This window comes from Myotis yumanensis, unplaced genomic scaffold, assembly GCF_028538775.1.
Source record: "Myotis yumanensis isolate MYYU_CA2020_CCGP unplaced genomic scaffold, mMyoYum1.0.hap1 SCAF_2, whole genome shotgun sequence".
Taxonomy (NCBI): domain Eukaryota; kingdom Metazoa; phylum Chordata; class Mammalia; order Chiroptera; family Vespertilionidae; genus Myotis; species Myotis yumanensis.
Window position 1 is genome coordinate 172,849,771 of NW_027223753.1, and position 144,179 is coordinate 172,993,949.

The 144,179-nt window shown below is 43.0% G+C and overlaps 4 protein-coding genes and 1 long non-coding RNA gene across 11 annotated transcripts; 2 read left to right on the forward strand and 3 right to left on the reverse strand.

The window, feature by feature from the left end:
- Positions 1 to 8,641: 8,641 nt before the first annotated feature.
- On the reverse strand, positions 8,642 to 11,465 carry LOC139004018 (uncharacterized). The gene is made up of 2 exons (XR_011470321.1): positions 11,384 to 11,465; positions 8,642 to 8,934 (listed from the first exon to the last, which is right to left on the reverse strand). It is a non-coding gene; the product is annotated as an uncharacterized lncRNA (long non-coding RNA).
- Positions 11,466 to 14,311: 2,846 nt separating this feature from the next.
- On the reverse strand, positions 14,312 to 22,124 carry AHSG (alpha 2-HS glycoprotein). Its single transcript, XM_070406616.1, is given in 7 exon segments — positions 14,312 to 14,967; positions 15,605 to 15,697; positions 16,815 to 16,916; positions 18,043 to 18,198; positions 18,775 to 18,912; positions 19,276 to 19,386; positions 21,850 to 22,124. Coding segments are annotated over 7 exon segments (1,089 nt in total). The 5' UTR covers positions 22,066 to 22,124; the 3' UTR covers positions 14,312 to 14,694.
- Positions 22,125 to 38,670: 16,546 nt separating this feature from the next.
- On the reverse strand, positions 38,671 to 62,532 carry DNAJB11 (DnaJ heat shock protein family (Hsp40) member B11). The gene is made up of 10 exons (XM_070406618.1): positions 62,262 to 62,532; positions 58,962 to 59,118; positions 53,740 to 53,837; positions 51,917 to 52,049; positions 46,222 to 46,364; positions 45,386 to 45,468; positions 44,687 to 44,744; positions 40,443 to 40,554; positions 39,849 to 40,008; positions 38,671 to 39,130 (listed from the first exon to the last, which is right to left on the reverse strand). Exons 1-10 carry the CDS (start codon positions 62,327 to 62,329, stop codon positions 39,066 to 39,068), a joined length of 1,077 nt encoding a protein of 358 aa, XP_070262719.1. The 5' UTR covers positions 62,330 to 62,532; the 3' UTR covers positions 38,671 to 39,065.
- A 2,313-nt stretch (positions 62,533 to 64,845) lies between these two features.
- On the forward strand, positions 64,846 to 100,248 carry TBCCD1 (TBCC domain containing 1). 7 transcript variants are annotated; one of them, XM_070406622.1, is made up of 8 exons: positions 64,846 to 64,916; positions 67,808 to 68,186; positions 71,266 to 71,421; positions 77,177 to 77,543; positions 80,108 to 80,294; positions 80,810 to 81,307; positions 87,072 to 87,222; positions 92,406 to 93,310. In XM_070406622.1, exons 2-7 carry the CDS (start codon positions 67,851 to 67,853, stop codon positions 87,199 to 87,201), a joined length of 1,674 nt encoding a protein of 557 aa, XP_070262723.1. In that variant the 5' UTR covers positions 64,846 to 64,916; positions 67,808 to 67,850; the 3' UTR covers positions 87,202 to 87,222; positions 92,406 to 93,310. The 7 variants fall into 7 exon arrangements, 6 of the variants coding, with proteins under 6 accessions (XP_070262723.1, XP_070262724.1, XP_070262725.1 ...); XM_070406623.1 differs by lacking the exon at positions 64,846 to 64,916 and adding an exon at positions 65,175 to 65,371; XM_070406624.1 differs by lacking the exon at positions 64,846 to 64,916 and adding an exon at positions 65,537 to 65,943.
- Positions 99,665 to 101,136, forward strand: CRYGS (crystallin gamma S). The gene is made up of 2 exons (XM_070406625.1): positions 99,665 to 100,419; positions 100,782 to 101,136. Exons 1-2 carry the CDS (start codon positions 100,129 to 100,131, stop codon positions 101,052 to 101,054), a joined length of 564 nt encoding a protein of 187 aa, XP_070262726.1. The 5' UTR covers positions 99,665 to 100,128; the 3' UTR covers positions 101,055 to 101,136.
- The last annotated feature ends 43,043 nt before the right edge of the window (positions 101,137 to 144,179 follow it).

The following is a 144,179-nucleotide window of genomic DNA, read 5'->3' on the forward strand; positions in this document are numbered from 1 at the left end:
TGAGCTTCCCTATCAAGACTGCTTTTGCTGTGTCCCATAGATTTTGGATTGTTGTGTTTTCATTGTCATTTGTTGCCATGATGTTTTTTTTATTTCTTCTTTGATGTCTCTGGTAACCCAGTCATTGTTTAATAGCATGCTATTTAGTATCAATTTGTTTGATTTTTTGGACTGTTTTTATTGTAGTTGATTATGCCATTGTGATCTGAGAAGATGCTTGATATGATTTCTATCTTCTTGAATTTGAAGAGACTTTGCCTGTGACCCAATATATGGTCTATCTTTGAAAATGACCCATGTGCACTTGAGAAGAATGTATATTCTGTGGCTTTGGGGTGAAATGTTCTGAAGATGTCAATTAATTCCATCTGATCTAGTGAGTTATTTAGGATTGATGTTTCTTTGCTGATTTTTTGTTTAGAGGATTTGTCCAATAATGATAGTGAGGTATTAAAGTCCCATACTATGATTGTATTTCTGTCAATCTCTTCCTTGATATCCTCCAGACGTTTTCTTATGTATTTGGGTGCTCCTATATTCGGTGCATATATGTTTACCAGAGTTATTTCTTCTTGTTGGATTGCTCCCTTTAGTATTATGAAGTGGCCTTCCTTATCTCTTTTTATGTCCTTCACTTTGAGATCTAATTTGTCAGATATAAATATTGCTACCCCAGCTTTCTTTTTCATTTCCATTCACCTGAAAAACCTTTTCCCATCCCTTCACCATCAGTCTGTGTGCGTCTTTTTTTCTGAGGTGGGTTTCATGTAGACAGCAGATATATGGGTCATGTTTTCTTATCCACTCAGTTACCCTATGTCTTTTGATTGGGGCATTTAATCCATTTACATTTAAAGTTATTATTGATAGATACTTGTTTGTCACCATTTTTTATCCTTTACCCCTGTGTTCCTTCTTTGTTTCCTATTTCTTCTTTTTACAGCAGACCCTTTAGCACTTCTTGCATTGCTGGTTTGGTAGTAATAAACTCCCTTAGTTCTTTTTTGTCTGTGAAGCTCCTGATTTCCCCCTCAATTTTGATTGATAGTTTTGCTGGGTACAGTATTCTTGGACTCAGACCCTTCCTTTGCATGACTTTGTGTATTTCATTCCATTCCCTTCTTGTCTGATGTGTTTCTGTTGAGAAATCAGTGACTAGTCTAATGGGGGATCTTTTGTAGGTAACTTTCTGTCTCTCTCTGGCTGCTTTTAAGATTCGTACATTGTCATTGATGTTTAACAATTTAATTATAATGTGCCTTGGTGTTGATCTTTTGGGGTTCATTTTGTTTGGGACTCGTGAGCTTCTTGGGTTTGTGTGAGTGTTTTCTTCCCTATATCAGGTGAGTTTTCTGTCATTATTTCTTCAAACAGGTTTTCTACTCCTTGCTCAGTCTCCTCTCCTTTTGGCACCCCTATTAAGCAGATGTTGTGTCATTTCGTGTTGTCCCAAAGTTCTCTTAGGCTCTCCTCCTGCTTTCTAAGTTTTTTTTTTTCTAGAAGCTGCTCTGTTTGGGTATTTTTTTCTACCTTGTCTTCTAACTCACTGATGCAGTCCTCTGCTTCTTCTAGTCTACTGTTGATGCTTTCTATTGAGTTCTTTATAGCAGCAATGTCATTTTTCATTTCTTCTTGGTTCTTCTTCATTTCCTCTTGGTTCTTACACATATTGTTGAATTTGTCTTCCATTCTTTTCATCCACCTTATGACCATTTCTCTGAATTCTTTCTCTGACAGGTTGCTTGCCTCCATTTCATTTACTTCCTTTTTCTGGTGATGCCTGCTTTTCTTTCATTTGTAGGCTGTTTATTTGTCTTCCCAGGATCTCTCTTCTCCAGGTGTCTGGTTATGTAGTTCTCTCTCCTGAGTTGATTGAAAGGCATAAAGTACAATACAACAATACACAACACACAAGGCACTGAACACAAATGTATTTATGATACTAATAACCTCAAATAAAGGTGAGCACCAGAGAAAAGAGAATTAGGGGATAAGAAAGAAAGAAGAAGAGCAAAAAGGGGGGGAGAGAAAGAGTGAAAAAATGAAATTGGGAAAAGGAAAAAAGTAAGAGAGAAAAGAAAGAGAATAAAAAAGAAGAGGGGAAAAACTATTTATATGGGGAGAAAACTCCAATAGAACAGCCACTAATCCCAACAAATGCCAGCAACAAATACCTCGTGATGAATGCAAAATACAAACAACAACTAATATCAAGTGAGGCGAAGGAAAACAGAAGCAAAAAACAAACAAAAACAAAACAAAAAGAAAAAATGAAACAATCTCACAAACAAGCATAAAAAAACCAGTATAATCAACAATCAAACAAATAACAACAAAAGGACAGAGAGAAAAAAGGTTGGATAGTGAAGAAAGAGAGAGGTATGTATGGACTTAGAACAAGGGATTGGAAATTAGATATAAAAGTAGGGAGAAATTTCAACAGGGAGTAAAAAGAAGGAGTAGGGAAAATGTAAAGCAGTAATAGGGTAAGAGAGACAGGACAACGAAAGGGGAAAAGTGAGGAAGAGAGTGTTGGCATAAAGGTAAACTGGAGATAGAGTAAAATGATGCTAAAGGAAAAATTAAAATAGAATGTAGAACACTAATCCCAAAATAAAATAAAGAGAAAATAAAAGTACAGTTTTAAAAAAGGTAAAATAGTAGTAGTAATAATACTGATTAAAAATAAAAATGTAATAATTAAAAACGTAAACTCAAGTGAGGAAAAAAGAAAAAAATTAGTTTCTTAAGTAAAAGTTGAAAAAAAAAAAAAGTAAAAATGTGCAGTAGTGAAGGTCATTCCTTCCTCTACTGTTCTGTTTGGCACACCTGTTTCTTAGTCAGGTTAGTATTGAAGTTCCCTGTGTTCCACTGCTCCTCTGTGTTGTAGGCCACAGACCTGATTTTCAAGCAGGCAGTATTTCTTTGTTTCTTATGCTCCTTCATTTATGTTTACACAAGAGTCAATTTGTGATTCAACCCCTGGGTGGCAGTGTTTCTGGATTGACCTCTCGGTCTATAGGTCCTCTCTAGCTAGTGTTTAGATTTTGTTTTCCCTGTGGCACTTAATACTGGTTTGGGGGAAGGGGCTGCCCCAGAGCTGGTTCTCTGATCGTTATTCCCCGCTCTGATCCCCAGGTTCCACAAAAACAACTTTCCCCTGCAGTTTCTTAGAGTGGCCCCAATTGGGTGATTCTATGTATTGGGCATAGTAATCAAAAGCAAGGATTTAAAGAGAAAAAAAAAAAGAGCCAGAGTGAGTGCGCGAACTCCAGCGCTGCGGTGCAAGTCAGTGCGGTCTTTTTTCCCCCTGTGTCTAAGCAGCCGGCACACTGTTAAAATTTTTAGGGTGCCCTTTTTCACCCAGTTCAGCTATGGGTTGCTTTTTAGAGTTTCCTTCTGTTAGTAGCCCTGTGGCTCCTCTTCCACATTCGCGGATCACGCCAGCCCCAGCGGCCACGGACTTTTCTGGGCACAGACTTCCCTGGATTCTCCAGCATCTGCTGTGAGCATTTCTCTCTCCTGCCTGGACCACAGACCTCACCTTATCCCAGGTGAAATCTGACCTTTCTGTGAGGGGGTGCAGAGCTCCTCCGAATCCGCGTGCTTTCGCAGCTTGGGGACCGGGGTTCCGGGGTTCCCAGCTGTTCGCTGGGTGCCGTTGTTGTAGATTCCCTGGATTTTCAGGCTTCCAAAAACATCCACTCTCCCCTTCAAGATGGCACGGTCTCCATCATGGGCATCATGGCATGGTGTCAGAGCCAGTCGCTCTAGGAGGAATCCCAGCAGCAGTGGAGGCTGCCCGGTCAGGGGAACCCCATCCTGCAATTCCCCACAGTCCCCTGGAGTATAGCTGTCCCTCAACTCACAAACACTCCCTGTGCGACCACACACTCTCCTTTCGTTCTCTCACTCACGCACTATCTTGCAGTCTGCCTTCCCATCGGCAGCCATCTTCCTTCCCTCTATTACACTGTTAATAGTTGATGGATATCCTTCTAGATTTTCTTCTATGAATATATCATGCACACTTATATATAAAATAGCATAGTACTATACCTACTATATTGTAACTTGCTTTTTAAAAAATATATTTTTATTTCAGAGAGGAAGAAAGAGGGAGAGATGGAAACATCAATGATGAGAATCATTGATTAGCTGCCTCCTGCATGCCCCCACTGGGGATCAAGCCCACAACCCAGGCATGTGCCCTTGACCAGAATCTAACTTGGGACCCTACAGTTCATAGGCTGAAGCTCTGTCCACTGAGCCAAACCAGCTAGGGCTAATTTGTTTTTTAAAATCCCACAATAGATCATGAGCATCTTAACATATAAATCCACTGGTACAACTTAATTTTTAATTACTACATAGTTGTCCATTGACCGCTGGTTCAATTATTCAAAGCAATTCTCTTTGATAGATGTGTAGATTGTTTCCAAATATCTGCTGTTATAAATAATGCTACCATTAACATTCTTATAACTAAATCTTTGTTCACACCCTTAATTATTTCCTTAGTACAAATGCCTGGAAATGGGATTCCTGGGTCAAAGACAATTCCTAATGTTCAGGTTTTTTAAATATTTTGCCACATTGCCCTCCAAACAAATGATAACAAATAGTGTTCACAGCAGTGTATAAAACACTAGCAAGTGATCTTCACTTGAATGTCCCACGCTTGGTTTCTCCGCTCCTCAGTGGACAGATAGATCAGGACTTTGGAGGGTGAGAAGGAGGTTCCTCCATTCAACTAATATGGTAAGTTTTTTCTCCAGTGAGTAAAGTCATTATTCTGTGACTAGCACAATGCTAGACACTGGAAATACAGAATTAAGAAAACATATTCCTTGCTCTGAGGAGCAGGTTACAATACAGTGTGATAAGTCTAACCACAAGAAAGTCTAGGGGGTTAACACTTGCCCTAGGCCTGGGCAGACAGAGGGGGCAATAGGAAGTAGTAAAGATTTCCTGGAGCAGGTTTAACATCTTAGATAAGCTTTAAAGAGTGAATAGGAGTTAGTTTCAAGAAGTGTGAAAGGCTAGAGGGAATCAGAGTTCAAGACCTGGAAGTGGGAGCTTGCAGATTCAGGGGAATTATACCAGGAATCTAAGCATCAATGAATCCAAACCCAGAAATGTTCTAAAAAAGGCTTTTTAAGTGAGTGCCTATTTTTTAATTATTTTTATTGTACCAACTGGATAATCATTTGCTTCAGTGCCATGTGGCAGTTAACAGACACCATATGGTTGCAAATGACCAATGACAACAGGGCCCTGTATAGGAGCACAGGGCCATGCTCCTTTACTGAAATCTCCCTGTGATATGGGGAATGCTTGGCTTGTGACTCATAATTTATGACAATGCTCAGCTTTTTCTATAGTTTAACAGGTAGTGAGATAATTTTTCAATTGTTCCCCTCTATTGGAACTAAATATCTAAACTTTAGAAGTACTGTTAATTTTAAATAAACCAGGCCCCAAATAGTATGGTTAATTTTTTTCTACTGTAGTTTTATGCCACTTGAGTGTGTGTGTGTGTGTGTGTGTGTGTGTAGATTAGAAGACAAAAAGGGAAGGAAGAGGTAATGACAAGATACCAAGCCAGAGAAGTAGACCGTCAAGGACCTGGGGCCCTCCCTCCTGTAAAGATTTGCATAGCATTCTTAAAGCACTGCGGAATCACAGAAGGGTTTTAAAGACTTGGCTGTCAGAAAGATCTCTCCAAGTAGCAGTGATGAATGATACCAACTTCTGCAGGACACTCTCATCACCAGAGTCAGAGGCAAAAGAACACAGTGTCAGTCTGTCCTCATGGAGTTTCAGTTCATACTTGTGGGGTCAGCCTGCTCTCAACCCCCCCCCACTTCACATTGATCTTCTCTTCCTGAGCACCTGCCCTGTGGACTTCAGGTTACAGGATCAGATAGTGACAGCCTTACAGAATCCTGTTTACCCAGCTGCCACAATAACGTGGGTATAATTGCCTAAGCCAGTCCCCTGTATACCTCCTCTGGTTGACTCCTGATACATTCCTGAGGGAGGGGGGCCTGTCAGAGGTGGTGCAGCGGCAGAGACAGAAGTGACAGAGAGGAAGGGGTGCATCTGAGATGTAGAAAAGAAAGACCTGATGTCCCATCAGGAACGGCAGTGAGGAGGAGGGCCGGATCCAGAATAACCCCAGAGGTTTCAGGCTCTATGCCTGGGCTGCGGAGTTGTGCTGCTCTCAAAGGAATGGAGCCAATATGGAAAGGGAGGAGATGGAGAGCCAAGTTTGGGACTGTTACATTTGAAGGGCTGATGGATCTCTAAGTGGAGATTTATAATAGGTGCTGGAATTATGGACCTGAAGCTTAAAGGGGATGAGTAGATCATCATCAATACCACATGGAGGCTAAGACCACAACAGTGATGAGCTCACTCTGGGAGGCAGGTAAGGTAATAAGATAACTATCAAGGTGAAACTCTGAAAAAAACTAATATTTAAGGGACAAGCAGAGGGGAAATGAGCTAAAAAATAACAAAAAGTCAGAGATTGGAAGGCTGCAGAGGAGAAAGTCAGGCCCATGGACAAGGAAGGATTGAATTCAAAAAGGAAAGGAGTATCAGAAGGTCAGATGACCCCAGAACTTGAACAAAAATAAAAAGCTAGCCCTAACCAGTTTGGCTCAGTGGATATAGTATCGGCCTGAGGACTGAAGGGTCCCAGGATGGATTCCAGTCAAGGGCATGTACCTTGGTTGCGGGCACAACCCCAGTAGAGGGTGTGCAGGAGGCAGCTAATTGATGTTTCTCTCTCATCAATGTTTTTAACTGTCTATCCCTCTCCCTTCCTCTCTTTAAAAAAAATCAATAAAACATATTTTAAAAATAAAAAGCAAAACATGTGTCCATTGGCTTCAGCACCCAGGAGGTCCCAGGTGGCCTTTGTTAACAATAGTTTCAGTGGAGCAGTGGACATTAAAACCAAACTGCAGTTAAAAGAAAAAGGAGACCACTTAGGTTAAGGCCAGGTTAGAAGAGTGCAAAATTTATAGTTTTGAAATTAGAGTGAAACAAACATAATACTGCACCAAATGACATGATGTAATGAATCCTAGTATGAATTAAGCCTGCTAGTATTTTCCATTCTCATTTCAGAACATGGTAAGGGCTGTGGCCAGTGAGCCCATTCAACACACAAAAATATTTAACTTCATTGATGTAGTTTGTTACTAACCTCAAACTCATCCCAAATTCTGTAATCTTAGCTGTGTACATATAAGAAAATAATAAAAAATTTAAATATATTTTTATTGATTTCAGAGAGGAAGGGAGAGGGAGAGAGACAGAAACATCAATGATGAGAGAGAATCATCTATCAGCTGCCTCCTGCATGCCCCCTACTGGGGACTGAGCCTGAAACTGGGGCATGTGCCCTGACTGCGAATAGAACTGTGACCTCCTGGTTCATAGGTCAATGCTGAACCACAGAGCCACACTGGCCAGGCAACAAGAAAATTAAAAAATAAAATAAATGGGCATTCAGGAATTAAGACCACTATTTTCTAAAAGCTTGGCTGCAAATAGAAGAGAACAACACATGAAATAGGAATATAGCATTGAGGAAGGGCCTCTTAAAGAAAATGGAAGAGACTTGAGGACATTTATATGCTGAGGGTTTAGGGTCACTAGAGAGGGGGAGATTAAAACTACAACAGAAGGAGGTAATTTTATGGAATAAGAACAGTCAGTCAATTGAAATTGTGGAATAGATAAGATTGTCAAGTGAAGCAACTAAAGTGAGAAGAGCCAAGATGAAAATCCCAGGGACCCTAACTTTTTATAGATGGCTGGAGGAGATGGAGACAGAGAAAGGGCTCCAAATAGAAAGTAGAGCAGGGCCTCTAGTCTTTATATACAAAAGCCTAAGGGACCATTCAACCAACAGGTATGATGCACACTGACCACCAGGGGGCAGACAGTCAATGCACAGGCATGGAAACATGGAACAGACTGATGAATTTCAGAGGGAAGGGGGAAGGCGGGAAGAGATTAACCAAAGATCTTATATGCATACTAGAGGTCCGCTGCACAGATTCATGTACCATTGGGGTACCTCAGCCTGGCCTGTGGGGATTGGGCAGAAATTGGCTCTCTGACATCCCCTGAAGGGTCCCAGATTGCGAGAGGGTGCAGACCAGGCCAAGGGACCCCATCGGTGCACGAATCCGTGCGCTGGGCCTCTAGTTTCACAATAAATACTGATAATCTTAAAATAGTCACTTTGGAATATTAGTTCTATTTCTGAGACCCTACTCTTAGAAAATATTCATAAGTATTGGAAAATTTATGCATAATAGTAAATTATTGTATTAAAAATTTTATGGAGGCATATTAAAATTTTTGCATTTATTTAAGCAAAAACTGATCTGAGTCGGGCAACATTCCATCTAGCAGGTAGAAAGGAGCTCCAAGGAGCTGTACAACTGGAAGACTTTTATAAGCAAGAAGGAGTGAGAAAAGAAGTTATACTACGCAAAAGAGCAGGTTAGTTATTGCAAACTTACTTTCCTTTAGGGATGGCAGGGGTCTACCAGGCACATTACTGTTAGGTGGCCCAGGAAAGCGGCGGCGAGGAAAAGAAAGAGAATCGAGTGAATCAGAAAGAAAAAGGAGAAGTTTATTTGCGTTCTCGGGCGAGACCCACCGGCCCAAAAGGTGGGGCCAGTGAATTTCGCGACTTCAGGGAGGGAGGGACATCTCTTTATTCAGGTGTTTGGTGAGGGCGGGGGCCTGAACTGAGGAAGTGCCCGCAGCAGGGATCATCACACATTCAACTGAGGGAGTCTCGGCCGCAGGGGGTGGGCGGCACATTCAGGAATGGGTCAGTATCTGTGTGGGGATCTCTGTGAACTTCAAGGAGAAGCAGGTATCTGTGTCTGGCACGTTGACCTGTGAGAGATTCCAGATCTGTGAGAAATTCCAGAGGAAGTCCATTGTCTCATCCCATGTCTGTATGTATCTGATCCCGGGCTCCCTCCGACCTAACAATTACCTAACTAGTACTCATCAGGAGATTCCTGACTGATTAATTTAAGATTTCATTTTGGGGACAGCCAAAACTGTAAGTAAGTTGTCTTGGTTTGGTGACATGGGGCTTAACATAAGCAACTCCATTTTGGGCCTGTTGCCTTGTGGTTAACAATTGCCATGCCACTTACAACTGTAAAAAAGTGGTAACCACCTAAATGTCCAATGATAGGAGAATGGTTAAGTAAACTATGGTATGTCCATTTGCTGGAATACTGACTAGTCATTACAAATTATGTTTGCGGGGCCTATATAGTGACAGAAATGTCTATGTTATAATGTTAAGTTACAAGCGTACTAGCTGGATAGACCATTGAAAATGCAGGATAATTATACTGTTTCATAAAGCACCTCTATAGAGTAGGGTTGGGAGGTAAAATGAATATAATACAAAAACACTCAGTGTCTCTGTCTGAGACATAGGACTGACTAAATGATGCACTTATTTTTATTCTTTCAGCTTTTCAGTGTTTTCCAAGTTTTCTTTAGTGGGCATGTAACATTCAAAAAAATAATTAAGCGTTTTTTCAAAGGAGGTTTGATGGTAAAGGGTAGCAGAGGGCTAAGGAGGTGGCTTGGAAGGGATGCAGAATCAAGAGGAGAGTGCCTTTTTGGATGGGGATTATGTGATAGTCTTCGTGGTCAATGGAAAGAGTGAGGCTGATATAAGGCTAAAAAGGATGTTCTGGAGGCCATACTAATTAGGGAAGATGAGGGGTGGGGTAGGGTGGGGCAACAGCTTGAGAGAAGAGAAAGACATCTAATCTGAGCTATAGAGAAGAAGGCAACAACTGGTGACTTTGGAGATATACTGGAGGGGAGTGGAGGGAATTTTTACTTGGAAACATTTATTTTAGTTTGGAAACTGGGAGTTTCAGTCAATTGAGGGTCAAGATGTAGGAGTGTGATCAGGGAATTGAGAGAAGCAAATGTATGAATGAACCATTGTGTGCAATGGGAAATAAAGTAAAAATGAGGTGTATGAGGGTTGGTAGCCTCATGGTATACCATCTGAGGATGGAAAGCAACATTTGTCAGGGTATCAACATCGTCGCTATGGGAAGCCCTTCGGTTGGACGGGGCAGACTATAAACAGGAATGGAAAGGTCCAGCTGGAGTTGGGCCCTGGAAAGGCATGCGGTACAGATTATCATTGAAGTCACTGACTGGGGCCTGGGGCTCACAGATAAGGAAGTGAAACCAGGAGGTGTCTGAGGGGTGAACTAATACATAAAAATAGAGAGGCTGAAGTCCTGGGTGAGGCTGAACAACCAGTTTAACCTGATCAAGGGTGACTGAGAGGTGGAAGAAAAGGTGAATAAGGGCAGAGCAAAGGTAGATTTGTCATCAGGATGAGGACAACTGCTCTGTGAGGGTGTGACAATGGGAACAAGAGGGTGGCAGAAACAAAGAAACAGTAGAGGAGGCAAGATGGGGGAGAGAGATTGGGAGGGAGGCCATGGGGTGTTGAAGTTGGCTGAGGCTACAGAGGAGAGACACTAAAGCTATTGGTGAATGTGGGGTAGTCCCTGAGGGTGTCAGAGTCATAATGATAAGATGGAAATGGGCATCCCAAGGACAGAGAAAAATGAACATTTTAGGGATGGTGGTAAAATATCCTAAAAAGCCAATGCAGAGATAGGAGTTGTGTCAACACTAGCAATATTTAACAAAAAGGATTATTTGGGAAATTAATGTTTGTATTATCCTAACATCCATCAACTATTATTAATTGGTACAAGTATTGAAAAACATACCTGAAATTCAATAACTTTAGTACACTAGTTAGATGTGATTAAAAAGCCATGAAGAAGGCAAATAAATGGGACTTATGCAATGCTCTTAATTTAAGAGAGAGCACTCTGCAAAATGATTTTGAAAAAATATAGAGCAGCATTAATGCAAAAATTGTGCAATAAGCACAGTAAATTTAATAAATCCATAACTCATCCTCTCTAAATTATGTTTATTCTTTGGGAGAAAGTTTTCTAGAATATGCACATTTTGAATAATGCTGAGTGTTCAGGCATACATCTTTTAGATAAATACATCACATAGGAAACTGGTCTAGGTAAATTCAAGTGAGGAAATCCTGGAGACATTTGGAAAAGCAGTGTCGGAATTCAAATAAGAGACCCACCCTGTAGTCTAAAGTTGGAAGTTATCTGTGTAAGACTAAGAGTTTAAATCACAAGTGAGGATCAACTTGTCGAGCAGAGGATACACATTTAAGAGAAGGTCCGAAACATGATCTTCTGAAGACACCAAATTCAGAGGACAGGAAGAGGAAGCAATAAGGAAAGACAGTTACCGAGGACTTAGAATGTGTCAAGAAGGTTCCAAGCATCTATTCCAAACATTCCATTTAGTCTTACAGCCATTCCGGGCTGTTGTATACACCTGGATGTATAATGAGGGCAATGAGAAATGAAAGGTAAAGCAACTTGGCCCAGGTCATGCAGGTCTGTCAGATTCACTGCTTCTTTAAGAAGCATAGGTTAGCCTGATGTAGAATAATAAACTGCACAATTTCAAGATAGAGAGGTAACTCAATTGAAATTAATCACTGCCCTTTGCTGAGGCAGTGGGTAAATGGGTAAGTGGGTAATTGGGTAAATGGCACCACCATCTACCCAATTAGAAAAGCCACAAATCCAGAAGTTATCCTCCATCTCCCTCTTTCTCACCTCCACATCGAATTCATCAGCAGGTTATATTTTTGGTTTACTACATCTGCTGCCCAATACTTTAGCCTAAGGTACACTTACCTCTTCTCTAGAAAGCTCCAGTCACTTCCTATCCTATGGCTACTCTTGCCCAGCTATAATTCATTTATTCTATAGCAACTAACAAGGTGAATGCTATTAGTATTTGGAGCATCAGTTAATCATTGTTCATTGTTGGGATTTCATTGGTTGGGCTCTCCAGTTCATTTCAGAATGTTTAGCATCCCTAGCCTCTGCCCAGTAGCATCCCAAGTAAACGCCTCCACTTACATTCAAACATCTCTGTGAGGAGAAGGTGATGCTGCCCCATCCAACCTCACCCCATCCTCAGGTTGAGAACCATGGAGCCCAAGTGAATTTTTAACATAAATCAGAACATATTACTGCCCTGCTTAAAACCTTTCATGGTTTCCCATTGCACTGAAAATGACATTTCATCTCCTTCTGGGGACCACAAAGCTGCTCATGACCTGGCCCCTGTCCACTTTTCTAACCTCATCTTCTACATCCCTCCTCATCTTGCTTTCTTCCTTTATTATTCTTGGCTACATCAACCTATTTCTTGCCTCCAGGCCTTCATGTCTGCTATTCCCCTGGAATAACTCCTTCCTTGGCTCTTCTTGACTGACCCTTCTCTCTTTCTTTGGGCTTAGGCACTAATGCTTATGTAGGTGTGACACTGGCAATGGCCATCCTGGCTAAGACTAAAAGCAGGCTTTGCTGAGAGATGGAGAGAAAGAGAGGAGGAGGAGGAGGAGGAGGAGGAGGAGGAGGAGGAGGAGGAGGAAGAAAGAGGAGATAGAAGAGGAGAAAGAGAAGGAGGAGGAGGAGGAAGGGGAGGAGGAGGAAGGGGAGGAGGAAGAAAGAAGAGATAGAAGAGGAGAAAGAGAAGGAGGAGGAGGAGGAAGGGGAGGAGGAGGAAGGGGAGGAGGAAGAAAGAAGAGATAGAAGAAGAGGAGGAGGAGGAGGAGGCGGAGGAGGAGGAGGAGGAGAGAGAAGATATGATATCTTTTGAATCCCTGGATCTGGCTATGCCTTAGGTAGGACTCCTCCATTTGAATTCTCAGTACACATTCCCCTTTTTACTTAAGCTACTTTGGGTTGGGAATCTCTCACTCACTCTCCATGGAAAATAATGTGACTAATACTCCATGTGCTCCCTCACAGCCACACCTGTGTGTACAAGGTTGGACAGAAGGTGAGTCTTTTTTAGCGCTGGGTAAAATATGACTCTTCAGGATCTAAGTCAAGCTCCCACAAAGAAGAACTAGAATCCTTAGCAGAGTTGCTCAAATCTTCTCCAGTTCTCCACTAAATATTTATCCTAGCACCCTGCCCCATCGTTTCCTTTATTTCTTCTCCCGTCTCTTTATATATTTTGCCCTAAATAGGCTCAAAACTCTTTGTTGAAAAAGAAGTCTTTTCTCCACCCAATTATCCTTTTAAATTACATCTTATTTCTCCCACCCTTTGCAATCAAACTGCTTGAAAGAGAATACATGTGGCCCTCCATGTCCTTATCTTAGACTACCACCAATCAACCCTCTGCAACTAGGCTTTTACACTCATCCTTCTAGTAAAACTGCATTTGCCAGTGGTTACCATGACTTCCAAGAAAGTCAACTAACCATGGCCTTTTCTCAGTCCTCATTCTCATTGATCTTTCTGCAGCATTTAACCCAGCTGACCATACCATCCTTGTCTTCCTTGACTTCTAAGATACCTAGTGGTTTTACCACCTTCCTGGCCATTCCTTCTGGGATACTGGCAAAACCTCAAGGCAAGAATGATAGCTGATGGTCAATGTTTGATTCAGTCTTCTTGGTTCCAGTGAAGCCACTAACTGGTTGTTAGTCTCGTCCCTTTAAAATTCTATATTAAAGAGACCATCTTTTAGATCACTCAGAACAAAAATTGAAATTGTCTAGGCACCATTCTATAATGGGAACTGTTTATCCCTTTATGTTATCCGAGTACTTTAATAATGCCTACAAATGCCCACTGAATTTACCTGTCCACACATCCCTTCTCTAATCATACTGTAAATAGAGCTTTCACTTAAAGCTTTAAAATAGATTGGCTGGAAAGACCAATCCTGCATCATAACATGAAGTGTATACAGTACAATCAACAGTTATTTTAAACATATATAATAAGCAGTGTAATTAAAATTACTTGCCTGTGTTAATTGCCAATCTCTCTTTACCTGGGTATTGAGGAAAACAATGGTTGGTTTGGCTGTACAAAGTTAAGGCACTTGGACTTTGTTTAGCCATATTTTTTACCTTTATGAAATGAAAAGAATTATTTTCTTATAAGGAAATGGGCATATCTTATGGGATTTTAGCAGATTCTAGTCTCACTTTTTCCTGTGTATAGCAATACAGCATATTTTTGTTCTATTTTATCTCTATTTTCATTTTGCTTTTGCTTAGGGACACTTGTAGAGTGGCTGTTGGGAAGACAAGCCATACACATGAGCTTGGAGGAAGTAGGCAATAATTATGACCACATTTCTGCTTAGCACCTTCTTTATTCAGGAAGATCCTTCAGACACTTTTATTAACAAGCAAATAAAAGTTTGGCAAGAGCACCTCTCAAAGTCACAGTTACAGTTGTTTTTCTGAGGTCAAAGAAGGCAGGGAACATAATGGTGGTGGCTTATTATCAGAACAATGACAAATTGCCAGCCTTATGCCTTTCCTCAAACATAACCATCACCCCCTTTGCTTCTGTTTTCTGAAGAAGGATGAGAAGTTGGGATTCAAGACTTAATATTAATCTAGACCACATGTAGCACTTGCCTTTTAGCAGACAAGGCCCCTACCCCTACTCAGACTTGGACAAAATGATGGCTATGTTCTCTCTGCCAATCCTTCTCATCCCTGACCTTCATCTAGATCTTGAAGTGTCTGATTCTCCCGGGGCAAGGGTGGACCACTGGACTGGCAGCAACAGCCACACCAGGCTGTGCCACGTTGGGTGCTTTCCCGACTTCTCCTGAGGCAGACTCCACTGAGGCTGCACCCGAGAAGGTGTGGCGAAGGTCATAGTGTGCCCAGTGCACCGGCACGGGTAGCGGTGGAGCTGCCGCCAGCAGGGGTCCCACCACAGGAGCTTTGGGCAGGTTAGCTGGAGGTGTAGCCACAGGGGAGTTGTCTGGTTGAGGCTGTGGTAACACAGGCAGGAGAGAGAACCGTTTCCATAGGTTAGCTATCTTTCTCCTCCTGGACAAGGCCACCCATGCTTTTAGGTGGAACCCCACCCAATTCTTTCTCAGCAATAATTTCTATTTACATGAAATCTGGCAGAAAAGAACTACCTAGGTGCAAAGGATTATCATAAGAGATGCAGGGAAGAGTAATTGGCTATGATAGCCCCCTCTCACCAATTGTCTTGGGCACTGTGGACTTAGACACGTCTCATGAGCAAAGGCACCCTACCTGATGGCTAACCTTCACCAGCAGCGTTACCCTCTTTGTCATCTACACCTGCAGCCACTGGGAGCTGCTGGAAAGATCTGGCCACCTGGTCTCTGCAACTCAGAAAACCTCTCTCACCCCACAAATATAAAGTGGCCTTGTCAAATGCCTACTAGGATGGTTCTACCCTGTAGGCACCAGTTCTCAGGCTGGGAAGGAATGGCTGAAATACCCTTCCATTTGGTGATGGTTCCACATACCCCAGTGCTATTTATCATGGTGGGTCAGAGCAGCAAATTCCCTATAATTACTAACACACTACATAAATGCCAAGGGGTCATTGTATTCTGAAGATGAGGGCAAGTGTATCCATGACTCCCTTACCTGTGTTGGGAACACTGTACAGGTCACTGCAACTTTTTCATTTCTATTGAGCAGCCCCTTCTCAGTGAGTGACCCCTTACAGAAGCCATATTGCTGCCACAGAAAGACAGGAGTTATTTGAACTGGTTCAATAAGTGGATTTCTCTCCCAGTTTCATTGATACTCCAACATGTCAAAGGAAAGAAAACAAATCCTTGAATTATTAATTTCTTTCTTTTTTTAAAACACACAGTTTTCTAAAGTTTATAGTTTCTGCTTACAGAATATATATATATATATATATATATATATATATATATATATATATATACATATATATATATATATCATATAATTCTATATAGAATGTGAAAGACACAGAAATGCTTTGAGAAATCCCCCATAATCCCTCATATGGTACTAACTCAGGAGAGTTCCCATTAACGTCCATGTATTTTTCTTATTTTAAAATACTGATTGAATATCATTTAAAAATTGGGATCATTGTAACTATAACATTCAGTATTATGTGTTTTCTCTTACTATAATATGAGAGCATTTTCTTACATCATTCATTATTCCTTGAAAACATAATTTTTAGTGTCTGCATAATTTTCTATTTACTGATGTGCCATTATTTTATTCAGTGACTCCCCTGTTAGACATTCAGATCTTCTGTGGGTCATTATGTATCTATGATAAATCATCTTTACAGATATATATTAATTATGGAACTATTTTATTTCAATTAATTAATGTATTTCTCAAATTTTATTTTCCAATTACTGTTTACATTCAATATTACTTTTGTATTAGTTTCATGTGTATATAGATATATTTCTGTCAAATATCTCTGATGTTCTCTTTAGGCTAAATTCCTAGAAGTGGACTTTATTGGCCCCAATGACTTGAAAGATTTAATATCAGGGGTATGTCTAGAAAATCTACACTTCACAGTGCCAGCAATCGGGCATGATTTGGCTTAGTTAGGAACAGTCGCTGTCATTTTCCTAACACCAGGGACCTTCAGCAGGTGAAATGATGTGAGGACAGTTCTTAAAAGGAGGAGGTGACACCTCAGAAGAAGGCTGGCATGACCCAGCCCCATAGGGAGTGGGTATTTTGCACTGTGATCCCCTTTCCACAATCCCAAGATTAGCATCCTTAGCTTGCTCTAAGGATGCTCTGTTCTACAACCAGCTTTGCCATCCCCAGGGCCTGGCCCACTTACCTTTTCTGCCAGCAAGTTACATTTGGCTGGGTCTGTGACCTCTTTAGCAACACAGTCAGTGGCAGCTATTGCAAACTCCACATAGGTCGTAAGTGTACGATACTGATGAGAGAAATGAAAATGCTCATGAGGTCACACGACTTGGCATGAAAAAGGCAGGGAAAGAGAGGCTGGAGGGAAGTAGCAAGGGCCCTGTCAGTGCACACTCCGGGGAGCACCTTTCACATAGACCACAGTGAGTGGCCAGAAAAGATGGCCCCAATGGGTTGTAGAGGGCGGTTATTGTGGCTTCATGTTCTCCAGTATTGAATACAGAGTTTGGGGGCAGGTCTCCCCTGAAAGAGGTTTAAGTATCCACTGCCCATCATTCAGGGCAGAGTGAGTTTTCAAATAGGAAGCAGGAACCCAGTGGCCAACCTTCCACTGATCTGGGTGAGAAACCTGCCTCCCCCACCCCAGCTCCCTCCTGGGCTGCACTTTGAGACCCAAGGTTCAGGTTATTCCAAGATAGAGCGGGACAGTAAAGAAATCAATTGCTACCTCTCCCACCAACTGTAGAGAGCAGGATCAAATGAAAAAAATAGAAATGAAGGTATGGAAGATACTTGTACTTTTTTATAGTTCTTATGGAACATATAGACACTTACAATAATAAAATCCCTGTTATTTGGTGGAGTCTGGGGGTGAGGGTGCCCTGAGAAGCACATATTCTGGTTAATAGATTTCCAAATATGCCATGGCTGGTATCCAGAAAACCAGTTTAGAATTCTGTTGCATTCAAATATGCTAAACTATCCACAGTATAATTAGATTTTTTTCAGTGACTCAAAAGGCATTTTAGGATCCCACCATTATACACCTATCCGTGTGAGTAGGCCTGTGCCTTTGTATCAATCAGGAGTATCAGTGAGGATGGATGATAAAGATATGAAGACCCATGAATTTCCGGTGGGTGCTTCTGAACAATGTGGGAACTCCCACCCGCTGAACCGAGAGCCACAGGGTTAACTGGAGCTGAGAAACTGGGGACTGGCAGCATCTGGCTGTTTTATGTTAGAAAGACACTGAGATCCTGATGATACGCAGGGTCCTCATACCCTCCAGGACTCTTTTCCCCACTCCTCTCCTTGCCTTCCGGTTACTGCCCCTGCACCCGCTCTGCCCCTCACCGCGTGCATTGCCGAAGTGCCACCAGACTGCTCAATTTATCAAAGGGCCTCAGTCTTACCGCAATTCGAGCCCGGGAAACTTCTACAAGCTGGAAATAGGAGCCATTAGTTTGAGTGTTGAAAGCGGTCAGAGCAGCCTCTACAGCGTGCACCACCTTGGTGTTATTAAGCCGAATCTAAGCACAGAGAGAAAAGGATCAGGGAGGGTTGTCATTCTCCGGGGCATTCACCCCAGCTCTGCTTATTTAGAACGGGCTAAGACAGGATCCAAATGGCTTTAGGCATTTTCTCTGCTTCTTTAAAAAAAAAATCTTTATCGTTGAAAGTATGACAGATGTTTCATTGACACCTCCCCACAAGGCCTTCGCTGCACTATTGTGTGTGTCCATGGGTTATGCATATAAGAGCTATGGTAATCTTTTCCCGTCCTCACCCTCACCCTCACCCCCCACACCCGCCCACCTCCACCTTCCCTCTGAGATTTGACAGTCTGTTTCATGCTTCTATGTCTCTGGACCTATTTTGTTCATTAGATTCCACATGTGAGTGAGATCATGTGATCCTTGTCTTACTCTGATGGCTTATTTCGCTTAGCATAATCGCTGCTTCTTACTAAACCTTCAGTAGGCTCCTGTCAGGCTGGCATTTCTGCAGGAGCCCTGCTCATCAAGGCGCAACTTTCACCTCCAAGGAGAATAGCTCCCTAAAACAGGTTTACAAACCCAGAACCCAGGAAGTTTGGCTTCTCCTTTTCCTCACCAACAAAGTGGCTAGAGCGTTGATAACAATGCAGGTTCCTTCCTCGCTCTCTCTACAAAGTCAAAATAAGAAGAATCATCTCTACCTGGACTGGAATCACATTTTGCGAACAACACAGTAAACTGGCCGTCCTGTTTCAGCACATGGAAATCACAGTCTCCTTCCACAGCCTAGAGAAATAAACCCACAGTGAGGGCCTGGGAGGAGGGCTGGCCTTTCACTTCTCACCCAGGGAGGGCTTGGTCCCTCAGGCATGGCTGTCAAAGGTGGGCCTCACAAAATCACCTTCTGGGGCGGAGGGGGGGTAATATTGACACATTACACTCTGGTTGCAAAGAGGGCTACAATAAGAAAGTTGAACTGTTGCAAAAATTAGCCCCAGGAAAGGAGGCTTCAAGTGGCAATTTTAGAAACTGCACACTGGCTAGCCATGAGGGCCACCTGGGCAGCTGGATAAAGAGGCCTGCTCCATGCAGAACCACGGTGGATCTGGTTGGGCCACCATCCGAAATCACCCGAAGAGGGCCACTCACGTGCTCCACCAGTGACCGCACAGAGCAGTTGGCCACGGGGGTGGGGTCCAGTGCGTGGCAGGTGGTTTCCAGCGTGTCTATTTCCAATTCAAACACCTCTCCCGTGGGCCGCTGTGGAGACACAGGATGAAGAAGTGAGCAGTGTATTGCCCCGTTCCTGTTGATCAGGCCAAAGCGTGAGCCCCCATTGGGCTTGAACCCACCACCTGTTGGAGAGGTGAGGGAAGTCATTCCTACTGTGTGCAACTCCACCCAGCGCTGACCTGCCCGTGGGCAAAACCACAACGGGTCTTCCTAGTCCTCCTCTATTGGCTGGGCAGGTGCTTAAGGGTGTTTACCAGGAAGAAGGGGGCGTGAGCTTGGACAGGTGATGGAATCACAGCCATCACTCTGAACTCTGGAAGCTAAAAGTGAAGCTGACACCTATTTAATTTTTAAAATTTCGCCCTTCAAGCAGTGCTTTAAAAAAGTCAGCTTTGGATTTTTCTCAGTGAAGCAGTAAAGTAAGGTGGTGTAGGATGATATCTTACTGTCTCTAGTTTTTCTCCATCCCTCCCTTTACTTCTTTTTTCCTTTCCTCTCATTAGCTACTTTCCTTCCTCCCTGCGCCACCCCCCCACCCCCCCATTTCCTTTTCCTTCCTAAAGGCTTTTGTCTTGGGCTTATAAATGCCAGATGCAAAGTTGCTGCCCTCTACTGCCCCCTGCTGGCGATGAGCGGGGAGAGGAGCCTCTCTGACAGAGGAGGCAGTGTGTAACCAGGAGTTGTGGAGGAGGCAGTGATAGGAGAACTATAACTCCTTGGAATTGTTCTTGCCAGTTCACCTGTTTCTGTATCCTTTCTTCAAAGCCTGCAAAATCAAGAAGGTATGAATATGCCTTTTATTTTATTATTTCACCCCAGTTCTTCTTGCCTCTTTTTTCTGTTCTTCCTTACTCGCTAGTACCTGAAGCCTCAGAATCTCCTCTACGGGAGAAAGCTGTGTTTTATGATGTGCAGATGTGCCCAAGTTAACTTCCTGAAAACATCCAGAGCTGCAGGGAGTAGGAGCCGCACACTTCTGGGCTTCTCAAGGAAAGTGACTCCCAAGCTCTGCCTTTAGAGAAAACCACGCTGTCTGTTCATTACCTTTTCCACACAGATGCACGTTGCTATTCCATCTGAAATGATCAGTTTCCTCTGTACATCAGTGTGGTTGCAGAGCTCCTAGAATCCATCTGGGACAATCCTGATTTTAGATATTTTGTCCCATTAGGAAATCAGATGTTAGTCAGTTCAGATATCTTGATGTTTACCTTATTTCCCTTTCTAGATTCTAAAACTCTTGTGGGCACTATGTCTTTTCTTATCTTTGTATTGGCTTGAACCATTAAAAAGCCAATATTTGGCCCTAGCCGGTTTGGCTCAGTGGATAGAGTGTCAGTCTGCAGACCAAAGGGTGCTGGGTTTGATTCCGGTCAGGGGCACGTACCTTGGTTGCAGGCTCCTCCCTGGCCTGGGCCCTGGTTGGGGTGCGTGCAGGAGGCAACCAATTGATGTGTTTCTCTCACATCAATGTATCTCTCTGTCTTTCCCTCTCTCTTCCACTCTCCCTAAAAACCAATGGAAAAATATCCTCGAGTGAGAATTAACAAAAAAGCCAATATTGGATTGCTTTTAATACACAAAAATGGCAATTTCATATGGTTCAACTTAATATAGTGCCTGACACTTGCCCACTGTTCTTGCCCACAGAAGGATTCTACTCAACATTTGCTGAAAGAATTATTCCTCATCAGATATACAATTTAATTTCAAAATAGTCAAGAGACAGATGCCTTTTCCTCACTTCTCCAGTTCTTTCAACTGATGCCCAAGACATGTTTTCTAGCTTGACCTTTATTGTCGCTGACTGCATTGGTTTCTTGTCCAGCATGTGAGGACGTAAATCTCCTTCATGCCAAGACTTCTCTCTGGAATGTGGAATGTGGGAGGAGCTTGTGCGGAGGAAGGAACACAGATCTAGAATGGAATCCCAGACCAGTGCTTACTAATTATATGACCTTGGGCAAAAAGGAAAGAAAAAAAAAAGCCCTAATTTGTCAGATCCTTGGTTTCCTCTTATGTAAGACAAGGATAATACCTACCACACAGGACTAGGGGCAAGGGGTGGGAGGAGTTAAGCAGATAATATATGTGAAAGGGCCTGGCATATAAAAGGTAAGTTGTCAAATCCAGAAATAACTGAAGCAAAGAAAGATAAGTGATTTCCAATCAATGATAATTTGGCAACTAGAATTCAGTCTCTTGCAACCTGGGTTTTCTAGCTAGCCACTTTCTGCCTTTGATCTTCAAATTACCCTTTTCTTTTCCTATAAATTTCCCCTAACCCTAGCACTCTCCTTGCCAAGAACCGTGACTACAGAAGAGGATGTGTCCTCTCTTGCCCTGCACCTGCCCCCTCCCTCCCTCTGGGGAAGAAATCAGAGTCTACCTCTCTGCAGTTTCATTTTTGCTGGGAGATGTGATCTTCTGAGACACCCAGTTAAGCTCCACAAACAGGTCTTTCAGCTCATACGCAGGAGGTTCACTTACCCGAGACCACACCTCCACTTTGTCAATCTGGTTCAAGGTGTGCTTGTAGCCCCGAAAAAGGTTCTTATTGAGGTAGTCCATGGCCACCAGGGCTGCTTGCTCTGATTCTGGGTCATCACAGTCCAGTGCTCTATAACCCAGACCTGGGTTAGGAGGAGAGACAGCGTGGCAGCCCCAGAGCTGAGCAAGGCAAAAGACCAGGACGAGGGACTTCATGGCTGCTCCGGGGAGACCCTGGCAGGTGGACAGATGCTGGAGGCTTCAGAAGAAACTCAGGTGCTCTCTGGGAAAGGTAGACCAGTGGAGAGGCCAAGGGCTTTATTTATCTGTCAAAGCCTCCCAGAGGAATTGCATAAGGACGTGGGATGATTTCTGTTGTGGTTCCAAGAAAATTCCTGCAAACATCACCCCTGGAAAAACAAACAGGTTAGGACATTGCTGGCCCCAAGAAATCTGCCAAATCAATGCTTCTGGGGATGGGGCGGTGGTGGCATGGGAACACGGGAACAGCAGCAAAGAGAGGAGGCTGAGGGGATGTGGTGTGCATGGAGGTGAGGGGGGCTGGCACAGCCCTGGAGCGCTGTGGGTTTGGCAGCAGAGGGAGTGCCTTCTATTGTGATTTGAGCACATGAGGGGGTCTGTGAAGGGGGATGTGCAGCAACTTGATGGAATCCTCTAATGTTAGGGAGTGTTATCTCTTCTAGAGGGATCTGGAGGGAGGACAAGGCCCACAGATGTAGCAAAGGTATATCTAGAATGAAAAGGAGTAGCTATGGGAGATGCCAAGATGTTAGGTAAGAGCCTTGGAGGCAGGAAGGAAAGAATGCTTCTGCCTAAAGTGGGAATGGGGGAGAGGAAGGGAGAGAGAGAAGAGAAGAGGGGATTCCCACAGCAGAGCAGGGGAGGCTAGGGTCAGCAGAGCAAGATGGAGTTCCGTACTCCCTCATCCTCTTGTCTCCAGACCTCATTGCCAGGGCCCTGTAGGTGACAGCACATACATCCCTGACCTGGGTCTACTGGGTGGCTGGGTGTGATTGGCACCAGTGCTGTGCGCCCTGCAGCCCAAGCCCCCACAAGTGCATAAGTGCAGCAGAGGGAGCCCTGGGCTAACAGCCACTCACTTGCCAAAGCTCTGGGTTTGAGTCCCCCACTGCAGGCTGAGACACTGCAGGGGCCTCCTAAATGTCCTTCGAAGCCTTAGCAGAGTTAGAGTAGGTCTTTCTGGGCCACCGTAAGCACAGGGCCACAGTGTTGGGTCCATTTTAAATGGCCCTGGACAATCCCAGGTGTAACTTCCAAAGAGGTGAGGAGGATAGCAGGATGTTTGGAAAATATGAGGACCTGGTGTGGTTTAGCCTGGAGCAAGGAAGCCTAACAAGAGACCAACATGTTCTTCAAACATTTAGAGGTCATCATTGTGTGTGGGTGGATTTGTTCTGCTGTTTGCTATTGCTTCAGAGAACAAAGCTTGGTTTTGGAAAAAGAGGGAGTCATCTACAGGGGACCTCACTAATATTGATTTGCTGGGGGAGGGAGGCAGACAGGGGAATGTGATGGGCCACAGGAAGGACCAGTTTCACATTTACTCCCAGCTGCTCCTACACTAACTCAGAATCTCAATGACAGAAGTTCAGAGGTGTGGTCAGGACTCCGGGTTCTCTTTGAGAGGGAGATCCTGGCTCTTACAGACACAAAGCCAGCTCTGGCCAAGATGATCCTCAGAGCCAGGGGTGACTTTCCATCAGCCTTTGCCTCATTTTCTGCAGGGTTTTAACTCATGAGCAACGGTTTGTGGATACAATGCTTTTCTTTTTCCTTTTTTAAAAATAATGTTGTAAAATACAAAATATGGCCATTAGTAAAAAATCTGAAAATCACAAAAATATATGCAGTGAGCAAATATTTCATGTCATAAGCTCAGGTATGTAAAATATAAGTTTATTTTCCACCACACAATTGAGTTTCTGATGCTGAGCTCTCTTTTGTAAATATTTAATCGCTTCCATGTAACCTGTCCTCCCAGACACTTGGGTTGAAACCCAGTCCCAAGGACTGTTTGCCTCTCGTGCTTCTCTCCCCTCTGGCGTTCAAAGCAAGTCTGAAGTGGAGGGGGCAACTTATGCAAATATGACTCTAGCCAAGGGCAGTTAGGCTGCAAAGGCCTTAGTCGTCTGTCCTTAGTCACATCCCCTTGCCATGTCCATCTGTCCTTAGTGCATCTGTCCTTAGTCACACCCACCTGGCATGTCCACCCAGGAGTTCAGGTCCTCTTGCCCCATCTGGTCCCTAGAAAAACGTCCTCGTGCAACCCCAATCAGAAGTCCCCTTATGTCAGCTGTGGGACCCTTTTTAGGGCTTCTCTCACCTACTAGTAAGTGCTACTCCCTCCTTAAACTTGGGAACATTTAGCTGCTGTGCCCCCCTACAGCATGGGGCATGTCATAAAGCTGCCTTCAAGCCCATCTGCCTAGACACCTCCTGCAGTCATGGCCCACCACTGCTCTGGTGCCACCTGCAACCCAGGGAGCTTCTCCCTATGGTGTGATGTCTCCCTGTGCTATCTGTGTGCCCTTTCACCTCCCCCATCCTGTGATGAGGCCCGGCCCCCTCTGCTCTGGGATTTCCACACTGATCTTGGGGTGGTTCTATTGCCATCCCAACCTGAGGGTAGGGAGAGAAAGAAAAGTCCTGTTTGATCATCCTTTCTAATCATTTATGTATTGTACTGGGATCATTTATTTTGAAATCTTTGCTCTTGGATCATCCATAGGTGACAATTTCTAAAGCACTAGGTATTGTCCTCTTTTGCTGATGCCAGGAAAACAAAAAGCAATCCATAACTCACCTCTTATCCTATCACCTATAAACAGAAAAACAAACTCATCCACAATCTCATTGCCAGAGATAAACAGGGTTTATGGTTTGAGTGCATTTCCATTTTTTCTTTTTCCTATGTGAGGGGTTATTTTAATGGAATTTAAATCATATTGTATATACAACTTGGTATTCTCCTTTTTTATTTAATATTATAACTGGGTTAGACTTGAAAAACATGCTTATAATGACTGTGTGTATCATTATTTATTTAACAATTCTCTTACTGTTGGACATTTAGTTTGTTCTCAAGCAATCACTATCATATACCAAAGCTTCAATGACATTTATTTTTTCCTTTGGGAATCTTTGGCTTTTTAGTTATTTTTTCAGGATAGATCTTTATTAGTGAAATAATTTTTTATCAAATGATTTGGATATTTTTAAAGCTCTTAATTTCTCTGGCCAAACTGCCTATCAGAAAGGCTATGCGAGTTGATAGCCCCACCATTGAACTGGTGTGCTACGCCCAGTCAGATGTTTTCCATTTATCTCTGGTACTGTTTCCATCCTGACTTTTGTGGGAACTTAGATGTGGGGAAAGCATCAGAACTCTTTTAAAATGGGGTTTGTTAATATCTTTGGGTTTATCCCAAATATCTCATAGTCTAATTCTTATAAATTGAAATAACTTTGGTGTCAAGCTGAATAAAATGGTCTCTCATTTAAATTTTTTTCAGTTTCCTTAGAAAGAAATGTTACCGTTTACTTACTGGCAGTGAAGAAGAAAATAGATAATATGTTGGTATGTTTTCCAAAAGACCTGTACCAAAGAGTGCCAAGGGAAGCTGGAGGTACCAATTCCAAATTTGGACCGATTTTCACCTGCCGAATGCCCAGAGCATACACTCATGAGTGCTCCATTCTCCACCCCCTTCCCCTCCTCCCACAGCTCCAGTTCCTTTGCATGCAGTAGGAGATAGGCATTTACTTCTCTTTCTGGTCATTTGTTTCATTATTTTAATTACTTATCGGTGCAATTTTCTATGAGCCCCACATCACAGTATTAAAATAATACTCTTCCCACCCACACTAACTGTGTCTGATAGTGTATGGAGGATATCAGGGGCTTTGAGAGCAGGTTGAGGAGAGCAGGCCCAAGGTCTAAGGAGCAGAAGAGAATCAACTGCCTCCAGGAGGGTACAGCAGGGCGCTGGGAGGCACTTGTTGGGCAGAGTTGTGCGCTGACGGTGGAGATCTCAAGATGGCAGCTGTGGGTGCACCAGGTCTCTGAATCAGTCAGTAGAGCTCTGCACTAGGAGAGCAATGCACCCAAACTGTTCCCAGGCAGCATTCAGCATGTGTGGTTGCCAGTCCGGAGGCAGGACAGGAAGGGTCCCAGGAAGCTCGGGGTCAGAGTTGCTGAGGTGGTTGCTGCTGGGGCCCTGCCAGCGGAAACAGGTTTCCAGGGATAGCATAGGACTAGAACAGGGTGAGAATCACTCCAGGCAGCGAGGACTGAGGAGAGAGCTAGAAACCCAGCCTCTCACAAAACAGGACATGGACAAGTGCACGTCAGCAAAAGCCAGAGGAACAATTGGTTTTTGCCGAGAGGAGGTGGCAGTGGTTGGTGTTTAAATCATTGGGCCAGATTCCTGGCTCTGCCCTTTCTGGTGTTTGAAGGGCCTAGGTCCTGAGAGGCCAAGGATTAATTACTGATAAGTGTGGTGTTTCTTCATTTATATGGGCATTTATGAAACACCTACTCTCCGTGATGTTGGGTGCCTGGATGCAGAGAAGACACCATTTCCCATGAAGGAACTCATCTTGACTCATCTGGTCCAGTGACATTGGATTAGCCAAGAACTATAAGTTATATGAAATTATAATATTTGTCCTGTGGAGAAAGACTGGGATTTATTTCTCCAATGTAAAGAGCATCGCTTAATGGAATGCAGGTTACCCTTGTCCAAGGACCTGTCAGATTTCCCGAGAAGGTAACTTAGCACCAGTTGCCCTGAAGGTAATTTGGAAGAGCCCTTTGCATTCAGTGCCAATGCACCGAAGTTGGGAGACGTGAGCCAGAGCATATCGTGGTAAAAATTATTAAACCACAGTGACCAGAGGTGATTGCTCCCTTTCTTTGGATGAAGAAAAGGCTCTGTAAGCTTTCCCCTAATCCTGCCCTCATAACCACGACTTGGTTCTGAAAATCCAAACCCTGAAAAGACATACATTTGAGGGAGTAAATGGGGGGAAGTAGGTCCTGGACTAGGGTGGGGCAAGGGAGAGGGTGAAGGTGCAACATTTAAGGAGGCGCTCATTCTCAGGATAGCACCTCCTTAAATGTTGTGCCTTGGGCCTCTTTTTTTGCCGCATCCTAGTCCCAGCCTGGGGAAGAGGCATAATCTAAATCCAGGATAGAAGCAAGTTTGTACTTCACCAAATCTTTCTACTCTTTCAAGGCAAGTTCTAGAACCCATTTGGGTTGTTGATCCTATGTGTGAAATTGGCCTCAAGAACAAAGCGATCCTTGCGGTAGGCTTTTCATTATCACATAAGAAACTATAAGAAACCTTCCATTCTCTTTTGTTTGGAAAACTTCAAACTATATACTGTTTAGTGCGGCTTTGACACCCACTCAAATGTCTGTCTCTCAAAAGTGAGAATCATTTTAGGGTTAAAGAAAACATGGGGAGATTTGAATTTTCTGGGGCTGGAATGGCTTCTCAGGAAAACATCTTCATCATGGTGATTCCTTATTCTGCAAAAGGTGTTGCGCTTTAATCCTCACAACTCCACAGGAGCTGTGCTGTTCTCATCCTCTGTTCTTTGTGGAAGAAGAAGCAGAGGCTGAGAGGTTCTGCAACTTGACCACATCACACTGAGGAGGAGCCTGGATTTAGCCCAATTACTTTATCTCTGTTAGCCCCAAACCAAAAGAATATAGGGCCCAAAGAAATTTGAGGAGTCCGGCGGCTGGACACTGCCTAAAAGTGAACAAATTGTTATTCTTAATAATAGGAAAAATAACTGTATTTGAAGGAAAGTGAAAAAAAGAAAAGAAAAATGTATTGCATTTGGTTAACAATTAAAAGAATAAAAAAAGTTGTTTACCCACATAATTTCAATCAGCAGAAAATACCTGGAAATCAATATTGCAGAAGAGACCTTTACCTGTTGACTCTAGTGAGAAGCTGATGTTGAAATGATTTCTACTTTGGGTTTAGAAGGTAAACAAAAGGTAAATGATTACATTATTTCTGGTTAAATGTTTTTCAGAGGAATGCTAGTCAATTCAGATAATCACACCTATCTCTCCGGCTGGTTTCTGTCATTAACTTTTGATACCTTCAAAACCAGGTTAGTGGCACTCTTCAGACAAGAAGGAAGATGAGAGGTGAACTCAGCATCTTCTAAGGAGCCTATGGTCTGCTTGCTGGGGACCTTGGTCACGGAGATGTTCAGAAGAGGTGTGGCTTTACCATCCCAGGGTTGTATGATTACAAATGAGGCCACTCAGACAAGTAGTACAATCTTGCCTCCAGTGGCCTCATTGCCTCCAGTGTAACTCATTGCACCTCAGTACCTTGGGACACTTCTTTACCCATCGTGTAGATTCCTGGGGTTGGAATGGATCCTTTCAACAGTGAGTCAGTATTGTAAATTATGTGGATCCATTTATTGACCTGTATTGATTATTCTCTGGACACACATTCATTACCTTCAAAACTAATTTCTTACTATTTTGCTAGGTGCTAAGGATTCCACAGGTGGAAGGCATAACTCTTGCCTTCCAGATGCTCCCTGCTGGGTCAGGCTTCATAGCACTATGCTTAGCTTTTGTGAGCTCACAAAAGAAGTATGAACTGTGGTTTCTGCCCTCAGCCTGCATTAAATCCAGAGGAATAGAATCCCTGAGTTGTAAGCATTCTTGGAGGACAGGAATGTCTATGCCATTTTCAATCTTGTATCTCTAGCACCTGCTTCCTGCCCAGCACAGACTGAGACCCCTACATGATCGCTGAGGGGCTCTATGCCGGTCCTCCACTCAACTCGGAGCCCTCCCTCCAGTGTCTGATGTCTGCTCAAGGACATTCAGATGAAGGAATCTGTCCACCACCTTGACAGCCCATTCTATTGTGAATCATTCTCGTAACTAGGAAGTAACTAGTTTCCTCCATATTGAGTCAACACCTGCCTATCTTGTAACCTCACCAGTGGATCCAGGGTCTCCTTAAAGAACCACACAGACTAAATCAATTCACTGATCCATTTATTAAAGCACAAATGTTGGGCTTTAATAAATGTTATATTCAGCTAACCTCTTCCAACCTCCATCAATTCTGTTCCTTGAATTACTCTCAGGTGATTTAGTTTTGAGACCACCTCATCATCTTATTACATAGACCAGTCTGGCACCAGTGGTTTAAAAATGGGATGAATCATCTTATGATTAGGAATCAAATGAATTGCATAGCTATCTGAGTGTGTGTGCACTTGTGCGTGCACATGTGTGTACAAGTGAAGGACAATTCAACAATTTTAGGAAAGGAGGTAGGCCTCTAGGACAAGAGGCTTTCTCCTGGTTTTTGGAGATTTATCTGGACTCTTAAAATGATTAACAATTAAATCAACCAACAGAGAGGCCATTCTTCTCTATAGATTGCCTTGATTGTACTTCTTGAATATTGAGACAGAACGTACTATATGAGCCTAGTGCAAAACCTGTAAAAAGGGACCATGTCTTCACTCATCTTGAATTCAGCAAGGCTCTCAGCTGGTGGCATTTCTTCACTTCTTGTGGTCTGACCTCTAGAAAACACTTAGGGAGGTGGAAAGTATTTGCTTCTGGTGTTCTTGTTAGGACATTAGAAGGTGGCAAATTGAAATTGAGAAGGTGCTGATCATAGGGTCAGGGCAGGTAATGTGGGCAACTTTCCACACTGAGATTGTGCAATAAATAGGCAGCCAAATCATTTGGTGACATTAAGCAACAATTGAACCTCCAGGATTCATATTCTAATGGAGACTGAGGCAATGGGAGGATGGATACAGCAGGAAGGTAAGGGTGGGTAAGATGGAGAAGGGCCAGATGGGTGGGGGGCAAGGGGATGGTCAAGGAAACAACAAAACTGTGTCTGTCACTCAGATTTGTCTCCTGGCTTGGCTCTGCCTTGAACTCATTACCCGAGTCCTGTTGTGAGAAAGAACTAAAGAGGGTCTGTCAGGAGGGACCCTAAGTTTCTGTTTTGATGTCACTGACAGCCTCTAACACACAAGAGCAAAGAGAACTTCTCCCGCGGTCTGCACAGAACTCAGTATGGCCCTGGGTGTGCCATGGCGTCTGCGGGGCAGGAGAGGGCAGTGTCCAGCAGTCAGGGTGGTGCCAGGCCAAGGCTCAGGTGGCAGTTCCCAGGGCCAGGCAGCCATGCCCGGGAAGCCAGTGGTGCCCACAGAAGAGAGAGGTGCTCTCATGGTCCCTGTGCCAGTTGATTGCTGTTAGAAAACAATGTCAACTCAGTATAAATAGGCAAACACAGTATATTTTTGAGAAGTGAACAGAGAATATGACATTTAACCAAAATAAATGCGGGAATATCACATTTAGAAAGGAATAGGAAATGATAACCCAGGAAAGCTTAAAGCATTAGAGGCCACATATAGTCAGGTTAGTGTAGAGAGAGGGAATGGCAACATTATCTTTTTGTAAAATATCCAAAACTAACAGTTCAAGGTTTATTTACTTTCTGATGTAGTGAAATGTAAGTTCAAAGTCAGTTTGTTAATCCTAAGTTCCTCTGTCCATGAGCTCACAGGTAAGTCTACGGAACCAGAGAGACGCTGACCAGAGAGCCTGAGGCAGGAGGGGTACAGGGTGACCTAAAGTGGAGACCTGTGGGGTGTAGGCCCCAATTCCCATAAGCAGTCGCCTTTCTGTGACATGAATGATGGATGTTTCCTCAGGCTAACATGAAATGCTGCCTGAGTGCCACTTTGTGACACGTCAGCTGCTCTCTCCCCACCCCAGGCAGGTTACCCTGAGCCTCGCTGCTGAGTAGGAATGTAACCCACCTCGAAGCCACAGTTCCTCCTCTGCTCTGTCACTCTGATGGCATCGCCTAACTCTGAGGCCAGTTTTCCTGCTGTGGTGAGGGGAACAGCCATAACCCCAAGAGGAGAGCTCTCTCTCTCTCTCTCTCTCTCTCACCTCTTTCACTTATTGGGGGTGCAAAAGGGTAAAGCCAGGGAGCCTGCTACTCTGGAAATAAGGTCAGTCATGGTGGCTGTCAGACCTTGGTTTTTTGGAACTATCTCAACTGCTTAATTTTTCTTCCTCAGTAAAGATAACTTGCTAAATATTTAAATAAGTCTGATTTAAATTTCCTATGGTTCTACACTTTCCATTCAGATAATTTCATGAACTAGGAAGAAGTCGTCTTTCAGAGCGAGTTTGCAGGGGCTGCTATGCTGCAGCTCTCCGGCTTTAGCTGGTGAGGGCCTAGCTCTGTGCCGTGTGTAGGAGAGGGACACAATAACATTCCAAAGAAGGTGTGTGAAGATGGAGGGAGAAGATGATGGAGCCCATGCGCTAGGAGTGGAGGAAAGGGCTCAACACGGGACCCAGCACGTCATTAGGAAGGGTCTTCCCATGAACAAGAATCATCTTCAGCAAACACTGGACCAGCGATGACACACCCTCTTTCTTGGATCCCCCAGTTGATTGGAAAGTTCCCCAAGAGCTCTGCAATGGGAAGGAGTTGGAGAATAGGGGTCAGTGGGGTAACAAGCCAGGGGCTGAGCTCTGGGCATCCTTGGTCCCCCGGGGCCTCCAAACTTCATGGACATAGCAGCTACTTAAGAAATGTGTAATAGCCCTAACCGGTTTGACTCAGTGGATAGAGCTTCGGCCTGCGGACTGAAGGGTCCCAGATTCCATTCTGGTCAAGGGCATGTACCTTGGTTGCGGGCACATCTCCAGTAGGGGGCGTGCAAGAGGCAGCTGATCGATGTTTCTCTCTCATTGATGTTTCTAACTCTCTATCCCTCTCCCTTCCTCTCTGTGAAAAATCAATAAAATATATTGAAAAAAAAGAAATGTGTAATAAATCAATAGAGTATATTGTTTTCCTCTTCTATTTCCTTTTGAAGAAGTCTGCAATTGTTCCTAATCGTCTTTGTACCAAAATGCAGCTTGTAATGTCTTCCACAGCTGAGCTGAGCTCTCCCCTTGCTGTCATTTGCCCACTCCCTCTCTGCACCAGAGACTGTGGGCTTTTCCGAGAGTGCACAGAGCGCCTGCCTGAGTCATGTGGGGAGGGGCAGGCATGAGTGGCCAATCCGTAGTGGGAGTTAAACTGACTCTAGAACAAACTGGAAACCTGGCAGTGGCAGTTCCATACATGACTCCTTATACAACACACAGCCCCAGCCCCTCCACGGTAGACATCGCCCTCTCATGGAAATAAAGAAACATTCTAAAAAAAATGTTCCTTGCAGGTGCTCAGCTTTCCCTCTGGAGTGTTTTTGCAATTGGAGCCTGAAAGCTCAGCTGTGATGGGACTCTGACACCAGCCAGCTGGCCGTTGCCTGCTGTCAGTAGTCAGGATGGCTGGAATTCTGAAATGGAATAATATCACCGCTACAGGAACAACTAATGCATTGTGTTATGGAAAATGAAAACCCTAATGTTTCCTTTTTTTCCCCCCTTTTAATCTTTATTGTTGAAAGTATTACATAGGCCCTCCTCCCCACATTAACCTCTTCCAGCCTGCTCCCATCCTTCCCCCTCCCCCCCCCAGGTCCCCACCACCCCACTGTCATATATGCATACAAGTTCATTGGTTGATCTCTTCCCACCCACCCTCCCCTGCTTCCCTCTAAGATATTTCTTAAAAAAATGGCTGGCTGAAGACTCACAAGACAAATAATCACACAACAAACCAAAACAAAGAGAAATAAAAAGAGATTCAAACAAACAAACAAACAAAGGTAGGAGAATTATGCCAACATACAATTAGAAAAAAAAATTGTTTAAAAGGTAGAGGACTTTAAGCCCAGAACCATGTAAATAGCCTATATTCTTAGTAGGAGTGGATAGTTATTCATTAAAATAAATGAAAAACTGAAATGAAAGATAATTCTATACGTTTACATTTTACTCATATAGTCAGTACATACAATAATTCCCATAATCTTCAATATAAAGGAGGAGGTGCATACACAATTTTTACCAAAACACAAATTCTCCCTCTGTGCCCCTACATAAATGTCCAGAAGGAAATTTTGTTTTTAACACATGCCAATCTGTGAACCAGCCTGGAAGGAACACCTGGGCTGGCTTGCCCCTGCACACACTCCCCCTGTAATAACTGCACTGAGGCCTTGACACTCTAGTTGTTCATGCATACTTCTCATGGACTCCTCCTCCGTGGAACATTCTCAGAACTCGGCCTGGTTCTAGCCCTTCCAGTCCCCTCAGCCATCTCTCTGCACTTGCCCTTGGCAATTATAAATAACATGAGCTGCAGGGGTTTCCATGCAAGTAGCCTCTTCAATGTGGACCTTGGGGTGAACAACTGCCCTGGTTTCCCTATGGGTTTCTGGGATATGGGGCTTCCAGTGCTAACACTGGAAACAAACAAGTCCCAAGCAATCAGGGATGAGTTGGGGCCCCTAGTGCTGGTTGGTGGAGTGGGGGTGTCATACCAAATATTGGATATGGACAATTTTTCTAAAAGGTAAAAGCATGACAGCCACATTAGGCATCCCTTGTAAGCACCTAGATGTGAAAGTGCTGATCCCTAGAACCCAGTAAGGGCTCAGAAAGACTAAGTTATGTTGACATATCTCCTTTCCTAACAGGCAGTTGTATAACTGGATTTCAGCAAGGCATCTCAGCATACATATCCTTGTAGGCACAATAAAGTAATATGGCTAGATACAAAAAATTAGTTCTTTCCATGGAGGTAGATATGACTTTGCCTTGGAGACAGATTTTTAGTGGCAAAATCCAAGAGTTGGCTTTCAACTCTTTGACCAACACTTTTATTCATTGTTTGGATGAAAATCTTGATGTCTCAGCCAATTGAGAGGGTAGATCAAATCAAGTGGAGAAGTACAGACAAAATATTGGCTGATTGAGTAGGGATCCCAAAACATCTCAACAGTCTGGACCATTGGACTAAATTGAATGAGAGGTAATTGAACAGGGATGGATATGAGCACTTCATCCCAAAGTCCCAGTCCACCTCTCCCATGTTGAGGAGTGACTTGCAGGTTCTCAGCCACATTTTAAAAAGCAAAAACAAGAACAAAAAAGACTCAGGTGAATTTTAATAATGTATCTTATTTTAATACTAGTGTCCTGATGCACATATTCATGCATATTGAAAGGAAATTAATTAGAAGAAATATTTTAATATTACTATTCGTGTTTTGCTAATGAAAAGAAAATTGGATTCTACCACGTCTCCTATCTACCTACTCCAGGACTTCTGTGAAGATCAAATGAGATGAGGCACAGGAAAATGCTTCACAAACATTTGGTTAAACTGTAAAATGTTTGCACCTGGCTATAAAGCAAGTTGGGTTCCTGGGCTAAAGAAACTGCAAGAAGGCTAGTCGCTAGGGAGAGGAAGCCAGACATTGCTATGTGACGTCATTACCCAATGCCCACAGCAACTGTTTCTGGCCTGGGCTGTGGGCTGCATTTTGCACCATGGGGTCTTGGCAGTGTTGGCTGCGATTTGGTGGGGGGTCACTCCGGGGTGGTGGCGGGGCCTGTGTCCCACTTGGGGGAAGCCCAGTGTTGGTTTGTCGGTGCCAGGTCCATGGTGTCGTTTATTTTTAAATGGCCAGTGCATATCACAGCAGCTCCTGCGTTGAGCATCTGGCCCCTGGTGGTCAGTGAGTGTCATAGCAACTGGTCGGATGGATGAACACTTAGCCTTTTATATATATATATAGATATTTTACCAACCATATCCAGAATACTATAATTTCAACTTGTAATCAACATATAAAATTATCATTGGTAGCAGTGCTATCGATAGAATATAATGTGAGCTACATCTGTTTTCAATTTTTTAGTAACCACATTATAATTTTTTACAATATATTTTTATTTCTTTCAGAGAGGAAGGGGGAGAGAGAAACATCAATGATGAGAGAGAATCATTGATTAACTGCCTCCTGCATGCCCCACACTGGGGATCGAGCCTGCAATCCAGGCATGTGCCCTGACCTCCTTGTTCATAGGTTGATGCTCAACTGCTGAGCCACACCTGTTGGGCAGTAGCCACATTTTAAAAAATAAAAACAAGAACAAAAAAGACAGGTGAATTTTAATAATGTATCTTATTTTAATATATTTTACCAACCATATCCAGAATACTATAATTTCAACATGTAATCAATATATAAAATTATCATTGATATCTTTTTCGCTTTTTTTCTGTCTTCAAAATCTAGCGTGTATTTTATGCTCCTAGCACCCCAATTTGCACTAGTCACATTTTAAGTGCTCAATAGCACATGACTACCATATTGGACAATGCAGCTTCAGATGATTTTTATTGACACTCCAGACTGCCCTCCACTTTTGTGGTTCTCAAACTGGCTACATTAGAGGCACTCTGCCTAAAGTTATACCACTCCTAAGTGTTGATTTCTTTTAGTGGAAAGAAAAAGGGTCTGGGCCCTAGACATATAAATCACTGTAGAAAGTGTATTGGTGCCAACTGCTGTGACCCGTATCCACCCATCGCTCATCAGTACTGGTACAATTTTAGTGACTGAAAGACTAGAGTTTTTTTCAAAATGAACACTTACCAAACTGTTTTTTATTCTCTGCTTATCTCCTGAAACCTTGTATATGCCTTTTTGTTCAGGGTAGATGTTGAAAGCACTTATCTTTTTTCAAAGAAGACAATAAAATCCTCATTCCATTCTCATTTCTAATAGCAACCAATGCAACTTTTGAAATTGGTTTTAAGTTTCCATATTGTTTCCTTTTCCAAAAACAGTGATTTCTAAGCACCAACACCCAACCAGGATTCAGGAACCTGGCAATCTAACCAATAGTAAGTGCAACGGAGGACTAGGAAGTAAACAAATCAAATGAGTAGCCCAAATGTGTTAGAAATGCACAGAAGCTCAGGTTAAAACATATCACAATTATTATTCCCATTTCCCAGGTGCCACAGAGATTGAGTCTAATTCCAGGCCAACCCTTTCTGCTTAATTACTTCTCTCACTGGAATGACATTTTTCCCTTCAGGACTAAAGACACTGTTATCTATTCTCCCACCATCACTATCTAAAATCCTTTTTACACAGTATTTATTTTCTCTAAGTAGAAGTCATGAATTCATGGCAGTGGAGAGTACATTCTATGGGGCAGACTGCCTGGGTTCAAATACTGGCACCACTGCTTGAAAACTATGAGATGTAACTCAATTTCCTCAACTGTAAATCGAGGATAACAGTCCCTCTTCCATAGACATGAGCTCATCCATACAAAGCACTTGAACAGAACTGACCCAGAGTAAGCACTCAGTATTTTTTATTTTTACCGAGAAGAGAACAGGTTTTCACAATCCTTCACTTGAAAACTGTAACATACAGAAGCTTCTGGCTTGAAGGGAACTTTCCTGCTGACTACTCCACCCTCCCAAGTCCAGGAGGCGCTGCTGCAACATTCCTCAACATTCCTGGACAGGTGTGTATCTGTGGCCCATGTGGTAGGGAGCTTGCTGCCTCAGGGACCACCACTCCATTTTTGACAGCAATAACTTCTGGGGATGCAGTTGTACCACAGTGCAAAGAGCTTGGGCTTTGGAGCTTGGTTTTATGATCTTTCCATCATCTCCATGTTGTTACTATGGTTTTCTTTACTACAAGAAAATTTGGGGAACTTTGATACAAATCCTTCCACATTACAATGTGCTTCAGAGAAAGCACTTAGGGTGAACTGAAGCTTGGAGTTAATTAATGAGAGAATATTTTTATAACTCATTAAATCATGGCAGCCTGCAGCATGAATAAACAGGAGTGACAAAGCCTCACTAACATTTTTATTTATAACAAGAGTATTATCTCTATGGGGTCTTTCTAGCAAGATAGTAACACTAGCTTACTATATGACTGGCTTGCAAAAATCTTGGAAAAAGGGGGATCAGCAAGTGCAAATAATGGCCAAGAGCTCTCCTGGCTACAATACGTATGGGAAATGTAGATGATTATTTCTATGAAATGCTCAACTAGGGCAACTCAGTATGTAATGAGTAGTAAGTGTACAAACAGTCCACTAACTTACATATGTATTTACTAGAGGCCCAGTGCACCAAATTCATGCATGGGTAGGGTCCCTAGGCCTGGCCAGCAATCAGGTCCGATCGGGGCCTTCCAGTTGCCGGCCAGGGCCTCCCTTCACTCCATGCCGCCCCCTGGTGGTCAGTGCATGTCATAGTGAGCGATTGAACTCCCGGTCTCTCGGTCGAACTCCTGAGGGGACACTTTGCATATTAGGCTTTTATATATAGAGATGTGGTTTCATTTCATTTCTTTTTTTTTTTAATATATTTTATTGATTTTTTACAGAGAGGAAGGGAGAGGGATAGATAGTTAGAAATATCGATGAGAGAGAAACATTGATCAGCTGCCTCCTGCACACCCCCTATTGGGTATGTGCCCACAACCAAGGTACATGTCCTTGACCGGAATCGAACCTGGGACCCTTCAGTCCGCAGGCTGATGCTCTTTCCACTGAGCCAAACCAATTAGGACTCATTTCATTTCTAAGGAAGATTTTTCAGTATATCAAGTAAGCCTTTTAATTTTGGTTTTTTTTCCACAAGTGAAAACAGAGTTGAAATACTTAAGTCCAAAGAATGATTGATGCTAGACGTGTACTGCTTTTTACCTTATTCTTAACTTCTCTAAATTGATGAAATTCCCTTTTTTTTGCCCTAACTGGTTTGGCTCAGTGGATAGAGTGTCAGCCTGTGGACTCAAGGGTCCCAGGTTTAATTCCCGTCAAGGGCATGTACCTTGGTTTCGGGCACATCCCCAGTGGGGGGTGTGCAGGAGGCAGCTGATCGATGTTTCTAACTCTCTATCCCTCTCCCTTCCTCTCTGTAAAAAATCAATAAAATATATTTAAAAAAAAGAAATTCCCTTTTTTTCACCTTTTCCACTCATTTTTGTAAAACAGGGGCAAAATGCAATAAGACATTGGCTGCCCCACAGCCAAAGGTGGAAGGAAGGCTGCTGGAACTACACTGATGGTTGAAAGGCAGCTCCACTCATTGCAACAGAAAATCATTCCATGGCATTGAAACACCTTAGCTGAGGCAAGGAGTCCCAACAATAGATGCAAAGTAGAGTGTGACATGACTGTGTAACGCAGAGGTCACATATCATCTGAATTAGGTACTACAGGAGAGGCAGATGTAACTTGCAATTCCCCTTAACATTCACTTTCTAGAGCCAGTGGTAATCCTAGTTCTTAACACAAACCAAAGGCTTTTTAATCCTCAGGTCAACTGAGATCCCATTTTTTTCACACTTTCCACTCATTGTTGTAAAACAAACAAAATGTAATGAAAAGGCATTGGCAGCCCCACAGCCAAAGGTGGGAGGCTGCTGGAACTACACTGAGATCCATATGTAAAAGTGTCTTCTAAACAGAAAAGTATCCATATCAGATTTTATTATTCCCAAATTAAGTGAGGAAGTATATTTTCTCAAGGACAATGAGATCTTTGTTTAACCTTGATTCACCTACCCTAATCTCTAACCTATTCAGTTTCTTCAAGCTCCTTCTAGAAGACAGGTGTGGGGACTGGGTCTTTATCACTGTTTGCAGGTTTATGCATCCATCCTGCTTGACTGGAGGACAGCCCAACACACAGGCACCAAGGAGGGAAACTGCCAGATGAAGGGAAAATGACCAAACGGAGATGGAAAAGACAATAGAATAGCCAAACCAACAAGAGACAGGAGTCAAGAAAAATTAACAACAAAATGTATTTAAAAACAGACTTCTCCAGTTGGTATTTTCAATGAAATAGCTACCAATTAACTCCAACCCTTTATATTGTGTTTCTTTTGCTCCTGGAGTCCTGTTGCAGCTTTAATTCTTGAAACTTGGGTGGCAGCACCAGACATTAAATCCCCAAAGGGAGAGGTATTATTAAACCTTTTGCTGGTCATTCTTTTCTGAACAAAAATGGACAAATTCCTAAGCCTTCTTATTCATCTCATGACGATCATTAGAAGAAAAAAATTAAACCAAACTTGCATATTGAAAATAAAAACAAAACAAACTCAAAAAAATCTCGCAGATAATAAATATCGCTGATTCACTTATTTTAAACAAAGTCCAATTTTATTCACTCTTAATATCCTTGCAGTCCATTGTATACCTTCTGCACTGATCCCTGTTTCAGTAGCTGTTTGATACCTGAAGAAAGAATGAAGAAATGGCTCCATTAATAAAAATGTGACTTCCCTGGAGTATAAAGAGCATGTTTCATGTGGAGGCTCACAAAAGGCCTTATGACCACCATGATGTGAATTAAACTAATAACCACAATGTCCAACTTCATCACATGTGGACCCCCGCACACATCTATGTGTATATCCAAGATGATCCCTTGTCTTTGTCTTTCAAGCATATACTACACACATCCCACAAAACCCTACGAGAAAAGGCAATCAAAATGGAATAAAATCTCTTCAGTTGTCTTCCATTTCTTCATCTTTATCCTCTTTCCAGTTTTGACCTTTCACCTTCTTCCTTTTATTTAGGATCCACCAACCGGGCCCTCTTCTCAACCAGTCATCGCACACATCACCCCTAAGCCTCTAATCCTCATCTCTCCTTTATTTGGTCCTGCTCATTTGTTTTAAGTGATTCTATTTCATACTCCCACATCCACACAACCTATCACTCCCCAGGTTTCAAAGCCCAGCTTACACGGCCTTTGGTAAACCCGTGACAGAAGAATTGTTAATATTGCCTTTACAGAAAGGCATGTTCATCCCTACTCTTGTGTTCACTAGTGTTACTGTCTGATGTCACTGGAGGGTTTTGTCTTATTGACTGTCTTCTTTAACCACCTTGTTCACATACCCCTTACGACATATAAACACACTGTCATACACATTATACCCCTTACCTTCTCTTGCTTCCTCTGTTAACTGTTCTTTCGGAAAATCCACATCAAAAGTGATTATCAAAGAGCCCTTAATGTTGTTGTTGTCAAAGTTGGGGAGCCCTTCCCCTTTCTTCCATAGCTTGGCTCCTGGTCTAGTGATCTTATCCCGGGAAATGTGTACCTGGAAAGCAAAAGCTAATGAACCAGAGTAGGACTGGTACTCCCAAAGGATAGTATCACTTCTTGTGATCACAGGTGCTCAAAGATCATGTCACACCTCAGAGGAGGCAGAAAAGATGAAGGGGCCAGGGAAACTCATTAGGACACTAGGAACCAAAGAAAGAGAAGGCTTTCAAAAGAAAAAGAAAAACCAAACATAAACAATAAAATAGTAAGGCTCTGCCCATGGAGACTGTAAGGACAAGTCTGACACAGGTGTGCAATCAACTGAGCAGCTGAAATGTCCACATGTTGGGCAGTAGCGTGAGGACAGGAGGCGGCACAAGGACTAAGAAGTCCCTGTGGTTTTAAATGATCAAAGTGGCTGATAAATCTCGAAGCCACCCACTTGAAAGCTTTAAGACAGGCAGGAAGCAGGAAAATTGGTTTGTTTACCTTGTGACCATCCAAGTGAGTAATATCCATATCAAAGCCCACCAGAGACTCAACTAGTGAGATTGTTACATTTGTGTATAAATCATCTCCTCTCCTTTCAAATATTGGGTGCCTAGAAACAAAATAAGGTAAAAATCACCGACTTTCATCTTTCTTTGGGAAGAGTTCAAAAAGTTTCTAGAACATTTTGAAAAATGATGAGTATTATTTATTTAAACAATAAGCATTTATTAGATATTCTTTTGCGTGTAGAATTAATCTATGAAAGTGTGTAAGATTTATTGAACCCTACTCTTAAGGAGGTTACAATCAGCAGAAGCCAAAGCATGTAAATAAAAGTACAAGTAATTAGATTATGGAAAAGGAGAGAAAGACAACTTCCAGCAGTGGGGGCTGGGGAGACAGCATCAGGAATGAGTCTGGAGAGTTTCCGGATCTGGGATCCCAAAGCCAGGTCAGCTCTAGAGATGCAGAGAAGGTGGGCAAGAGGGAGGATGAGGATAGGGCAAGAGGGAATTTTGGGAAATACAAGGACTTGATACCACGTTTATTTAGGGAAAAATACAAGTTCCAGTTTCTCTGGGAAGTGATGAGAAAGACAAGGGGGGCCCTAGCTGGTTTGGCTCAGAATAGAGCATCGGCCTGTGGACTGAAGGGTCCCGGGTTTAATTCCGGTCAAGGGCACATGCCTGGGGTTGTAGGCTCAATCCCCAGTAGGGGGCATGCAGGAGGCAGCCAATCAATGTTTCTCTCTCTCTTAACCTCTCCCTTCCTCTCTGAAATCAATAAAATATATACATATATATATATATTTTTAAAAAGTAAGAAAGACTAGGGGGGGGAAGCTGGGGAAAATATCAGGGAGATTAAAGAGTGCTGTGGCCTGGCCAGTGTGGCTCAGTGGTTGAACATTGATCCAGGAATCAATAGTTCCTGGTTTGATTCCAGGTCAAGGCACATGCCTGGGTTGTGGGCTCGATCCCCATTAAGGGGTGTTCAGAGACAGCCAATCCATGATGTTCTTCTCTCTCTTTTTTTTTTATAGTATACATATTTTATTTTTTTTTAAATTTCTTTATTGATTAAGGTATTATATATGTGTCCTCATCCCCCCATTACCCCCCAAGCCCCCCCACACACTCATGCCCTCACCCCCCTGTTGTCTGTGTCCACTGGTTAGGCTTATATACACGCATACAAGTCCTTTGGTTGATCTCTCCCCCTTACCCCCACCCTCCCCTACTTTCCCTCTGAGGTTTGACAGTCTGATCTATGCTTCCCTGTCTCTGGATCTGTTTTTGTTCATCAGTTTATGTTGTTCATTATATTCCACAAATGAGTGAGATCATGTGATATTTATCTTTCTCTGACTGGCTTATTTCACTTAGCATAATGCTCTCCAGTTCCATATGATATTCCTTTCTTATTGATGTTTCTGTCTATCCCACTCCCTTTCTCTCTCTAAAAATCAGTAAAAAAAAAAAAAAAAAAATGTTCAAAGAGTGCTGTGAGGGAAAAGCCCTAGGAGGTGGGTCCCCATTTCTCCATATTTAGGTGAGAACTTTGTTTCAAGGAATCCTTAGAAGCAAAGGAATCACTGTCTTCCAAAATGGTAACAGGAGAGAAATAATAAACAGAAAGCCTGAATCCCAGGCAAAATCTTGTCTAAGTAGCACTTCATGCTGAAGAGAAGCCAACAAAGAGCTCTGCCTGTACAGAAGCGGCATATTATATAAAGGAAGAGCCTTTGGATGGGGCCTTTGATCAGTTGCATCTCAGGTTTTCTCCACTTGTCATTCTTGTCTGCTTCTCTTTAACAGCTCCTTACTTGTTTTATTAATTACTAGAGGCCTGATGCACGAAATTCATGCACAGGGCGGAGAGTCCCCTCAGCCCAGCTTGCACTTTCTCCAATCCGGGACCCCTCAGGGGATGTCTGACTGCTGGTTTAGGGCCTAAACCAGCAGTCGGACATCTCTCTCACAATCAGGGACCACTGGCTCCTAAGTGCTCACCTGCATGCCTGCCTGATCGCCCCTAACTGCCCCCCTGCCAGCCTGATCACCCCTAACCACCTCTGCCTGCCAGCCTGATTGCCCATAACTGCCACCCCGCCGGCCGGGTCGCCCCCAACTCCCCCCCCCCCACCACCAGCTTGGCCACTCCTAACTGCCCCCCCCCCCACCAGCCTGGTGGCCCCTTACTGCCCCCCCTGCCGGCCTGGTCGCCCCCAACTGCCCTCCCACCGGCCTGGTTGCCCCTTACTGCCCCCCCTGCTGGCTTGGTCACCCCCAACTGCCCACCCCTGCTGTCCTGGTCACCCCCAACTGCCCCCTGACAGCCTGGTCACCCCCAACTGCCCCCCCCCCCCGCCGACCTGGTCACCCCTAACTGCCCCCACTGCCGGCCTGGTCACCCCACACAGCCTGCTGTTCAGTCATTTGGTTGTCCCTCACTAACACCCCTGCCGACCTGGTCACCCCACGCAGCCTGCTGTTCAGTCATTACTGTTACTGTGATGGTGTCCTAGACAATTTGCATATTCCTCTATTATTAGTATAGATTTCCTTCTAACACCTTTTGAATTTGTAGGCTCTGAGTAAATATATAACAAGGCCAAATCCTAGGCCTCAACCCAAAATCTTCAGTATTGTTGTAGAGTTACAAGCAATCATTGAGGGTATGACAGATATTAAACAGAGGAGAAAGTCTAGAAGTGCCCTGGTGGCTACCCATCCTATACTAATAAAAGAGAAACATGGTAATTAGCGTACAACCGCTACCCTTCCCATTGGCTAATCAGCGTATCCTTATGCAAATTAACTGTCAGCCAAGATGGCGGCTGGCAGCCAGGCAGCTGGAAGCAAACAGGAGGCTTGCTTGCTCCAGTGACTGCAGACTCCAATGTTCCCAGCCTGCCGCTGCCAGCTTCTGAGCTGGCAGTTTGAAACATTCTAACAAATATAGCCGGCTGGGATCTCAGAGCTGAAGTTATACATTGTTTCGATTATAGAACCGAAACAAACCAGATAAGCAGCCTCAGAGCTAGAGCCAGAACTAAAGCTGGCCCAGAATAAAATAAAAAAAAGGAGCGGTTGGGAGCTTCAATCAATAACCGCCAGCCTGAAAGCAGTCCTCAGCCCCTCACCCAGACTGGCCAGGCACCCCAGTGGGGACCCCCACTCTGAAGGGTGTGTGACCAGCTGCAAACAGCCATCATCCCCTCACCCAGACTGGCCAGGCACCCCAGTGGGGACCCCCACCCTGATCCAGGACACCCTTCAGGGCAAACCAGCCGGCCCCCAGGCCTCTATCCTATATAGTAAAAGGGTAATATGCCTCCCAGCACCGGGATCAGCGGAGCAGCGAGGCCTCCTGGCACCGGATCAGCGTGACAGGGGGCAGCGCCCAAACCCCCGATCGCCCTGCAGCTCTGTGTGTGATGGGGGCGGGGCCACAACCTCCCTGATCGGACCTGCTCTGTGTGTGACAGGGGAAGGCGCCCCAACCCCCTGATCAGCCCTGCTCCGTGTGTGACAGGGTAGCACCATAACCTCCCCATCGGCTCTGCCCTGAGTGTGACAGTGGCTGCGCCCCAACACCCTGATTGGCCCTGCTCTGTGGGTGATAGAGGGCGGCGCCCCACCCCCATCCCCACGGGCCCTGCTCTGTGTGTGACAGGGTAGAGCCATAACCTCCCCATTGGCCCTGCCCTGAGTGTGACAGTGGCGGCACCCCAACCTCCCTGGTGGGCCCTGCTCTGTGCGTGACAGGGGGCAGCGCCCAAACCCCCTGATTGGCCCTGCTCTGTGCGTGACAGGGGGTGGCGCCGCAACCTCCCCATCGACCCTGCCTTGAGTGTGACAGGGGGTGGTGCCCCAACACCCCAATCGGCCCCACCCTGAGCTTGACTGAGAGTGGCATCGCAATCTCCCAATCCGCCCTGCTCTGTGCATGACAGGGGGCAGCGCCCCAACTCCCCAATCGGGCCTGCTCTGAGCCCGAACAGGGGCTGCACCTAGGGATTGGGCCTGCCCTCTGCCACCTGGGAGCAGGCCTAAGCCATCAGGTCGTTATCTCCCGAGGGGTCCCAGACTGCAAGAGGGCACAGGCCGGGCTGAGGGCCCCCCTTCCCAATCCCCAAGTGCACAAATTTTTGTGCACTGGGCCTCTAGTATTTCTATAATCTGATGCATCTGAAAAGCAGGTGCTGAAGGGAAAGCCTCTAAAATTAGATTACTTACTTGACAACTTTGATTCGGAACCGTAAGTCTCCTGGTTCTCCGTCCACATGAGGCTCACCTGGTCAGAAAAGATTCGAGCAGACTGTGAGCCACACATGTCTTGACACTGCAAATCTATTTGAAACCTCTACCTAAGGTGTCAACTGTTAAGTCTATCTGTGAGAGCAGTGTCTCAACCTGGTTATACCAAGTTTCAAATAATTAGTCAAGATCACCTGGACCTCAGACACAACAATAGATAACAACCTATTTCCTAAACAGACAATGATTCATTGTTTTCTTGAACTTGAAGTCTTGAAGTTTTTTTTTTTTTTTTAGAGTTTTAAATTTAACCCCAAAGGTAAGGTCTTAGAGTACCTTAATGCCAACTAAAGTTACATATCTCCTTTCATTGCTGAGTTAAAATTAATCCATTAAGATCTGAACACCCTAAATTTTGATAGATATCACTTAGACTACTTGATAGTAATTTTTGCAGATGATATTCAAAGGGTAAACAGTAATGCTAAGACTTACGGTGTCCAAATATGATGGTAACAACAGGCTTTCTGTACCCCAAACTCACTAAAGAGTGATAGAAATAATATGTGCATTTACTCTGTGGCCATTAAGAGTATGGAGTGAGGTGAGAGTGGGAGGCACTCACAAGCAAACAGAGCAGAAAGTCATGATAATAAAACATCAACACCAATATTTTACCTTCTCCAATAAACGGATATTCCATGGCATCTCTCACCCCAGGCTCTATTTCTACCTCCAGTGTTCGTTCCTCATTCACTAGTCTGAAACAAAGAAAATTTAAAATGAAAAAAAGAAAGTACAAACCAAACCCCCGGTACAAATAATTAGTTTTATCTATTCTATCAGAGCTTTTTCTTGGAAGACTGTCCTGTACCTCTCATTGAGAAGGCCAGCTGACATCTATTTATATCTATTTGCCAAAACAGGAAAAAGCTAATACTTTATAGTAGATAATCACTGCAACTGCAGTGGACTGATTACTCTGAACTGCATGATCCATCACAGAGAAAACCACTCATACTTACATACATTTGCATTTGGAAGGGCAGGGTCATGTTATTAGGAATCCAGCAGGAGAGTTTATCCTGTCTGAGATTTTTCCTGATCCCACAAACAGCTGATCTAGTTCTGATATACACAATTTAAGGTTCAATTAAATAGTTGTATTTGTAACACAATCAGCAAATAGTGCTTCTCTAATCTGAAATGTTAGCTAGACATATAATGTTGCTCTAATATTCCAAGCAGGAAAAAATGAAACATCAAACATTTATCAGGTATATTCAGAAATACAGGCCACTGCTCATTAGTTCAGAAACATAAAGGAAGATATTTAAAAGAAATACCTTTGGGAAAATAAAAATGTACAATTTCTTTGTTCTATCCTCTGGCAGAACACAAGAGAGAGAAGAGTGAGGGTAGGGAGGGGAAAAAAATCTAGGAATGGACCATTAGCATTTTATTAGACAAACAAGATGACTAAAGTATCTCTTGGAGGAACAAATGTCACTTACTTGACATTAGGGCACTCATCGCAGACCACCTCCTGGGTCATCTGGAAGCGCCCTGGGCCCAGCTGGGTGGTCCGCATCTCTTGCCGACAGTTGCATTTTCGTTTGCCAGGAGCCTGTCTTGCCACAGGTTTGTTTCTAACTACCTAAGAAGTGCATAAACAATATTAGCTTCTCTCTCGCATAAAACAGCCTTTGGCTTCCTGAACTGGCCAGGGCTCTCTCTGCACATGTGCCAGGGCTGGAACTTGCCCTTCTCTGGTAGCTATCCCTCAGGGAGACATGAGCTGAGAGAAGTACTTCAGGAGTTACAAATCAGCCCCAAACAGTAATGAAACATTCAGATATTTAAATGACTCACATTCTAAAGTTGGAGAAGAGAAAAGGGAGTAAGAAAGAACAGCCCTGGCTGGTTGGGATCGGTGGTTAGAGCACTGGCCTGAGGACTGAAGGGTCTCGGGTCTGATTCCCAGTCAAAGGCACGTACATCGGTTGTAGTTCAGCCCTGGCCCTGGTCAGGGTGCATGCAATCAATTGATGTTTCTCACATTGATGTTTCTCTTTCTCTCCCTCCTCACCTCCCCCCCAACCCCTGCTTCTTCCTCCATCCCTTCTATTCTCTTTAAAAATCAATGGAAAAAAGATCCTCCAGTGAGGATTAAACAAACAAAAAAAGAAAGAAGAGAACAGAAAAACAATGTGTCATATATCAGCATTTATAAGCCACAATTAAATACTGCTGAGTTAAAGTAGTTCACAGAATTACTATCTCATAGAAATCTGAGCTGTGTAAAGCATAACCCCTGAAGAACAACCACAGCCTTGAAGACCTGGTACTTGGCTACCACCAGAGGATTAGCTCTGATTAACTTAATGAAAACAATTCCTTGTTTCAGGCAACTCAGTCTAGGGCTGCTTCCAGTGCTATCTCAATTCAGATACTTTAACACACAGGAAAAGACACAATGATCATCTCTTTGTACTTGATTGCAATCACACATTATGATCCCTCTAAGTTATGTGGAACCTAATTTAAATGGAAAAACGTACTCTTGCTTTTACCTATTTAATTAGTTAAACACCTAATCACAAAGCACATGTTCACGCAGCAGGTGACACATGCTTGGAGAAAAAATCCCTGAAAGCCTACCAACATGCGAAAGCCCAGGTCAACAGAATAAATAACAGTAATTAGAGCAAATACTTTACAGCACTTACTATATGCGAAGCAATGCTCTAATCGCTTTTACATATAGGAACTCATTTAATCCTCACAACATCCTTCTGAGTAGGTACTGTTATTGTTTCTATTTTACAGAGGAAGCAATGAAAGTACACAAAGGTTCAGTAACATGACCAAGGTCACATAACTAACTCATGGCAGAGCCAGGATTCTAAACCAGGCAACCTAGCTCTAAAGTCCATGTTTTTTAACCACTATGTCCTCTCAAAATAATTTTTTCTTAAAAAAGAATTCACACCCTAGCTGGTTCGGCTCGATGGATAGAGCTTCAGCCTGTGGACTGAAGGGTCCCAGGTTTGATTCCGGTCAAGGGCATATGCCTAGGTTGTGGGCTCAATCCCCAGTGTGGGGGGTGCAGGAGGCAGCAGATTAATGATACTCTCTCATCACTGATGTTTCTCTCTCTCTCTCCCTTCCTCTCTGAAATAGATAAAAAAATATTTTTAAAAAAAGTTATAAAAAAAAGAAGAATTCACTATCGAGTCATTTAAATAGCATGGACACTTACATCCTTCATAAGTACATTAAAAAGAATTAGTATAAAAACACACTAACTGCAAAAAGTGATGTACTCTGTATTAGCAATGACTACAGACAACAGGTCTGGAAGGGAGTATGGGAGTTAACTAGGCTCACTTCTTTTCTCCCACCTGAACAAGCTGTCCTGTTTTGGAAGGAGAGATGACCCACATATTTTGAATTCCCTTTTCTCCCATTCTTCAGACTGAACAACAGTATTACAAGCCAGTTGCATCTTCTGTAATGTCTAGTCCTCTTCTTTCAACTATTCAGAGCAAAAGTCACAACTAAGAACATGCTTCCTATCAAGATAGCACATATGCACAAACTACTGCTATCTCCTCCAAAATCATCATGTGAAACGAAAAGAAAACATGAATTCCAGTCCTGGCCAGTGTGACTCAATTGGTTGGAGTGTTGTCCCATGCATTGAAGGGCCACAGGTTTGATTCCTGGTCAGGAGCATATACCCAGGTTGTGGGTTCAAACCCTAGTCGGGGCACATTGTATGGGAAGTAACCAATCGGTGTCTGTCTCTCTCTCTCTCTCTCTCTCTCTCTCTCTCTCTCTCTCAAAACAAACAAACAGAAACCCCCCAAAAATATGAATTTCAGGAAACAATAATACAAAATGTGTGAGAAAACTCCAGAGATAGAATACTTCTTTGAACTGGTATGTATAAGGGTAACAGGAGCTAACAGGGCAGTTAGAGGATATTGAAGTTCTGCTCTTGCCTTCTTCCTGAACTGCCTCAGGACAGGCCTTCTCCTCCCCAGGAAACAGTAGAACCCAGACATCAAACAAAAACTCCAAGAAAACAAAACACAGGTAAAACCACTAGATAAGTGCTTGCCCTAATATGCTCTATAAGGGAAGAGAGGTATTGATATCCACAGGGGGCATATGAGCTCAAAAGCTAAAACAACTAGAGACTTGAGGACTCCAACTATCTACCACACCCTCCAAAGATAACAAACTGGATAACACATGTATTTTAAGCAAATCTATTAGAGAAGACAGTCTAATAAGTTAATATAAGCATGATAATACTTAAGGAGATAAAGACATTATAAAAATGAAATAGAGTAAGAAATAATACAAGAAAAAAGTGTAAATATCTATCTATAATAATAAAAGCGTAACATGCTAATTAGAGTAGACAGCCGAATGACCTTCCACGTTCATTCTGGACGTCCTTCTGGATGAAGCCGCGGCAGCGGGGGCCGAGGCAGAGGCGGTTAGGGGCCATCAGGCAGGCAGGTGAGTGATTAGGGGCGATCAGGCAGTCAGGCGAGCAGTTAGGGGCGATCAGGCATGCATGCAGCGTGGTTAGGGGCGATCAGGCAGGTAGGTGAGTGGTTAGGGGCGATCAGGTAGGCAGGCAAGTGTTTAGGGGCAATCAGACAGGCAGGCAGAGGGGTTAGGGGCAATCAGGCAGGCAGGCAGGCAAGCAGTTAGGAGCCAGCGATCCCGGATTGCGAGAGGGATGTCTGAATGCCATTTTAGGCCGGATCCCACAGGGATCCCTGCAGGATCAGGCCTAAACCGGCAGTCAGACATCCCCCAAGGGGTCCTGGATTGCGAGAGGGTGCAGGCCAGGCTGAGGGATTCCTCCCCCACACCCCGCCCCATGCACAAATTTCATGCACTGGGCCTCTAGTGTGTGTGTGTGTGTGTGTGTGTGTGTGTGTGTGTGTGTGTATGTATATATATATATATATAAAAGCCTAAGCGACTGTACAATGGAACGACCAGTCGCTATGATGCACACTGACCACCAGGGGGCCGATGCTCAACGCAGGAGCTGCCCCCAGCCTGCAGCCCCGATCACCGATGGGGCCTGCCGGCCAACCTCCTGGTCTCTCCCTACAGCTGGCAGGCCCCGATTGCTCGATTGGGGTGGGGTCCCCAGGCTGGGACAGGGAACAGGGCGTGGGTGGCGGTGGATGCAGCCCCTTTCCCAGGGGGGCCAAGGGCCAGCTCCCTCCTTGGGGCTGGCAGCCAACCTCCTGGGTCCCTCCCCTCTTCCCCCCACTCCCCCGCGGGCAGGTCCCCATCAGCCCGCCACCCACCCGCCGTGGTGGCGGTTGGCCCCTCCCCCCTGTCAGCTAACCTCCCAGTCCTTCCCCCCAGCTGGCAGGTCCTGATCGCCCAATCGGGGCTGGGACCCAGGCTGGGGCGGGGACCGGGGAGTGGGTGGTGGTGGATTCGGGCAGTGAGGAAAGGAGGAGGGGAGGAGGCAGCAGGGCGGGGAACTGTGTGGTGGCAGTGCTCGGGTGGCAAGGGAAGGAGGAGGTAGGGAGGTGGGGAGGTGGGGAACCTGATTGGCCCTGATCACCAGGCGGGACTGGGGATCTCACCCATGCACGAATTTCATGCAGCGGGCCTCTAGTTATGTATAAAAATATGAGTTGAAATAAAAACACAGCTGATGGGGTATTATTAGAATGGACATAACTGAAGATTAAAGTAGTGAGCTGGGAGACCATGAGGGACTCTCCTAGAAGGAAGCAGGGAAGGATAAAGAAGTAGAAATATTTAATATTTAAAAGAAAGTTAACAGCAGATAGAAGTAGATGTGCCAATGGATTAAATATCTAAAAATATAGTATAGATACATTTTCCAGAATTAAGGAAATAAATAACCTCAAATTAAAAGATCTCAAAGTTTTTAATAGAAAATTGCTTTCTGATTTTAAGGCAAAGAATAATTTCTTAAATAAAACACAAAAATTAACTATAAAAGAAAACACTGATAAATTTACCACATTAAAATTATTTCTGTTCATTTAGATAAATCTTCAATATAATGAAAAGACAAGTTACAAACTGATAGGATACATTTGTATCACATACAGCCAACAAAGGATTAGTAGTAAGAATAAGCTTTTCCTATAAATTAATGAGAACAGGGCAAAAGAAAAATGGACAAAAGACATGAGAGGGCATTTCATAAGAAAGGAAAAAATATGGCCAATGAACACATGAAGATGCTTATCCTAATTACTAATCAAAACTACAAAAATATAACATTTTATACCCATTTAATGCATGAAACCTGAGAAGTCTAATAATTCAAAATATTGGAGAGGTGGGCAGATCATAGGGTCTTTTATAAATTGCAGGTGGAAATGTTGGTACTAATCAATTGAAAAAACAATATGGTATTATCTTGTACAAGTGAATGCTGGTTCATATTACCCAGCAATTCCACTATTACTTATAACCAACCAAAAGAAATTCTTGCTCAAATGTACCTCAAGATATATATATATATATATATATATATATATATATATATATACATATATATATATATATATATATGTATGTGTGTGTGTGTGTGTGTGTATATATATATATATATATATATATATATATATTCATAAAAACACTGTTTGAAATTGAAATAAACTGGAAATAACCTATGTGCCTATTGATACATTGTGGTCAATACGTTGTGATAAATTCTACTCAGCAGACTTATAGCTAAAAGCAGCAACATGGATGAAAAAAGCCAGTACCAGAGTATGATGTACAGTATGATACCATTTTTACAAAGTCAAAAACAATCAAAATAAATAATATATTAACTAGGTATTCATATGTATAATACAACAGGCAAGAATGGCCAGGAAATAATAGACAAAATTTAGGTTAGCAGCTACCTTTGAAGCGAGGCAGGGGAACATAATAGGGAAGTAGCACATAGGTAGATGTAAGTGGTGGTATTGGTTTTATTTCGTTCTTGGGCTGGGTGATGAGTTCATGACATAACAGTGTATCATGAACCAAAGATTATGATTAATGCAACTCTACATATCTAGTCACTCTCCCACCCCCTAAAAGACAGAGAAGGTGCCCAGAAACCTCTTGGTTTTAGTCAAAAGAACAAGTTTTGTGAGTCAATTGAATACCCATATTGTTTGAACTTACTTCCACAAAATTTCCTGCATATACTTCTTCCAAAGTGACTTCTAGATCTACAATAATATCACTTCCTCTGGGAATATTTCTGTCTTGCTGTCGAGGGGTTCCTCCAAACATGAAACCAAAATCTCCAAAGAAGCTGTAGATAAGTGTAAAGTTAACAGGAAAAGATATCAGAGTTCATGTCTTACAATGATTCAGTTTTCTTCACATTCATAAAATATTGTGTCCTACCAAGATATTGTATAAAACTATAAGACCTTTTAAATACTTTGGAGTCACACATTATATACAATTTTTAATTTATACAATATCAACTATATTGCCCCACCACAAAAAAATTACTTTTTAATATAGTATTGCCCAGATATATAGTATAGTGCAAATATATAGTTATACAAATGAATTCAGTTGGGCTTAATCAATGAAATAATGTTTCCATATTGAGGAATATCAAGATATAATGGGCTTATTGAGAAAGGGTATATAGTGTATATAACCATGTAATAATGAACTTAATGGTAATTCTGAACATTTGTAATGTTCACTTTATAAGCTTTTTAGAAACTAACTTTTGTGAAAGCAACTGGTCTGTACAAAAATCTTGGGTACATAATTAAATAAACTGAAAAACCATTAGCCTTAGTAAAATTCTAAACCTTAAGGAAGAGGAAGTTCTGATCTCTACAAGACCAAAATTAATTTTTGTAACAGAAGCATCACTTTGAGATCAATACAAACAGTGACCTTCAACTGTGAAGATGTGCTCACCTTAATGTTAATTTCTGGTGTTATTAAGCCTCAGATGTTAGCACAGTGACAATGACAACTATATAACTACCCCCTGCCAACCAGTCTTGGTGAATGGATTACTGAATCTTAAAAGCAGAGAGGGAGGGTTTGGGGAGAGGAGGTGGAGAGGTACAAACAAACTTTTTCTGTCTTGGCATCCCTAGGGATCACTTCTAACAGCCAAGGTGAACGGGACACTTCCCTAGCAGGCTAAACCCAAATCAACCCCAGGGAAGAAAAGGATTTCCTAACCACATTACTCACACATCTTTCACAAATCCTAAAAATCTACTGTCACCCCAAACACTATTGTATGAGATAGTGACTTTCAATTCTTTTGGAGAAGGGTTCACAAAACCCTTTGAGAATCTGAAGGAAACAATAAACCCTCTCCCCATAGAAATGCATATTCAAACGTTTTTTGTTCATAACTTGACTTGAAATCCTAGGTTAAGATCTCCTATTATAGGACATCATCAATTAAGAGGGGTTCAGATAGCGGGAAGGAAAGAGTTTACTATTCCAGCCACTTAGCATTTCCAGAAAGCCACCTCACAGCAGGAGATAAAGAGCCTCTACCCCAATTCCTTCCCTAAATGCTGGTTATCATAATTGTCCCACTCGTGTTGACAGGATGAAAGAGAGGTAGCTGTAGGTATGGGAGCAGGAATTTCTCTCTCTCTCTGTTACAGGAATAACTTTGCTCATTAAATCATTTGCAAATGCTAAGACAGCAAGATGAGGACAAACTGGTTTCCAACGTTTATCTGTCCCCCCAACACTGTCAGGGTTGATTTGACTGATACAGTTGGCTAAATGGACAGCCCTTTCAGTACTACCTGTCTTTTCTGGAGCTTTGTGAAAATGGAAGAGGACATTCCCACAGGGAGGATGATGATTGACCTTTTGGTCAAGGATCAGTTGAGTTATACTCTTCATCAAAAGCTTCTGAACAAGGGAGCAAGGATAATTCTTTCATAATCACTAAGTGATCCATTCTGTGACACTACTACTTTGCAGATGGGTAAATTACATACTGTGAAAAAATGTCTCCATGGGAGCTCTGATGACCCTCTTTTAATCCCTCTTCACCGTAAGTATCATACTGTTTCCGTTTCTCACTATCTGACAGAACCTGGGGACAAAAAAGATCGTGAGTTGGTAATGTTCAGATAAGGTGCATTCATATTTACAGTTTTTTAAAACTCCAATACTATGTCTAAAATTTTAGTGAATGTAGTTTTTAATCATATATAGTATTAAGGCATGTTTATAAAATTTTCTTTAGTAGACTAAATTCTTTGATGTATCGTTCATTTTGTAACTTCCAGATTGCTAAATTCATGATTTTTTTGTGGTTGTTTTATATGATTGTTGAGTGAATGCCTGAGGAGGAGGCTTGTGTCTAAAAAAAGTCCTGAGGGAGTGACTCAAAGGTAAAGAATTTGGAGCTGAGGTGGCTGAGGGAAGTGAGCTGGGTTGTTTTGGCCATCTCTGGCTGGAAAAAAGGGGCATGTTTGGGGACAGACAAGCCTACGTTCAAAGCCCAACTCTGCTCTTCCAAGTGCAGGGATGCTGTCCCCATATTGAGTTTCAAGTTCCTCTTCTTCCCAGGCCTTACTTTTCTCATATCTGAAGAAGTATTAACTTCCGAGATGGGGCTTGCTAAAGGGCAGCTTCTAGAGTCACTTCTTAAGTTTTTGAGAATTCATGGGCAGCTTCTCTAGGCTATTTCCAGGGAGTGCGAACAACTCCCACTCTGCAGGGGCCACATTTGTCAATTGTTGGCGGTAGTGCTGTTTGAAGGAAGTCTGGAAACCTGACACCCTTGGGTCACTGTGTGACCTTCCACCAGTTACTTCACCTCTCTGTTTCCACTTCAGGCAAATGAGGATGGTAATCCAGTGGGCTACTTCACCCTCTCCCCTTCATGGTTCATGATCAAGTCTCCTGGAAACAGAATCCATATTTTCCTTTGGGGACCAGTCTCCCTTCCCTCTCTCCCATCACAGACTATGAATTTGGGGTGGGGATTAATGTTTTTAATTTAAACTCACCTAGTCACATAAAAATAATATCTGATACTAATGTGGTTATGAAAGTGAGGGCAGTAACAGAAAAGAGGTGAGATAAATTCCCGTTTCACCTCCTGGTGCTTATGCTATGGACCACTATGTGATATTATTCCCTAACTATAAACTAGGATAAAACTACAACAGACTCTCATTAGTGCCAGAAACAGTAAATTAGGACAACCTTAGCCCTAACCGGTTTGGCTCAATGGATAGAGCATTTGGCTCAATGGATAGAACCTGCGGACTCAAGGGTCCCAGGTTCGATTCCGATCAACGGCATGTACCTTGGTTGCAGGCACATACCCAGTAGGGAGTGTGCAGGAGGCAGCTGATCGATGTTTCTCTCTCATCGATGTTTCTAACTCTCTATCCCTCTCCCTTCCTCTCTGTAAGAAATCAATAAAATAAAAAAATTAGGACAACCTTAAAATTTGCTCAGCCCTACATGTCTATATCACATTTCTCTCCCCCCACTATACACACATTAAGAGATTGGCAAATCAAGGGAATAAAATGATAGACAGTCCAAAAAGGCCTAAACTGCTATATTTTCACATTTCCTTTTCATTTTGGGGGATATAAAGAAATCCATTTATGGAAGAATGCTGTCTGCCATGTGTACGTTTAAGTTCATAATTTCCTGTGTTTGCATCGCAGAGTAAAAAAGGACACTGCTCTGTGAAGGTTGCTCAAGGTCAATTTCATAGCTTGAAAAGACTTTTTAAAGTTTTAAAGGTTTTAGAAAACTACATGCACAGTTAAAGGTATATGCTTTCTCATTGGGCCCACTCCACACATAATACCAAAGAAAGTAAAAACAAAATAAGCTTCCATACTCTTCAGAATTTTTGTTCCAAAAAAAGCTTCCCATCTATTCAGAGCAATCTGAAGTACCTGCACACATACACCTTTGAAAATTAAATAAGTGAATACTCTTTCTTTGACATTTTAAACTCATATTTAAACAGCAAGTGAAGGAGAAAGTTATTGCAAACCCATACTCGTGTTGGCTCAGGAGAAGAGGTTGGAAGTAGGTGAGGAAGTTGACTCAGCAAAAGAAAAGGAATCTGATTGCCATATGTAAACAGGACACACATTTGGCTCAAGGCCTAAATGATGTGCAAGTGGCCCAGCAAACATTTACTAACATTTAAGATATATTTAGAAGAATGAAAAGAATTTGAGTGTATGTGAAAGCAAGCATTCTTAAAAGTAAGTTCAGAAGTTAGTCCAGAAGTGTCTAAAATATTTGACTAAAGCTACTATGATAGACCATGTGAGAAAAAGGGATGTTTTGGTAAATATCCTAAAAAAAAAAAAAAGTAGCTACATTGGAAAAGAAGAAATGGGCAGAGTTAACTTAAAAACACACACCAAAAACCCACAACTCTTATTATTATGCAATTTGGATTTCCACTTTCAAGACTGCTTCTCTGATGTTGTCTTGAAAAAGAAATGAACACTACAATTGGATCTATAAGAAACACTATTTCAAAAACCCCAAAGACTATATTTTAATCAGTTCTCTTTGGACATCAGAGGCTTCTGAAATAACTCCCTCAACACTACCCGTAAAGTTATCTATTACCATTCCTTACCTTTTTCTGTCTAAGGAATGTAATTTAATTCTATGATCTTGGAAACTATTTTATTTCTAACAGAAATAAAAAAGGTTAGTTGATTGGCCAATGAAGCCACAAAGTGTCAACTAATTAAAATGTAGTAGTCCCAGCTCAGTGGAGAAGGCAGATTTGTGTTCACAAAAGACTCTTCAACCTTACAACTCTAATTTATTTAAGAAACAAAAGCAATCAACTGAATGAGACAAAAAAAAAAAAACCCCACAAAAACTGCCCTAACAGGTTGGCCTGCGGACTGAAGGGTCCCAGGTTCAATTCCAGTCAAGGGCATGTACCTTGGTTGCGGGGACATCCCCAGTAGGGGGCGTGCAGGAGGCATCTGATCGATGTTTCTCTCTCATCAATGTTTCTAACTCTCTATCCCTCTCCCTTCCTCTCTGTAAAAAATCAATAAAATATATTTTTAAAAAAACCTGAACTTGTGACTTATAAAGGCTCTTGAGAGTTAAATCAACTGCAATCTCATGAATGAACCTGCATAGGTTATGGCTAAAGAACATGGAAGATTCTTTAAAGAGCATGGTAAATTCATAGCCACAGCTTCCTTAGAAAATATTATTGAGTACTGGGTTCCTAGCAAACAATGGGAATATTCATGGGAAATATAGTGCAAAAATATGGACTTCATATTATTAACAAGACACAAAATGTTACATACAATGTAAGAGAGTACACCAACCCTCTCAAGTTTATTTGAGAGCCTGAAGTTAGATATTTCAGGCCTTCAGGATCCCTGAAGGTGCCTATAGAAGGGGGGCCCTATTAGTTCTAGGTTTTACCTGGGTATAAGTCTCTATTTCAGTTCATTCACTTCTTTAATCTAGGAAGCCTTGGGATCCCTTCCTTTGGGTGTTTTCCACTACTAACATATTTTTCAGATTTGTTTCTAGCCTTCTAACCATACAGAGATTTAACTTAAATTCAGAAGTTTTAGCTCCATGATGTTTGGAGTTAATTTTTTTTCTGTGCCCTTTTAGAAAATGGAAATGGTGACTATGACTAGAGTCGATAAGACTCTATTGTGTAATTCAAATGTGCTAAGAAAGCAGAACTGAAATATTCTCACAAAAAAAACGATAAATATGTGAGGTAATGGATGTGTTAACTAGATGGGTGGAATCTTTTCACAATGTATACGTATACCAAATCATTATGATGGCCCTAGCCAGTTTGGCTCAGTGGATAGAGTGTCGGCCTGCGGACTGAAGGGTCCCAGGTTCAATTCTGGTCAAGGGCATGTACCTCATACCTTGGTTACAGGCTCCTCCCTGGCCTGAGCCTTGATCAGGGCAAATGCAGGAGGCAACCAATCAATGTGTTTCTCTCACATCGATATTTCTCTGTCTTTCCCTCTCTCTTCCATTCTCTCTAAAAATCAATGAAATTATCCTCGGGTGAGGATTAAAAAACAAAATCATTATGATGAACACTTCAAATATATTACAATTCTATTTGTCAATTATACCTCAATAAAGCTGGAAAAAAAATAAAACCACAGATTTCTTATTCTATTTTTAGAGGTAAGATGAATTGCAACACATACAAAATAGCTAACTCCTATATTAATAGATGAAAGATTATCAAAGCTTATTTGTAAACTTTTTTCAACATAGTGTTGAAAGGTTCTGTGTATAAGTTTTTTAAATAGTAAATGATTTAGTATACATTCAGTAAATATTCCTCAGTATTGTTAAAAATGAAAAAGAAAATAAAATAGGAATAAGAATATGCCCAGTTCTACTATATTTTCATGGTGTCCTAGTGAAGAGTGAATAGGATGGTACACATGAAAGTGTTTTGACTTCAAAGATTAGAGGTTGCAAATTCAAACTATAGTTGTTTTGTTTGATTTGCATTAATAAAATTTTTAAAATTGAATTAGTTACCAAAATTTTACAATCAGGAGGATTTACTTTAAACATCTGGATTTCTACTTTTCTTGAAACATTAAATTATGTGGTAACAGTGTTTGCATTTGTAAATGGCAAAAATTGAATAGGACTGAATAACAGCTGCTCCCTTGAAATGCAGCAAGAAGGCTTCAGTTTGTCACAGTCCTGATCAATCCCTATTGATTCCCAATATGGGAGGCAGAATATCCACTGTGATGCTTTATCTTATAACCGCCTTGCATGCTACTTATCTGGTCCATATAGGCATGTGGATTTGTGATCTTCATTTAGATTTTGTTTGTTTCTGGCTCCAGCTCCCAAACTGATTCATTAGTTGCTTGGTGATTAATCTATTTATTCACTCATCAATCTAACTTTTATTTCAATCATCAATCATCTTTTTCAACATTACTCTCCTTAATAAAACAAATATGAATATAAAAAAGGCAGGAAATGACATCTATAAACGTCAAAGTACAATATAACAACAAATACTACTTTTACTTTTATTTATAGCCTATTTTTAAAAAGAAATGGCTTGAAAGAAGAGTATTTCCTGTGTTACACAGTTTTTTCTGTGTCTTAATTATAGATAGTTGCTAACGCCCATATGCAGGGTTTTATTAGTACATTATCCTTTTTCCTGACTCACCTCATAAGCAGCACCCAGATCCTGGAATTTCTCCTGAGCTCGTGGATCATCAGGGTTCCGGTCAGGATGAAGCTGCAGGGCCAGTTTCCTGTAGGCCTTTTTAATATCCTTTATAGAGGCACTGCGAGGCACCCCCAAGATCTTATAGAAATCTCTCCTGGGGAGTGGGGAGAGGACACTTCATTACAGAGTTATGTAACACGTTTTTAAAAGTTACTTTTTTTTTCCTGCTTATGAGCAAAGGGGCAAGAAAATGAAGGTATATATGTGATACATACACACAAAATAATAACTAAAAAGAGAACACACCAGAATTTGTAATGAGTTTTATATATTGAAGTAATCACAGTGAGAGGCTATCTACTTTTTGAGCAATGCTATAATTATTCAAAATATCTGTGGCATTCTTCTCTTAGAAATACCATCAGTCAAGAAAACCATTTTCTTACTTTACATTTACTTGTTATTTTCAACCAGTAAGTGTATAATGAAATTAACTCTCTCCTTTTCCTGTTACTGACTTCAAATGACATTTGACTGTTTCTGAAGATCAAATAACAACCTCAATGGATGATTTTCTTTACTCAAAATGACTGCATCACATAAATGTTCCAACTAACAGTAGCACTGTTGGAATGCTAAAGATGAAGTGACTGAAGTTAACTTCAGAGGTTAATATACAGGTTAAGCCAGAGCCCAAATAAGAAAAGAGAATAACACCCATTTAGATGTATGAGTTTTGGTGCTTTTTTGCTGAAAGAGAAAATATCAATCTTGCAGTCATTGCTAATAGTTATATTACTTTGTCTAAGGCAAGTCTTAATTATAGACAGTTGCTAAAGCCCATATGCAGGAGCTTGTAAGTCACAGCAAGTGAAAACATGCACATGGCATGAGCTGGGTATCAAGATAAGGTAGAGATCCACAGACCTCTTTGCAAGAGACTATGCTGGAACCAATCAATTACAAAGGAAATCTTTGCAAGAAGGGCCAATGGCAAGATAGACTAAAACTGTAATAAACTTTCAGAGCAGGGAATGTAGCCAGCCCATAGAAGACATCAATAAATATCCACTGAATGAGCCTGGCCAGCTTGGCTCAGTGGTTGAGCATTGACTTATGAAAAGGAGGTTATGGTTTGATTCCTGGTCAGGGGAATACCCAGTATCTCTCTCATTGTTGCTGTTTCTCTCTTTCTCTCCCTCTCTCTTCCTCTCTGAAATCAAATCAATAAAAATATTTTTTTAAAATTCACTGAATGAAATGAATAAATAAGCATGCTCACAAAAATCAATTCGTTTTGCCAGAGTCACTTTAGCCACCAGAAGTTATTCTGAAAATGCATTCTGTCAACAAAGGGGATGAGAAAGTTGTTCACAATGGATACACTAATGTAGCAGTGATGGTAATTTATAATGCAGTGGGGGAAAACATGCATTGGGGTACCAAGATTCAGGTGATATATAACAGAAGATTTGACTTTGGGTGGTGTGCACACAATGCAATATACAGATGATATATCATTTAATTGTACACTTGAAGCTTACATAACCTTAATAACCAATGTCACCCCAATAAATTTAATTTAAAAATAAAAATGATTTCATAAGCTTTTAGTCACACCTCAGGAAAATCATTTAACATAGTTTTAAAAATTATCAGCCATAAGGGGTTCCATGAGGACTAATTAGGTGCTGTATCTTTGGCCCCAAAAATCTGCAAAAACTTTATATCTCTTGAGACAAGAACGAACTAAATAAAAAGGTTCACTAAAATGAATAACAAAAGGGTTAACTGTACAAAGAATAAAGCTTACTTAAAATATACTTAATATAAAAATGGTGAAGTAACAGCTCAGGGAAATACAGGGAAAAGATAGCCAGCATAATTCAGCATCAGTATCACAGCACCCACGAGACTCCTTTATGAAAACCTGAAGTCTAGAGCTATAGTATTAAATATGTATAATGATATTTTGTTTAAATACCTTAGTGTACTTAGTGCTTTAAGTGTAAAAAGTACTAACAAAAACAATAAAGTATTACCTAGGAGAAGTTAATTTTTTTTTAATTTAAGATGTTTTACAAGAAAAAAATGACAGTTTAAGCATATATGCACAGAGGAAAACCCTTAAGAGTATAACAAGCACTTACATTTTAAAGCTTTGCTAGGTAGGACTTGATCCATTTAGAGCAGTGGTTCTCAACCTTTCTAACGCCGCGACCCTTTAATACAGTTCCTCATGTTGTGGTGACCCCCAACCATAAAATTATTTTTGTTGCTACTTCATAACTGTAATCTTGCTACTGTTATGAATCGTAATGTAAATATCTGATATGCAGGATGTATTTTCATTGTTACAAATTGAACATAATTAAAGCATAGTGATTAATCACAAAAACAATATGTAATTATATATGTGTTTTCCGACGGTCTTAGGCGACCCCTGTGAAAGGGTCATTCGACCCCCCCCCCAAAGGGGTCGCGACCCACAGGTTGAGAACCGATGATTTAGAGCAATTGTTAGAAGCTAAGGCCTTACTATTCCCCACATTCTAAAATATAAGCCTGGCACATAATATCCTGCGGTCGGCAGGCATGTAGGATCATGGATCTTAAAGGCTGGAAGGATCCTCAAGAGTTCAGGTGGTCCTACTCCCTTCATACAGGAGGCACATTAGTATCCTCAACTTGAATTTAGGTGGTTCCTTCAAGGTCACATAATTCATAAGCGGGGAGGCCAGAATCCTAGTCTACTACCTGTTGGTGAAATACTCTTCCCGCTCATAATACCATTCAACTTCTCAAAAACGTACCATGGAGAGAGACAGTGAGGCAAGAGGACAGCTTAGGCTCAACACCTCAAGAAGCGGTACAAGGACTTTCCAAAGGGTCTGCACTCCATTTAAACTCCTTCAGTCCCAGCATGGCTTCCTTACCTGTTCGGCTAACTTCCTCACTCAGCCTGGCACGGACCCACCCACTTGAATGTCAGCTCCCCAAGGGCTCGTGGCAGGCCCCTCTTCTCCAGCTCAATAGCCCCCCGCCCCCGCGCAGTGTTTGGCCCTGCACCCAACTCCCACCCCTCCGGACAAGTCTAGCTCTCCAGGGCCTCTAGATCCAAGCCCCTCGCACTCGTGCCACCCATTGCTCTCCTCTCCACCCTCCTAGCCTGGTCCACGCAAGCCATTCCTCCGCCCCACCGTCTCGCCACAGCAATGCCCCCTCCCCGTCCTTCCAGCTCCGTCCCAGCCAAGACTGACCCACGGGCCCCCTACCGCGCGGGTGCCCGTTCCTCACCCGGCGATCACGGTCCCGATGAGGTACAGCAGCAACAGGCAGAAGGTGCCCAGGTTTTGCGGGGCCATGGTTTCTCTGTGCCAGCCTCTATGCCGGCCCCTGTCCAACACACTCCTCGCTGTCTCCGCCGGCGCCGCGTCGGCTCGCCAGCCCACCGGGCCCTGAAAGAGCGCCTCACGCCGGGGTCTCGTGCGGGGGCCGGAGCGACGCAAGCTGACCCCCTCTCCGGCCAGTCCACTTCCCGGGAGTCCCGAGTCCAGGGGAGAGAAGCCCCCCAGCAGATGAGAGCCAATCCCTGCTCGGGACATCACACGCGGCCGGCCCCTCGCAGCCAATCAGCGAGGTACACTTCACCTCCGAGGCGGCGCGGGCGGCCAGTTAGGCTTCGGAACTGCAGCCGCAGCTCCTGGCCAATGGGAAGAGGGAACGTCAGAGAGTCGCGCCGCCGCCGGAATCCGCTCAGCCCTGGTTCCTGCGAGTCGTAGAAAACTACGTAAAAGGGCGGTAGAGAGATGAATGCCAAAACAGCGTTTCTAAGGTATAAGGAGTTCCCCCTCCCGCCTCCTCTGACTTTCCACCAATCACGAGTCTTTTCCATCAGCACTGACCAATGGCGGGAGGGAAGTTTGAGTCGGTGACCAGTCCTGGAATTTCATTCATATGGAACTACTCGCTGGATGCGAGGCGCAGGGAGAAGTGCGTTAGGGTCGGGGACAGTCCACTCCAAGCCAATGGTCCTTCGAATGTCTGGTTTAGCAGATCTTATTTTACCTTCTCCTGACAGCCCAGGAGAAAATGGTCCTGGTTTCACTGAGAAGAGGCCGTGGACAGACTGAATTTAGGATTCAACTTCCACCACCATTTAGCGATGAGAAACCCACAGCCCTTACCCGCCAGTCTGAGCCTAAGCTTGATTATTTACATCTTTTTACCATTTTAATAGGAGAGAATCTTTAAACCGTCTGGCACAAAGTAACCAGGCACTCAGTGAATAACTATTATTTGTTATAAGAACTCTGATCCCACCCACCCATACACCCGCCTACTTTTTACTCCTCTCAGTAAATGCACCACCTAGTTGTTCACCAGTTAGTTGCAAGGAAAACTCTGTGTTCCTTAATTCCTGTGTTGCATCCCCTATCCAAATGTTTACCTTTAAACTATAACTCGAATCTCTCCTCTACTTTCCACTACCTCTCTGGGCTAAGTCACATTATCCCTCACCTGGTCAGGGCCTCCTAATTAGTCTCCCTGCCTCCACTTTTCATATTTCTTTTCCCGCCTGCCCACCCCACCGCCATGATTTCTTACAAACATACCAGATCATATCATTCCCTTGCTCAGAGGCCTCAAATCGCTTTTCATTGCACTTAGAATAAAATCCCAACTCTTTATGGTAAATTATAAAACCTTATTATGTCTCAATGCTGGAAAAATTTTTTCAAAGGAAACCTATGATGATCTGTGTACCCTCAGTCAGTATACTCCTTACCATGTTCCAGCAAAACTGGTTTCCTTTTATCTTTTTTTAAAACACCAAGCTCATTCCTGCCTAGGGCCTTTGTTCTAGCTGTTCTCTCTTCCTGAAACCCTCTTCCCTAAGATCCTAATATGGGTGACTCCTTTTTAAACACAGATTTCCTTAATATGTATTATCTATTCTCCCTATTAAAATATGCACTCCAAGGAAACAAGGACCTTACCTGTTTTGTTCACTACTATAATCCCAGTGCCTAGCACTATGCCAGACACACAGTGGTGCTCAACAAATAATTGCTGTTGCAGAAAACAAAGGCCTAGAGAGAATCTGCTCAAGGTCACTGAGCTACTAGTGGTGCAGCCTGCACTTTACTCCTTGACTCAGGCAGAGTTAAGAGAAAGATAAGGTTATGCCTTCAGGAAGATGCCTACTAGGGGAGAAAGGCTACATAAAAGGCTACATACTAAATGCATTTTTTTTTTTTTTTTACCGTTGTATCTTCCACACTTAGAGAGACCATAAACGAACTACGAAAGTAGAAAATTGCTAAAAATCATGAAATGGAGGTTTAAAAGAAGGAGTGATGTCTACTGCTGGGTGGAATCCAAAACAGCTTCATGAAGACCTGGGTTTGTATCTTGGCTGGAGTCTTGTGTGACCTTAGGGGTGTATTACTGTCACTCCTCTACTCCCTAGTTTTCTCGTCAATAAAATAAATGTACTTAACCCAAAGGGTTCTTGGGGAAACCGAGATAATACCCATAAAAGGTGCTTTACACAGTGTCCATAGAGTAAGCACTCTGACATGTAAACTGTCATGATCGTTGTTATTATTACTGATCAGAGCGTGCTGACCTTTCCAGCAGCTGTTGCCTGCCCACAGTTCTGTGGGGCAACAGAGAACGTCCTAGTCCCCTGAGTGGAAAGGCTCGATAACAGAAAGCGGCCGCGGGTATGGCTCCGGGGCGCAGAATCCAGAGAGCTTACTAGCCTCCGCCAAATTTTCCTGACCTCTGAGCAGCGGTCGGCCGCTCTAGCAATACGGTCCTCCGCTTCTCGGTGGTGAGAGGCCTCGCGCTTGCGCGGTGTGCGCGGCGGCGGGCGAGGGGAGGGCCGGTCGGCCGGCGGGCGCGGCGGCGCAGGGAGGTGCGGCGGAGCGGAGCCCGCCTGTGCAGGTAACGGCGCGTGGATCGGCGCCGGGGAGGGAACGGGGGTCTGTTACGCTTCAGGCCCCCAAAGGGGAGGCTGCCTTCGCGAATCAGCAGGTCTCGGTCGGCCACGGACCCGGTCAGCGGGGTCTTCTCTGTCCTGAAGTGTGGCTGGAGCGCTCGGGCGGCCCACGCAGCGTCCAGCCCCGGACGGCGTCCGAGGTGACGGCGAAGCCTCCGGAGGACCGCCCCGGGCCACCCTCTGATCTCCCCACCTGAATAGCCCTAATCCCCGCGCGCCCGGGGGTAGTTTTTGAAGCGGGAAAGAGCCCCAGTTTATGTTTGTCGGAGGCTAATGCGCCGCCTGGGTGCTGGGACCTGGGGTCAGACCCGCCGCTCTCTGGTTCTCCGTTGCCCCGCAGAGCTGTGGGCAGGCCATCGCTGCTGGAAGAGTCAGCCCGCTTTGATGAGTAATAACAATGGTAATGACGGTTGATGTTTACGAACTTAGCCCTCTCGAGGCCCGGACTTGATATAGAGAGTTCATCTCCAGGATCTGCACACTTGAGACACGAGCGCAGAACCTCACAGAGCACCTTGTCTCCATTGGGGGGGCGGGGGGGGGGGCGGGGAGCTGTCTTCCCCACGGAACTTTCACGGTCTGGTTTTATTCAGAACGAGGCCAGACCATTCCCATCTGCGAAAACAGCTGCCCTTTTACCCTCTCACGCCCTTCCCTCGGGTTCCAGCTCCCATGTTCCTTCACGTGGAACATGGCTTTATATGGCCTCGCATCTAAAGCCATTCATTCTGGTATTTCTCTTCTGGCTCCACTTCCGTTTTTCAGAGATTTCCCCAAAACTGGGTTCTTAAAGTACAACTGTAAGCAACACGGTTCTCCAGTCAGACAGACTTGAATTGTAATCCAGGACTTGTGCCAATTTAAGTATGTGACTTGGATACGTCCCTTAACTTTGCTAAGCCTCCATTTTTTTTTCCATCTAAAAATGGGATAGTCATCCGAATCTCCAAGTGGTTGTGAAGATGAAAACAGGTGAAGTGCGAAAAATACTTAGCATGCTGTCTAGCTGGTACATAGTAAGCAATCAATTGATGTCAGTTATTTTTTGAACAGATAATTCCCCAAAGAAGCACAATTTTCTTAGAATCAAATGCAAAATATAATAATAAAACTTTTTTCATCAGTTACATAAGGAAGGTTTTTTATTTATTTTTTTATTTTTATTTTTTAAATATATTTTATTGATTTTCTACAGAGAGGAAGGGAGAGAGATAGAGAGTTAGAAACATCGACGAGAGAGAAACATCGATCAGCTGCCTCCTGCACACTCCCCACTGGGGATGTGCCCGCAACCCAGGTACATGCCCTTGACCGGAATCGAACCTGGGACCTTTCAGTCCGCAGGCCTACGCTCTATCCACTGAGCCAAACCGGTTTTGGCAAGGAAGGTTTTTTAAAGTGATGTTACTTAGTGCAAAGAGTACTCAGTGAAGAGAATGCCGTGGGCCAAGTGAGGGTACAACTTGATACAATCATTTGGGAAAGCAATGGAACTGTATGTCAGGAGCTTCAGAAATGTCAGTTACTTCATTTCACAAATGCACATCGGAAAATTTTCTTTGGGAAATAATCCTAATGCAGACAGGTGGTATTGTAGCATTATTTATGGCAGTGAAAATATTTAAACTTTTTATAATGGAAATTTTTAACATACACAACAGTAAATTAGGTAAATGACCCCCATGTGCTCATGACCCATCTTTAACAGAGATCAATATTTTGCCTATCTTGTTTTTTTGAAAAGATTTAAACCTACTAAATGTCTAAAAACAAGAGTTGGTGTACATTTATTTAGAGTGTTATGAAGCTTTTAAAGTAATTTGGAATTATGTACATGGTGTTATCACAACTATGAAAATTCAAAATTAACATCCAGTCTATGTAGAAAAACAGAAAAATGAGTACAGTAAAATATTAACAAGTTTCTGTTTGGTGGTGGGACTGTGGATGATTTTCTCCTTTTCTATTTTTGGAAACTTTATAAATAACCTATAAAAATTATATATTGTTATTATAACAAAGAAACAACAAACAAAACCTATACATCTTGCACCTGAACATGATAGGTTATACCTTTTACCGAGAATAGCTTTAACTCTCCTTGATCTATTTTAGCAACCTACATTTACATGAGCATTCTTGTGTGCCATTTTGTGTTAGTGCTTCATATTGAGCTTATGGTCAGCTAACACATTCAAATCTTTAACCAACCATCCTTATGTGTAAGTGATTTCTTTTTTTTAATTTTTTTATTGATTAAGGTATTACATATGTGTCCTTATCCCCCCATTCCCCTCCCCCCACACATGCCCTCACCCCCCTGTTATCTGTGTCCATTGGTTAGGCTTATATACATGCATTCAAGTCCTTTGGTTGATCTCTCCCCCTTACCTCCACCCTCCCCTACCTTCCCTCTGAGGTTTGACAGTCTAATCGATGCTTCTCTGTGTAAGTGATTTGACTCTGAAGTTTTATTCCCTTAATTTTGACTAGTGTTCCCCTTCAGGGTAGAGCAAGATTTCTTGTGAAAGGATGACTCTTTTTCCCATTTCTTCTTTTCTTCCAACTCATACCTTACGCATTTATACACTCTTCCTAAAACAACCACTTTGAACAATTCAAATAAAATAATTTTGTTTTATCACAATATTTTTCTTGTTCAAATAGATTGTAATGAGAACTGAAATAAATCCATGCTGCTCTTGATTGATGATCTAAATCTGCTTTTTAAAATGATAGAGTACATTTAAAAACAGTTCAGGGGAGGGGTCACCTTATAAAAAATGTATAAGGAGTTTTGTTTCAAGTCAATTTGTGAAGAAATTTTGTTTCCTAGGTATGCAAAGAAGCCTTTTTACACAGATGTCCTTAGAGATAATATGGATCAGTCCAGAGTTCTCCTCTGGGTGAAAGCAGAACCCTTTATAGTGGGTGCCTTACAGGTCCCTCCTCCATCCAAGTTCAGTCTTCACTACCTCAGGAAGATTTCCACCTATGTGCGAACCCGGGCCACAGAGGGAGCTTACCCACGCCTGTACTGGTCAACCTGGAGGCACATTGCATGTGGGAAGCTGCAGTTGGCTAAGGATCTGGCGTGGCTTTACTTTGAAATATTTGATAGTCTTGCAGTGAAGACACCGGAAGAGCGCCTGGAATGGTCTGAGATTCTGTCCAACTGCACATCTGAGGATGAAGTTGAAAGGCAGAGAAATCAGGTATGGCTTTATATGTATGTGTGCTTAATTACTTTGGAAAATAAACTTTTCAACTTTTAATTTTTAAATTAAAATATTTTATTTTTAAATTTTTAATGTATACACTAGCTGTGTAGTATGTGGTTTTAGGTTAATGATCGTTGTAATCCCAAAGCGCCCCTTGGGTTTTTGAAATTTTCAAAAACCACTTTGGCAGTACTTAATGAATTAGTCCTAGTTAGCAATCCTTATTCACCTGCTTCCAAAGCAATGTTACAGGAACCCTGTAATTGAAAGAGGGAAATACTTTCATTGACTTGAAAAGGTTGCCCGGTTGGTGTGGCTCAGTGGTTGAGCGTCAACCCATAAACCAGGAGGTCACAGTTCGATTCCCAGTCACATGCCTGGGTTGGGGCTCCATCCCCAGTGTGGAATGTGTAGGAGGCAGCTGATCAATGATTCTCTCTCATCATTGATGTTTCTCTCTCTCTTTCCTTCTCCCTTCCTCTCTCTGAAATCAATAAAAACATCTTTTAAAAAAAGTATTTTGAGGTCAATGAGTGCTTATGAACCACCTGACTTTTAAAGTAAACATCTGCTATGTGCTGGAATTCAAAGATTAGGACAGCATCTCTGCTTTCATGGCTTCATGGAGCTCATGGACTAGTAGGGAAAGCTGGTGTGTAAAAAGTGCTATTTAATAGTGTAAAATGTACAATAATTAAAAGTGTACATAACATACAGAAATAGAATAGAGAAGAGAATGATTGATGCTGGTGATCAGGAAGGACTTCACAGAGAAAGTATATTAATCAGAATGTGCTAGTTACAGTAGCAAGCAATCCAGCATTTCAGTGGCTTGCACAATAACAGTTTATCTCTCATTTATGCAACACAGCATCTCTAGGCTTTTGTTGTCCAAGCAATGACTCAGGGACCCAGGCTTCTTCTATCTTTTGGAGCCACTATTATATTAGTCAGCTTTGCTGTAGTTAAAAACAAACAAGCAAAAATGGCATTCTAGTGGCTTACAGTAACAAAGGTGTTTTTTTTCCCTTGCTTATTTTACATGTAGACTACAACTTAGCTATGGATCTCTTCCAGGCTGTGGCTTGGCTCTCTGTTCTTATTTGAGGACCCACGCTGAAAAAACAGCTTCTGGGTAGCTCTTCAATTCTTGCGACAGAGGGAAGAGCAACAAAGCAGGAGGAAACTCATGTGTAACATAAACTATGACTACTTCCATTCCATTGGCTATAGTTTTGTCTTATGTCCATTCCTAAAATCAGTGAAGGGGGAAAGTAAACTACCTCACAGGAAGTAAGGAAAATCCCAAGGTTCATATAAGCCTCTTGCAGGATAGGGAAGTGAACAGTTGCAAATATAATACAAGTTGCCACATCCTTGCCCACTGGGACCTCACAGTCTTTCTCTTCTATTTTTACTTTTTTGGGGGGAGAGTTTTGGGGAGGCTTGAAAGTAGACTGGGAAATGCCATCTAATTGTGTGCCCAGGAAGAAAAGAAAAGGTATTAGCATCTAGCCAGTCTTTGCCACATGGGATAATATATAAGCAAGGTTTTGAGGGATTGAAAAAAAGTTTGGCAAGCAACCAAGAGGGGCATTACGATTAATCATTAATCAAACATTTATTTAGTGCCTACTATATGCTAGCCCCAGTAGAAGATATTGTAGATACAGAGATAAATAAAAACTCCAAATTTTTTGAGTGCTTACTATGTGCCACATTCTATTCTTATTAGGAATATAAAAATGAAAAAGAGAAGGAACTGGTAGTCCGCTGGGGAGGCAGATATATGAAAGAATAAAAGTTAGGGATTTATGCTCATTTAAAAAAGCCAGTCCCCCAAGTTTATATACTATATGATTCTGTTTATATAATATTTTTGAAATGATAGAATTATAGAGATAGAGAACAAATAAGTGGTTGTCAGGGATTAAGGAAGTGGGAGTGAGAGTGAGAGAGAAGTGGGTATGGCTATAAAAGGGCAACATGAGGGATTCTGTGTTGGTGGAAATATTCTGTATCTTGACTATCACTGTAGTTTTGCAAGATGGGAAACTGGGTAAAGTATACATGGGATTTCTCTTTGAGTTCTTACAACTGCATGTGAATCTACAATTATCTCAGATAATTTAATTAGGAAAATAAAAAATGTTTGCCCTGGCCGGTGTTACTAAGTGGTTAGAGTGTCACCATGCACTGAAGGGTCTCTGTCAAGGGCACATACCTGGGTTGCAGGTTCGCTTCCAGGTCCAGGTTTGTGCGGGAGGCAACCATTCAATGTGTCTCTCTTATATCGATTTTTCTTCAGTTCCTTAGCAATAGCAACTTTTAGCCAGGTTGGGAATCAGGGTAAACATAAGTATTTTTAGCCAGGTGTATTACTTTCCTTTTTTGCCTCCCCTGTGTGTGTATGGAAATGCATATACTAGGATAATCCTGAGCTTCAAAACTTGAGTTTCAAACCACATCCTTCAAATAAGAAATCACTTATAAACATCTATAAGACCGGCCCTTGTTGCTTTTTTAAGTCAAGCAAACATCCCTTTAAGAATTTGATGAAAACCTGAGGCCTGCTCCCTACAAAATATACATACACAAAAAGATTACACACAGTTTTAGGTGTTGCACTGATATCCTAAACTTTCTTACTTAATAAGTCTGTATGTGAGCCTTAGTTAAACTGACCTCTGTGTCTTCCTTTGTCTCATCTATCGATCGATCTATTTATCCATTTTGCTAAGGTGTTTTTTTAACTGTAATTTTAAAATTCTGCAATACTATACTTTTAAAAAGTATGTATTTCATTCTTCTTCATAAGTTTTGGGAGAAAATGTCTGTGGCCATAGATGCTACACAGCTTTCCAAGAAGGTGACTCCAGCTTAATTAGCTTTAGAAACTGCTACGTCTGTGTATGAGAGACATACATAGCAAATGCTAGCAATGTTTCTATATACATTTGTCTTCCTAGGATCAGCAACCTGTTGTGAATTTTTTTACTATGTCTGTTTAGTTGTAAACCTAGTGATTGATATGGTTTTAGGACCTGTGTTCATCATTTATTTTCTTGGACAGCTTTCAGTGGACACCCTACAATTTCTGCTCTTCTTATACATACAACAGTTAAATAAAGTCTCCCTGAGGACATCTTTGATTGGAGAAGAGTGGCCTAGTCCCAGAAACAGATCTCAATCTCCTGACCTGACTGAAAAATCCAGTTGTCATAATAAGGTACTGTTCTATTTCGGTGTCTTTCTCTGAAAGGGAGATTGTTTGTAAGAGAGATTGTTTGCCTTCATTAAAAATTTTGTTGTGATTACTTATAAAAGCCACTGATTTTCTGGCTTGTTTTGTTTTGTTTTTCACTTTTTCTTTCCAAATTATAAAATAAAATCAAGGTGTGCAATCTTAAAATAGAGAAGTGACTTCAGTTCCTCCATTGACACAAAAATCACATGTTTTTCAGGCATATCATTCACTGTACTCTCATTAGCATTCCCATTTTCGCAAATGTTAATTTGAATCTGCTTATTTGACTAAAGATAAATAAAAAGGTGGAGTGTTTACATAGTCTGTTGAAATCTACTGAAAAATTTTCTAAAAATATCTTATGTTTAGGTAATATGCTTAAATATACTTAAGCTCAGCATGTTTAAGTAATTATTTGTGATGTGATATCCTAGAAGTTAAATTTAACCAGTTAACTGCCACGATATTTTGAATTTAATTAAAAAAGATCCGCTGCTTGCATTTACAGATGCTTATGGCGTACAAATGGTTAACTGCCTCACATTTTGAGTTTTAGAAAATCTTATTCTTTATGTTTTTATAAAAATATGTTTTTATCTGTTTATGTAAAAGTATTTTTTAGAACCTTAAGTGTAGATCTCAATATTTTTATCATGTGCAGGCTCTTTAATCTCCTTTTTCGAAGAAATCTGTTCACCCTTATATTCCATGATAGTATTGCCTCCTGGTTCTGCTTCTGCTTCTTCTCACTTTTCATGAGCCTCTTTCCCTCTGGCCCTTAGAAGCCTTTGTTGCTTAAGATGCTGCAAATTTTGTTTTCTCATTCAACATAGTTATTCAGCATAATTCTTTTTCTTCCCATGATTTCATATATCTCAATGGTCCTAAGTTTTTCTCCATTCTAGATTTCTCTCTGGACATAGATGCCCTATCTCTACTTTAAATTCAGAATGAGCAAGTCCAGATGTATTAGAGATGCCAACCATTGCCTGCTATTTCCACACCTTAGAGATGCCAAACATAGTTCCTGCTGAATGAGCAGCATTTAGAGATGGTGTTTTGAACTAAGGTAGCCTGCATTAAAATCTGGCTCTGCCACTTAATATCACATGATTTTAGGCAATTCAGTTTATTTTTCTAGGCTTCTCTTCTCCAAGTGGGGATGATAATGCCTATTTCTTTTCTTTTTTTTAATTAAATCTTTATTGTTCAGATTATTACAGTTGTTCCTCCTTTTCCCCCCATAGCTCCCCTTCACCTGGTTCCCACCCCACCCTCCGTCCTCACCCCCCGCCCACTGTCCTCATCCATAGGTGCATGATTTTGTTCAGTCTCTTCCCGCATTCCCCACACCCCTTTCCCCCCCAAGAATAGTCAGTCCCCTCCCTTTCTATGCCCCTGATTCTATTATAATCACCAGTTTATTCTGTTCATCAGATTATTTATTCACTTGGTTTTTAGATTCACTTGTTGATAGATGTGTATTTGTTGTTCATAATTTGTATCTTTACCTTTTTCTTCTTCCCCTTCTTACAGGATACCTTTCAGCATTTCATATAATACTGGTTTGGTGGTGATGCACTCCTTTAGCTTTCCTTATCTGTGAAGCACTTTATCTGACCTTCAATTCTGAATGATAGCTTTGCTGGATAAAGTAATCTTGGTTGTAGGTTCTTGGCATTCATCATTTTGAATATTTCTTGCCACTCCCTTCTGGCCTGCATAGTTTCTGTTGAGAAATCAGATGAGAGTCGTATGGGTACTCCCATGTAGGTAACTGACTGTCTTTCTCTTGCTGCTTTTAAGATTGTCTCTTTGTCTTTTGCTCTTGGCATTTTAATTATGATGTGTCTTGGTATGGTCCTCTTTGGATTCCTTTTGTTTGGGGTTCTCTGCGCTTCCTGGACTTGTAAGTCTATTTCTTTCACCAGGTAGGGGAAGTTTTCTGTCATTATTTCTTCAAATAGGTTTTCAATATCTTGCTCTCTCTCTTCTTCTGGCACCCCTATAATTCGGATGTTGGTGCGCTTGAAGCTGTCCCAGAGGCTCCTTACGCTATCTTCGTATTTTTGGATTCTTTTTTCATTTTGCTTTTCCGGTTGGGTGTTTTTTGCTTCTTTGTATTTCAAACCTTTGACTTGATTCTTGCGATCCTCTAGTCTGCTGTTGGGAGTCTGTATAATATTCTTTATTTCAGTCAGTGTATGCTTAATTTCTAGTTGTTCTTTTTTCACAACCTCGAGGGTCTCACTAGATTTCTTGAGGGTCTCATTAAGTTTATTGGCGGTTTCTAGAAAGTTCTTGAAAAACCTTAAAAGTGTGGTTTTGAACTCTATATCCAGTAGTTTGCTTTCCTCCATTTCTGTCATTTGTGTCTTGTTTCTTTGTCTCTGCATTTTTTTATGCTTCCCTGTGTTGATATAGTGGCTTTGTGTGTTAGGTGTCCTATAGGGCCCAGTGGCTCAGCCTCCCCAATTACCTGAGGTAGACACTCTTGGTGCACCCCCTTGTGGGCTTTGTGCAGTCTTGTTGTAGTTAAGCCTTGATTGTTTTAGGTAACACTGGAAGGGATTGATCTCCAGGCCAATTGACTGTGAGAATCAGCTGTGTCTGCAGTGGGTGAACTTCTGTGCTGGAGACACCCCTCCGGGGCAAGACTTGCTTCAGTGGGGCTTTGGTGCTCACTGGGTCTGCCCCCTGAGTGTGTCCTTTATGGATCCGAGAAGCTGCAGTCTGGATGGTCCCACTCTGACCACTGGGCACACTGGCTCCTGGATCGCAAAGGAGGTGCTAATCTAGCCTCTGCCTGAGGCTATCCAGCAGAAGCCAGCTGTGATGCAATGCAAGTTGCCCTGGGGCCTTGGGCCAGCTGCAGTTTGTTAGGTAATTATCAGATTGCAAAGGGCCAGGCCTTTCATATGCAAAAGGCTCCATGCACGGCTTGGGCGGGGTGGGGTCCCAGGGGATCAACAGGGTGGAGCGAGCAGTTATGGCTGCTCTCAATCCTGCCCTCAGAGGCCCTGCTTCTCAGTGTCCCGGCAATCACTGCAAACACCCCCAAGAGAAAGCTGCCCTCGAGTTCCGACCGATGCCAGACAGTCCAGTTTCTCCCGTATGAGTCTGGGTCCCCAGAGACTCGCCCGGGACTGGAGCTCAGAGCTTGAGGCTCCCTCCCGATTGAAAAAGACAACCATGTCCTCAGCCACCAGCCCTCTCCGCATGCGCCTCTGTACCTCTGTATTTTACTTCTGCACCGCACCTCCTCTGAGTCTTGGTATGCTTTTCTCTTTCCTTCTAGTTGTAGAATTTCCAGTCAGCCAGCCTTCCTGTGGTTCTGGATGATGTCTGTTCCGTCTTTTAGTTGTATTTTTGAAGTGGTTGTGCGAGGCAGCAATCTCCAGTGTTTACCTATGCCGCCATCTTGGTTTTAATGCCTATTTCTTAATGGCTGTGAGAATTCAGTAATATATGAGCTTGAGGTTTGTTGCGTAGTAGCACCAGTAAATGGTGATTCCAGTTTGTGCTGTATTGTGACCTCTCCCAAGAACTGATTAGACCAGGGATGGACACTTGACTAGAGTAGCCAATTCACTTGTATGTATTTAAAATTGGTCTGATTTGAAATGATGACCTGGCCTAATCAGTATCCCCAGGGATCAAAGAAAACCAGTTGGTGATGGGTGCTTCACTTGACAGCTCATGTGGCATTGGGACCAGAATAGTCAATTAAATTCATGATTGACCTGGAGTTATGAGGGATTAGAAACTCTGAGGTAATCAGAGGAAAAGAAGAGAATGGAACAGACATGCAGAGAGACACTGGCCCCTGAGAGAGAACCAGGTTCAAGATGGCTTTCCAGTTATAGTTCAAATGAGATCTACCTGTACTGCAGTTTTAGAGATGATTGTGTGTCCCTAGAGTACAATCACCCTTTACTTGAATTAATTTGTATTCCCCATATCAGTGAAAGTCCACCAGCCACCCATATTTTCTCTCTCATCACCCATACCTCATTAGTTATCGTGTTACTGATTGTGCCTCCAAATAACTGTTTAAAAGTCTGTCCCTTTTCTTCCTTTTACATAGCCCTTAATGCCATTTTGGGGGGGGGCCTTAATTTCTATAATTAGGTCCTACTTTGTCACCCTGCTATTAGTCTACAGTCTACCCACTATACTGGATTTTCTCAAATGCAGAAGCATTATATCTCACTTCTATACAAACTCCATCAGTGAATTCTCATTGTCATTGGCGTTTTTGCATTGTACTCTATGGAACCACCACAGTGCCTACTATGGGGGAGGGGGATGCAACAAAAGGAAGGAAGAATAGGTGAGGCTGTGGATAGCCCTGCTTTGATATGTCCTTTGGCATCCAAATGAGAGTTTATGAAAAAGGAAAAAAAAAGGTATAGCTATTGAGAAAATATGTTTAAGTCCTTGGCACACAAAATAAAGCCCAGATGTCTTAGTGTTTTACTAGTATACAACGCCTTTCATGATTGGTCTTGGCTACTGTTTTAACTTTTTTTTTTAAGCTGTCACTTCCCAGCATGCTTTCTTTACCTCACCCAGAATTATTTCCAGTTCTTTGAACACAGCAGGTAATTTTACTTCTATGGGCCTTGGCATATGCTGTTTCCTATGCTCAAGTGCCTTTTTCCTTGTCTATTTGCCTAACAACATCAATCAAGAATCTATTCACACTGCACCCACTATGATTTTTTTTCCCCAAGTGGAATTCATTTTTCTCATACTCATAGAACGTCTTTACAGATCATTGCTACAAGTCTTATCTCATTGTGTTATGATTTTTTTTTTTATATTGTCTTTTCACTCATAGACTCTGAGTTCCTTGAGAGCAGGAACTATGTCTTATTCAGTTTTTATAATTCATCACTTAACACTGCTCATATTTCGAAAAAAAATCTGTCAAAGGAGTAAGCCCCATCATTGGGACACCTGCTAACTCAAAGCTTATTCCTAAAGTTATAGCCTCTCTTAAATTTAGTTACTGTAAGATTAGTTGCCTTGTTTCATCCAGTGGAATTTAAAATATTTTGTAATTTGAGCAGGTAACTGAAGAAACCCAATGCTTCATTGAATGGATGTTCAAGGTGGTTATTTTTATATTTGATCTGAAACTTTTAGAGTATTTACTAGCTGTGTGACCTTGGGTGAGTTTTAACCTTTAAAAAAATTGTCATTGATCTTAGAGAGAGGAAGGGAGGGAGAGAAACGTTGATGTGAGAGAGAAACATGGATCGGTTGCCTCTCACATGTGCCTAAACTAGAGATAGAACTCTTAACCTGGGTATATGCTCTGACTGGAATTGAACTTGTCACCTTTTAGTATATGGGGTATATAGCTCCAGCCAACTGAGCCATACCAGCCAGAGCTTTTTAACTTTTCTATATCTCTATTTTCTCATCTATAAAATGGGCTATTTTAAGATCATTGTTAGGATTAAATATGTCAAACTTTGTGTAACACCTAGTGCTTGGCACACACTAAGGGTTAGCTATTAGTATTTTGAATTGGCTAGGGTGGAGAGAGAATCTGTTTATACCTATCACATACACACACAAAATCTTATAAGGTTTATTTGACACCTGAAATTCTTTGTTGGGGATGAGGCAAAGTAGAAATACGAAATAATTAAAGTATAAAAGTTTCAGGTCTTAATAGAATCTCTTTATTCTGTTAAGAGTGTTTTGTTTTTTAAATGTTTTTTAGAACTGGAATGATTACAGTCACCAAACGTTTGTCTATGATCATCTGTCAGATCTACTTGAGCTGCTTTTAGATCCAGAACAACTCACTGCGTCATCTCATTCGACTAATAGTAGTCTGGTCTCTAGAGAAGCTGTGGTGGCACTCAGCTTTCTTATTGAAGGTGCAGTGAGGAGAACCAGGAAGATATACCCACTTCATGAGCTTGCACTGTGGCAACCACTACATGCAGAAAGTGGCTTCTCAAAGATCTCTAAGACCTTTTCTTTCTACAAGCTGGAAGCCTGGTTGAGAGCCTGTTTGACTGGGAATCCATTTGGTACCTCTGCTTGCCTCAAGTCTGGAAAGAAATTGGCTTGGGCTAACCAAGGTATTTAATACTCTAATCTATATTAAATTTGAATAACAACTTAGAGAACCTAGTGTTTTCTGATATTAATGATCACACATCTTCCGTAGAAGACCTATAAAATATTGCTACTATAGAAGTGAAAAGGGGAGCATTTTTCTTCTGTATATATGCCTTTTTCTCTCAAGGCAGTAGTAGTCTCAGAGGATTTATTAGTCCAGGTCATTTTGACTTCAGTTAACAGAAACTCCAACTTCAGTTAGTTCTCTTTTTGCTCTGCTTTTCTCTTTTTGACTCTTTCTTCCTCTCATTCTCATAGGCTCATTTGCTTCAGGTATTCCTATTATGCACCACAGCAGAATTTGGCCATTCCACAGTTATACAACCTCAGGTCCTTTCTAGCTCCACAGACACAAGCAAACTAGATATCTCTAAATTGGAAATTTAAATTTATCATAGAATCTGGCTGTGGTTGCATTAGTTATCTATTCTCAATAGTCCAGCAATGGTTAAAGGGATAGGTTCAGGTTCCATGTGACTTACTGGGGCCCAGGTATAAGTTTTAAGAGAAGTAGGTGCCTATATTCAGGCAAATGTCAGACAAAATTAATGAAAAAAACACCTAGAATATACTTTCATAATCTCTGAATTTTAAAGATAAAGAGAAAATAGGTTCTTTGCAACAAATGTAAGAAAAAAATCAGTTTTGTGTCAAATTTTTATAATGCAAAAAATGGTTGATCAACAACTACAGAACCTTGAGCAAAAACATAGTGATCTAAGAATTCTATTCAACTGAGCTATTGCTTTAGTATGAAATCAAAGACTCTCAGATATGTAAGTCTCTCATAAATACATAGAAGATATTACATAATTCTTAATGTTGATAAAAGAATATAGATGCAAATAAATTTTTAAATGTTAGAGTAGGAACTAGTAGAAAAAAAGGATATCTAACCTCTTAGGATTATACTAAAACTAGAGACCCGGTGCACGACATTCGTGCACTGGCAGGGGGATGTCCCTCAGCCCAGCCTGCACCCTCTCCAATCTGGGACCCCTTGGGGGATGTCCGACTGCCGGTTTAGGCCCGATCCCACAGTCGGACATCCCTCTCACAATCCAGGACTGCTGGCTCCCAACCACTCACCTGCCTGCCTGCCTGATTGCCCCTAATCGCTTCTGCCTGCCAGCCTGATCACCACCTAACCACCCCCCTGCCACCCAGATTGATGCCTAACTGCTCCACTGCTGGCCCGGTTGCCCCCAACTGCCCTCCCCTGCCGGCCTGGTCTCCCCCAATTGCCCTCCCCTACAGGCCTGGTCCCCCCCAACTGCCCTCCCCTACCAGCCTGGTCGCCCCTAACTGCCCTCCCCTGCCGGCCTGGTCGCCCCTAACTGCCCTCCCCTGCTGGCATGGTTACCCCTAACTGCCCTCCCCTGCAGGCCTGGTCCCCTCCAACTGCCCTCCCCTGCCTGCCCGGTCACCCCTAACTGCCCTCCCCTGCCGACCTGGTTGCCCCTAACTGCCCTCCCCTGCAGGCCTGGTCCCCCCCCCAACTGCCCTCTCCTGCCGGCCCGGTCGCCCCAACTGCCCGCCTGCAGGCCTGGTCACCCCCTAACTGCTCTCCCCTGCTGGCCTGGTCCCCCCTAACTGCCCTCCTCTGCTGGCCTGATTGCCACAACTGCCCTCCCCTGCCAGCCATCTTGTGTGGGGGCGTGACAGTCAATTTGCATATTACCTCTTTATTATATAGGATATTAACAATGGTACATAGTAGGTTAACAAGTAATTTTTATCTTTTTTTGCCACTAGTATTTAAAATTTTTCTATAACAACCATGTATTATTTATCTAATATAAGGTAATAAGAATTATTTTAAAAGACAAAGAATAATATACTTAAGTGATCTCTTCACATTTAGCCAGTATTCTTTACAAGGGTGTCCTGATGGCTTGCAGGGAAGTGCTGTCTGAAAAGCCAATCTCATAATAGCAGGACTGTGTTAGGAGGACAACCTGCACAGATTTTTTTGAGTGTCAGTTTGTTCAAGGCACTGTGTTTGAGAGGAAGATGTGCTTTCAGTATGATCTTGGGAGTAAAGATATAAACCAAAAAAGAATTCATGAAATGATATGGTAAATAACTTAGGAGAGGTTCAGTATTAGTGTTATGGCAATTTAAAGAGATTATTTAAGGGTAGGAATGATAAATTAAGGTCTCTTAGACAAGAAGATATTTGAGTTGGCCCAGCTCTCCAAAGCTACTAGTATATGACCTTAGGCACATTACTAATTTGAAGGGTAGACATGAAAAATATCTTGGCTCTATCTAGGCAATCTTGAATGGATTGTAAGTTTTAAAAGTCTTTATAAAAAATTTAATTTATTAAATACTGCACACATACAGAAAAGTACAGAGAATAGTACAGCAAACACCTCTTTACCCAATACTCAGATCTAACATTTTTAAAATCTTATATGTATATAATTTTAGATATATACACATGTAGAAATGTGTAACAACATATGGTTGATGTTTTTCTTTCATTTAAAACTATCTCATTTATGTTTTTCTTAAATAGTTGAAGGGACGACCAAAAGAGCTAAGATTGCTTGTAATACTCATGTGGCCCCTAGGATGCACCGCATGGTGGTGATGAGCCAGGTTTACAAGCAGACATTGGCCAGGAGCTCAGATACTCTGGTGGGGGCACATGTAAAGATTCATCGTTGCAACGAATCTTTTATATATCTGCTCTCTCCCTTACGGTAAGCACAGTCTTCGTAGTGTTCTGATATTTTGACATTTTCTTTGGACTAGGATTGATCTCTTTTTTACCATCCTATATAATAAAAGGCTAATATGCAAATAGACCAAATGGCAAAACGACCCGGTCGCTATGACATGCACTGACCACCAGGGGGAAAACACTCAATGCAGGAGCTGCCCCCTGGTGGTCAGTGTGCTCCCACAGCAGGAGCACCGCTCAGCTGGCCAACAGGCACCAGACGCCGAGCTCACAGATGGCGAGTGCAGTGGCGGTGGCGGGAGCCTCTCCCGCCTCCTCAGCAGCGCTAAGGATGTCTGACTAAGGGCTTAGGCTCGCTCAGTTGTACATCCCTCAAGGGCTCCCGGACTGCAAGAGGGCGCAGGCTGGGCTGAGGGAACTCCTTAGTGCACAGATTTCATGCACCAGGCCTCTAGTCAGAGAATAATTTTGTAGTCAAATATTTTCTATCTTATTCTCATTCACAGGAATTTACCTCAGTTTTTTACTTTTCAGGTCTGTGACAATTGAGAAATGCAGAAATAGTACCTTTGTCCTCGGCCCTGTACAGACTGCTCTTCACCTCCAAAGCTGTGACAACATTAAAGTCATTGCCGTTTGTCATCGTTTGTCCATCTCTTCTACAACAGGCTGCATCTTTCACATTTTGACACCTACACGCCCACTTATTCTCTCTGGGAACCACACAGTAACTTTTGCCCCTTTTCATACCCATTATCCAATGCTGGAGGACCATATGGCCAAAACTGGCCTTGCTACGGTGCCTAACTATTGGGATAATCCAATGATTGTGTGCAGAGAGAACAGAGACACAAGTGTCTTCCGACTCTTACCACCTTGTGAATTCTATATATTTATTATTCCCTTTGAAATGGAAGGGGACACAACAGAGATACCTGGGGGTCTTCCATCTTCATATCAGAAAGCTCTGGGTCATAGAGAACAGAAAATACACATCTGGCAGAAAACTGTGAAGGAGGCTCGTTTGACAAAGTAAGTATTTTCTAGAAGTAATAATTTGTCTTTTATGTAAAATTCTATGAAAGCAAATTAATCTGCACGTATTATAGCTGTGCTAAAGTAATAAATATAAAATATGTCTTTAGTTAAGGCTTGTACTTTCAGGTCAGTATTTCAGGTACAATTTGAATGGAGAGTTGAGAGTGAATGGATACTCAAGTATTAGACTTCCCTTTTCAAAGAAGCTTAAGTTTAATTGGCAGATATAAAACTTATATGAATGAAAGATCATATATAGCATATGCCACATAATCCTATACTTAAGTGGATTATTTTTAGTTTTTAATTTACTCTTCTACACTATAATGGTTCTCAAGCTTGATCGTGCATCAGAATCATCCAAGGGCTTGTTAAAAATGCATATTTCCTGGCTCCTCCACACTGCAGACTGATTCCTTATGCTAGTCCATGGACTAAGACCAGTTTTTGTCAAAATTTTCCCTAATCCATGCTTTCCTAATCCATACAGTGTTTTCAAATATAGCTAAATTTAATCAATTTAAAATACTGGTTTTTATTCTGAGATGATTTTCTTCCTACTTTTAAGTACTAAACTGTCCTATTTTTAATAATATGCTGTGGTAGTAGACCATTGTGGCTTATTGTCCACCACAAAATTTTATTTTAACAACATTGGTCTTTGACCTCTGGAAGCCAGGGACACTACCTGGTTTATAGCGATTCAGAAAATATCCATGTGGTAGTTAGTGAAGATTAATGGAAGAAGTACAATTTGTGTTGGAACTTGAAGAATGAACCAAGTTTGGATAGGAAGTGAGGACTGAACAGAATACTTTTATAGCACTAGAGGAGCAGCTGTGGAAGCAGAAGCAAACCTTAGGTATCCTGGAAATCAATTGCTGAAATAGGACTTTGGGTATGGAATTGGGGTATTTAAGGTTGGATAGTAAATCGTGCCAGGTTTTATAGAATCTTGAATGCCAGGCAGTGACAGTTAGACTTATGTGGAATTAAGCAGTAGGAGTCATTAAAGGATTTTGAACAATGGATTGAAGTACAGAAAGCTATTTCATTTATTCAGGAACATTTATAGAATGCTGACAGTATGCAAACTTTCTTAGATGCTATGGCAGATTTAAAAATGGGTAAGGAAATGTGATATAGGAAGATCCTCTGGTTAGGGAAGTCAGGGTGATATTGCAAGGTCTAGACCAGGGGTGGGCAAACTTTTTGACTTGAGGGCCACAATGGGTTCTTAAACTGGACCGGAGGGCTGGAACAAAAGCATGGATGGAGTGTTTGTGTGAAGTAATATAAATTCGAAGTAAACATCATTACATAAAAGGGTACGGTCTTTTTTTTTTTTTTAGTTTTATTCATTTCAAACAGGCCATATCCGGCCCACGGGCCGTAGTTTGCCCACGGCTGGTCTAGACTAAGAAACTGGACTAGAATGGAGAGAAAGGGGATGGAGACCAGAAATACTTTAACAGAAGGCAGGGTTCAGTGTAAAACTTTGTGAAGAACACAAAATCACAGGTGATTCCAAAAATTTTAGAAACTTCATTAAATAATTTTCTTCTGGAAAGAATAGAAAATAGTAGGTAACCAGAATAAATCATTATTGTCTGTACAAGTATTTATATTTAATCAAAATTTGTTAGAGATATTAGGAAAAGAATATTCTTCTACAATATTACAACATTGTCCACTTGAGAGCTGAAGCTAGTTTGAGAAAAGAGTATCAGTTCTTTTGGGGGATCTTTACAATAAATGCCATATGTACTGATAATATCTTGATCATTATGATTCTTTTCCTTAAGACAGAAAAACTCCTTAATAATTTGATTCCATTTGCCTAATATTTTTTCTGGTTGTTATTATTTTGGACAGTGGCAGCCATTCTAAAATGTTTCTATTTCTTATGATTTAGACTGCTGTTTGATATAGGAGTAAAAATGATTATTTTAATTAGATCTTAGTTTTATTAGATTTTTAGTGTTCTTTGGATAGTTGTCTGTATTTTTCTGGAAAGTACTCAGACTCAGGAATTAATACTGACGATGCCACTTTACTATGTGATGTGAGTGTCATTTAACTTCCTTGGCTTTTAACTGTATAATGCATAAAGTATAAACATATTCCTCACTTCATGTGATTTATGTGCAGATTTAGTAAGTAATATGTGTGTGAGACACATTGTGTGTAGTGGTATGTGCTGTACTGTGTTTAGTAGTATGCATATGACATAATGTTTAGTGTTATCTTTGTGAGACACATCTCCTGGATAAGATGTTTATGCAGAATATCTGAGACCCAACCTGTTATAATGAAATTTATTCTAAGAGAATTAGTAATTGAAAAAAGACTTGATCCAGTCCTAGCTGGATGGCTCCGTCTGTTGGAGTGTCATCCCATGCACCAAAAGGTTGTGGGTTCTATTCCCTGTCAGAGTACATACCTAGGTTGCAGATTCAATCCCTGGTCTGGATGTTCATGCGAGGCAACTTATCAGTGTTTCTTTGTCACATCGATGTTCCTCTCTCTTCCTTCCTCTCCCTCTAGAATCAATAAAAAACAAACATATCCTCAGGTGAGGATTAAAAAAGAAAAAAAAAAGACTTGATCCAGCCACAGGATTTTCTGGAAGCATTCTTATGGCTTTGTTCTCATCTTACGGATTTTGGAAAGAAATACAGGGTGGAGCAAAAGTAGGTTTACAGTTGTTTTTATGGAATATAATACAATAATTAATAAATAATAATAATACAAGAATAAATTGTGTTTTGCATACTCACAACTGTAACCCTACTTTGCCCCACCCTGAATATATCCATACACAGTTGCTACACGCCAAAAAATATAAACATCACTAATAGAACTCATGCTTTCATTGTGATAATACTATCTTTTGCAAACATTCCACCTGGTTTGCATCTCATGAATTGAGCCACCAAGACAATAATACTACAAACTAGTCAGTCTCATATCATAGAATAATGATGACCATAATAGCTGGTAATATGTATTGAGCACTTACTATGTAACAAGTGCTATTTTAAGCATCTTCTATTTATTAACTCATTTATTCTTATAAGTACCGCGCGCTAACCGATTGCGCCACTGGAGCCCCAACTCATTTATTCTTTATAACAATACCCTATTACAGAAAAATAAACTGAGAAACAAAGAGATTAAGTAATTTACCCAAAGTCACACAGGAGCTGGGATTCGCAACTAGTCAGCCTGGTTCCAGAACCTGGGTTCTTAGTGTCTATTATTTTTTGGAAACTAGTGTGTTATATAATTAGAGGCCTGGTGCACGAATTCGTGCACCAGTGGCGTCCCTTGGCCTGGCCTGTAGGATCAGGCCAAAACCGACTCTCCAACATCCCCTGAGGAGTCCCGGATTGCGAGAGGGACCCCACTAGTGCATGATTGGGGCTGAGGAGGGATGTGGGAAGTTGCCCAGCTGGGGAGGGACCGCGGGAGGGCTCCAAGGCGTGTTTGGCCCGTCTTGCTTAGTCCCAATTGGCCGGACCCCAGCAGCAAGCTAACCTACCGGTAGGAGCGTCTGCCCCCTGGTGGTCAGTGCACATCATAGCAACTGGTCAATCGGTCAACTGCCCCCTCGTGGTCAGTGCACGTCATATGCAGTGGTTGAACGGCCTTAGCATATCATTAGCATATTATGCTTTGACTGGTTGAATGGACAATCAGACACTTAGCATATTAGGCTTTTATTATATAGGATATGTAATCTATATATATAAAAGCCCAGTGACCAGAACAGCAGAACGACCAGAATGACTAGTGGCTATGATGTGCACTGCAGCAGCCAACCAGCCTGATCTGGGCCCCGATCGGCCCCTCCCCTGGCCAGCCCTGACCCTGATCAGCCCCCAACACCCTGATCAGGGGTGGGGCCAGCCAGCCAACTGCCCATGTGCCCCCCCCCCCCCCCCCGCCGCCCTGCCAGCCCAGCCCTATGGGCCCCCATGGGGTGGGCCTGCCAGATCCCACTCCTGCAAAAATTTGTGCACCTGGCCTCTAGTATATAATAGATACTTATAACAATGCTATATAAAAATGATCATTGGGAAAACACCCTTTTAAAGCAATTTTATTGTTTGAAAGCTTCTAGTATTTATATGCCTAGATTTTCCTTACACACATGAAAAGCTTATACACGTGTACATGTGGTGAGTATTTAATAAACATTGACTTTGAATCATTGTGTATTCAGGTGGTAAGATCATGGATAACACTAAAAACAAGGAAAAGCACTCCATTTAACTTTGGGAATATAGGAAAACAGAAGAGTTATTGATCAATTTGAAAACAAATTGCCAACATGTCTTTTAAAAATGATTAGATCGTATCATTTTTCTGCTCTGACCCCTCTAATGACTTCCCATCATACCTGGAATAAAATCTAAAATCTTTACCATACTACCAGCCCTCCTGCTGTTCTTTTCTTCATTTATTCCCCTTCTGCCATGTACAATCTTCTTGCTATTACTTAGCCATTGTCCTTGGACCAAAGATCACCAGGAATGGATATATAGAACAAAGCTGGGTCTTATTACTCATTGCAAGTAGGGAGACAGTTGTGTTTCATTTCAGGGAACAGGTGTTAAAAAGAACTTACTGGGTTTTGACTTGTGTTAGGTGATTTGGGGGAGGGTTCTAGGAAGCAAGGCTTTGTTGTGAGTTGGATGCTATGTGGAAGCAAGAGATTCTATGATTTGGCTTAATAATTTTTGTACTAAAGGCAGGAAGAATAAAGTGGAGCTAAAACTATAATTATAAAGAAGCAGCAATTACTTATTAGCCTGGAAAGGGTAATGTTTGGTTATTTTGTGGTTTGGACCACAAAATGTTTTGTCTTTTGTCTGGACTGAGAAGATTATGGAGTGGTCGTGTCCTTGCCTTAATCTATTATCATCCCAGAGCGGTTTTGTATAACGTGGATCTTCTGTGGAATTGTTTATGTTCAACAAACAAACAACACAGCTACATTAAGACCTGATAGGACTAAGCTAGTTCCTCATTGTCAGAAGCTACTCTTCTCTTTCTTATCTTGATCATATTAATATGCTCTCATTTTAGAACTTTTGCACTTCTTGTTTTCCTCTGCCTGGAATGTTTTTCTCCAGATATTTATTTGCTCAATCCATCACTTCATTCAGACCTCTACTTAAGTGTTATTTTAGAGAAGGTTTCTTTGTTCATTCCTATTCTAAAATAGCATTCTCAGTACTCTCCATTCCCTTACTCTGCTGTATTTTTCTTGAAGGCATTTACAACTAAAGTTCATATCATATATTTATTTTATTTATTACCTATCTTCCCTACTAGAATATACATCCATAAAGCACATAGACTACACAGATCACATTGTGAATGGCGTCCTCTGGAGTCGTACAGTACAGACCCTCCTGGACAGCAGCCTTGTCTCTTCTCCTTTGCACATTTATCCCCTTAAGTCAGAACACTATGCAGCATTACTTGGTCCTCAGTAAATAACCACAGTAGGACAAAGTATATAGTTATTGATAACTCTTTACAAGGAGGGCATTGTATTTAACTAAATTAATTTTGGAGGGTGATGGTCTAATGTATAGAACTGAACAGAACAGTTATTTGGAGAGAACAAATGGGTAACTAGAAATAATTTAACATTTATTCCATTAACGTGTTTTCTAATCATTTGGAGTAAAATTAATATGAATTATTGTTTTTACATTCTTTTTGCTCTCAACTGCAATTTTAGGGATCAAAGGAAGCAGTTCCAGGTGCTTGTGGAGAATAAGTTTTATGAGTGGTTGATTAATACAGGACATCTCCAACAGCTGGACAGCCTTGTACCCCCTGCAGCAGGTTCCAAACAAGCAGCAGGATAAGACTTCTACATCAAAACACAGGTAGGCATTTATAATGCAGACCACTTAAAACAAATTACTTTGGGAAAATATTGTAAGCACACAAAAAAAACTGCACAGAATATTATGTTACCAACTATTGCCAAAATTTTTCCACCACTCCCATCAGCATGTACAGACCTTTAGATACCCATGTTTGCCACAGTTTATAGTGAGAAGACCAACAAAATATTTAGGTGGAGCCTATTGAATTATGGGCAAACATAACAGCCAAGTTTTGTCTTTTTTGCCTCTTCCCTGGCAAAATTTGTACTGTCCAAAGATACTACTTTCCCCATACATAGCTTTAGGAATTTTATTCCACCTTCATAACATATCTTTCCTCTTTCCCATCACTCCACACACAAACCAATTAATAAATTAGGTGGTCTTTGTTCATTGCACATGAGCTTTAATAAGTTACCAGAATTAATCCAAATGAAGATTTGAATTCTGAACTCTAAGAGATCATAGATTCAATGGAGGAGAAGATGGATAGAGACAAATTTAATGGAAATTATTTAATCCAAATATGTAGTATTCTTTTTTTTGTTTGTTTGTTTTTATTAAATCTTTATTGTTCATATTATTACAGCTGTTCCTCTTTTTTCTCCCCATAGCTCCCCTCCACCCGGTTCCCACCCCACCATGTCTTCATCCATAGGTGCACGATTTTTGTCCAGTCTCTTCCCGCATCCCCCACACCCCTTTTTCCCCCAAGAATAGTCAATCCACTCCCTTTCTATGCCCCTGATTCTATTATAATCACCAGTTTATTCTGTTCATCAGATTATTTATTCACTTGGTTTTTAGATTCACTTGTTGATAGATGTGTATTTGTTGTTCATAATTTGTATCTTCACCTTTTTCTTCTTCCTCTTCTTAAAGGATACCTTTCAGCATTTCATATAATACTGGTTTGGTAGTGATGAACTCCTTTAGCTTTTCCTTATCTGTGAAGCACTTTATCTGACCTTCAATTCTGAATGATAGCTTTGCTGGATAAAGTAATCTTGGTTGTAGGTTCTTGGCATTCATCATTTTGAATATTTCTTGCCACTCCCTTCTGGCCTGCAAAGTTTCTGTTGAGAAATCAGATGACAGTCGTATGGGTACTCCCTTGTAGGTAACTGACTGTCTTTCTCTTGCTGCTTTTAAGATTGTCTCTTTGTCTTTTGCTCTTGGCATTTTAATTATGATGTGTCTTGGTGTGGTCCTCTTTGGATTCCTTTTGTTTGGGGTTCTCTGCGCTTCCTGGACTTGGAAGTCTATTTCTTTCACCAGGCAGGGGAAGTTTTCTGTCATTATTTCTTCAAATAGGTTTTCAATATCTTGCTCTCTCTCTTCTTCTGGCACCCCTATAATTCGGATGTTGGTGCACTTGAAGCTGTCCCAGAGGCTCCTTACGCTATCTTCGTATTTTTGGATTCTTTTTTCATTTTGCTTTTCCGGTTGGGTGTTTTTTGTTTCTTCGTATTTCAAATCTTTGACTTGATTCTTGCGCTCCTCTAGTCTGCTGTTGGAACTCTGCATAATATCCTTTATTTCAGTCAGTGTATGCTTAATTTCTAATTGGTCCTTTTTCATAACCTCGAGGGCCTCACTAGATTTCTTGAGGATCTCACTACATTTATCGGCGGTCTCAACAGACTTTTTGAGGGTCTTACTAAATTTATCAGCGGTTTCTAGAAAGTTCTTGAAAAACCTTAAAAGTGTGGTTTTGAACTCTATATACAGTTGTTTGCTTTCCTCCATTTCTGTCATTTGTGACCTGTTTCTTTGTTTCCGCATTTTTTATGCTTCCCTGTGTTGGTAGAGTGGCTTTGTGTGCTAGGTGTCCTATAGGGCCCAGTGGCTCAGCCTCCCCAATTACCTGAGGTGGACACTCTTGGTGCACCCCTTTGTGGGCTTTGTGCACAGTCTTGTTGTAGTTAAGCCTTGGTTGTTGTAGGTATCACTGGGAGGAATTGACCTCCCCAGGCCAATTGGCTGTGAGAGTCAGCTGTGTCTGCAGTGGGAGAACTTCTGTGCTGAAGACACCCTTCTGAGGCAAGACTTGCTTCAGTGGGGCTTTGGTGCTCGCTGAGTCTGCCCCCTGAGTGTGTCCCTTATGGATCTGAGGAGTTGTAATCTGGATGGTCCCACTCTGACCACTGGGTACACTGGCTCTTGGATCTAAGGAGGTGCTAATTTAGCCTCTGCCTGAGGCTACCCAGCAGAAGCTATGAAGAGATCTGCAGATTCCCCTTCCTTGTTTGGGGTTTGGAGGTGCCCAAATGAGGCCCAGCTGTGAAGCAATGCAAGCTGCTGTGGGGCCTTGGGCCTTCTCTTGGAAGTTCTGGGTCTGTCTGGCCCAGTTGCAGTTTGTTAGGTAATTTTCAGATTGCAAAGGGCCAGGGCATTCATATGCAAAAGCCTCTGCCACAGCTTGGGTGGGGAATCAACAGGGCGGAGCAAGCAGCTATGGCTGATCCTCAGCCCTACCCTAAGGGGCCGCGCGTCTCAGTGTCCTGGTAACTGCTGCAAGCACCTTTGAGAGAAAGCCGCCCTCGAATTCCGAGTTCTGCCCGCCGCCAGACAGTCCAGTTTCTCCCTGTATGAGTCTGGGTCCCCAGAGACTCATCCGGAACTGGAGTTCAGAGCAGTCGGGAGCTTGAGACTCCCTCCTGATTCAAAAAGACAGCCGTGTCCTCAGTTGCCAGCCCTTGCCATGTGCGCCTCTGTACCTCTGCACTTCTGCACCTCCTCTGAGTCTCAGTGTGCTTTTCTCTTTCCTTCTAGTTGTAGAGTTTCCACTCAGCCAGCCTTGCTGTGGTTCTGGATGATGTCCGTTTTGTCTTTTAGATGTATTTTTGAATTTGTTGTGGGAGGCAGCAATTTCCGGTGTTTACCTATGCCGCCATCTTGGTTTCTCTGTAGTATTCTTTTTATAGACATTAGTATACTTTGCCATTTTAAAGATTGACAGTAGAAAAACAAAGGACATAAATAGGTAGAAAAAATACAAAACACAAAGATACTTTCACTTAAAATTAAAGAAATACAGGATACTATTTTTCATCTATCGAATTGGCGAAGATAAAAAACTGTTGGTATACAACACTGGCAAGACATTTCACTTACCATTGGGGAAAGTGTAAATTTGTGCAACCTCTTTGGAGGATAGTTTGGCAAAATCAAAATTAAAAATACATGTATTCTTTGACTTAGTAACTTCACTTTTTAGATTTATCTTATTAATACACTCATGTATGGAAAGATCTCTGTAAAAACTATGTTCATTGCAGGATTGTTTGAAATAGCTGTAGACTGGAAACAACCCACATGCTTCTCAATAGAGTACTGGTGCCTAATGAACTGGTGCATTCATGTCATGGAATGCTCTTTTAAAAGGATGAGGTATATCTGAATGTGCAGATATTGAATGATCGCTGAGCCAGGGGTGGGAGGTGTGGGATGAATGTGTGTGTAAAATGTTCCCTTGTGTGTTTGAAAAAAGGAAAAGATTATCACACATATTTATATGCTAATTATATGCCGTAAAATTTCTAAAAGATAATAAATTATTAACAGTAGTTATCTTTAAGAAATGAGACTGGGAAAACATTTTAAGTTTTTTTATTGAACTATAATTCACTTACTTACAAATCACCTTTCTAAAGTTAAAAATTCAGCAGCTTTTATTATATTCACAACTTTGTACAACCATCACCATTAACCCAGAACATTTTCATCACTCTAAAAATAAACCCCAAACACATAGATAGTTACTCCTTATCCTCCAACTGTGGATATCTTCTTTTCCCCCAGTATTTGACAGTCGGTAATATTTCTTAATTTGTCAACTCTGGACATTTCATATAAATGAAATCATATAACATGTGGCTTTATATCTGGTATTTTTCACTTAGCATAATGTTTTCAAGGTTCATCCATGTAGCATCTCAGCATGTCAGTCCTTTTTATGACTGGATAATACTCCATTATATAGATTATACCGCACTTTATCTGTTCATCAGTTGATGGACATTTGAGTTGTTTCCACTTTTTAGCTATTGTGAATAATGCTGCTATGAACTTTTGTGTATAAGTTTTAATATAGAAATATTTTTATTTTTCTTGGGTGTATACCTACGAGTGGAAGGTCATATGTTTAACTTTTGACTAACTGCTCAACTGTTTTCTAAAGCTGTGTACTAATTCCTTATTGTTTACTTTATATATTGTTTGCATTTTTAAAAGTTATTTTTATTAAAAAAATTTACAATATTTAGTTAGTAAATGCTATGATTAAGAACTGGAAATCTGCTTGGCTGGTGTGGCTCAGTGGTTAAGCATCAACCCATGAACAAGAGGTCACTGGTTTGATTCCCAGTCAGGGCACATACCCTGGTTGTGGGCTCCATCCCCTGTAGGGAGCATGCAGGAGGCAACCAATCGATGATGTTTCTCTCTATCCCTCTCCCTTCCTCTCTCTTAAAAAAAAAAAATCAATAAAAACATATTTTAAAGAAATGCTAATATGGCCCAAAATTTTAAAAAATAAACAAAACACAAAGAATTGGAAATCTGATGAAGATTATAAGGAAACGAGAGGCCCAGAGCACAACATTCGTGCACTGAGGGCGGGGGGTCCCCTCAGCCTGGCCTGCGCCCTCTCACAGTCCGGGACTCTGAGGGGTCCTTAGTGCTGTTGTGGAGGCGGGAGAGGCTCCCACAACTGCTGCTGCATTCGCCAGCTGTGAGCCCGGCTTCTGGCTGAGTGGCACTTCCACAGGGGGAGCACACTGACCACCAGGGAGCAGCTCCTACATTGAGCGTCTGCCCCCTGGTGGTCAGTGCACGTCATAGTGACCTGTCATTCCACAGTTCGGTCGATTTGCATATTAGCCTTTTATTATATAGGATGGGAACTATAACAGGGTAAAATTTTAGTTTAAACTAATCCTAATAACCTGCTAATTTTTAAGGTTTATGTATGAATCTCTTTTTTTTATTATGAACTAGTGTGTTCCTCAGAGAAAAGGGAATATAATTATCTTTAAACTTTATGTATTTTATTACTCCTAATTAATCTCAGACCTTGAAAATTTATGTGATTTTATAATTACAAGGTTTTTTTTCCTAATTATTTGCAGGAAGGCAATAGAAAATATGGTTAATTTAAATTTTTCTTTTATCTTCAGGGCCCTGGAAACATGAATGGAAGCTATTCATTGGGAAGGTGCTCTTGTTACTTTAAATGACTTTGGGCTTTCTCTTCCTTGATTTCCATTCTGTACTCATTTATTACCATTTCAGTTGAATTTTAGGTAAACTAACTACCATATAAATGTACTGTTTATAGAATATCAGAAGATTCATCTCTGTGATGCCAAAATGAAAAGTTGATGAAGTCAGTCCCATTGTATATATGTTCATATTACAGTGATTGAATGTAGATTTAAAAGTTAACTTCACATTTTAATTTGTATGATAAAAGGGTTTCATCCTTTCTGGTGTTAAGAGTGCTATAGTTCTTTGTAACTATTTAAAAAGAAATAGCTACTTTCTTCAAAAATAATTGGAAAGAAAGTATGATTGTTGGTATATAAATATAGCAGAGATAGTTTTGTACAAAGATATTTTAGTCCTTAAAGTATGAAACTTAAACTGTAAAATCTTTATTTTTCATTTTTTGCTTCAGATTTTCAATATACAAAGCTCTAAAAGGTAATTTTCTCCTTTTGATAAAAAGTTAAGCTTCACTTTTAACTTTTGAAAAGGTTCCCAGTGTTATTCTGTGATGTTATATCAAAATAAAGTTTACATTTGATTGGGAAAGCTGTGTTCTTTAAGATAATGTAAAACAATTATCAAATTAGTAAAATGAAGCTGGTTGCTGATAAATGTTGTTTTATCTGCTCATTGACTATTTAATTAGTAATTATATCAAAAAAGGGCTTGATCTTTTATTTCTAAAATGAAAATTAAACCTCGGACTGTGTTAATTCTAATTGAGGTTTTCATAGTTTTATTTTAAGGTGAAATGCGAGCAAGCAGAGTGTTATCACATAAACATTGGAGTTATGGAAGTGTATTTTATAAATTGCTGTTGGTTAATAAAATTAATGGTATTAATTACTTTCTTTAAAATTTATAAAATTCTCAAAACTACACATATAACTGAATACTTTGTTTCTCATATCAAGGTACATTTATCATTTTCTGAATTGACCATAATATATCTTGGGGCATCTCATTTATAAAAATATTTGTTGGATACTTGGTTGGTAGAAAGATGAGGAAGTTGGACTTTTGAGAAAAATATATTGACCAGGAAAAGTAAAATGGAGGTGGGGTTTTTGTGTGTGTGTGTGTGTGTGGTCTTTTTTAGCATATATAAGATGTAATCTCATTCTTAAAGTCAGAGGTATATTAAATGCCAACATGTTCTCTAAACAGGTCCCAGTATGATATTGCAGAGAAATGCCACCTGGCTTAGCTAAACCTTTGCTAATTCAAGAGTCCCTATAGTAGCTTTCTGTGTTAGGCTACATATGTAAGCACCCTTTCTTGTGGATTAGAATTGTGTGTGTGTGTGTGTGTGTGTGTGTATGTGTGTGTTTAAAAAATTTCCAACTTAACAGTTGTAAGAATCTGAATTCCTACATAGATTCACCAAGTGTTAACATTTTGCAACATTTCACTTTACCACTCTTTATACAGTATTACTAGAGGACCAGTGCACGAAATTCATGCACAGGTGGGGTCCTAAGGTCTGGCCAGCGATCAGGGTTGACCGAGGCCTTCCTTCATTCTGCACTGCCCCCTGGTGGTCAGCGCACATCATAGTGAGCAATAGAACTCCCAATCTCCTGGTCGAACTCCCACGGGGACACTTTGCATATTAGTCTTTTATATATATAGATTACTTTCTTTTGCTCAATGATTTGAGAGTAGGTTGCAGTCATCTTGGGCCCTTACTCCTAAATACATTAGCATCTATTTCATAAAAACACAGACATTCTCTTACCTAGCTAGTCATAGTACAAAGATTAAATTTCAGAAGTTTAACACTTGGATTGCGGGAAACGAGTTAAGTCGACTCGCGTGAATTGCGCGTACTCCGCAGGAGCCGTCTTAACTCCGTTCATATAGATTTGCGGTGGAGTGCGGGAAACGTGTAAACTCGGGCCGATTGTAACTGCGTATTACCAAATATTTGTTTGTTTGCCGTTCACAAAGATACCTACCTGCGTATGCGAACCGCCATCTTATATTTTGGCGGGAAATTCACCCGACACCGTAGTGTTAACATTGGCACTATAGTATTATCTAATTTACAGTTTATATTAAAACTAGTGGCCCAGTGCATGAAATTCATGCACATTAAAAGGGAATTAATTAAGGAAATATACACTAATAAAAGACAAATATGTAAATTGGTCATCACTCCGCTATGCCCAGCAGCCAATCAGGATGAGTATGCAAATTAACCCAACAAAGATGGCAGCCCGAGCGAAGACTGAAGATGACTGAAGACTGAAGAGGCTTGGCTTCTCCGCTGCGGCCGGACCAAAGACCTGGGTCCCAGGTGCCAGAAGAAAACCGGTGCTGGCAGCCAGGGGAAGGAAGGCCTATTGCGTGAATCTTCGTGCTTTGGGCCTCTAGTATTTTAATATTGCTATTTGCCCTTTCTCTATAATAGAAGTATCAGAGATGAAAGAAAATTAGTAAAATGTATATGAAAATCTTCCTCCTGTCAGAGTCTGAGGCATGCCGTGGGACCCAGAGTCAAGTCCCCGCCCACCCGCATGCACCTCAAAATCGCACGAGACCCAGACCCAGCCAGCCCCACCCCCACTGGGTGAGATCCAGACCTAGTCGACTTCACCCTTGTCAAGCCCCGCCAGGTGGGGGGCGCAGCCTCAGGTCCCCCATCACTGGGGCGGGGGGCGCAGCCTGAGGTCCCCCGTCAAGCCCCACTGTGCAGGGGGTGCAGCCTCAGGTCCCCCACCCTGGCCCAGCGCCCCACAGCCTCAGGTCCCTGCTGATCGCTCATTATAGGAATCCCGCCTCCACTGTGGGCACAGCCATCTTGTGATGGCATGATGAAGTGAGGGTCAATTTGCATATTACCTCTATTATATAGGATTTTTGCTAATTGTTACAAAGATGTCCTTTGTTGTGTTTTTTTATTCAAACACAAGATCATGCATTTCTTTTAAGCTATGTAAATTTTGTTGCTTTGCAACATGTCACTTCTGTTCAGAAATAGAGGATATCCTTTTGACTCATCTCCTGCAAGTTTTATTGAAGAAAAAAAAGATATTTGGGATTTCAAGGTGGCTGCTTTCTAGAAAACCAAATTTACCGTGTAAGAGGACCATTTTTATTTTTTATTCTGAAAACTTTGGCTGAGTTTTGGTGTCTTGACTCAGCAAAGTCTATCATTCAGCAAGGCTTGGTAAGCATGAAAGTGGGTACTGAAGCTTTCCTTTATTTTATAATCCCAATTGTTTTTCTAGAAACCATCAATAGTTTGTAAATGACTGACTCAATTTTTGGATCCTATTCTCATGACCAAGCAAATGTTTGACTTGAAACCATCCCAGTATAAATGTCTCTGTGCCTCTAACTCTGAATCTATTCCTGGATTTCAGCACTAGAGAAACCCATCAAAAATGTCTAAAACTGGAACAAAGGTAAATAAATGGTCATGCTGATTTTTAGCCTAACTACTTTCTTTTTACCTAATGATACATTGAAAAAAACATGTAGAAAAGCTTTAGCTACTTTCCCTGCTGGTGAGTATGATAGTGTTTAGAAGGTTAGGATAGGGAGAGAAGATTAAGACATGCTTATTATATTCTCTAACAGAATTATCAAACAGTTTGTTAAGGGGTTATCAGTATGTGTGGTGCTATGTTGAATACTGTACAAGTATATAACATGTAAATACCATGATTTCTGTCTTCCAGAAACTAATATTCCATGCACTTCCACAGGAATAGGAATGCTGATCAGAGGATTATGTGAAGTAGAAAGCTTTTGGTATTCAATGAAAATTTTGTTTTATGAAATTTAGCCTCAACCATTAATATTTTAAAAGGCCAAGGTGGATGGAACAATCAAGAGAATTAAATCCTACATATCCTCTTCATTCAAGCAGTTACTGTAACTCTTTGCCCCAAATAAAGTGCTTATTAAGTTAAGAAAATTACCTTTAAATATTTGATTTACAGTTGTTGAACTGGCTATTTGATCCTGAGGCAGGGCTTTGGGAATGAGGGAATGTACCTTCATTCTCTTTTTAGCTCTTCCACTGACCAGGGACTGAAGCAAAGCCATTTGTTCCTGATTCCCCCACCCCCCACCCCCCACCCCGACTTTTTACTTCGAAAACTTTCAAACCCATTGCATCATTTTAGAGAGCACCTCTTAATATGTTCTAGAACTGGTTAGTGCCTGATTATTTTCCTTTTAGAAAATAGAACTAATAATCATACTTGTTATTCAGAAGGAGAAAAATGAGACAGTGTCTTTAGTGCTCTGAATTTCTTGATAATATGCCAAGCACATCCCACTGAGAATGTGCAGTCCTAGAGAGATATCCATGTACCTCGATGGAAAGCTGTTGCAAAATCACCTTAGATGAAAACATCCCTGCTTTCAGAGATTTCCGAAGTAGTAATGGTGTGCTCTCTCATTTCTTCTGGCTGGACTTTTGCTTAAGTTAAATAACCTTTGTTAGCTAGACCAAAGAAGACTGCATCTCTTTCTCTTACTCTCCCTTTCCCACTGTCTTGCTAGCAGTTTAATCAGAGGAGTTAAGGGCTTGTCAGAAAGAACATATTGTGTTTGTTTTTGTTGCCTCTGGAATACTTGAGACACTTTTCTTTCTGCCACATTGGATTAGTAGGCTATTTTTCAAAAAGTCAACTTGAAAACAAGAGGAATTTTGAAATTTTAGGCAAATCTTCTGCACATTTCTTAGCCTTTTCTGCAGATTCCCCTCCCACCCCCAAAAGTTAAAACCTTCTCTTAGCTGACCATAGAGTAGACTTCATAGACCTACAAATGGACAGTGAGTAGATTTGCAACATTCTCTGGGCCCTGAGAGTTAGAAGGTCTCCCTGAAAGGTGAGCTTGGTCCTGGAGCTCAGTAATAGTTCCATGGCAACATTAGTGCTTTGTTTCACTCTTAGGATGGTTAGCTGCTCTGCTGGGAGGTTGGACAGCAAGGTGAACTTGTAGAATATCGTGTATATTTCACTTCTCAGCTATTGATGTCAGTCAGACACATGTGCAGAGAGGGCAGTAAATGTGAGAAACAATGAAGGAAAAAGATGATACTAAATTTCCCATAACATATCCCTTGCAAAGGCTCTTTTGTGATTAGTTGGCTGAAAACCAAAGGTAAGTTGAATTAAGAACTTGGGTCTATCTATTCATAGAAATGTTACCTTGATTTTCCTAAAGATCTTTTCACAGGTTTTGGGAAAAACCCCTCAGACTCAGAATCAGTCTTGTTCTGTTTCTAAGAGAGTAAATTCTATTTGTGAAACAGGGATAGCTGTGTAGGTAGGAAGACAGCAAAAGGGAAAATAAAGTAAGATAAAATGAACCACAGATTACTAACCAGGAATTTGCACTGCAGTCCTCTCATTTGCCTACAACTAACTGGTCACTACATAGTGACCATAAGAAAGTTAATTAACTTCTTTTTCTGTAACAACTATAAGAAAAGCTTATTGGCAATTATGAACTAGGTATTAAACTAATTGCTTTATCTACATTATCACATTGGACCCTCAGAGCAATCCTGTGCAGTAGATACGATGATCCAGTTTTACAAATGAAGAGACTGAGCCTCAGAGAGATTCAATGGCTTGTTCAAGTCACAGAGCCAGTGACTAGTGGTGCTGCTATTTTATTTTGTTTGTTTTATCTGTAAACAGGGGCACTATATATCTTTAAATACTAGTACAGTAGGGCCTTGACTTACGAGTTTAATTCGTTCCATGAGGGAGCTCGTAACTCAAATTACTCAGATGTCAAATCAATTGTGAATGAGTGAGACATGTGATGCTGGGCTGATGGGCGTTCACTGGGACGTTCGCTGCGCCAACTAGCGGTGGGGTATCTGAAGCTGGCTCGTAACCCGAATTTTAGCTCGCAACTCAAAGCAAAACATCGGCGGAGCGACGGTTCATATCCCGAAAAACTCATTAGTCGGGACACTCGTAAGTCAAGGCCCCACGGTATATGCTGCGCTAAAATTGGAAAAGGAGCTGGAAGAGATGAATTTGGGAAGGGGCCAAAGGAGATAAAGTAGATGATTAGGGGTGGGAAGGAAGCTTTTAGGGAACAGGAAATAAAAGAGATGAAATGGGAAAGGTAAAGAGGGGAGATTAAGATAGAAGGAAATAATTAGTAGGGAACCATCTAGAAAGAACTACATGGAGTGGAAGAGAATGAGGTTTTATGTCCATTTGTGAGTCATTCTTGGTTTCTTCTCACCTTTATTCTCTGCATCTAATTAGTCACCAAACCCTAAATTTCTTCTGCACGTTTTCTCATCATCATTCACATTGCCATTGCCTTTCCATTGGCCCTCATCACTTACCTTGCCCATAACAACCATCTATTTCCAGGTACATCTCCCACATTATCACCAAAGGGATTCTAGCATGGCTCCTGTGTCTCTTTTCTGCTTTTATTTCCTAATACTTAATAAATACTCAATGTAATGGCCCCTACAATGGCTCATAATCTCTCACTCCTTTATTCCTTTGAACAGGCTATTCTTTTTCCTTTGCCTGTGGAGATAACCCCTACTTAGCCTTCAAGCCTCACCTAGAAGATCCTCTCCAGACTAGTTGGCTCTGCTCCTCCTGGTTTTTTCCTTTTAAACCGATAGAGCAAAGAGTCACAAGGTGGCAGCATAATGCCAGGGAATTAACTTCTTATGATGCCCGTGACTTCAGTTTTAAATGATAACCTAGCATTGATTTTGGATTGAGGAATTATAGCCCATTTGGTCTAGTGGTTGTCAGACACTGTTTCATGAAAACCTGGGTTATTTCTTGTAACTCTATCCCCTATTTCAACCAGAAAAGCTGTGAGTTTTATTTCACAGCCAGACGACCAATGTAGTCTATTCCTTTCATTTGACAAATAGGACTTGGAGCCGAGAGACGGCTTGACTAAGGTAGTGGGGCTGATTATGGAGATGCAGCTCTAGAGCCCAGGTTTATTATTTCCAGTTTTGCAGGGCTGCATGTTTTCCAAGGCCATCACAGATCCAAGGGGGTACCCCAAGCATTCTGTTAGAAACAGGGGAAGAGCTTGAAACAGAACATGTTGTTACTTTGCAACAATTTTCTTGGCAATAAAATAATACAGAACATAATATGGTATATTTTCATACTCTGTATCCATCTAAAATAAGTTCTCTAAAGTTAAGGTCTGTTTATTTTTCCTATGTATCTTCTATTTCACCTAGAATGAATGCCTGCATTTACACTTATTTGCCTTCACCAAACATTTATTGAGGGTCTGACAAGTGCTGGGCACAGCGGTTTTTAGCACAAATGAGGTTTGGTCTTCACCCTTGAAAGAAGTCCACTAGGAGGTCTGGTGGGAGAGATAGACATATTAGTAGATAATTTATTATGTAATGTGGTAAGTACAGTGAGTCGTGGGAATAAAAAGCAGGAAGCAGTGAGCTTGTGTCTGAAATTGCCAGCTTATATTAGAGCACTTTTTGGTTTTCTTATGTTAAGCCCTCAGAAAGTACTCATTCCTATCGTTGACAACCAAAGTTGTCTGTCAGAAGGTAAATGTTATAAAGTAGAGCAAAAATGGAGAAGGAAGGAATTTCTGAAGTGGGGAGTATGCTCTTAATTTTTATCTTATGTATGAATGATGCCACCCAACTGCTCAGTTCTCTTTGTTTGCCCTGTACTTCAGATTACTTTCTATGAAGACAAAAAATTTCAAGGCCGCCACTATGACTGTGATTGCGACTGTGCAGATTTCCATATGTACCTGAATCGCTGCAACTCCATTAGAGTGGAAGGAGGCACCTGGGCTGTGTATGAAAGGCCCAACTTTGCTGGGTACATGTACATCTTACCTCGGGGCGAGTACCCTGAATACCAGCATTGGATGGGCCTCAACGATCGCCTGGGCTCCTGCAGGGCTGTTCATCTGGTGAGCCTGGTGGCACTCTCACTGTCTCCATGCTTTTTTGTTTTACGTGAAAGTTTTTTTGAGGTTTTTCTACTTCTTAATGGGAAGCTGTCTTTTTTGGCTGTGGAGGCTTAAATAAAATCTTAGCTGAGTTCATCATAAAACTGAATACACTAATTATTTCCATAGCACTTTTGCTAACTCTTGAGGATTTTAAGGAATTAAGTTTTTAAGTCAGCTGTTTCAGTCAGTGCACAGTGGGGATGGGAGTTTGGATCATCTAGATTTCAAGATGGTGGGTTCTGAACCATCCTGTTCTCTGAGTCTGTGACCTGCTGGTGATTTCCATGATGGTTACTGTTTGTTTCCTTCTGTTTTTTCAGTCTAGTGGAGGCCAGTATAAGATTCAGATCTTTGAGAAAGGGGATTTTAATGGTCAAATGTATGAAACCACTGAAGACTGTCCTTCCATCATGGAGCAGTTTCACATGCGAGAGGTCTACTCCTGTAAGGTGCTGGAGGGTGCCTGGATTTTCTACGAGCTACCCAACTATCACGGCAGGCAATACCTTCTGGACAAGAAGGAGTACCGGAAGCCCATCGAATGGGGTGCAGCTTCCCCAGCTGTCCAGTCTTTCCGCCGCCTTGTAGAGTAATGACATGGATGGGCCATAAGCTTCTTCCTAGGGGCCAAACACTGCTGGCCTTGTCATCAAATAGGCATCATAAATAAAACAATTGGCATGCACTCCACTGTTGACTGTTGCCTCTCCTTAAACACTCTTAGGGATCAAATAGTACCCACCAGAGTGGGCAGTTACACAAAGCAACTAACTCAAAATGGGACTGCATGAAAAAGACTAGAAAATCATAGTGCCACATGTTGCTAATTTTGTGTTAATTCACAGGTACAATAATAATAGCTGCCATTCATTGAGTGCTTTTATTATGCCATTTTCTCTTCACAACAATCCTGAAAAAGAGGTGGTTCATCTGCATCTTATGAATAAGGAACCGGGAGTTTAGAGAAATTAAAAACTTGCCCAAGTTCACCAGCTTATGAATGACAGGACCAGGATACTTAGGTTTCCAAAGCCCTGTTCTTTTCTCTTTATTTTTAACTCATTCAACACATATGGGCTGGGGATCTGTGTACATCATGTTAAGTACACAACCCTGGGATAGTGTACCTATCAAACGGGGCTATTACTTGAAAATAGTAGTGCCATAAGTCTCTTGAAGTCCTTTACGATGCAGAGATTCCTGTGCCAATTACCTCTCAACCCTCAGTTCAGTTTATCTGTAAAAAGAAAGGACATGTGAAACAATTTATTCCTGCTTTAAAATAGTTGTGATGGAGTTTTATTGAATTCTTACTTTGAGATTTTACAGTATTTATTTAGTCTTGAAGGAACTGGGGCATTACTAGTAATGTTTAGTGAATATCCCACTGAACTGGGATACTCTGGATGCACCTGTCTTTAGAGAGATGGCAAAGCTCGTGTCTCCTAGGAGTTTTTCCTGCAAAGGACGAGTAGAACAGCCAAGGAACCTCCCTTTGTATTCATTTCAGCCTGTACTCTAGTGTGCAGTGCATGCTCTCCCCTGAATGCTTTTATTCATTTTGTTAACTTCAGCCCTGCCTCCTGTCATTTTTTTCATTTTGAGTGAAGGACTTTGAGAAATTTAAGTGAAAGTGAGCGAGAAAGACATGATACACTGAGGAGGAATGGGATGCCACTTGCTGAGCTGCAGAGCTCTGGACCTTGTCACCCTACCATGAAGTTAACTTTCCTTATCTCCACAATGAGGGAGGAGAACCAAATGCTCACTCAAGTCCCATCGAACATAAACATTCTAATTCTCTGAAGGCCAGGACAATGCTGAAAGATTAGCTGATGTCTAAAGACCACTAACATTTATTTTTAGAGGCACAATTTCTGGGAATGACCTTGGAGATCCTGCCTCTCCTTTTCTGAAGAGGATGCTGAGGGGCTAACAGTCAGTGACTGCCAGTCTTTCCTCTCAGACCAACTGCTGCCGTGTTCCAGTCCTTGGTGAGCTGGTCACAGTCTGTTCACAACAAGCAGAAAAGCAGTTCTGGCAGCAGGATAGGAAAACAGGCATCAGGATGACTAACCATGGTCTCAGAGAAGTAGAAGATGGCTTTTGACAGATAAAACAATTATTTGGGGATGTTTTATGCCTCTTGGTTCATACCCTGGTCCAGAAAGAGATTGTCACCATTCTCCCCAGCCATGGACACATTAGTCAACTTGCATGTAAAAGGAATTTTACTAGCAATCAACATTACAGTAAAAAACACTGTATGTCCTTATTTATCAATCAGCCCCAGTTCTGATAGAATATTCTGCCATTAGAGCCAAAAGCACCTGTTATGGACACCCATGGGTTGTTATTTATAAGTATTACCTCTCTCTGCTTTTTATTGTTTTGCTGCTCTAAAATGGGGGAGGATGTGTCTCAAGAAAATATGGTACTTAGACCATTGTAGTCCTGTTTCCATTGTAGTCCTGTTTCCATTCTACGCATTCCTCAGACACAAGTCGTTGAATATTTCCCAAACATAGAGCTCACTTCCTCAAAATGTAACATCAGGGGCTCTTCTTTAAAGCCTTTATAGTAGTGGAATCTAAAAACAAAACAAATAAAACAAACCCATAGATACAGAGAACAGCTGATGGTTGCCAAAGGGGAGGAGGTGGGGGGTTTGAGAGGGAGTATAGGGGAGTTAAATGTGACCAGTTATTTATTCCTTTATTCAAGGAAAATAAAATTTAAAAATAAAGCCTCCAGGTAGGGTTGCCAGATTAAGTAGTAGACAGAATTAGTGAATCCCAAGTCAGATAAGTCAGATATAAACATAGTATAAGTATATGCCAAGTTTTGGATGGAATATACTTCCACTAAAACGCTATTTGTCATTTGTCTGAAATATAAATTTAACTGCATTCTGTACTTTTATTTGCTAAATATGGCAATCCTATGCTTAAAGGGCAAAGCAAAGGGGTGACATGGCACTGAAAGGAAGTCAAAGTCTTTCATTGAGTCAGAATCTCCCTGTAAGTTTCAACCTCTATTCTAGTTCTGCTTCTCATTTAATTCTTCATTCTCTTTAGGCAAGTATGTCAAACTCAAAGGCTAACATGGCCAAATAAGGTTTAAGTTGATTTGGGCAGCAGAAAAAACAAAAGCTTCAATTTCCATAGAAACGTAGGTTTATTTCAATAGAGACATGCTGAATACAAAGGGCTAAAATAAATGAGTAATTGTTAAAATAATAGAACATTTTAATAAAAATTAACATTCTGTATTAAATATTAACTTACCAGACACTGAATAACTGCACAAATTAATAAGCGTAACTCAAATAAACATACTTTTCTAGTTCTCCAAAAGTGGAATATTTCCTATTGCGCACACCAAACAAGTCAGTACAAGACTAATGACATGGCAATCAGCTGCTAAAATATTCGCTGCTAGTATTAGTGGAGAGAAATGGTGCATCTGTGAATAAGGTGCATAAGGGAAATGAATGCAACACGATTATAGTAATAAGTCATTAGCAAATATTGCAGTTCATTATTAATAGTTATGTATGACAGGATATTATCAAAATTTAAGTTACGAAATTTTTATTAAAATGTTTCTTACATACTGTTATATTGGCTGGGCCACAAAAATATTTGTTATGGGCCGCATGCAGGCCAGGAGTTTGACATGCTTGCCTTTAGGTATTTAAGGATGCCTCCTGTTCGCCTCCACACTCTTATTTCCAAGTGGAACAACTCCTGTTCCTTCCACTGTTTCTCTCTTGATGTGTTGGCTCCCAGATTCCTCTCCATCCTGTGCTGACTGCAGATGATCTTTCCCACTGTTTCAGCTAAAGTCTGACCAGAGCAGAGGATCTGGGGGATTGTGTTCAGTTCTTCCACCTTCCTTTCTTGGATACATACTGCTTTTTCCTTTTTAAAAAAATTAAATTTATTGGGGTGACATTGGTTAATACAATTACATAGGTTTCAGAGGTATAATTCTATAGTATATACTGTTCTGGACTAAGCTCAGTTCTCCTTGAACTTCTCACCAGCCCTGATGATGGTCCTGGTCACCCCTTCCCAGGAACTGGCATTCCAGTTCAAGGAGAAAGTTCCCGTCCCCTCTGGAATGTTAGAGAGAAATGGATTCAAATCCTGCCACTTCCACATGTTAGCTCTAAGTCACACAATCTAATATGTATAACCTTGATTTCCTTATCTGTAAAACAAAGACAACACTTGCTCTGTAGGCATTAAAGTAATGTATAAAAAATACATAAATATGTGGTCAATTCTTATTATTTGCAGTAGTTATATTCTTTTTTTAAAATATATTCTTATTGAGAACCAAGATGGTGGCATAAGGTATACACCTGTACGTGCTGCCTCTCACAACCACACCAAAACTACAAATAAAAGACAAAACGGCTCTCATCCAGAACCATGGGAAAGCTGGCTGAGTGGAAGTTCTACAACTAGAAGGAAAGAAAAAAGCGCATTGAGACTGGGAAGGAGGTGCAGAGGTGTGGAAGAGCAGAGGTACGGAGGTGAGCAAAACAGGCTGGCAACTGGGTGTGCTGTTTTTTTCAATTAGAAGGGAGATGCAACCTCCCAACTGCTCTGAACTCCAGTTTCTGGTGAGACTGAGGACCCAAATTCCTACCCGGAGAAACTGGACTCTCTGGCATTGGGTCTGAAAGCGAGGGTGGCTTTCTCATAGAGGTGCTCGCAGGGATCATTGTTACTGCATGGGGGCGCGGGACACAGAGACTCGTAGACACGGACTGACAGCCATCACTGTTTGTTCCGCCCTGGTGATTCCCTAAGGCCCCGCCCCACCCAATTTACAACCCCACCCAAGCTGTGGGCAGCAACTTTTGCATATGAATGGCCTGTCCTTTTGCAGCCTAACCTAAAAAACTGCATCTGGGTCAGAGAGCTCCGAAACTTCCAAACCCTAAACAAAGAGGAGAAATCTGCAGATCTTGCTGTAGCTCCTGCTGGGTTGCCTCAGGCAGTGACTTTGCACCTCCTTGGAGATCCAGGAGCCAATGTACCCAGTGGTCAGATACCAGATTTCAACTCCTCACATCCATAAGTGACACACTCAAGAGGCAGACTCAGTGAGCACCAAAGCCCCACTGAAGCAAGTCCTGCCCCATAAGGGTGTCTCCAGCACAGCAGTTCTTCCACTATAGACACAGCTGGTCCTCACAGCCAATTGGCCTGGAGGTCAATTCCTCCCAGTGATACCTACAACAACCAAGGCTTAACTACAACAAGATTGTGCACCCAGCCCACAAAGGGGTGCACCAAGAGTGTCCACCTCAGGTGATTGGGGAGGCTGAGACACTGGGCCCTATAGGGCACCTACCACACAAAGCCACTCTATCAACACAGGGAAGCAGCCAAAATGCAGAGACAAAGAAACATGTCACAAATGAAAGAAATGGAGGAAAGCAAACTACTGGATATAGAGATCAAAACCACAGTTATAAGGTTACTCAAGAATCTTCTAGAAACCTCTGAGGAACTTAGTGAGACCTCTGAAGAATTAGTGAGACCTTCAAGGATCTTAATGAGAATGCCAAAAAAATGTAAAAGGACCAGTCAGAAATTAAGCATACACTGTCTGAAATAAAAAATAATATACAGAAATTCAACAGTAGACTAGAGGATCCCAAGAATCAAATCAAAGATTTGAAATAGGAGGAAGCAAAAAACACCCAACCAGAAAAGCAAAAGGAAAAAAGAATCCAAAAATATGAAGATAGTGTAAGGAGCCTCTGGGACAACTTCAAACATACCAACATCCGAATTATGGGGGTGCCAGAAGAAGAGAGAGAACAAGATATTGAAAACCTATTAGAAAAAATGACAGAAAACTTCCCCTACTTGGTGAAAGAAATAGACTTCCAAGTCCAGGAAGCGCAGAGAACCCCAAACAAGAGGAATCCAAAGAGGACCATACCAAGGCACATCATAATTAAAATGCCAAGGGCAAAAGACAAAGAGAGAATCTTAAAAGCAGCAAGAGAAAGACAGTTAGTTACCTACAAGGGCGTACCTATATGACTGTCAGCTGATTTCTCAACAGAAACTATTCAGGCCAGAAGGGAGTGGCAAGAAATATTCAAAGTGATAAATAGCAAGAACCTACAACCAAGATTACTCTACCCAGCAAAGCTATCATTTAGAATTGAAGGTCAGATAAAGATCTTCACAGACAAGAAAAAGCTAAAGTTCATCACTATCAAACCAGGATTATATGAAATGCTGAAGGATATTCTTTAAGAAGAGGAAGAAGAAGAAAAAGGTAAAGATAAAAATTATGAACAACAAAGTGATAACAAATACATATCTATCAAAAAGTGAGTCTAAAAATCAAGACAATAAAAAAATCTGATGAACAGAATAAATTGGTGAATATAATAGAAGTAGGGGCATAGAAAGGGAGTGGACTGACAATTCTCGGGGGTAAGGGGTGTGAGGGGTGCGGGAACAGATTGGATAAAAATCTTACACCTATGGATGAGGACAGTGGTGGGGGGCAAGGGCATGGGGTGCGGTGGGAACTGGGTGGAGGGGAGCTATGGGGGAGGGGAGGAACATCTGTAATAATCTGAACAATAAAGATTTATTTAAAAAAGCATATATATATATATAGATAGAGAGATAGATAGATAGATAGATAGATAGATAGATAGATAGATAGATGATATTCTTATTGATTTCAGAGAGGAAGGGAGAGAGACAGAAATATCAATGATGAGAGAGAATAATTAATTAGCTGTGCCTCTTGCACACTCCCTGCTAGGGATCGAGCCCGCAATCTGGGCATGTGCCCTCACTGGGAATAGAGCCATGGCCTCCTGATTCATAGGTTGATGCTCAACCACTGAACCATACTGTTCGGGCTGCAGTAGTTATCTATACTAATAAAAGGGTAATATGCTAATTAGGGTGAACATCTTCTGGATGACCATCTGGATGCCCTTCTGGACAAAGCCGCAGCGGCTGCCTAAGGCTCAGGAAAGCCTTGGATAGTAGCTGCCACTGCCCAGGTTGAGCCCAAGGCTCAGGCAGCTGCGCACAGCTGCAAGGCCCAAGGCTCAGGCAGCCATGGTGGCTGCCAGTGACAGCAGCAGTGGGGTGATAGGGGCGGTGCCTTCCCAATCAGCCAGGTCACCTCTGGCAGAGGGAGGCCAGACTGTGGCTTAGGCTGGGGCCGAGGCAGAGGCGGTTGGGGTGATCAGGCCAGCAAGGTGCAAGGTAGGGGCGATCAGGCCAGTAGGGGTCAAGGTAGAAGCAACCAGGCCGGCAGGGGGACAAGGGAGGGGCAATCAGGCGGGCATGAAGTAGAGTGGTTAGGGGTGATAAGGTAGGCAGGCAGAGTGGTTGGGGCAATCAGGCAGGCAGGCAGGTGAGCAGTTAGGAGCCAGCAGTCCCTGATTTTAAGAGGGATGTACGTCTGCTAGACATCCAGCAGATGGACATCCCCCAAGGGGTCCCAGATTGGAGAGGGTGCAGGCCGGGCTGAGGCCCCCCCCCCCCCCTTCGGCTACCATGCATGAATTTCATGCACTGGGCCTCTAGTATTCTATAAAGATGGTGAACATGAATAGTGCATACTAAACTATCATTCCTAGAGGAAATATAGGGTTAGGTGCCTATGAGACCCTGATCACAACATTTTTTACAACCAATCAATACATAACCTTTTAAAATTTTTTAAATTTCCAAAATATTATTTATGGAAGCCTAGCTATTAGTCAAATATTTACCTAGGTGCTAGGAATAAAAGGATGAATAATATATTGTTTCTACCATGTTATATGTCCCTTTAACAATGAATTCCAACTCTATCTAAAAATAGATCCCACACAGGTTACACATAACCTTTTTTAATGTGTGCTTCTATTTAAAGACACATTAATATAGTTGATTCATTAACATTGAACTCACGGCCAACTCCTATCTGAATGAAACTTACCTAACACATATTTTCTCTGTAAGGCACACTGCAGCCTTCTGGTGCTAAGGAGCACTAGACAGCACTTCAGCACTACATTGAGGGTCTTTTCATACAGCAGGATCTCCAACCAATGGGAAGCAATGCAAAACACATAACACAAAAGGTACTTGTTTACCATATGAGAGCTGAAACCAGAGGCAGAGAGCATTTGTTTGACCTCAACTGGGAACACATACATTGGGAGACTCAAATTTTTTGCTGCTCTGCTTGTGTCTGTGAATGACCTTGAAAGCACTGTGAGTAGTGGTTTGGGGATTGCAAACACATTTTAGTGAGCGGGCAAATTCAAAATATAAAAATCTGTGAATAATAAAGATCAACTGTACTTTACCACCATAGCTAACACGCTAATACCATTTCCTAATACTTAAGTACCTCTGCTACCAAGTTGTTTGTTTTTTCTTTTGTTTACTTGTTTAGCTTTTAGATACCATATTTTCCCATGTATAAGACGCTATTTTTTTTTCTAAAATCATTATACTGAAAATCGAGGGGCATCTTATACTCAGAAGTCAGCCTAGGAAGGAGCCCTGTGGCTGCATACCTGTCCATACCTTGTCAAACAGTCTTCCTCCAACCACGAGTCTTATTGTTACTGATGTCAGCTGATGCAGTAATTGGAGGTGGAGGTGGAGAGTGCGCAGATGCAACAGGGACCGGAACATTCTGAGCCCATAAAGATGCCAAAAAATAAAAAGATAAATACCAGTAAGCGATTGTCTTACTCTGCAAAATTCAAACTGAGTGTAACGAGCTATGTAAAAGAGCATGAAAATAGAGCTGCAGTGAGACAATTTGGACCTCCTCCTAATGAGTGTATGATCAGACAGTGGAGAAAACAGGAAGAACAACTCCTTAAGATGCCAAAAAAGAAGAAGGCCTTAAGAGGAAAACCAACAAAATGTTTAAAATATCGATTTCTTAATTTTGGGTTGGAAAGTGGGGGGGCGTCTTATACATGGGGGAGTCTTATACACAGAAAAATACAGTACCTCTTTCTATTCCCCAGTTGTTTTCAGAAAAGCATCTCTGTATTTTTGGCAGATGCTTCATAGTTGGAAAGAAATACATCAGAGTCATCCAACCCATCCCACTGCCTTAACAACAGCCACATTTTTAAAAAAATATATTTTTTATTGATTTCAGAAAGGAAAGGAAAGGAAAGGGAGAGAGATAGAAATATCAATGATGAGAGAGAATCATCAATCGGCTGCCTCTTGCATGGCTGACCCTGGGAATCGAGCCTGAAACCTGGGCATGCACCCTGACCAGGAATCAAACTGTGACTTCCTGGTTCATAAGTCAACGTTCAACCACTGAGCCACACCAGGCAGGCAACAGCCACATTTTTATAGGAGCCTAGCCTTCTCTTAGCTCTCTCATTCGCCTTTCTCCTGGTTCTGGTTGCCACTAATTTCCAAAGTTAGCAGGGTTGTCCCTAGTGTTCACACAACCCACCTTGTGTTGTAGCTCCTACCTAGTCTCTTTACTTGGGGTCTATCAGGTGACAGAGGACAGTGAATCAATCGCCAAACTCTCCTTCCAGCCCTTTGTCTTGGCCAACTTTTGGTACACACAGGAAAGGAGGATTCCTGTGGGTGTGATTTCCAAGCAAGGGAAACCCCTCTGTCCACAGACACCTCCCACCTCTACCTCTTCACTCAAGCCTCAAACTTCAAAATCAGGGAACTTTAGAACTGGAGGGGCTGGGGACTTCCCACATACCATAACAACACAGTGAGATGAAGCTTACTAACCCCAGTTTATACACGAGGAGCTAGGGCTCCAACAGGATAAACAAGTTTCCAGGGTCACTGGTTCCAAACCTCTTGCTCTTTCCCTGCACTGTGCAGCCTCTGCTTCTCAACCTTCACGAGACAGATCCATGGAACCTGTTAGTCATAGCACAAGTGATTCCTTTTAAAATAGCCTTGAGATGTCATTCACATACCACACAATTCACCTATTTATAGTGTACAACTCAAAGGTTTTTAGTATGTTCACAGATGTGTGCAGCCATCACCTCAGTCAATTTTAGGATATTTCTGTCCTCAAAAAGAAATCCTATACCATTTAGGGATCTCCACCTTATCTCGCACCCCTCCCCTAGTCCTGAGCAATCACTAATCTACTTTCTGTATCTATATATTTGCTTATTCTTGACAATTCATGTAAATGAAGTCATAGATTATGTGGTCTTTTGTGACTGGCTTCTTTCACTTAGTAAAATGTTTTCAACGTTCATCCAAGTTGTAGCCGGTATCCTTGCTCCACTCTTGTTCATGGCCAAATAATATTCCGTCATATGAATAGTCCACATTTTGTTTATTCAGTCATGAGTTGATGGACATTTGAGTTGTTTCCACTTCTTGACTATTATGAATAACATTGCTTTAAAAAAGGCTTTGTGTGGACATATGTTTTCATTTCTCTTGAGACATATATACATGCAATTGCTGGGGGCATGAGATATTTCTTCTTGTATGCATTTGGGTCCTTAAAGCCACACAGACCCCGGTTCAATTCTAACTCGCTTTCTAGTTGTAAGATTTCAGGCAAACACACCTCTCTTAGTCTGAGCCTTCTCATATGTAAAAAAGAGAGAATTATACCTGCTTCTGCTTCTCAGTGGTTTTGTTGCCATTAGATGAAATGATAAGGGAAAACTCTTAGCCCAGTGCCCTACCCAAAGGAGCAGATACTCCATACAGACAGCTATTCTGAAATCTCCTACATGCGGAATCCCCGCACGGGGAGGCACAGAGCAGTCATTGGTGCTGAAAAGGTTGGAAACCAGGGGGCTGGTGGTCTCTCCAACCCCTCCTGCTTTAATGACCGGTACCTGTGATGCCTGGCCAGCAGGTGGAGGGAGTGGGGAGTGGAGGCGAGGCAGCTGTAGGGGTAGAGGCTATGGGAGAGCCAGAGAGCTCTGTGCAGCAGAGAGGAGTAGCTATTGCACAGAAAGGGAAAGTGAACCTCTCTCTTCATTCCTGCCAGGCCTGTGCTGCCCCCTTGGTCTTCTCTTCTCTTCTGCTAAATGATCTCATTTCCTTTCACTTTAGTGAAAACGGTTTCCCATTTACCCAGCACCAGTGTGGCCCTTTGTGAGTCAGCAACTAAGGGGCTCAAAACCCCGGTTGAATGATTCTGGAACTGATTAGCTCTGGGGGAAATCCTGCAGGCAATTTGCCCTTTGGGAGCACAGCGGGCAGAGATTTGTCCCCATTGTTCAAGCCCCACCTCCCTGAATAGGCCACATCGGCCTGTCCACTGAACCATGAGGACAGACCATGGTGGGCCTGGCTGTGGTGCTGACCTCCACAGTTTCCCAGTACACACTGGACGGGTAGCCCCGGCTCGCCACAAACCTGACCCTGACTAGGCTGGCATCCCAGCATCCAGTGCTCACATACAAAGAGACCTCTTTAGACTATTCCTATGAGTGGGAGGAGGGGGAAGGGGGCTCTGCAGGTTGCTTACAAACTAGAAATAAAAAAATATCCCAAACTTTCTTTGACGCAAGGGCTCGGGATGCAGCCGCTGTCAGCCCAGCGCCCAGCCAGGAGCGACCCCAGACGGAGCCTTCGGAGTCCCTCCGCCCCCACCTCGCCAGTCTCCTCGTGGCCTTGCAGCGTCCGCTGCATCTCTCAGGACTCAGCCAAGTCCCCCGACAGCTCCCCGCCGCCTTGGTGCTGCTCCGGGCGCCCATCCAACAAAAGCCCCTGGGGCTGTTTGACTTGTTCAAGTGTCCACTGTGGAAGGTCTGTGAATGGCCGTGCGAGAAGCGTTATGAAGATGCACAAGTGCCCTTCACCACGCATAAGAAATCAGAGAAACAAAGCTCAGCGCACAGTGTGTATGGAGTGCAGTAGCCACCGTACACACTGTCAATACAAACGGAACTGCATGTGGTATGTGAAAGATCAGAGAGGCCGAAAACCTGGACTACAGGCTTTATTAGAGGAGAAGCACCTGCCCGGCTGTCTCCCAAGGGGAGGACAGCAGCACGTGCAGGGGTGGGCACGCCTTTTGAGGGGCGGAGTGGGAAGGGGTGGGGGGCTTAGTGTACTCGGCGCACACGGATTGGTGGCTTACTGCATGGTCCATATAGGACAAGGGCTTGGGTATTTGGCAGGTGTGGATGGGTGGTCCAATGTACAGTCCATATAAGGTACCCGGGTAGTCACTCAGGTATTTCCGGGCTGCAGGTTACGTCGTACTCCGCCCACCCGTTGGGGGAAGGGAGGGCCTATCAGTATGCATTACTGTATCAAGCAGAAGCGGATCAAAATTAGAACTTTAGGCCCATTCCCTGCTCCCCTGGACACAGTTAGGCCGGTCTTGGCCCGTTTGGAGACCAGGAAGTTGATAAGTCACGATGCCTGCGGCTGAAAGATGGCACCCGCTGAGAGACTTCCGCGGCTCACCGAGAGGAGGCGGCCCACTGAGAGATCGGGGCTGCTCGCCCAGTGGAGGCGGCGGCCCGCTGAAAGGCAGCGGCTCGCTGAGAGGAGGCGGCTCGGGTGGACAGTCGCCAGGGCTGGGGAGCCTGAGGATGCAGCGGGGGTCCGGGTCGGGGTCGGGGCTGCTCTCCTGGACGCTGGGCAGGGTCCTGCGGCTCGCGGGCCTCTTTGAGCAGGAAGCTGCCCGGCAGCCCCGGATCATGGAAGAGAAGGCGCTGGAGGTTTAGGATTTGATTCGAACCATCCGGGACCCAGAGAAGCCCAGGACTGTGGATGAACCGGAAGTGGTAGCGGAAAGTTGCGTGGAGGTTGAGAAAGTAAAAGAAGAGGACTGTTTGGTTATTATCAGGTTCAGGCCGACAGTACCTCATTGCTTTTTGACACCTCTTACTGGGCCATGCTGAAGAGCCAAACTTCAGCGGTGTTTACCACCAAACTTAAGGTCCCTTTAAGGCCACGGCGCCTTCTCTGGCGCCGCCTCCAGGCCAGACTCCCTCCCGGCGGCAACCGCCGAGCATGGCGGGCCCCCGGGAGCGTGGCGGGCCCCGGGAGAATGGCGGACCCTGGGAGCACGGCGGGCCCTGGGAGAATGGCGCCCCGGGAGCATGGCGGGCCCCGGGAGCACGGCGGGCCCCCGGAGCATGGCGGGGCCCCCGGAGCACGGCGGGCCCCGGGAGCATGGCGGGGCCCCCGGAGCATGGCGGGGCCCCCGGAGCATGGCGGGGCCCCCGGAGCATGGCGGGCCCCGGGAGAATGGCGGGCCCCCGGGAGCATGGCGGGCCCCGGGAGAATGGCGGACCCTGGGAGCACGGCGGGCCCTGGGAGAATGGCGCCCCGGGAGCATGGCGGGCCCCGGGAGCACGGCGGGCCCCCGGAGCATGGCGGGGCCCCCGGAACACGGCGGGCCCCCGGAGCATGGCGGGGCCCCCGGAGCATGGCGGGACCCGGGAGCATGGCGGGCCCCCGGAGCATGGCGGGCCCCCGGAGCATGGCGGGCCCCCGGAGCACGGCGGGCCCGGGGAGCATGGCGGCCCCCGGAGCACGGCGGGCCCCGGGAGCACGGCGGGCCCCTGGAGCACGGCGGGCCCGGGGAGCACGGCGGGCCCCGGGAGAATGGCGGGCCCCGGGAGAATGGCGGTCGTGGGCCTGTTTATAGAATGTGAGCCATGGCAGAAAGTCCGTGATGTCACTGAGGATTCTGTAGTTGAAGATAGTAATTCAGTGGGTAAAACTGCTACAGTTTCTGTGAGCCAGCAGCCAGGCTCAGCTCCCGTGGCCATGGCTCTCTGTGCTTCTGTTGCTGGGCCCCTCTCTACACCCACCACCGCTGGTAGCCGTGGGGCACAGAGCAGAGAGGGTAGGAAGAGGACTCTCGTCAGACTGATCGCCGATGCCGATGCCCAAAGAAAGTGGTGTGGACAGAGCATGTATGAACAACTATTGACACAGCATGCCTCTGCAGCCGAAAGAAGCCGGCGGTATCGACAGAATATGTCTGAAGAACAGCGATGGGCACAACGTGAAAGAAGACGGCAGCGTCGACAGAATATGTCTGAAGAACAGCGATTGGCACAACGCACCTCTGCAGCCGAAAGAAGCCAGTCATGGACAAGTACTACCAATACTGGTAGGAACTGCCTTCATAGCGAAAATGAGGTAAACGGGGATGCTGTTATCAAACACAGTTGTGGAATGTAACACATGTGGTGTTACATGTCAGTTTTGCCTATCCCTAAATTTCTCCGATGAGATGGAGTTATTGGTTGCTTTCTCTCGAGTTCAAAGAGCGTGTGACATTGGAGTTGTAAATACTTCATCACAAGGGAAATTAGTCAAGCACTCTGAAAGTATTTTTACTCTTAATATGGTGTACCGGGAGATATTAGAATAAGTTTAATCAATTTATCAGTCATTGTTTTTATCAGTTGTTTTTACATCATCTTTTTGTTGTTTTCATATGTATTTGTTATATCATGATATTGTTTCTTTGTTAATGAATTTATATATTATTTTCATGTACATTCTACTAATTTTCTTTCATTTCTGATACCTCTATTATAGAGAAAGGGTGAATAGTGATGTTAAAATATTTCTTCTAATTAATTTCCTTCCAGTGTGCACAAATCCGTGCACCAGGCCACTAGTATTGAGATATTTATAGGTGAAATGATAATGATCTAGAACTTGTTTCAGAATAATACGGCACTAGTAAGTAGGTAGATGGTATAGGTGAAACATGATTGGCTAATTAATGAAACTCAGTGATGGTGCATGGGATTCATTATAGTGTTCTATTTTTATATATATTTTAACTTTCTCATAATCAAACATTTAAATTTAAAATATATATAGTAAGTTGCCAGTATAGTTATCATAGATAAAACTTTTGGAATTTTTTATCTGTCAACCTCTATAATCACTACTCAGCTGGCCTAATAACTGTCAGGGTTTAGTCCACTACTGGGCTCTCAGATTCTCCGAGACTGTGGGACAAACCACTGTTGGCCCATTAATAGGCACCTATACACCCACTCTGCTGGTTTTGCTTTGTAGCTAACTGCAGTGACTCCATTTGCCAAGCTGAACATACAGTTCAGAGGAGTCCACCTTATTCTGATGATTTGAGGTCAAAAGTTGAGGAAGTATTTGCTTTTATCTTTGATTTAGGTATATTGGCTCCCCCAAATTTTCTATATGGTTTTAGAATATTTGTAAGTTAGAAAATATAGTATTGATAATTTTTTTAGCCAAATGTAGTATATGGAGGACTTAAAAATATTTACAAAATTGCTTTTCTCACAAATGAAAAAGAATGTAAAATATTTTAATAACAATTAGCCCAGTTTATCAGTATGTGTTTATTAATATTTATTCATGAGTGAATCATTACCTTATTAAGTAATCATTTTTTACTTAATGCTGTTGACCAGGTCTTTATCAGTCTTGATGACACAAAGAAAAAGAAGGCAGCTAATCAATCTCTGTGTTTCCACACCTAAGACCGTAGTTGTTTAGAGAGTCTTTTGCATTTCTGAGATTTGACTCACTAGGAAGAGATGCCATTCTTTTTTTTTTTTTCATATATTTTTATTGATGTCAGAGAGGATGGGAGAGAGAGAGAAGGAGGGAGACAGAGAGGCATTGATGATGGGAGAGAATCATTCATTGTTTGGCTGCCTCCTGTGTGCCCCACATTGAGGGTCAGGCCCCCAACCTGAGCATGTACCCTGATCGGGGAACTGAACCATGACCTCTTGGTTCATAGGGTTGATACTCAACCCCTGAGCCATGCCGGCCAGGTGAGATGCCATTCCTTAAAGTCTCTGTACTTGTTGAGTTGATGCTTATTGATGAATATTCCTCTTATAAAAAAAATTGAGTGGTGGGGGCGGGCTAGAAGGGGTCAATGGGGGCAAAGGGGGGATATATGTAATACTTTGAACAATGAAGATTTTTTTTTTTAATATATTTTATTGATTTTTTACAGAGAGGAAGGGAGAGAGATAGAAAGTTAGAAACATCGATGAGAGAGAAACATCGATCAGCTGCCTCCTGCACATCTCCTACTGGGGATGTGCCCACAACCCAGGTACATGCCCTTGACCGGAATCGAACCTGGGACCTTTCAGTCCGCAGGTCGACGCTCTATCCACTGAGCCAAACCGGTTTCGGCTGAAGATTTTTTTTTAAGTAAGGTAGGTTAGCAGCAAATTACATTTTGACAAAATAGGTGTTACCTAGTTAAAATATGGTGTTCTTGTTTTTTTTTGTTTTAAGAAAAACATTTTATTTGTAAGAAAAATAAACTATATGTTATTTTGTTTTGCTGGAAAAAAAATAAACCTCTCAAGTTAAAAAAAAATTCCAAACTAACAAAGCTTTGGGGGCCTCCACTACAGGCTGGGACATCTGTGGTTTTCAGGGAGTTGTGTTTTCATGCCACGTTGGCTGTGTCTTACTCAGTAGCAGCTCACATTTGCCAGAGCAAACTATTTCAACATTTATAAAGCTCTTTCACATACAATACCTCATCTGACCCTCACATGGTTATGTGAGAAAAGAAAGATAGTTGCTGTTACCCCCATCCTATCTAATAATAGAGAAACATGGTAATTAACCGTAACTTCACTACCCTTCCCATTGGCTAATCAGCAGGATATGCAAATTAACTGCCAACCAAGATGGCGGCCGGCAGCCAGGCAGCTGAAGCGAACATGAGGCTTGCTTGCTCCAGTGACAGAGGAAGCCAGGGTTCCCCGCCTGCCTCAGCCCAGCTCTGAGCTCCGGATGCAACAATGTTTCAATTATAGAAGCTAAACAAACCCCAGATACCTGCTTTCAGCCTTCCGCGGGCTCAGAGCTTAGAGCACCAGTGATGGTAACAGAGTTTCAATTATAGAAGCTAAACAAACTCAGATACCTGCTTTCAGCCAGCCACGGCCTCAGAGCTGGAGCCAGCTCTCAGCTGCAGTGACAGCTATAGAAGGTAAATAAATCCCTCCCCCCCAAAAAAAAGAAAAAAAAAGAGGCTGGGAGCTTCAGTCGCCCGCCAGCCTGAAAACAGCCCTCAGCCCCTCACCCAGACTGGCCAGGCACCCCAGTGGGGACCCCCACCATGAAGGAGGTGTGACCAGCTGCAAACAGCCATCAGCCCGTCATCCAGGCTGGCCAGGCACCCAAGTGGGACCCCCACACTGATCCGGATCACCCTTCAGGGCAAACCAGCCGGCCCCCACCCATGCACTAGGCCTCTACCCTATATAGTAAAAGGGTAATATGCAAACTGACTCTAACAGCAGAAGGACTGGGAATGACTGGTCACTATGACACACACTGACCACCAGGGGGCAGACGCTCAATGCAGGAGCTGCCCTCTGGTGGTCAGGGAGCTCTCACATGGGAGGAGCTCTGCTCAGCCACAAGCCAGGCTGATGGCTGCCAGTACAGCGGTGGTGGTGGGAGCCTTTCCTGCCTCCTTAGCAGCACTAAGGATGTCTGACTGCAGTTTAGGCCTGCTCCCTGCTGGCAAGTGGACATCCCCCGATGGCTGCCAGGCTGCCAGAGGGATGTCTGACTGCCATCTTAGGCCCAATCCCCCGGGGAGCGGGCCTAAACCAGCAGGTGGTCATTCCCTGGGGGTCCCAACCTGTGAGAGGGCACAGGCCAGGCTGAGGGACCCCCCCCCCCCCCCGAGTGCACAAATTTTTGTGTACCGGGCCTCTAGTTTGTTTATAAAATAAAACATGTAATTTTGACATATCAGGGAAGGGAGGTATAGTGAGTGTTTAGCTACTGGCTGGTGAATACATCCTCCATCCTTCCTGTAATCATATTCTTTTCTTTCTTTTTTTTTTTTTAAATATATTTTATTGATTTTCCACAGAGAGGAAGGGAGAGAGAGAAAGAGCCAGAAACATCAATGAGAGAGAAACATTGATCAGCTGCCTCCTGCACATCCCCCACTGGGGATGCGCCCGCAACCCAGGCACTTGCCCTTGACCGGAATCGAACCTGGGGCCCTTCAGTCCGCAGGCTGACGCTCCATCCACCGAGCCAAACTGGTCATCTCCTGAGGGGTCCCAGACTGCGAGAGGGCACAGGCCGGGCTGAAGGACCCCCTACCCCTGAGTGCACAAATTTTTGTGCACCGGGCCTCTAGTCTATAATAATAAAAGCATAATATGCTAATTAGACCAGACTTCCTTCTGGACGACCTTCTGGACAAAGATGGGGCTGCAAGTGAAGCCCGGGTCACGGGTGCCTGCCGGCGGCCAGAGGCCTGGGTCCCAGGTGCCAGAGGGAAGCCGATGCCAGCAGTGGGGGGAAGGAAGGTCTACCCTTGCACGAATTTCGTGCATTGGGCCTCTAGTTTTTATATATGGCCTGTGGGATTGGGCCAAAACCAGCTCTCCGACATTCCCCAAGGGGCCCCGAATTGCAAGAGGGTGCAGGCCAGACTGAGGGACCCCACCGGTGCACGATTGGGGCCTGGGAGAGACACAGGAGGTTGGCCAGCCAGGGAAGGACTGCAGGAGGGCTCCAGGGTGTGTCTGGCCCATCTTGCTCAGTCCTGATCAGCCGGACCCCAGCAGCAAGCTAACCTACCGGTCAGAGTGTCTGCCCTCTGGTGATTAGTGCACGTCATAGCAACTGGTCGACCAGTACACTGTCTGCCCCCTGGTGGTCAGTGCACATCATAGTGAGTGGTTGAGAGGCCTTAGCATTTCATTAGCATATTATGCTTTGATTGGTCTGGTCTACTGGACACTTAGTATATTAGGCTTTTATTATATAGGATGAAATGAGTCACAGAAAGGCCTGGTGACTTTAGGGGGCATTACACACTTCTCAATGTCCATAGTTAAGAGCAGCTCTTTGATGTAGCAGGTGTTCAAGCCCAAAGTCTTTTCTATGATATAACAATTTAAAAAAGCCATTTCTTTTATTTGTATCACAAGTCTAAAGCATACATTCAGAGTAAGTGGCTCCTAGGCTAAGGTGTTGGACTGGGGAGGAATGTGTGAGTACCTGTGAGGATGCATCAGGAAGACAAATAGAAATGCATTTTGTTTATCCATTGTGTTGTATTGTCTTCTACCCTTCTGCACTCTGTTTTTCTGGTTTCCAACTGGGCCCTGCCATAATGAAAAGATGTATTTGGAAGATCTGTCAAGCAAACGGGGGCTTGATGGCTTATCCTTCAGGTACACTCCCTTATAAGCAAATCCAATTCATGAAAAAATTCAAATTTCCAAAACAGGTAGATTAAGGGGAGAAATATTCACTTTACAATGACTATCTGTGGAGCTCTTTAAAACTGCACATTTAAAATTTTAACAAAAATGAGATATTCATAGAAGGTTTACTCTCAAAGAGCTCTCTCTCTCTGTCTCTATCTCTGTCTCTGTCTCTCTCTGGTTTGGTAATCAGTTGAGTGAAGGACATTTACAAGAGGGAGTGGTTTAGGCTGAAATGACCCCTTAGACCAGGGAAGAGGGAGAAAAGCACAGCCTCTGCCTGGGAAACCAGAAAAAGAGGGTCTGATGGATTTACCTCTTTACTTACTTGGGGTAAACTTTATTGAGGTCAAACTTACAAACTATAAAATTCACCCTTTCTGAAGTGTTTGGTTTGATGAATTTTGACAAACTTATACAGGTTATTACCATCAGCACAATCAAGATATAGAACATTTTCATTACCCAATCAAATTCCCTTATGTCTCTGTTGTTCATCGCCTCCCCTCTTCCTGTTCTGGCCACCTCTGACCTGTCTTCTCTCCACAACTCCCCTTTTCCAGAATGTCAACAGGTGGAATCATGCAGTACATAGCCTTCTGTGCCTGGCTTCTTCCACTTAGTATAATGTTTTTGAGTTACTTTTTATATGTTACATGTATTATTCTATTTTATTAGTGACTAGTATTCATTTGTATGGATGTAGCACATTTGGCTTTACCATTTACCATTTGAAGATTGGTTTGTTTCCAGAAGGTCTGCTTTGTTTCAATAGTTGCTTCAAATTACCCAACACCAGGATCTAGCCAGAGAAGTTTCCACAAGAGAATTAAGCTCTTTCCATTCTCTCTACATGGGTAATGTAGTTTTGGGAGTTGCTTAGAACTGCCTGGAAATCTCGAGTTGGCAAAATAACACACAGGGAGGGGGACCGGCCTGCCTGCCCTGACTTTCTGGTGACCTTGATTGTGTCAGTCCCTGTCCTGGGTTCAGAGGGTCTAGTCACAGGCGGTGGTCCTGGGCCCAATTCAGCCTGTGTCCCATCCTGCACCAGCTGATCTGAGCCACCCCTCATGCCCATGGGTGCAGGGCTGAGCCACGGGAAATGCAAGGGTGACCCCTGGGGATAGGTTGGGAAGCCCTGGCTGGGAATGCAGGCCTGCTGTGGCAATAGCTTAATTTATAGTTTCTAAGTGTTTAGACATCTGGTATGGAGGCCTCCATGGCAACACTTGCTTCACACCTGCAAATGTTGTGAGGGCCTCTCTTGGCTGTAACTGAGGCACCTGGGAGCTGCATCCTACACTCCCAGAAGCAAAGGACTACACTGGCACCAGAGGCCCTCTAGTGGTTCAGAGGAGAAAAGTCAAGTCTGTAACTAAAGGGACCTGCTCTGCTCCAGAGTAGCTTCTGTGGTGGGAGAACTCACCTCATTATTCCATCTGGTCCCCTGACTGACAGCAGCTGTCAGGCCAGGAGAAAACAATCTGTGCTTGGCAGTCCTTCTAGTGTCCCCAGTTAATTCCTCACCCACTCCCCACAGCAGCTGTTCCCTTCTCACTCCCCTCCTTCTTCTCCTTCCTCCTCCCCTGCCCCACCCCCATACCCACACACTACAGGCTGGTCTCTACAGATACCTCCACCACCTACTTAGTGGAAAAAAGAAGACTAAGACTAGAAGGCCAGCATGCTCTCAGCCACCCCCACCCCCCACCTCAGAACATATTTTTCTGTCTCTAAAATATCAGGTTTCCCTGACATTTTGTTCTGTGTCCTCTTCCCACTATACTCATGGATGGATTCGACTTCTTTCTCTGTATATATGACTCCCAAATCCTATCTCCAGAGCCACACTCTTTCCTGAGCTTCAGAACCTAGCCATCCTCGTGTCTTCATCCTCTCTTCTTCCATATTCACTTGGTTACAAAGTCCTATCCTGTCCATGCTCCAAGCACTTCTCAAAGCCTTTGTTTCTGCTCCAGGTCCCAGCCTTGTACCTCTGCTTATGTCCTCTGTCCTCATGAATCCCTGCCCTAAGCCTCCCAGCCTTCTCTCACTCCTCGCCAATCCATCAACCTTTCTGCTTTCAGCATATTCTCCTTAAAACATAGTGGGGATTGTGTCCCTTCTTAATGTAAAACCTTCTAATTAATCTTTAGGTTCTGAGTGTTTTCTGAACAAAATCCAGACTTCCCAGATTGTCCAGCCAGTGGGAGGTGCTCTGCAACTGGAGAAAGGGGTTGGGGAAGTTCCAGGTCTGCAGAGGGGCCCCTTCTTTCTACTCCCCCAGTTCCCACCCCTCCTCCCTCCTCCCCCCATAGTTGACTGCATGCCCAGTGAATCGCTGGTAATCCTTCAAAGGTGTCATGCGGTTTCCTGCCTGGAATGGCCATGCCTATCCTTTTGTATGTGAGTTTCCTCATCCTCTATACCAGCTCAGCTGTCTCCTGCAGGGGAGGGTCTTCTCTGACAGCATCTCCCCTCCCCATAAGGCTACACACCTCTCTTGCATGCTCCCATGGCACGCCACCCTCACCTCTATCACAGTCCTTAGTATCCTGAGTTGTTGTCTGTCCACATTTCTCTTCCTCTTTAGACTGTGTACTCCTTGAGGTCAAGCATTGTGTCTTGTCCATATATCACCAGATAGATGTTTGTTGCTACATTGCTATTTATGCTGCACCTATTACATGTCAGGTGCTTTGTACTGTTGCCAGTACTGGTTGGGCTAGAATTTAAGAGAAAGATTTCTCTTGAAGATCTAAACATGAGCATAACTTGTCAAAAATCACAGCAGAGCCCTGACCGGTTTGGCTCAGTGGATAGAGCATCGGCCTGCGGACCAAAGGGTCCCGGGTTCGATTCCAGTCAAGGGCATGTACCTTGGTTGCGGACATATCCCCAGTGGGGGGTGTGCAGGAGGCAGCTGATCGATGTTCCTCTCTCATCGATGTTTCTAACTCTCTATCCCTCTCCCTTCCTCACTGTAAAAAATCAATAAAATATATTATAAAAAAAAATCACAGCAGAGATCCTCAGTAATCTTAGGGAGACAGAAAGCTCCACATCCACCATGAATCTCAGTCTGTGCTGTGATCGAAAGGAAGTTCCTTATGTGTGGGCACAAATTATCTAAGAAAAGTCAAGCCTTAGGACAAATGTTGGCTGAGTAGGTGAATATGTCTTAATGTTGCCATGGGAAGAGGAAGCCTGGGCAGGTACCTACAGATTTCACAGCCCCAAGGGCAGGAACAAGTAGGCAGCATGCCTACAGTGGCTGGACAGCTGCCAAACACAAGTTCAGTAACTCTCCTTATTCTTCTCAAAATGTTTTTAATTTTTCAATTACAGTTCATATATAATGTTATATTAGTTTTAGGTGTACAACAGTGATTAGACATTTATATAACCTACAAAGTGATCCCCCTCATAAGTCTGGTACCCATTTGACACCATACATACTTATTACAATATTATTGACTATATTCCCTATGCTGTACTTCACATCTCTGTGACTGTTCTTATAACTAGCAATTTGTACTTCTTAATCCTTCACCTTTTTCACCCACCCCTTTACCTCTCCTTCCATTTGACAACCATTAATTTGTTCTGTGTAATATAACTTAATTTCTGTTATGGTAGATTTTTATTTTGTGTTTTAAATTTCACATATAAGTGAAATCGTATGGTATTTGTCTTTCTTTGTCTGACTTATTTCTCATAGCACAATACCCTCTAGGTCCACTCATGTTGTCATAGATGACAAGATTTCATTCTTTTTTATGGCTGAGTAATATTCCATTGCATATATGTACCACATCTTCTTTATCCAATTGTCTATCAGTGGACACTTAGGTTGCTTCCATACTTGGCTATCATGTTTTTCAGATAAATTTCTGATTCTGACTTGTCTTCTAAGCAATGTGACTGCTGTTGGTCATATGGCTCAAGGGTTCTGGTTCCTCTAGTAGTTATTCCTCATTATGAATTACCAGCTTGAATGAGCCCATATTTATTGTGCTGACAGAAGCTGGTTTCTGGGCTTACAAGTCTGAGAGCCAGATCTTGGACCTGGACAACTTTACCAAAGCAATTAATAATATTTTGTGAAAAATCTTGGGACATCGACAGCATCCCCAGGAGGCAGCACATTCATGGAACTGTGTAGCTACAGATGAGAGCTTTTAAAATGTAGACAGCCTAGTGCCGTGGTCAGCAAACTGCGGCTTGCGAGCCACATGCGGCTCTTTGGCCCCTTGAGTGTGGCTCTTCCTAAGCCTTAGGAGTACCCTAATTAAGTTAATAACAGTGTATCTACCTATATAGTTTAAGTTTAAAAAATTTGGCTCTCAAAAGAAATTTCAATCGTTGTACTGTTGATATTTGGCTCTGTTGACTAATGAGTTTGCCGACCACTGGCCTAGTGTAATGGTTACCATGCAGGCTCTCAGGCTAGATAATACAGGTTCAAATCTTGGTACATTATTTAATCTTTCTGTGCCTCAATTTCCTCATCTACCTAACTGTCATCATGTTCTCCACACCTTAAGCCCTGTCAATCCTTGTAGTAATCCTCAGAAAGAAATGCTGAGAAGTTATAGGTGAGGAAATGAAAACTCAGAGAGATGAAGTAACTGGCCCAGGATCACAAAGCCACAAATGACAGCACCTAAATTTAAACCCAGCCTGCCCATTCTCTTTCCACTTCACCCAATACTTTACCATGCAAGAAAGGGTCATGGGCCTCCACCCCCGCTGGTTCCAGTTACTGTTTTAACTCAGCACTAATCTGCCCATGTGGCTGCAATGCCCATGAGCAAAGGGAAGCCTCCCCCACCCCCGCCACGGGCAGCCAGGCAGAGCTGGGTTCTTCAGATGTTTCCATCACTTCCATGGAGTGGATACACATATGGGCTGGCTTGTTTCTGGTGACCTCAATTTTTTATATTTTTTCTGCCCTCGTATAAACACTGGCAGAGACTTCCCTGTTTCTAAACACACACACAAAAAATGGTTAATATTTCAATAAACATAAATAGGCTAAAAATGATAGCATGAGGTAGGAAGCCCAGGAGTGCTATTAGCAGTTGGGCATTTCTGTCACTGATGGGAATGGTGATAGCCTCCCAGAAATGTGTCATTATGACTAAGACATCATTATGAGTGAGGTCATGTGATAGTTACCTTTCTCTGACTGGCCTATTTCACTTAGCATAATTCTCCCCAAGTCCCTCCATGTAGAATCTAATGAACAAAACAAACTGATGAGCAAAATAGATCCAGAGACATAAAAGCATGGAACAGACTGACGAATCTCAGAGAGAAAGCAGGAGTTGGCGGGGGAAAGGGAGGAGAGATTAACCGGGAAATTTATATGCATATATGCATAGAAAATGGACACAGATAATAGCGTAGTGAAGGCCTGGGAGGGGCGGGTGTGGGTGCAGGGAGTTAATGGGAAAAAACAATAAAGAGGACATCTGTAATACTTTCAACAATAAAGATCAAACAAACAAACAAAAGACATCATAACTGTAGAAACTCAGATGTGTAGTTCGGCACAGGAACAGATGCAAATGTCTCACCAGAACCAGATATGAACATACAAAGTTTCTGTTGGCTCCCGCTTAGCAACTAAAGCTCTAATTTTATTACAAGGAACACCAAGAGGTTTCCTAGGATCACAGACTATTTGAGCTGCTAGGAACAGCAGACCATCAAGCCCATTGCTCTACCTTGAGGGTGAGTTAACTGTGGGCCAGAGAGGATATCTGACTGGCCCATGGTCCCAGAAGTTCACTGGGGCAAAGTCAGGAATAGGACACTGGTCTTTTTCCTCCCACACCTCTCTGTGCCCATCTCTGCGTTCCAGTTTTCCCCCTCTTAACATGGTGTCTTCACCATTTGGGCTGCTCTAACTACTTACCATGGACTAGGGAATTTAAACAATAACACATACTTCTCAGAGTTCTGGAGGCTGGGAAGACCAAGATCAAAGTGCTGCAGACCCAGGGTCTGGTGAGAGCTGCGTCCTGGTTTGTGGAGAGCAAGGAGCAGAGGAAGAGTAAATCTCTAATCCTGTTCATGGAGGCTCCACATCCATGACCTAATTATTTCCACAAAAGCCTCACCTCCAAATGCCATCACATTGAGAATTAAGCTTCAACATATGAATTTTGGGGAAACACAAATATTCAATCCATAGCAAATGGGAATTAAAAATAATTCCTGGATTTCAGGGTTGTAAGGATTAAATGGGATAGTTTATGTGAATGCTTTATAAACTGCAGGTATCATGCAACTAGGGGGAGGCAATAGAGTGGAAAGAACATGTTTTTTAGAGGCAGGCCTGGTGGGAATCCTTGCTTCCCATCTGCTTCTCCTAGCCCTGATTTCTATAAAATGTGATGATCTCATCTCCTGCATAAAGTTGTTATGGGAATTAAATGAGATATTTAGTATAAATCTAATTCTCTGTCAAAATACTAAATCCTCTGTCAAAGACAGAGAATACAGTTCCCCCTCCCCACTGCTTAGATCTGTGCCACCCCACTCTCTCACCAGGATGTGAGTCATCCCTCTGTCCAGCACATCCATGCTACCCACCCTTAGTCACTTAGTAGCCGCCTTGATTATCAGATCTACTCTCATGGTATCACAGTGCTTATGTTCAAGTACCCTTAGTTTACTTAATAATGGCCCCAAAGCACAGGGTAGTGATGCTGGCAATTCAGACATGCCAAAGAGAAGCCATAAAGTGCTTCCTTTAAGTGAAAAGATATAGCACAATAAAATATTTTGAGAAAGAAGGAGAGACAAAGACTGCAGTCATATAACTTTCATTACAGTATATTATTATACTTTTTCTCTATTATTATTGTTGTTAACCTCTTACTGTGCTTAATTTATAAATTAAACTACATGTATGACAGCTATGCACATATAGGAAAAACATCTATACTAATAATAGAGGAATATGCAAATTGTCTAGGACACCATCACAGTAACAACTAAACAGCAGGCTGCGTGGGGCAACCAGGCCAGCAGGGGGTTAGTGAGGGATGATCAAACAACTGAACAGCAGGCTGCATGGGGCGACCAGGCCAGCAGGAGGGCAGTTGAGGATGACCAGGCTGGCAGGGGGGGCAGTTGGGGGTGACCAGGCCAGCGAGGGGGCAGTGAGGAGTGACCAGGTCAGCCGGGGGGGGCAGTTGGGGGCGAGGGGGGAGGGGGGGGAGTTGGGGCAACCAGGACGGCAGAGGGGGGCAGTTAGGGGCAACCAGGCAGGCAGGCAGGCATGTGAGCAGTTAGGAGCCAGCAGTCCCGGATTGTGAGAGGGATGTCTGACAGTCGGACATCCCCTGAGGGGTCCTGAATTGGAGAGGGTGCAGGCTGGGCTGAGGGGACCACCCCCCATGCACAAATTTCATGCACCGGACCTCTAGTAATATATTAGGTTTGGAACTATCCATGGTTTCAGGCATCCACTGGGGGTCTTGAATATATTCCCTGTGGATGAAGGGGGACTATTGTACTAATCCCCTATCATATGCTCTCCACTCTTTGAAGGGATAACTGAAATTGGGTATTTGGGATTATTACTAGAAATAGAAAATATTTGTTGAAATAGGAATTGGCCCAAATTAGACACATAAGGTCTTTTCATTTCCTAATAGTGCCCACCATTTCCAGAGGTGTCGGTGAAATCAGCTGAGTGGGGAGCAGGCAGAAATGACTTTCCATGAGGTTGACAAGATGTCAAGGGCTGGCTGTCAAAATGAAAGCCTGCTGCTTCAGTATTCTGAGCAAGTCAGCTGTGCTATTTATGGGAGCCTTATTTGCATATTTAAGGAGTCACTCAGGGTTGCTGTATTTATAAGCAGGAGTAGATTCCTCCTGCAGGGACACCAGGCAAGGGGAGCAGGAACTGTTAATCCTTTTCTCCTCCCTGCAACAGAGTATGATGTCAGAATCTTGACCAGATTTTACATTTTTTTCCAACCTGTTTTTAAGCCCCAAGTGACCTGCTTTTCCAGTCTTACTCCTTTTTACTTTTATTTTTAAGGGAGCACATACCTTAAATGCATACTACACAGAATGGTGTTCAGTCTCCTTCATCTCTCTACACCCCTGACATACACCCTATTACCTCCCCAGCAAGTAGCCACCAAAGCCATCTTCTCATGTATCTCTTTAGGAACATTCTTTTCATTCTGTTTTATTTCTTCACTTAATAAAGACTTATTGAGTTCCTGTTCTAGGTTTTGAGGATAGAGCAGGGATAAAAAGTGACACATTCTTGCCCTCAAGGAGCTTACATTCAATGGTACTTCCATTCTTCCCTGTTGTATATGCATTCTGTGATTTTATAACCACGTCTCCTTCAGTACATCAATCATGCATTATACACACTCTTGTGTACCTTGCTTTTTTTCACATAATACTGCAGCTAGGAGTATAAGGGCCACATTTAAACTTAGCACAGAGGCTTTTTTGTTTGGGTCACCTGGGTCCCAGATATCCACTTCAGCCCAAAAGAAGGTAAGATCCACCAGTGACTCCTGACCAGACAGAGATAGAAAGAAAGGGCTGGCATTCCAAAGCTGTCTCTCTGGGGATAGCCTTGGTAATCAGGCCCAGATTCCTGTAGGAGGTTCAATATGGAATTGGTTAGGGCTCTTCATGTTCCCAGTGTTAGAAACCCAAGTCAAACTGGCTGAAACATGGAGAATCTATTGGTTCCCAGAGCCAGTGAAGACATGGGGACAGCTCCCAGAGAATCAGCTTGAGGGTCCCAGGTCCCTCCAACTCCTCATCTATATCTCCTCCTTGCGTGTCTGGTTCGGTGGGCCTGCTGGCTTCCTTGTGCCCCACAGCAAGCAGACCCTTTGCATTTTGTGGGGAAGCTAAGGTCAGGCAAGGACCTTTATTGGCCAGGACAGGGTCACATGTTCATCCTTTTGTCCAGGGGGATGGTATCTATTCCAGGAGACAGGTGATGGGAAAGTTCTCTCAACTGATAGCAACAGTGACTAAACCCTGTTTACTGGGCTCCTGCAGTCACTTTTCAGGGCAGTGTCCCCACCAGTCTCATGTTTCTTAGACCAAACGGCATGCTTAAAACTCAAGTAAGAATGAAATTTCCAGAGCTATCTTAGGCCTTATGCAAATTGTTTATGTTTTGCCACACTGACAATTTACTCTTTCATTGATTTATTATTCATTGATCCAACATTGATAAGTACTTACCATATGCCAGGCACTGTTCTGGGTTTCTGAAGATACCTTCTGAGTGAACGATACCTTGTCCCTGGTCAGGAAAGAGATTCAGCCTCTGCCCTAAATGTGTATGGAAAGAAAATGGGCAAATGGCCACTTAGATCATTATCACACGCGGATTGGATCAGAACTGTGCACAAGATGCCATGGGAAGAGGGGTGGGGCAACTAACTGGCAGCGGAGCCTTCAGAGAGGAGGGATACACACAGCAGGGTCCTAGACAGGAGGGGTGGGGTGGCTTGAGATGTTTATTATGACTCTTTTGGGGACAAGACATAGAAAGCAAATTTAGCTTACTCAAGGAAAAAAAGAAAAGGATTATATGATTACAGCTGCATTCTGGAAATTGCAAAATCAGGACCTGCAGGACCAAAGGCAACCGGACAGCAGTATTATCTGTCCATCACTTGTCTTTACTTCTCTCTATCTCTGTCACCATTTGTGTGTCTTTCTCTCCAATCACCCCTGTCCCAGACCAGCTTTCTCTACCCTTCAGTCCATAATCAAAGGCATGTTCTTATGGAGGTGGGAGGGGAGAGGGGATACTGAATGGGAGAGTAGAATGAAAAGCTAGACAGTAGCTCATGGAGGAGTCCAGAGCTGCCAGCTAAGAACTCCTGCACGCAGACTGGAACTTCGTGGCAGCCAGTCCATGCAAGCCTTCCCAGGACAGAGAACAAGGTCGACTGGCCACAGTGTAGCCTGTCATGGCAAAGGGAGGGCCAGTTATTTCCAAAGGAGCAGGAAGCAAAAGGTGCCTGATCTTGAAGAGGGGGGAGGATTCCCATTGGAGGGGCCACCTGACAGAAGTGTCTCCAGAGCTAAGGGAGGGAAGATGACCTTACACCAGAGGGACAGAAGCATGCATCCCCTTCTGAGCACCTGCTCGTCACAGCCAGTGAGTCTTGCTCAGAGTAAAGTGCAACAGAAAGAAGAAGAAAGTCCTTTCAGTTTGAGTCTTACACGTACACCCACACCTCATTTTCTCAGAAGTCCAGGCCCATGAGCATGGTGCATGGAAGAGTCCTCAGAGGTCCCGTGGGGCTGCCCATGTGGGAGTGAGCTCACCCCAGTCACAGCCCAGCTCCCAGCTGGCCACACAGCGTGCAGCAAGGCTTAGTAACAAATAAATGAACTTACCTCTTTCCTGGATTCAACAAGCCAGGGGTCTGGAGAAGGATACGATGGGCAGGCACACCTCTGAGGTCCTTTTGATGGGGATGCGAACCATACCTCGATTTGTCAACTTGTGGGCTGGATTCTGAAATGACTAATATCTCACACACACACACACACACACACACACACACACACATGCTTTGTCCCTTACTGTATGATTTTCTGTAACTGGGCAGAACTAATTCACAATGTTAGGGATGCGCCTAGCGGCCACTAGCTGAATGTGGGGGCAGGGAAAATGCTTATCCACCCTCTAGATTATTCCAGTCTCAGAGGCAGAGGGGTCAACTGGGTATTCAAAACTAATTTTATTTATCCATTAAATGGTTTTATATTTGCTTTGCAAGAATTCTTCCCATCTATGTTTTGACTGGAGCAAGGATTGGGTAGCATGGGTCAAGGGAGGTGGGGTGTAAGGCCACCCATTTTAAGAGGCTCTGAAACTATCCCGCTCTCCTTTGGGGTGAGTCTCTGGGTAGGTGGTCTCATTTCATTTTCTTCTAAATACTCTACTCACTTCCCTCATCTCATCTCATCTCATCTCATCTCATCTCATCTCATCTCATCTCATCCCTTTGAAGTGGGGCAGCCAAGTTTCTGATAATACAAGCTGACAAAGACGACGGTGGGGCTTCTGGGCTTTAAAATGAGAAGTGTTCAGAGTGTGTGTTTCATTATTCCTTTCTTCAAGCCTGGGCTTTTGAATGTAAGCCTAGCTCATGGCACCCAGCACCCAGAGCCCGTGTGAATGGACAAACCAGATACACTCAGTACTAACAGAAAGTCATTTGTGAGACCGGAAGATGGATCTGGGTTCAGATTCAGTTAAAAAACAAGAGCTTGTATTTATTGAGCCCAGACTCTGTGGTAAGCATTTTTCATGGATGATGTCATCTAATCCTTCCACATCCATCCTCATAAATAGGGATTATCATCCCCATTTATCAGAAGAGCAGACTAATGTTCAGAGAGATTAATAATTAAGTCACATGCTTTGTAAGTGACAGAGCCAGAGCCAGAGTTCCAATCCAAGCAGTTTGAATTCAGAGCCAATACTTCACACTATCACCACTTAGCTGGGTGTTTGGGGGAATTACCTACCTTGTCTAGGCTTTAGTGTCCTGGTCTACCAGTAAAAGCATGGTTATAATAGTACCTACATTCAGGGTTGCTGAGGACATCAGATGGGATAGAGTCTGCAGCAGCCAGCATGCAGGAAGCAATGGCAGCAATTATTATGTGACGTTTTGTCAGGGACAAGCATCCCAGACCCACCCCGGATGAAGTTTCCTCGAACCCTGTCCAGGTATCCAGGACTGTGTGGTCCTCAGCCCTGAGATCTCTCCAGGGGATGGACATTGACCCGCAAAGTCTCCGAAAGTGAGAAGGAGGTTCCTATTAGATGCAGTAGGGGGCCTTTAGTCCAGCCAGGTGACCGATGCACCTGCTTTGTGCTCTCTCTGGCCAAGCCCTGCTGGGCTTGGAGGGGACCCCCCTGCTCAGCACTCAGAGGGATCCACTTGGGATGGCCTGTGTGATGCTGGTAGTGGGTGGTCCTTCTAGCTGGAATGTTCCTGAGAACAGATGGGGCTCTCAGAGCTGTTTGAAGGTGGCAGCTTGATGTATATTAACTGGCAAACTGCTCATCGTGTAGGGGCGGCCCGGAAGGAGGCCTGCAGCTGTGAGTGGGCGAAGGGGACCACAGAGGGAAGTTGGCATGCGGGAAGGCACAGTGTGGGCGGAGGCAAGGGCAGAGCTGTGGGTGGGCTGTGCTCAGGAGGTGAATAGGTGAACCCGGCTCAGCTAAGAGCACACTTGGCCCAGACTCCTCACCAAAGGGAAGCATATTGGATAACATTGGCTTAATTGATCTCATAGAAACAGCATTGTGGGAGCCTGGAATTAGAGTGAGATGCTGTGCAAGGCCTTGCAGCTCCTCCCGTGCCACCTGCAGATGGAGATTGAGGCCAAGAGAGGGGAAGAGGCTAGTCTGAGTGGCACAGAATGTCTTCGTCCTAATGGTCAGTAACAGGCAGTCTCTCTATAAATAAATCCAAGTATTCAGACTTTGTTTTTAACTTTTAAAAGTATGATGATTGACATAAAAGAAGTTTAAAAAGGAAAGAAAAAAAATCATCCAATAGCCCACTTATGATCATTTCATGCTTTTGTTTTCAGCCTTAAAAATATTTTTATGGCTCTGACCGGTTTGGCTCAGTGGATGAAGCATCGGCCTGCAGACCCAAGGGTCCCACGTTCGGTTCCCGGTCAAGGGCATGTACCTTGGTTGCGGGCACATACCCAGTGGGCTATATGCAGGAGGCAGCTGATTGATGTTTCTCTCTCATCGATGTTTCTAACTCTCTACCCCTCTCCCTTCCTCTCTGTAAAAAATTAATAAAATATCTATTTTAAAAAATATCTTTATGGATCTGCAATCTTTAAAGAGAAAATTATGCTTTCTCATCTAATAATGTGATATTTTCTCACTCTAATCATCAGAGCTATTACAAAAAACCCCACAAACCTCATACCTTGGACAGTAAATCAATGTTCAAAACAACACAGACTTGAACTCATGAAATGTGACCAGCCTGAACTTAGTTAAGGCTTCCTTGAGGACAACTTCATGTCTGTCTAGTGTCCCTCTTGTCCTATTGGGAAGAACCATATTTTGCAAAAAGATTATCTGAAGCCAAAATGAGAAGCAGGAACTGGGTAGGAAACTGCCTGGGCTTGCCTAGAACCCCAGACATTACTGATGTTTATGGTCTGCAAGAACAGTGGTTCTCATCTATGGTGCACATTGGAATCACTCAGGGACTTTAAAAAATATTATGCCTAGACCCGAAGCCCAGAGGTCCTGATTTCATTGTTCTGGGATGGGACCCCAACATTTTCCCAAAAAAACTTTCCAGGATTCTAATATGCAGCCACAATGGGGAACACTGATGTAACAAACCAAATCCTAGAAAGATCCTCACCACATGTCACATAGAGGATTTAGAACTCTATCCTATAACAGAGTAGAGACTTCTGTCATTTGTATAGTGTGACAGCTACAATTTACATAGAACATACTTAACATTGTTTGGCAAAATGGGGCTCAGAAGAATGCTTGTTTGATGGGAAGGGAATGAAGGTGATCAGAGGGAGGTCTGGGAGTGTGTTTTGAAAGAGAGAGCCAGGACATAGAAGATGTATTCCTGGCCCACAGGAGGGCTTTGATGGCTCTCTGATTCTGAGGCTCATTAGTAGTTAAAAGACCTGGGTTGGCATTGCCCAGTGAACTATTGCCGCAGTGTCCATCTCAGCTGGACCTGTCATGGATGCCTGGGTGTCCTTCATGTCCCTCGTGAACTAGATTCCTCCAGCCCAGAACCTGCAGAACCTTCCAGGGAACTGGGGAAGTGTGCTGTTGGCACCGACAGCTCGGGCCCACAGTGTCTGTCTGTGGTCAGTGAGCAAGGACTGATGGTCACCTCTGACTTCTTTCATCTCTCTTCAGTTCAGCTTTTAAAAATCGTCTCAAAGGTTTTCCTTCTCTCTGGTTTGGAAAGCTTTGCCACGTCTGATTGGACATATTCAACATTGCTAATCAATACTGTGTGCTCTGGGCTTCTTAGATTCTCTGTGTCTTCAGGCTGCCTGTCTGCCTTGAGGGAACCAAGAAGGAAAAGGAAATCAATTCAATTCAGCAAACGTTGTCTGAGCATCTACTCAGTGTCATGAACTGTGGTTGGCAGCAGAGCCTCATAGACAAGTGAGGCCAAATCTTTGCCCTCCCTAATTAAATCGTGTGTCAGACTACGAGAGGTTTCATCTCTGATAGACACGGAGGCAACTTATTTATTCCTAGGGCTCAGGGGCCTCTGCACTGAGGAGTGGGTATTTGAGCTGCACTTAGAACGAAGTTTCTCCAGAAATCTACTATTGTATAACAAGCCACTCCAAAACTTAGTGGCTTAAAACAACAATTGATCATTTCTCTCAGTTCTGTGGGTTGACTAGACCCTCCAGGAAGTTCTCACTTGAGGCTTCCTATGGGGTCATCCAAAGGCTCAGCTGGGCTCGGTATTCAAGCTTCATCACTCCCCTGTGGCACCTGGTCTGGGATGGTGGGAAGAGCCTGGGCTGACAGGGTATCTCTTTTTTATATTGTTGCTGGAATATTTTACAACAAACCCCAGATCTCCTATCACTTCATTCACCCTTTTACATATAACAAGCATTGTATTTAAAACATTTCTTACATCATCTCAGTGTAATTACGGACCCAATTTAATTAGAGACTTCAGTCTTTGGAAGTCTCTGATTCCAGTCCACCGTCGAGTTTGCCCAGTTGTATAAAAGCTGACTTGTCCAATCCAGGATCCAAAGTGCATTCATGCATTGCATTGGGTTGTTATGTCTTCAGAGTCTCTTAATCTGAAACAGTTCCTTCTCCCTCTTTTCAAAGCCATTGAATTATTGAAAAAGTGAAATGAGTCAGTTGCTCAGCAGAATGAGTCACATTCTGAATTTGTCTGGTTGCTTCCTCACAGTGTCACTGAACTTGTTTCTCTAGCCCTTGAAATTTCTTTAACTGGAGATTAATTTGAAAGGCCTGATTAGGATCAATCTTTGTGGGGGCAAGCACAGTTTATAGGGTGTACTTTGTGCTTTGGGTAAAGCTTTGTGCTTCAGGTGGCCATGGTTGCAACCTTGCTGCTTATTAGAATCAGCTGTGGCACTTAAAAAAAATCTCTGTGACGAGGCTGAATCCCAGACCTTTCAAATCATAATTGTGAAGATGGGTCCCAGGCACAGTATTTGTTAAGGCTCCCCAGGTGAGTCCCATGTGCATGTGAGGTGCCATCCACTGTATGTCTCATCTCATCAAGGTGTCCATACATTGGTAATCCCATTCTCACTGATCTCACCTATTCATGGTGATCTCGTTAATGGAACAGTGGAGGTCAGGTGGTGGCAGCCTTGTCTCTCCGTGTGAAGTTTTCCATTAACATATTGTCTGATCGCTTCCTCCACTGATGATTTCACCTGAACCACAGGGGATTGCAAAAAGATGATTTTCTAATTCTACATTCCATTCACATTTTTTAAAGCTAGTATTATCTATAAAAAAAGAAATTTCCCATACCCCCCTGGGCTATGTGGTTACCTCAAAATACAATCCAACTAAAGCAAGATACATGATTATTTTCATCAGGAAGAATGGTCACATCTTTTTCTGAGACCATTTGAAGGAGATGAAGGCTGAAGAGATAAGCATCCTTTGAGGTGAAGGTCAGAAGGGAGGGCTGGGAATTCACTATCATGGGAGGCAGGAAGCGAATAGAAGTCTGGAGTATGTGCTGCTGGGAGTGTGGCAGGAAGTTAATTATCAAGGATAGGAATGCCCAGTAGTCAAGGGATTAGAGCAGGGGTGGGCAAACTTTTTGACTCGAGGGCCACAATGGGTTCTTAAACTGGACCAGAGGGCTGGAGCAAAAGCATGGATGGAGTGTTTGTGTGAACTAATATAAATTCAAAGTAAACATCATTACATAAAAGGGTACGGTCTTTTTTTTTTTTAGTTTTATTCATTTCAAATGGGCCGGATCCAGCCTGCGGGCCGTAGTTTGCCCACGGCTGGATTAGAGTGTGGATTTGAGTTGGAACCAGTGGTGGCAAATTCCTACAGCCAAGTTCAGCAGCAGAAAAGGATTCACCCCTGTCCGGCCAGCATTGGAGTTGGCAAGGTGGGTCCTGAAGGATAAGGGGTGAGGGAATCAGGGTGCAGGTAAGACCATCACTACAGGAACATCATAATTTGTGTGTGTGTATGTATTGCTTCCCCTGCCTGGACCTCACATTTCCTGGCCAACTCCTGGTTATCCTTCAGGCCTCATGCCACATGCTACCTCATCCAGAGCCACCCCTGACTTTCCAGCTGATAAAGCCCCTGTCTGACTGAGGAGCCTTTTTTTCTGCTCCCACAGCTCCCTACATAGTCCCATCACAGCTCATATCAGCAGCACTGCAAGTGTTTATTTGGTTGTGTCCCTTGTTGGACTGTAAGTTCTAGCTGAAGTCTACAGAGATGTGATGTGTGCTGTGCGGAAGGTGCTGTTGAGAAGTGGCAGTGGTACCAGAAGGACAACTTGTAAACCCCAGACATCTTATTGATCTTGTAGCTGAGGGTGACATCACACACAGAAACCCATGCTTTCACACTTTAAAACAGGGGTAGGATTGTGTTGCCCCTTCTGGAGTTTCCAACATCCGGGGAATAAAACCCTGCTGTGGTCTGAATGGTCGTGTCCCCCACACCCCAATCATATGTTGACATCTCAGGGCCTGGTGTAATGGTATTGGGAAGTGGGGCCTTTGGAAGGTGCTTAGGTGGAGCCCCCCAAATGTGATTCATGCCCTTATAAAAGAGACCCCACAATGAGAAGTCTGAATCCAGAAGAAGACACTCACTCAGCCATGTTGACACTTCATCTTAGACTTCCAGACTCCAGAACTGTAAGAGATAAACTTCTATTGTATACAAGCTACCCAGTCCATGGTATTTCATTAAAGAGACCCTTACTAAGACCCAGGAGGATCTATGATCTGTTTCCTCTGTCCCTCTCACTCACCCTGTCCAGCTACAATGGCGCCTTGCTCTCTCTCCAGTATTCCACACAGCAGCCACCACCTGCTGCTCCCCCTGCTTGAAACCTCCTTCCCACAGATATCAGCCCATCTCCCCCATTTCATCAAGTCTCTTCTCCAATGCTATATACTCCTTCCTGACCACACCGCATCTCTCCTTCACAGCACCTACCACCACTATGTCACATCCTTAGTTTCTCTTTGCTTACATTCTGTCTCCCTGCTAGAACGTAGCTGCCCTAATGTTGGGACTTGTTCTTGCTCATCACTGGCTTGTTCTTGCTCATCACTGATTTGAAGTAAATGTCCAACATTTATTTTTTTTGCATATGCCTAGGCACTTGGGAACACAGTGTATGCTTGTCTGCATCTGCTGTACCACATGCCTCTCACAGGATGAGGCACTAAGCCCCAGAGAGGCAGGGTCAGGGCTGGAAGCAGCAACAACCATCCTTCGCACAGAGAAAAGAGTCCGGGGCATGTCGTGGGTGAACTGAAAACAAAACAAAAAAACAGGAGGCATGAGATACCTGTGAGCTTCGGGAAGTGCTATTACCCAAGGGCAGCGGACGAGATGCATCCTCTCAGCCAGCACACGGAGCCCTGCTGTGGTCTAGATCCTGAGTTGAGCCCGAGCACAGACTCACTTGGAGGAAGACATAACCCTCTCCTCAAGGAAACCACAGAATAGAGGGGGCTCCAAGAAATTAGCAAGTAACAGGAGGGGTGTCTGGTGCTGGAGGCTGGAGGGTACAGTGGTTAGGATGAGGCATTTGAAGCCTGACTGAGAGACTCAGATTCTCTCTCTGCTGCACACAAGCAAATTACTTCTTTATGTCTTGGTTTCCCCATCTGTGAAATGGAGATAATGATAATGCCTATCTCGCCCTGGCTGGTGTGGCCCAGTTGGTTGGAGTGTCATCCTGTATACCAAAAGGTTGTGGGTTTGATTCCAGGTCAGGGCATATACCCAGGTTATGAGTTTGATCCACGGTCAGGGCACATACTGAAGGCAACCTGCATCAATGTTTCTCTCCCTCTCTTTCCCTCTCTAAAATTAATAAGCATATCCTCAGGTGAGGATTAAAAATAATAATAATAATGCCTATCTCATAGAATTGTGAAGATTAAATGAGTGTGGGTATGTATGTGTATATATTTACATACACATATACAGTAGTCCTCCTTTATCTACAGAGGGAAATGTTCCAAGACCCTCAGTGAGTACCTGAAACCACAGACAGTACCAAACCCTACCACATACACTCTGTTTTTTCCTATACATTCGTAACCTTGACAAAATTTAATTTACAAATTAGGCACAGTAAGAGAAGAATAAAACTAATAAACATAGAACAATTATAACAGAATACTATAATTAAAATTAAATGAATGTGATGTCTCAAAATATCTTATTGTACTGTACTCACATTTTCATTTCAAGAAAGCACTTTAAGGTTTCTCTTTGGCGTATCCGAATTGCCAGCATCAGTGCTCTTGCACTTTGGGGCCATTATTAAGTAAAATAGGGCTACCTGAACACAGGCACAGCAATACTGTGGCAGGCAATCTGATAACTGAGACAGCTACTACGTGACTCCAGGTGGATATGCTGAACAGAGGGATGATTCATGTTCTGGGTGGGAGGGTGGGAGATTTCATCACACTACTCAGAACAATGTGCAATTTAAAACTTGTGAATTGTTTATTTCTGGAATTTTCTATTTAATATTTCAGACCACGGTTGACTAACGGTAACAAACCACAGAAAGTGAAACTGCGGATAAGAGAACTACTGTATATCTTAGAACAGTGATTGACACATAGCAAATACTATATAAATGTCGGCTGTCACTTATTATTATTGTGAGAGACCTGTATATGGAGATAATGAGATCACAAAGTGAGGAGGTCCAACGCTCCCTGGGATGTGGGAAGAGACAGAAAAGGCTCAGAGAGTGGGCTGTGGAGATGCAGCAGGAGAGGGGAGTGAACTGGCCACCTGGGGGAGGGGCGCTGTGAGGGAGTAGGGTTTTCAGAGCACTTGCTGTTATGGGAACATCAGTTCTGAGGAGACATGGGTGAGATAAAATTTACTGGCAGGAGCAGAAGGTCTGACTGAGCCCTAGCCAGTTTGGCTTAGTGGATAGAGCATCAGCCTGTGGACTGAAGGGTCCCCAGCTCAATTCCGGTCAAGGGTATGTACCTTGGTTACAGGCTGGACTCCTGGCTCTTGTCAGGCCCATGCAGGAGGCAACTAATAGATGTGTCTCTTTCACTTTCATGTTTCTGTCTCTCCTCCTTCTCCCTTCCACTCTTTCTAAAAATCAATGGAAAAATATCCTCTGGTGAGAATTGATCAAAAAAGGAGGAGGAGGAGAAGGAGGAGGGGAAGGGGAAGGGGAAGAGGAAGGGGAAGAGGAAGGGAAGGGGAAGGACTGGTGGGAAGCAAGAGTGCAGGACTTAGTGACAGCCTCAAGGAGGCCTCCCTTTGGGGTCCTGCTTGCAGCTTCCAGCCTGTCCAGGGAAGTGGCCACAGGATGGCTCCATGTCTCCAGAATAAGCCAGGACCAAGTACAGGCTGAGTGTGGTTTTTTTTTTAAAGAAGGAAATACGATTTGCTGGTGCTGGAAAAGACATTAATTTTGTTATGTGGGCAGCATGAGTCATCCAGGAACAAAGTGAGAAACATAAGTGCACTTTCCACAGCCTCTGTGTGTCACTCTGGGCCTTCCCTGGGCTGGTCATCACTTCAGGCAGCTCAGATCCCCCACCCCATGGGAGGTCCAGTATTAGCCTGGCCCCTTTGAGCTGCAGAAACCCAGTCCTAGACCTTCTGGGTCCATACCAAACCTAAGCCTGTTTGCAAGCCCAAAAAGAGATGGGAAAAAACACCTGCCTCCTTCTGCTCTGGGTTGGGGTTCTTCTCATATGACCTTGGGTATGTCCCACGATTCCTCAGCTCATTAGACTTCTCATCTGAAAATGGGGTGCAGGGCCCCCACATCAGATGAGGATAAATGTGACAGCACAATCAGGACATATACCTACAAGGATGGGCTCTGTACACCTTAGTTCTGCCCCTCCCAGCAGGTGGAGAGCTCAAAGAAGACAGTGTCTCTTCTGCTGTCCTTCCCTGAAGCTCCCAGCCCAGCCCCTTCCCCTCTGAACCTCCGTAAAGTATCTGTAAGAAGAGGCACTCCACTCAGTTATTATCTTCTAGCACTGATAGTTTAAAACTCTGGGACTGAGGCAAGAACGCATTTGCCTTGAGGTAACATAAGGGGTGTGTTTGTGCCTGACTAGTTAGAGAGTTGAATGGGTCATTAATGGTGCATAATGGAGTAATAGCTCCCAGCAGGTGCTAAATCAATCTGGTGTTGGTTCCAATGGACAGGCAGTACTATTTGGATGGACAGTGTGGTTCTTTATTTAGGGTTGAATCACAGGGGTCGGGGGCGGGGAGGGTGCTGAAGACAGAAACGAGAAGGGCCCTTCCCCAAGCTTGGCTGAGGCTTCATCAGCCCCTGTGGGAAGAAGAGTGGAGGATAGCAACTGGGACTGAGAGCAGGCTGTTTGTACTCAGTTAGAAGCAGGGAGGCAGGAGGAATGACCTAACCTGAGAGCTGCCTAAAATATCAGCCTTCTGTCAGGCCCTGGTCAAATCCAGCCCCCTCTAAGAAGTACACAGCCTGGCCTTTTGGAACAAACAAGGGTTTTGAACTAAGGCTTTTGTCCTGATTCCATTTCTCACTGGCTGTGTAACCTTGGCCAAGTTATTGCTCCTTTAACTTGTAAAATCGGGGTAATAGCAATTCTATTCCTCACAGAGTCGTGTGTATTAATTGAGATAAGGGAAGCACCTTTCATATAGTAGCTACTCAACAAATGGCAACTCTATGCAGCCTCTCCAGAGGCCCTCTGGTTTAATAATCTCTTCTCAACTTACATAGCAGTTGCTCTGTTCCACCCTAGAAGTTCAGGACTGTTCATGGATCTGCCTTCTTCTCCTGGTGAATTCTGAGCTTCTCCGGAGTGAGGACTGCTTCAAATCCATATCTGATTCCTAGTGTGCCTGGCACAGAGTAGGTGTTCAATTAAAGCATCCGGACTCAAATGGAAGACGAACTCCCAAAGAAGAATTCGCATTTCTCTCCTTGCCAGCCTTCCTCATCAGCCTAGCTTCCTGGCTCCTACCGGCCAGGCAGGTGCCAGTAAGCACGTGAGTGTGCAAGCCTGGCTCTTGGCACTGACTGCCTAAAATATCAAAACTGGGGACAAAACTGGCAGTGGGAGAGAGGTGGCCCAGGCACGACATGCCCAGGGGCCCATCTTCTGTCTATTTGGCAGTATAGCCCGAGGTAAAACAATCTGCCAGCCAGACCCTGTTCAGGCCACCATGGATGTTCTCATCATTTGTAATAGAAGCCTCCAGCAGAACATCACAGTTAATTGCAAAGAAGGGTGAGTCATGCGAAGCTGCTTGAGAGGAAAGGGCACTCATGAAAGGACAAAAAGCCAGCCAGAAGGCAGTGGAAGGCAGCTCTGGTGTGGAGCCACAGGGCTTTCGGGGAGCAGGGAAGGGAACCATAACCATACCTGCTCTGCCCCCATGATGTGTCACGGACTATGCACAGGTGCTCAATCGTTCTTCACATATCTCACATTATTATTATTTTTTACATTTTAAAAATACAAGATTTTAAAAATAACAAGACATATATCTGTACACCTGATGATTTAATCCCGTGATAATGTGTGGAGGGAGCGATGTCAGCCTCATCTACAGATGGGAAAGCCGAGACCTGGAGATTTTGTGGTCTGTCCAAAGTCACAGTGATAGCTGTGTGACATGAAACCAGAGCCATCTGCCACCAAAGCTGTTACATAAAACTTTCCAGGGCTGAGAGACCATAGGAAGAGGCTGACAACTCCATCATGATATCAAGAGTTTATTAGGGGGACTTGCACACAAGGCTTGTCTCAGGAGGTGACAAGACAACTTGGATGTCCTACATGCTGTCCCACAGGCACCAGGGGTTATATAGGACAGGGCAGGATGGATAGGGATACTGACATGTGACTCACCCCAGATAAGGAGAAATTGCCTTACATACTTGCCTGGGGTTGGGCGACAGCCTGTTCCAAGAACAGTACCAATCAGCACGCTGTGGGGCCCCGGGGAGGAGTGACCAGATCATCTCTGAGATAGTTTTCAAGAAGCAGTCTCTGTTCCGGCCTGGATCTAACTGTGTGGTTGAGCAGCAGTCGCATCATGAAATCATCTCTCCTCCACAAAAGCCAATGCTCTGTTCTCCTCACTGTGGTCTGGTCCAATCTTCCCACCAGTGCAGGAATGATCTCAGGCATCCCTGACACTCATCATCCAGCTCGGTTTGACCGCTTCTGGCAATGAGGTTTTACCACCTTGCAGTAACAATTCTACTGAATACCTAGCACTTAGGTACTAGTAAATGTATGTATATGTCTGCACTATTCAATGCCCATTACAAACATTGACTTCTAACCCTAAAATAGCCCCAGGAGGTAGGTACTGTTATTTCCTCCACTTTACAGGTGAGGAGAAAATTTAAGAAACATGCCAAGTGCACACAACTGTTAAGTAACAGATCTGGGACTTGACCCAGGTGGCTGCCCCCTGAGGTCACACTCTGGTCCACTTTCCTGAGGGCCTTCCTCAGCAGCCGCTTTTGCTGCTGAGCTGCTCTGTTCAAAAGGTTTTTCTTATTATGGACCAAGTCTGCTGCCCTAGAACTTCTACTCGTGGGTTCTAGTTCTGTCTGATGCAGAAAAATTCCAACTCCTCTTGGACATGACAGTGCTCTAGCTAGCTGCCCACTCCACTATTCTCCCACCTGACTCTTCTCTTGCTGGGTTCTGACTTCACTCCACCTTCTGGAGTAAATGTGCCTCAGTGGAGGGTGCAGAGCTGTCCCAACATTCCAGGCACCACTGAATGAGTCTCCAGATTGGATGAGCTTATCAGGAGTCAGATCACCCTGTTGGCTCTTGAGTCATTTTCTGTTGAACATGTTGAGTCAGAGGCTCCACTTCCCATTGGCTTAGTCATCGCTTCGCCAGGAGGTACAGTTCAGCTTCTGAGTCTGTACACAAGAGCTTCCAGACTCTTGGGGGTCTATGCCCTTTCTGGGCTCCCCAGTTGTCCTGGGGGCTCTATTCAGTGTGTCTTCATAGGTGAGGCCAAATGAGAGCAGAATGATGATTCACAGCAGGGACCAGGTGTCACGCTAGGGTTGTGGTTGGTTGACATCTAAAGTGATGTTCCCCTTCACCTGAAGGCTACACAGGAGATGGGTTAGGCCAGTGATGGCGAACCTTTTGAGCTCGGCGTGTCAGCATTTTGAAAAACCCTACCTTAACTCTGGTGCCATGTCACATATAGAATTTTTTTGATATTTGCAACCATAGTAAAACAAAGACTTATATTTTTGATATTTATTTTATATATTTAAATGCCATTTAACAAAGAAAAATCAACCAAAAAAATGAGTTTGCGTGTCACCTCTGACACGCGTGTCATAGATTCGCCATCATTGGTGCCACTTATGGGAATAAGGAGGGTGGATTGCAAGCTGTCGGATTTGGCTCCTTGGCGCTTAATCAAATGTGTCTACCAAAGCAGTTCTTCTCTCAGCCCATTTACTAAGCAGCGATGTCTTAAAGGAGGAAAAAGGGGGAAGCAGAAAGTACAAATTTTGGGTTTTTTGGCAACTTGATTCTTTATCGTGTTGCTTATGATAAAGAATCAAATTAATGCCATGGAAGGGAGTCATCTTGGTTTTGGCCAAGTCCTAAAACATGACCTAAGCAAAAAAGGAAACTTATTGGGAAGTTATCAGAAAGCTCATGGAAATGATCAGGAGTCTAAAGACAGACTGGAAGCAGGGCAGGAGGTACTTGACCATCAGAGTGCTGCATCTTTGCATTACTCTGCTCAACTTTCAAAGCCCCAGGGGAGAGACTGATTGATTGGGCCTTGGTCACAGGCATACCTCCTAGGCTGTTCTACAGTGACAGAGGAGGGATCTGACCAATGGAGTCTCCTGAAATGGGGGCAAAACACACCAATATGCCACACAATGTGTGTGGGGGAGTAACTCCTCAAAAGGACACTGGGGTATTTTATTTTTAGACAGGAAAATAATGCTGGATAGGCAAGGTGAACATACACGTAAAACAACAAATGTCTACCCCATCTATAAAAACTAGAGCTCAAATCATTAGTGATTTAAACATAAAAGAAGGAAAAACCAGGACCCCTTTCTTTGAATGCATAGAGGTTTGGTGTTAGGAGAACACAACCATCTTCTGCGGGGGTTGGAAGATGTTTCATCCCATCCTGAGG

Coding starts and splice junctions, on each gene's coding strand:
- DNAJB11 (XM_070406618.1), bottom strand. CDS start 62,329: ATGGCCCCGCAAAACCTGGGCACCTTCTGCCTGTTGCTGCTGTACCTC. Junction 46,365..51,916: donor ATGCAGGAAATTTTGTGGAA/GTAAGTTCAAAC, acceptor TGCACTTCTTAG/GTAGTTAGAAACAAACCTGT. Junction 44,745..45,385: donor ATATCCGTTTATTGGAGAAG/GTAAAATATTGG, acceptor TTTTCTGACCAG/GTGAGCCTCATGTGGACGGA.
- TBCCD1 (XM_070406620.1), top strand. CDS start 67,755: ATGTATAAGGAGTTTTGTTTCAAGTCAATTTGTGAAGAAATTTTGTTT. Junction 68,187..71,265: donor TTGAAAGGCAGAGAAATCAG/GTATGGCTTTAT, acceptor TTTCTTGGACAG/CTTTCAGTGGACACCCTACA. Junction 71,422..77,176: donor AATCCAGTTGTCATAATAAG/GTACTGTTCTAT, acceptor AATGTTTTTTAG/AACTGGAATGATTACAGTCA.
- CRYGS (XM_070406625.1), top strand. CDS start 100,129: ATGATGCCACCCAACTGCTCAGTTCTCTTTGTTTGCCCTGTACTTCAG. Junction 100,420..100,781: donor CCTGCAGGGCTGTTCATCTG/GTGAGCCTGGTG, acceptor CTGTTTTTTCAG/TCTAGTGGAGGCCAGTATAA.